Source organism: Bubalus kerabau, chromosome 2, assembly GCF_029407905.1.
Source record: "Bubalus kerabau isolate K-KA32 ecotype Philippines breed swamp buffalo chromosome 2, PCC_UOA_SB_1v2, whole genome shotgun sequence".
Classification (NCBI taxonomy): Eukaryota; Metazoa; Chordata; class Mammalia; order Artiodactyla; family Bovidae; genus Bubalus; species Bubalus kerabau.
Genome location: NC_073625.1, coordinates 189,540,602 through 189,682,168, shown reverse-complemented (window position 1 = coordinate 189,682,168; position 141,567 = coordinate 189,540,602). Strand labels below are relative to the sequence as shown.

The 141,567-nt window shown below is 51.2% G+C and overlaps 3 protein-coding genes across 7 annotated transcripts; 2 read left to right on the top strand and 1 right to left on the bottom strand.

The window, feature by feature from the left end:
- Window positions 1–30,952: 30,952 nt before the first annotated feature.
- On the bottom strand, window positions 30,953–33,525 carry CRYAA (crystallin alpha A). The gene is made up of 3 exons (XM_055570389.1): window positions 33,337–33,525; window positions 32,074–32,196; window positions 30,953–31,162 (listed from the first exon to the last, which is right to left on the bottom strand). Exons 1-3 carry the CDS (start codon window positions 33,523–33,525, stop codon window positions 30,953–30,955), a joined length of 522 nt encoding a protein of 173 aa, XP_055426364.1.
- A 43,285-nt stretch (window positions 33,526–76,810) lies between these two features.
- Window positions 76,811–89,728, top strand: U2AF1 (U2 small nuclear RNA auxiliary factor 1). 3 transcript variants are annotated; one of them, XM_055569760.1, is made up of 8 exons: window positions 76,811–76,965; window positions 80,711–80,798; window positions 83,094–83,160; window positions 87,267–87,316; window positions 87,460–87,558; window positions 88,060–88,193; window positions 88,271–88,363; window positions 89,451–89,728. In XM_055569760.1, the coding sequence occupies exons 1-8, from the start codon at window positions 76,922–76,924 to the stop codon at window positions 89,587–89,589; spliced, it is 714 nt and encodes a 237-aa protein (XP_055425735.1). In that variant the 5' UTR covers window positions 76,811–76,921; the 3' UTR covers window positions 89,590–89,728. The 3 variants fall into 3 exon arrangements, with proteins under 3 accessions (XP_055425735.1, XP_055425734.1, XP_055425736.1); XM_055569759.1 differs by lacking the exon at window positions 83,094–83,160 and adding an exon at window positions 83,977–84,043 and having other exon boundaries at window positions 76,812–76,965; XM_055569761.1 differs by lacking the exons at window positions 76,811–76,965; window positions 80,711–80,798 and adding an exon at window positions 83,977–84,043.
- Window positions 89,729–109,313: 19,585 nt separating this feature from the next.
- Window positions 109,314–131,561, top strand: CBS (cystathionine beta-synthase). 3 transcript variants are annotated; one of them, XM_055569757.1, is made up of 17 exons: window positions 109,314–109,434; window positions 112,831–113,053; window positions 116,743–116,849; window positions 119,026–119,160; window positions 119,640–119,719; window positions 119,815–119,949; window positions 120,467–120,536; window positions 121,651–121,742; window positions 122,494–122,619; window positions 123,254–123,338; window positions 123,643–123,748; window positions 125,501–125,578; window positions 125,746–125,880; window positions 126,692–126,800; window positions 128,781–128,865; window positions 129,266–129,307; window positions 130,723–131,561. In XM_055569757.1, the coding sequence occupies exons 2-17, from the start codon at window positions 112,839–112,841 to the stop codon at window positions 130,878–130,880; spliced, it is 1,758 nt and encodes a 585-aa protein (XP_055425732.1). In that variant the 5' UTR covers window positions 109,314–109,434; window positions 112,831–112,838; the 3' UTR covers window positions 130,881–131,561. The 3 variants fall into 3 exon arrangements, with proteins under 3 accessions (XP_055425732.1, XP_055425731.1, XP_055425733.1); XM_055569756.1 differs by lacking the exon at window positions 109,314–109,434 and adding an exon at window positions 110,483–110,619; XM_055569758.1 differs by lacking the exons at window positions 109,314–109,434; window positions 129,266–129,307 and adding an exon at window positions 110,483–110,619.
- Window positions 131,562–141,567: the final 10,006 nt, after the last annotated feature.

The window sequence follows — 141,567 nt, the reverse complement described above, 5'->3', positions numbered from 1 at the left end:
GCAAGCCCCAAATTTGCTTAAAACTCAACATTCAGAAACTAAGATCATGACATCTGGTCCCATCACTTCATGGCAAATAGATGGGGAAACAATGGAAACAGTGACAGACTTTATTTGGGGGGGGGGGGTAAAAAATCACTGCAGATGGTGATTCCAGCCATGAAATTAAAAGACGCTTACTCCTTGGATGAAAAGCTATGACCAACCTGGACAGCATTGAAAAGCAGAGACATCACTTTGCCAACAAAGATCTGTCTAGTCAAAGCTATGGTTTTCCCAGTAGTATGTATGGATGTGAGAGTTGGACCATAAAGAAAGCTGAGCATCAAAGAACTGATGCTTTTGAACCATGGTGCTGAAGAAGACTCTTGAGAGTCCCTTGGACTGCAAGGAGATCCAACCAGTCAATCCTAAAGGAAAGCAGTCCTGAACATTCATTGGAAGGACTGATGCTGAAGATGAAACTCCAATCCTTTTGCCACCTGATGGGATGAACTGACTCATTGGAAAAGACCCTGATGCTGGGAAAGATTGAAGGTGAGAGGAGAAGGGGACAACAGAGGATGATATGGTTGGATAGCATCGCTGACTCAATGGACATGAGTTTGAGTAAATTCTGAGAGTTGGTGATGGACAGGGAAGCCTAGTGTGCTGCAGTCCATGGGGTTGCAAAGAGTTGGACACGACTGAGTGACTGAACTGAACTGAACTGAATAAATGAAGGTGCCATGAGATTGGGCTTGCTGGACTGAAACTTGTATCCCCTGTGACCACAACCACCCCGGGGGCTAAGAGGCAGTACCCCTTTCCAGTGGGGCCGGGTCTTCACCTCACACCTGAATCCCCACCACCCACACAGTACTCCTGTGCATTCAGAGGCCCTTCAGGGCTGAATCATTGCTCCTAGAGGGACTGACGCTTACACAGTTCAGTTCAGTTCAGTCCTCAGTTGTGTCCAACTCTTTGTGACCCCATGGACTGCAGCACACCAGGCTTCCCTGTCCATCACCAACTCCCAGAGCTTACTCAAACTCATGTCCATTGAGTCAGTGATGCCATTCAACCATCTCATCCTCTGTCATCCCCTTCTTCTGCTTTAAATCTTTCCCAGAATCAGGGTACCTTCCAATAAGTCAGTTCTTTGCATCAGGTTGCCAAAGTATTGGAGTTTCAGCTTCAGCATCAGTCCAGGTTTTTGCCATAAGGGTAGTATCATCTACATATGTGAGGTTACTGATATTTCTTCTGGAAAACTTGATTCCAGCTTTTGCTTCATCCAGCCTGACATTTCACATGATGTACTCTGGATATAAGTTAAATAAGCAAGGTGACAATATACAGCCTTGTCATACTCCTTTCCCAATTTGGAACCAGTCTGTTGTTCCATGTCCAGCTCTAACTGTTGCTTCTTGACCTGCATACAGGTTTCTCAGGAGGCAGGTCAGTGGTCTGGTATTCCCATTTCTTTAAGAATTTTCCACAGTTTGTTGTGATCCACACAAAGACTTTGGCATAGTCAATAAAGCAGAAGTAGCTGTTTTTCTGGAACTGTCTTTCTTTTGCGATGATCCAACGCATGTTGACAATTTGATCTCTGGTTCTGCTGCTGCTGCTTCTGCTGCTAAATCACTTCAGTCATGTCTGACTCTGTGCGACCCCATAGACGGCAGCCCACCAGGCTCCCCCATCCCTGGTATTCTCCTGCCATTTCTAAATGCAGCTTGAACATCTGGTTCACATACTTTGAAGCCTGGCTCGGGAATTTTGAGATTACTTTGCTAGTATGTGAGATCAGTGGAATTGTGCAGTACTTTGAACATTCTTTGGCATTGCCTTTCTTTGGGATTGGAATGAAAACTGACCTTTTCCAGTCCTGTGGCCACTGCTGAGTTTTCCAAATTTGCTGGAGTATTGAGTGCGGCACTTTCACAGCATCACATTTTAGGATTTGAAATAACTCAACTGGAATTCCATCACCTCCACTAGCTTTGTTCGTAGTTATGCTTCCTAAGACCCACTTGACTTCGCATTCCAGGATGTCTGGCTCTTGGTGAGTGATCACACCACTGTGGTTATCTGGGTCATGTAGATCTTTTTTGTATATTTCTTCTGTGTATTCTTGCCACCTCTTCTTAATATCTTCTGCTTCTGTTAGGATACCTACACACATCTGAGAAATTGAGCAAAACACAAGAAGCCTGGGAGATACTACCCCTCAGAGAGCCCAGCCCTGTGTCCCAAGATAAGACTCTAAAGCAGCCAGATGAGAAAGAAATGAAGTCCTGGGAGCCCCCGAGACAAGGCAAGTGCTGTTGGCTGAGTTGTGTGCCCTGAAAGTCAGTTCTTGAGGCTCTGATCCCCAAGCCTACTGTGTGTGAAAGCAGGGATGCAAGAGGCTGGTAAAAGGCGGACAGGGCCCTGATGGGATCCATCTGGGCCCCCACAAGGAGGCAGAGACCAGCTTGGCCTCAGCTTCTGGAGAACGCAGCAGGCTGGAGCAGCCCCCGCCAGACACCCAGGCAGTGGGCACCTTAACCTCTGACCTCCACCTTGCTGTGAGCAGCCAACATCGGCTGTCCAAGCCGCCCAGTTGTGGTATCTGGTTAAGGAAGCCCAGGTGACTGAGACAGCGGGGAGGGGGTTGGAGGGAGGGTCCCAGCTGGCGATGGCTCCTCTCGGGATCCTGCAGCCCTCTACACCATTCACTAAAGCCACTGCTCCCAGGAGCCCCTGGGGGCATATTGAATACACAGCCTGGACTCCCAGACCCACTGGTTGGGTGGACAGATTCCAGGGCTCCCCCAGACCCAGTGCCCCCTTCCCAGTGGCAATGACTGGTGGAGATAGGCCCTGGAAGACCAGCACGATGCAGCCACAAAGGCTGAGAGCTCAACCCTGCCGTATGTTTTTACTCATTTGCACAAAATTGAATTGGGTGGCATTTTATACAGTACAGAAATTAGCACTTCTTCCATTAACATGGAACTAATTGCTGTTGGGAGCAAATTTACAGTTAATGACTCAAAGGTGTAAAGGAAAACACTGAAGGCACTGTTGCCTTTTCTCAAAAGCACAGTTCGCTCCACACTCATGGAACTCGGCCCAGGAAATGGGGGTCACAGATGGCCCCTAAAACGGAGCTGAGTCACCTCCCCTGGCACCGGAGGCCCTCTCCTCCCCCATCCCGGATCAGTACCCATGCATCTTCTTTCTGGGGGCCCAGAAGCCTTCCCAGCACACAGGGTCCCCTGTGCTGACCGCCTCCTCCCTGCACTGGCCGATCCCCCTCCTTTCTGCTGCCCCTCCCCCACCAGACTTTCCATGGACTTGACATCCGTGTTCCTGCCATAGCCCCTCTCCCATGCCTCATGAACTTTGTCCATCAAGCAGAATGACATGAGAAAATCCATGTTTCAGAGAAAACTTCTCCCGTTTACCAAAAGGTCTGTGACAGGATATCTCAGACTACTGAACTCCCGCATCTCGTTCCAAGTGTGGTTTGATTGACAGCAGCAGGAGTGTGCCTTTCCCCACCCCTTGGCATCTCTGAATCAAAGTCTCATGAACCGCTCCCCCCGCCACCGTGGGGTCCTGGGAAATAACAGGGCTGGAGGTCGTGGCTTACAGGTCCTACCTGTGTGGGTGCATTATGTGTTCACAGACCCCTCCAGAGCTGACACTGGCAACACAAGCCCTAGCCACAGGTGCCAGCCCTCCTCTGATGGTGGGCACGGCAGACTGCGGTGGGCAGACCCCCTGGTGAGGAGGACCCTGGTGTGCAAGCAGTGACACCTGGGCAGGTCCTTACTGCCCTGAGGGACAGATGACAGGCGGCCTGTGCAGGCTGAGCAGGTCTGAGCTGGGGAAGGACATCTCTACATGGCAATGAGCCTGGCCTCTCCCTCCACCATCAAGGGTAAGAACCCAGCCCAAGGAAGACATTATGAGGAGGAACCCTGACTTGGGGTGACCCAAGGTCAACCTCAGGCTTGGACACCTCCCGGGGAAGGGCTCGCTGGAGCCACCTGCTCACCCAGCAGCCACCCTGAGATATTCACGAGAAGAGCTGCAACCTGAGCACCCTAGGGGAATAGCACAGGGACCCCAGCCAGCAGGAACCAAATGTCCCCCGGGGGACAGAATTGCCTCCCTCGAGAACAGTCAATATAAAGAATGCTTAGAAGTCAGAAGGAAAGGCCAGAACCCGGGAGACACGGGGAGAGATTTCAAAAAGAGCCAGCAGAACAGGATACCAGCCTGTGAAAATACTTGACCTCACCACAATCAGGGACCTCCCTGGTGACGGTGGATGGACTGGATCTGAGACGCTGTTACCTGTGAGGCTGAGCTGGTGTGTCCTTAGTCAGAGCAATGCCGTTCCTGGGACCCAGGGACACGGAGAGTCAGGCTCACTTCAGTGTTTTCTGCTACAGCCACAGATCAGAAACCACCCACTGTCCATCCACGGCAGGATGGAGAAATGGATGGGGTATTTATGGTCACAGGTGTGAATGCCACTGAGCGACACCCACAAACACGACAGGCCGCCTCTCACAGGTGAGGCCAGTGAGGGGGCAGGACCATCAGGACAGTTACACAGGCTCGTTGACCTGAGAGTCCCAAACCCACAAACCCGCACAGTATGTGGTTGAGGGATGTGATCGGTCACACAGACACGGAAGGGCAGCAAAGACCATCACAAGGCTTTTTACTGGCAGGGCCACATCTGACTGCAGGACAGGGCTTTCACGTTCTGTTCACCGTGGATCCCAGACACACAGAACAATACCTGGTACATGGCAAGGGCTCAGAGACATGCTGGATGGATGGATGGGTGGACAGACAGATGGATGGATGGATGGATGGACAGACGGATGGATGGATGGACAGAAGGATGGATGGATGGATGGATGGACAGACAGATGAATGGATGGTTGGACAGATGGACAGACGGATGGATGGATGGATGGATGGACTGATGGATGGATGGACTGATGGAGGGATGGATGGATAATTAGATGTGACCACAGAGGGCACGCAGGCAGCTTCTCAGTTTCTGGTGAATGTTCTGTTTCTTAATCTGAGACGAGGCCATGCAGTCTTTAAAAGGCACACATGTATTATACACACTTCTCTGTATGTACTATGCTATGCTATGCTAAGTCACTTCAGTCGTGTCCAACTCTGCGCGACCCCATAGACTGCAGCCCACCAGGCTCCCCCTCCCTGGGATTCTCCAGGCAAGAACACTGGAGTGGGTTGCCATTTCCCTCTCCAATGCATGAAAGTGAAAGGTGAAAGTGAAGTCGCTCAGTCGTGTCCGACTCTTAGCGACCCCATGGATTGCAGCCTAACAGGCTCCTCCGTCCATGGGATTTTCCAAGCAAGAGTACTGGAGTGGGACTATTTCACAATAAAAATATAAAATTAAAAAAAAATTTTAATTAATTAATTAATTAAATTGGAGGTTAATTACTTACAATACTGTGGTGGTTTTTGGCATGCATTCACATGAATCAGCCATGGGTGTACATGTGCTCCCCATCCTGAGCCCCCTCCCACCTCCCTCCCCTCCCATCCCTCAGGGTCATCCCAGTGCACCAGCCCTGAGCACTCTGTCATTTGGAAACAACCAGTGCTGGGGAAGAACATGTATTTATTGATGTAGAATAACTAAATCTACTAATACTCCTATTGAAGTAGAATAACTAAACCTCTGTGGTTTTAGTGCAGAAACAGACAAATATAACAGAAGAAACTCAGTACAGCAAGTTCAGGAGTGGAATATGGAATCCTTATTTTTTCTTTTCTGAGTTTCAGAAGAGCTCAAGAAACTGAGCTGGATTTTGCTACAGTTTTGACAAAAGTAGAGAAATGCCATGGCTTGCCAAGGGAGATTGGCACCTGCCCTCTTTGAGATGCTCAATTCTCCCAGCCCTGGCAGGATGAGGAGGAAGTTCTGGTGTTGAAAGTCTCCTGATGCCAAGCTGCCCACCAGGTGAAAGTGGGTTTGCTAATTAGTGTCATTAGCAGAGAGTTGGGAGGGGCCCTCTGGCTAACGTTTCTGCAGGAAGGAGGGGAGAGAGGAGAGAAAGAGAGGCATGGTTAGAGCCTGGGAGCTTGGGTGTAGCCCTGAAATGAAAGGGTGATGAAGCAATACAATTTCCAGGACTTCCTTGGTGGTCCAGTGGCTAAGATTCGGAGCTCACAATGCAGGGGGCACAGGTTCGATCCTTGGTCAGGGGACTAGATCCTGTGTGCTACACCCAAGACCTGGCATAGCCAAATAAATAAATAAACAATGCCATTTCCACTCCATCCTATCCTGTTCCTTTTATAAAGAATGCTGGTGTTGTTATCGTTCAGTCGCCAAGTCACGTCCAACTCTTTCCAACTCTATGAACTGCAGCACGCCAGGCTTCCCTGCCCTTCACTGTTGCCCAGAGTTTGCTCAAACTCATGTCCATCGAGTTGGTGATGCCATCCAACCATCTCATCCTCTGTCATCTCCTTCTCCTCCTGCCCTCAATCTTTCCCAGCATCAGGGTCTTTTCCAATGAGTCAGCTCTTTGTAGCAGGTAGCCAAAGTATTGGTGTTTCAGCTTCAGCATCAGTCCTTCCAATGAATATTCAGGGTTGATTTCCTTTAGGATTGACTGGTTTGATCTCCTTGCTGTCCAAGTAATGCTCAGTTGTGGATGTGTCTGTTGGTGAAAGTAAAGTTTGATGCTGTAAAGAACAATATTGCATAGGAACCTTGAATGTTACAGTCCATGAATCAAGGTAAATTGGAAGTGGTCATACAGGAGATGGCAAGAGTGAACATTGACATTTTAGAAATCAGTGAACTAAAATGGACAGGAATGGGTGAATCTAATTCAGATGACCATTATATCTACTACGACTGTGGGCAAGAATCTCTTAGAAGAAATGAAGTAGCCCTCACAGTCAACAAAAGAGTCTGGAGTCAATGCAGTACTTGGGTGCAATCTCAAAAACGACAGGCTGATCTCTGTTCATTTCCAAGGCAAACCATTCAGCATCACAGTAATCCAAGTCTATGCCCCAACCACTGATGCCGAAGAAGCTGAGTGCCGGTGGCGACCCACTGAATGAAGTTCACAGCATGTGACCACCACGTGCAAAACATGGTCTAAAACCTCTAAAGGTTTTCAACCTGGAATCCGTGACAGGCTTCCCAGAGCCCATGGCCTCTGGAGTGCACGTGTGTGTGTGTGTACATGTGTGCATGTTGTGTGTGTGTGTTGTGTGTGCACGTGTTCGTGTGTGCATGTCTGCAGGCATGTGTTCATGTGTGTGTGTCTGTGTGTGTGAGTATATGCCTGTACACTTCTGGAAACTAGTCAGCGCTCTTCGATCACATTTTCAGAGGCACACTGACCCCAGTGCACAGATCACAGATGAAGAAACAGAGGTTCAAGGAGGCCCAGAGCGAGTCCAAGTCCCACCCTGCCTCTGCCCTGGGCTGAGCCCTGTCCCTTTCGAGATGTTCCTGAGTCGCAGGTCACCCTGTGTTACCAGAAGGGGAGGCATCCAGTTGTTTTCCCCCCCGGAACACTGTGTTCTGCCTGCACCGCCCTGAGGATCGGTTCTGAGCTGACCACACTGCTGTTCTGCACCCGCTAGGATCCCAGGCAGCAGCGAGAGCAGAGGCTCAGCTGGACTGCAGGGCCAACTTGTGGCAGAGCCGAGAAGTCAGCCCTGAGCCTGACACCATGTCACATGACCCTCACCAGGGGCCCACCGTGTAAGGCCCCCATCACCGGCCCGGCGGGGGTCTAGGGTGGGTGGGAAATGTTACCACAACTGATGTGCAAAGTCTAAACCAGTAAATAAGGCAGGAGGGCTCATGTGGATGGGAAGGAACATGCTTGATGAGGCATGGGGGCCCCAGGAGAAGAACAACATGGAGGGGAGTGTTTGCACAGCTCTTCCCAGAAGCAGCGCTGGCCCCCTGCTTATGGCCACGGTTGACTGGCGATGCAGGCCCCAGAGGACAGGTCCTAGCGCTCTGCTGGCTCCTGGCTGCAGAGTCAGAGGCTCCACGTGGAAATCCAGCTCTGCCCTGGCCCAGTGGCCTTGGTTTCTGGGAGCGTGTTTCACTGAGTGTAGACGGTGACAGTGACGCCTACTTCGTCGGCAGTGACGGCAGCTTCGAGGTCTGGCCCAGCCAGCACCTGGACCGGGGCGTGCCGGGGCCCTCCTCCTTCCCATGCCTCGTCCACGCCGAGCCCCTGAGCCCTGCAGCAGCACCATCAGGGCTCAGTACAGGGTCAAGCAGTGACGGGCCACATGGCTGATCCAGTCTCATTATTGTGTCACTTGGATTGGTACTTCACAGTGGGCGATCCTCCATAAACCCGAGGTCAGGCCCGACGTCACAGGCACTGAGTCACACCTGCCATGAAGTGATGGGCAAAATCGCTGACTCACTTTCACACCGTGAGCCAGGTGGGGAGAGTCTGGCTCTGAGGAACAGAAAATCCACCCTGCAGGCTCACGCAGGATGGGGATGGGGGTGCGGAAGGAGGCTCTGCCCCTCGGAGGCGCCCCAGCTCTGCCCTCCTCTGTGTGGGGCATTTGTCCTCACCCAGGTGGCCAGACGGCTGCAGCAGGTCCACAGTGATGATGTGGGGGGAAGAGGGAGCAAGGTCAGTCACCTCGAGATGCTCTCTTCCTAGGGCAGAGGAGCCCAGTGCACCTCTTCCTGCCACCCTGGGGTCTGCTGATGACCAGTCCTGCCCAAGGCAAGGACCCCTCCCTCAGGTGCCCCAGGCATGGGGGAGGCGGGAAGGCACCTCTAACACACAACAGGGCCTCAAGAGAGGAAGGCATGGGTGTCCCGAGGGAACCTCAGCACAGTTTCTCCCCGTGTGTACCATCCTCCCATCTAGGAGGGCCTCCGTCTCTGCGCCAGGTGGTGAACCCACCACGCCAGCAAGGCTTCCCTCCCTCCCATATCCTGCCTCAATATAATTAATAATCATTTTATTTCTGCACATAGAAGATTTCACTCCATGTTTTGGTTTCTGGTGAAAAGCCTCAGGTGATTGCTATGTTTCTCTGACCTGGTGGGCATGACCCCAAAACGGTCTTCCCAGCACCGGCTGGATGCTCTGCTCTGTCCACCATCTGGCAGAGGGCCTGGGTTCGATCCCTGGTCAGGAAACTAGATCCCACACGCTGCAACTAAAGACCCTGTGAGCTGCAACTAAGACTCAGTGCAGCCAAATATGTTTTTTTTAAATGATAGAGACTGTTCAGTGTATACTTGATATTTAGCTACATTAATTTTTATGTAATTTTTTCCCACCCCAAATTTCATCCCAGAAAAAAAAAATCTCTAGGATTCAGCCCAACCTTCCACAGGTGAGATGGTTAACATGGCCGACCCCCACAGCTCAGCCCGCGGCAGGCACACGCAGGTGCAGGGCAGCCACGGGGACCTCACTACACGATGGCTTGTCTTCCCAGGGGTACCTGCTCTGGCAGCCCCTCCAGTCACAGATGTGCACCCCCAAGGATTCTGGGAAAGACTGCCTGTTGGTTTCTCCAGAAACAAGAGTGAACCACATGGCTCAGCTGAGTTCTGGGGTTGGGGGAAAACAGTGATGCCTTCACAGGGACCCTGCCCACGGGATGGCCAGCCCTCCGGCTCCTGTGTCTCCTGCAAAGGGCAGGCATCCCGGATGACTTCCTGCTGCTCTCCACCATTCAGAGAGAGCAGCGGACACCTCACCTGGGAAGCCACCCTGGAGGCACCAGGCCGGGCCCGTCCCCCCAGCACTGCGTGTGCAGTGGCCTTGAGGCCAGGAGGGAAGAGGGGAGTCAAACCACAGGAAGACATAAAACTAAGTCCTTTGCTCAGATGGGGAGGAAGGAAAATGCACTAAAAACAAAGAGTCAGTGATGGGATGGAGTACGGGGGCATCCAGAGGAAGGGTGGGGTCACAGAGTGAGTGCTGTATGAGGTGGCTCCTCTCCCTGCCCTCAGTGACAACGCCATGCCCACTGTCTGAACTGGGCACACCAGGCATACCTTTGGCCTTGACCTGATGCTAGGTTGTGATACCCGAGCAAGGAACTGGAAGCCAACCACACACAGGCCCACTCCACACGAGGGCCTGGTGTCTTGTTGCCACTGAGCCTCTTTGCTGGCAGGGCCCCACCCCGTGTTCTCCCCCTGGGACCGCTAACACCTAAAGACCATCTCCATGCCACTTGGGTCTTCATGACATCTTGGCCGTCACGGCATCACACACAAGCGGAGCCCAGTGGTTGCTTCCTGCCTACAGAAGACCATGGGTTCAGGGGTCTGACTGCTCCAGCTTCAGCAGGCATAGCCAGAATAACCCACCCAGGAAAATGTGCTGGGATTCTAGGTCCTATGGTCATGGGCTGACCAAGGAAAGCCTCCTGACTTTCCTCCAGCATTAAAAAGCTTCCCTAACCTTACCCATCCAATGCAGGTGAAAACCAGCAGGGGAACATCTTTCCTTGGCCTTTTTAGGCAACCTTGGAGGACTAGAAAATATAGCTGAAATAATTCCCCCTTTAAAAATGCACGCACAGAGAGCCCGCTGTCTTAATGTGACTGCCTGTGTAATTAGCAAACAGGGTGAGCGCTTCCCTTCCACGGCGAGCCTCACGCGCCCGTCTGCACTCTAATTTGCCAAAAGGCTCCAACTATATTTGCATGTTTTTCCATCTAATTTAGCCTGATCACAACTTAGAGCAGGTGCAGCTCCAGCAGACGACCTGAGCTGTTAGCCAGGTCCCTCCACGGGTCCCTCCACTTAAAGGGCCCCTGCCTGTCACAATCAGCATGGTCATGCAGCCAGGCCATCCATACACGAGACACTCATGCCAGGGTTGCCCCCATGGTCACCTCTGCTGGGCCCTGAGGACCCCTGAGGAACATGAGTGTACCACGGATGCCCTCTGCCCTCCGCATCCCTGGATGACAGTCACTTGCCATGAAGTCATGGTTGGGTGTGTGCTGAGATGCCCCGGGGGCCCTGGGGCCCTGTTCTACTTGCAGGGTGGCTGGTGGGAGAGCCGCAGCCTGTGCTCAGGGCCACCCTGCATTTAACCCTCACGGCAGGCACACTGCTGTCGAAACCAGCTGCATAGAACCTGTCTGCAGTGCCCCACCTACCACAGGGCCCCATCACCCTCCTGTGCTCCATCTACCAGGGCAGCCAACTCCTAACAGCCACCTTCCACTAAGGTACCCTGGAAGGAGTCTCTGCTGCCTGCAGACTTGCATGTTGAAATGACCCACAGAGGCAAAACTGACTCCCCCAGGCTGCCGCAGAGATGGGGGCCAGCCCAGAGGGGACCGGCTGTTTCACCGAGATGTGAGGTCGACCCCTGGATGCATCCTAGAAGGGCAGAGACCATGATCTGCCCCCAAAACCTTCCCAGGTGGCCCCAGGGAGCTCAATATTTAGCTAATATTGGGTTAATGTTGAGGGTTCAAAAATGTGTTGATTTCCCTACAAAGGCCCAGTGCCCGGGTTCAGGAATCATGTCCACTTCCTAGTACGCAGCCAGCTTATGCATGTGCATACACACTCACACACACACAGTCGCATGCTTGTGGACACAAGCACACACATACAAACTCACATTTATACATACTTGCACATCAAGGCACACTCATATGCTCATGAATATGTTCACACATTCGTGGACACAAGGTTGCACATGATCCTATTCTCACACACACACCTCCTAAGGCATACAGCTAGTCCTGACCTCCATGTGGGGGAACCTCAGGGCCCCGCTGGGTTGATGCACAAATGCAACCTCAGGCTGTGCAGGTGGCTTGAGCTACGGGGAAGGGAAGCTGCCAGAGGCCAGACAGGCACCTGCACAGAGCACAGAGCAGCGGCCCCCAGGGTCCAGCCCATGGGGACTGTCACCTGACTGCCTCTGCCACCTCCCAGGCTTGCCCCACCGGGCCCCCCGAGGATGCTGCCAATAGACACGCTTGCTCCTCGAGGACCCAACGGCCCCAGCCTGGCCACACCCCTCAGTCACCTGATGGCCCCCCCCATCATAACCCCTCCCTTCTTGCCCTGTGGCTTAACCTGACCCCTGCCCCTGAGACACACACCACACACAGATACACACATACACAGACTCACATATGAAGATACCTCTATCCACACTGTGTACACAGATACACACACAGGTACACACACAGTCTGTTTGCCATGCACTAAGGATGACACTCACTGAACTGAGAGCCTCATAACAAAGGATTCTTAATCCTCTTTCCCATCTCTTACTCCCCTGGGCAGCCCAGTGTCCCCCAACCCTCCTGACTCCCTCATCTCAAGGAGCCTGATTCTGATGGGCCTACCCAGCACACTGTATGCAGCACCTTAACTTTCAAAAGGTCCACCATGGATCCCTGCTCAGTGATGGGATTCAGAATCCACTCACATATTAATCCTACCTTCCTCCTCTCCACCCACCCCCCACCCCCCACCCTAAGATGCATCTGTGGTCAGATTTTTCTGTAAGGTCAGTCTTTGGTCTACCCCCTCTCTCGCACTCTCTATTTTGTACCCTGGCCTAGACTGCCAGATGAGTACTAAGCATTCTGGCAAACTGACCCAGCAATGATGGTGATGGTGGTGATGGTAATGGGCTAATAGTGATGATAATGGTGATGGTGATCGTTATGATGGTGGTGATGGGGATGGTGGTGGTGATGGTGACGATGGTGGTGGTGATGGTGACGGTGGTGATGGGGACGATGGTGGTGGTGATGGTGATGGTGGTGGTGATGGTGACAGTGTTGGTGATGGGGACGGTGATGGTGGTGATGGTGACGATGGTTGTGGTGATGGTGACGGTGGTGATGGGGACAATGGTGGTGGTGATGGTGATGGTGGTGATGGGGACGATGGTGGTGGTGATGGGGGTGATGGTGGTGATGGTGACGGTATTGGTGATGGGGACGGTGATGGTGGTGATGGTGACGATGGTTGTGGTGATGGTGATGATGGTGGTGATGGTGACGGTGGTGGTGATGGTGATGGTGGTGATGGTGACGATGGTTGTGGTGATGGTGACGGTGGTGGTGGTGATGGTGATGGTGGTGATGGTGGCGATGGTGATGATGGTGGTGATGGGGATGATGGTGACGATGGCTGTGGTGATGGTGACGGTGGTGGTTGTGATGGGGATGATGGTGATGGGGATGATGGTGATGGTGGTGATGGTGACGGTGGTGGTGATGGTGACGATGGTGGTGGTGATGGTGACGGTGGTGGTTGTGATGGGGATGATGGTGGTGATGGGGATGATGGTGGTGGTGATGGTGATGGTGGTGATGGTGACGGTGGTGATGGTGACGGTGGTGATGGGGACAATGGTGTTGGTGATGGGGACGGTGATGGTGGTGATGGTGACGGTGGTGGTGATGGTGACGATGGTTGTGGTGATGGTGACGATGGTGGTGGTGATGGTGATGATGGTGGTGGTGATGGTGACGGTGGTGATGGGGATGATGGTGGTGGTGATGGTGATGGTGGTGATGGTGGTGATGGTGATGATGGTGGTGATGGGGATGATTATGGTGGTGATGGTGGTGATGGTGACAGTGGTAGTGATGGTGACGATGGTGGTGATGGGGATAATGGTGGTGGTGATGGTGACGGCGGTGGTGATGGTGATGATGGTGATGATGGGGTGATGGTGGTGATGGGGATGATGGTGGTGGTGGTGATGATGGTGGTGATGGGGATGATGGTGGTGGTGGTGGTGGTGATGGTGACGGTGGTGATGATGGTGACAGTGGTGGCGGTGATGGTGATGGTGGTGGTGGTGATGGTGATGTGGTAATAGTGATGACAATAATGGTGATAGGATTGTGATGATGGTAGTGATGGGGGTGATGGTGGTGATGGTGATGGTGGTGGTGGTGATGGAGGTGATGGTGGTGATGGTGACGGTGGTGGTTGTGATGGGGATGATGGGGATGGGGATGATGGTGGTTATGGGGATGGTGGTGGTGATGGTGATGGTGGTGATGGTGACGGTGGTGGTGATGGTAACAATGGTGGTGGTGATGGTGATGAAGGTGGTCATGATGGTGAAGCTCATGCTGTTTTGATTCATTGAGGACTTACTCTAGGCTGAGTAAGTATACTAAATGTTTTATGTCTCCTTTTAATATTTAAAACAATTATCTGAGATAGTGCCACTTCACAGAAAAGGAGACTTAGAGAACTTTGATAACCTGCCAAAGCCCCATAGCTAGCAACAATGCCATCCAGGCCTGTGTGCCCCAAAGTGCGTGTTCCTGCTGCTGGCCCTACTCAGATGGGTGGAAGGAAGCCAGAATATCTCCTTAGAATCCAAAGAGGAGGAGACAGGTGGGGCACCTGGGGAAACGTGAGTGGTTGCAAGGCAGCCCCCTATCAGTGCTGCCCCCCTGTCCTGGGGCTTCTAGACTTCTCTACAGGGAAACCCCTCATTAGGCTCTTCTGATTCTTCATCTGCCAGTCCCCATGGAAATGGTTTATCCAGAGACCCCTCCAGACCACCCCAGTCCCATCCCCATTCCAAGGTGCACTTAAAATTAATTTATAATCATCATATGATATTGTATAAGTTTAAGGTATACAATGTGTTGATTTGATAAGTTTCAATGTAGCAACATGATGTCTTGGCCAACACCCCTGTCTCCTCACATAGTTATTATCTTTTGTGTATGGTGAGAACAATTGAGATCCAATCTCTCAGCAACTTTAAAGTTCATAATGCAGTTCTGTTGACTATAATCACAGTGCTGTGGGCTAGATCTCCGGGCCTCATTTATATACTTGGAGCAAGTCTGTGCCCTTAGACAACACGTGCTCAGCTTTCAAAGGCTGCAGCTCGGGACCCGCATCCTCTCCTGGGCTGTTCAGCATCCTTGGAAACCAGTGAGCTTGGTGCTGCCAAGATGGAACAAACTGCTCCCACCTCCTCCCTCACAGCTGACTTCCTGGGCTCCTGGTTTCCTCTTTCTTCTATTTGCCAGCTCTTTTCATCAGAATAGGACAGAGAGGCTTCGGCGGCCCTGCCCTTCACGTTGTGGGGGTCAGAGCACAGGTGCAGAGCCCTCCACTCAGCTTTCCCTGCAGGGGTCCTGACGCCTGGAGAGCCACGCCCCTCCCCTCAGCCACCGTGGCCCTGTCGGCCCTGGGGGTCCAACTGGTTAGATGTGGAGGGGACAGCTCTGCGCCGCCCTAACAGGGGCTGGCCTGGGTGGTCTGTGTGAAGGGTGATGGGGGGGCCTGTGAGACAGAAGCTCCCTCCAACCCTGACATGGATGCCCTCCTTCCCACAACCCATTAGCAAAGAGACCAGCAAGTTCCAGAAGCTGACGATCCTGCCCCCTGCTGCCTCCAGTCCTAGCTCCCCAGGCCCCCACTGCTGGGCACCCAGGGGCTGTTCCCTCACTGTCCTGCTGGACGTCTCACGGTGGGGTCTCCCAGAGCGGGCTAAGTGCAGATGTCTGAGCCAGTCCGGGGGTGGGGGTGCCAGATGCTGTCCAGTCAGCCCTGTGCCCCCATCCCTGCAGGGCTCTACCTGGAGAGCAGGGGCCAGGAGTGCCAAGGCTCCCTTCCTCCCCATTCACACTCAGTCCTGACAGGGAAGGGCCCAGAATGCGGTGGGCTTGGCCCAAGAACCACACCATCCCTGGCAAACCTGCCTCCCAGGGGCCTGCCTCGAGGATCCCAGAGCCCAAGGCCCCACGCAGGGAGCAGGGATCAAGCTCGGGAAGATTCAGGAAGATTCCGTCCGCACCAGTGCTCCCCACTCCTGCTCCTATGGTTAGCTGTGCCCTCTCTGACCTCACCTGGCTCTGTCGCGAGCGCAGACAGGTCCCTGTGGAGAGAACCCCTGCAGGCTCTTGGCCAACAGTGACAAACAGAGCAGAGAAGAGACAGGCTGGGACCGGGCCGCAGAGCCGGGCGGTGGCAGTGCCCTCCACCCAGCCACACCCACCACCCACAGGTGACTTGAGAGGGAGAATCCACCCAGCACCTCCCAAACACAGGCCCCTTCTCTGTTGTAACAAGCACAGGGCAGCGGGAGGAGAGGGAGAGCCTGGAAAGTCCCGACAAGACACTCAAAACTGAGTCACCGTGACCCTGGGGCAGGGAGACGCGCCATCCCTGGCTGGGGCTCGGGCTCAGCTGCAAAACCCAAGGCAAGGAGCGGGTAAGGGCCAGCCGTCTGCAGGTGTAAAGAGCCCTGGGACGGGCAGACTGCGCCTCTCCCGGGCCTTCCTGCATCCTGCTCTCTGCAGCATGACCCTGCAGCTCCTCCACCATGAGAGGTGGGCCAGCCCCTCCTTCCCCTTGAACGTCACTGGCTGGCATGGCTCCAGACTCAGGCAGGAGACCATTAGCCCTGCTTCCCTCTTCTTCACTCACAACCCACCTCAGGCCAGGGGCAGAGTCTCCTCAGGAAGAGGCGCTGAAGATGAAATGATAATGCCACACTGTGAGCCCAGACAGCAACAACCAGAACTAAGCCCTTGGCCCGCCTCAGAGACAAGGCTCTAAGGCACCAAGCTTGGGGCATACCTGTTATGCAACACAGGAAGTCTGTCCTGACTGCCGCAGGAATGGATGCCAGAGGCCGCGTGTCTCCCTCCACCCTAGGTCTGATTAATGTGTCAGCTTCTTGTATCTTTCCATTTATGCCCCATCTAACCCTTCCTCTGCCACCTCTTTCCCATCCCCAGTAGAGTGTGTTCCAATGACAAGGACCTGCCTTCCTAAACCAGGCTAGCCTAGAATGCAGCAAATGCTCAATAAACCACCGGTGAACCGATGAATGGGTAAGTGAACGAATTCAGTCGTCTGCCTGGATTCACAGGATGAACTGTGTCCAGTGACCAGCGCACATACCTACCCAGCTGACCAAGCTCTGTGTGTTCTGAGCACACAGCCTCCTGCACACGGGCACATTCAGAAACACCGGCGTGGCTTCGGGGGACCCACAGGCCATAAATGACCCCTGTGAACACTTGGGGGTGCAGCCACTCTGAGCACAGCATTCTGAAGGAGGGCTTGGTCACTGTCATGGAACAAGGGAATTTCTACCCAGGAGACACATGCACACACGTCTACACATCCATAGGTGTGTACACACGAGCACACACAAATGTGCACACATGCATGTATGTGCGTGAAGGTGGTACCAAAACGCGCATGGGCACACAGTACAGATACACACGTGCACACGCATACACATGCATGCACACACTCAGAGTCCCAGGCCACATGGCCCGCACCTCAGGGGACATGAAGGTGTCTCACTGTCTCTCCCCACTGAATGTGAATGTGGCAGGGTGGGTGGCTGAGTCTTCTCCAGCCTGTTTTGTTGAACCAAAGGCAGGTCTGTGACAACTTAGTCAAGTGACCATCAGCTTGGGTCTGGGCAGCCGGGGCTCAGGTGGCTGTACCAGATGACTTCACCCTTTGGTTTCCACACTCTTGCACGTGTGTATGTGGGCACGTGCATGCCTGTGTCTACAGGCTGACAGACCTCACCCGGGTTGAGCCGACAGGAGGCCAAGGACAGGCATGAGTGAGGGACTGTTTTTAGGATGGGAAGGAGCGGTGTCAGCCAGCCACCAGCACCGTCTCCTGGGGTGTGGTGTGTGTTTGTCTACACTGCAGAGATGTGGGGTCCTGGGACTAGAGAAAGCTCAGGAATGGCCATGGAGGCTCTGCCAGCTCTGCTCCTGTGCCCAGGAGAACCAAGACTGCCTCCCAGAAATTCTCACCCAGTGTCCATACCCCCCTCCTTTCCTGGCCCCAAGAAATCATCCCCCACCCCCCGGGCTAAGCCTTCTCCATAGGCCTGCAGGGCTCTGTCTGGTTCCTCAAACCCCACGTGTGCACTGGGATTCCCACTGATCAGATAATGAGACTGAGGCCCAGAGAGGCCAAACAACTTGGCCAAAAGCTAGGCACCCCACCAGGCGTGTGGAATAGGCTGGATTCCAACTCCATCCACATAGAACACTCACCCTGACACCCCAGAATGCGTGTCAATGGCTTTGCTGGGCAGCCTGACCACACTGCTTCCTCCCCAGCAGGCAGGGCTCAGGACCCTGCTGTTCCCAGGCTCACCCACCCCTGCAGTTCAGCAGAGGGCCCCGCACACAGGACGCGTGTGCCAGCTGCCAGGCTGTTAATGCCAAGATAGAGAACATGCTAATTAAGAACATTTTACTGAATTTTAAAATGGGGGGAATGCATTAAACTCACTAGTTTTGGTTTGTTGCTTTCAGACTCAGTTTACGGTTATTGCCCTTCCCCTGCGAGGAGCAGCTCCTGCACAGCCCGCTCCTGCACAGGCTCCTCCCAAACTCCTTCTAGGTCTCAGCTTCAGCTGCTGTTGATGGTGACCGTGCAACCTGCTCAAGGTCAGCAGTTTGTAAAGTATGTGATCCGCAGACACCCAAGGCACTGGGATGGGGTGTGGTTCATCCATTCCCAGGGGCTCCCCCAGGGAGATTTACCTGGACAGCAGATGTGGTGTGACCAGGAAGGTCTGTGTGTCTCTGGACACCCGGGGACCATGGGTTATGGGGCCTGCATCTTCCCCTTCTGTGCTGGGGTAACCTCATCTCTCAGGCAAAGTTCCAAGACCAGCAGGCACAGTGTCACCCAGGAGCATTGTTAGAACCCAGCCCCGCCCAGCAGTTTCGAGGCCGCCCCAGAGTCAGAAACTGCTGCCAGTGCAGGGATTCGCCTGGACAATCGTGGCTGCAGGTCATCACCAAGGTCAAACCACAGGTGGGCAGGGCGTTGTGGACCGAGAACCCTAGGTGAGGAGTCCTGTGGTCCCAAGAGACAGCGGCATGGATCCCAGCTGCCCAGGGCTCAGGTGGCTGCTTTGGACGACTTCACCCTTTGGTTTCCACACGCTTGCACATGTGTACGTGGGCATATGCACACCTGTGTCTACAGGCCAACAGACGTCACCCGGGTTGGGCCCACAGGAGGCCGAGGACAGGCGTGAGTGAGGAACTGTGCCTGCATGATGGGCAGGAATGGGCTCAGCCAGCCGCCAGCACTGTCTCCTGGGATGTGGACTGTGTGCGTCTACACTGCAGAGACATGGGGTCCTGGGACTAGAGAAAGCTCAGGAATGGCCATGGAGGCTCTGCCAGCCCCGCCCCTGTGACAGAGCAGAGCGAGAAGCCAGCCAGGCCCCGCCATCAACCTCACTGTCGTCGTGGGGTTGTTAGCCCCAGCCAGGAGCCCCCAGGGTCCCCACACTGGGAAGGAAAGCCCGCTCTGCCCTGGGGGAGGGGTACCGTCCTGAGTGTGGTCTGAGAAACACCCGGAAACCGGGAATCAGGAGCACCCTCCCTCCAGGTTTCAGACGTTGCCTCTTTGCTCCTCACCTCCAAGCCCTCCTGCACCCAAACACGCCCCCCAAGGACTTTCCGTCCCAAGACTACCTTCCCCTTGTCTCTCTCCCACCCAGAAAATGTCCCACTGCCTCACCTGCCTAACCCAGCACAGTGCTGGGAAAAAGCAGCAGCATTACCCCCGCCCCCACCCCGCTAATTCATACTCAAGAGTGAATGGCTGGACTTCCCTGGTGGTCCAGTGACTCACAGGGGACATGGGTTCCATCCCTGGTCCAGAAAGATCCCGCCTGCCTCAGGACAACTCATCCCACGCACCATAACTAATGACGCCCTCGCTCTGGGACCTGAGAGCCGCAACCAGAGAAGTCACCGCAACGAGAAGCCCGCACGCCATGAGCCTTCTCAGAGAAGAAGCCTTGGGGGCTAGACAGCAGCCCCCACTTGCCACAACTAGAGAAAATCTGTGTGCAGCAATGAAGACCCAGAGCAGCCAAAAAACTTTTTTAAAAAGAGAGAGAATGTCTGAAGAGGCCTCCCAGACCCGCCAAGTCACCTAAATGTCCCTCTAACTGGTTGAGAATTGAAATAAAGCCTAACCCGGGTCCTTGACCCTGCCTACATATAGAACCATCTGCGGGTTTTTACATACCTGTGGAGGCCCACCCGGAATATGTCCAAATGAGGAGGCAGAAGGGTGGCCGGTATCAGTGGTTTTAAAAGCTCCCTGAGTATTGAGGACCAACCAGGGTTGAGACCACAGAGCTGGGAGGAGGTTCCCGCACTGAGGGGAAGGGAGGCTGGCGGGGCTGTCCTTCCCGCGGGAGTTTCCAGGACTCGCTGGGCCTCTGACTCTATCACCCTCCCCCTCCCCCTCTGACTCTATCACCCTCCCCCTCGGACCCTCCCCCTCCCCCTCTGACTCTATCACCTTCCCCCTCTGACCATCACCCTCCCCCTCTGACTCTATCACCCTCCCCCTCGGACCCTCCCCCTCCCCCTCTGACTCTATCACCTTCCCCCTCTGACCATCACCCTCCCCCTCTGACTCTATCACCCTCCTCCTCTGACCCTATCACCCTCCCCCTCTAACCATCACTGCATTCATTCATTTGTTTGTTCATTCATTCGTTCCCAGCACTTACTGGGCACCTGCGTGGAGCAATCTGCCCGAAGCCCCAGAAATGTGTCAGTGAAGCAGATAGGCCCACCGCTATGCTCATGGGGCTCAGATCCTTTGAGGAGGGGAACTCTGAGCTATCAGAGTACGGGGTGCATGAGGGGTAGGAAAGGTGCTGCCTAGATGGGGTGCTCAGGGAAGGCCGTCTAGCCAAGGAGCTTGGGCTGGGAGTAGGGGAGCCATGCACAAGGGCCCCCCAGCCAGAGGGGCAGAGCACGCCAGTGTCCTGGGGCAGGAGTCTGCAAGGGGCAGCGTGGCTGGGGCAGCATGTGACTGGTCCAAGCCTGGGACAGGAAGGAAGTGGGGACCTTGCAGGTCCGAGGACAGGCTTTCTTCCTCCTCAGGGGACGCTGAGCCTCCCATGTCCAGCAGGATTCGATGGCTCCTCGAACAACAGTCTCCCTGTGTTTGCCTTATTCCAGGGACTCTTCCAGGGCTTGGCTCTGTGCTCAGACCTCGATGCCTGTGTGGATCTGCGTTCCGACAGTGAGGGTGTGCGGGCTGGTTTGGAGGGCACGTGTCACCTCAGGGCCACATGGGTGCCCAGTGTGAGCCATGAGTTTCCAGCAAGCATTGTGAAGGAGCTTTCTTGGCTGGTGGGGTTTGCTCTGGCCACTGGGTGGCCACTGGGTGCTGGGCCGACCCACAGGGTCAGTGTCAGCGTTCCGTTTGACGGACTCAGAAACTGAGGCAAGCAGCTCGAAGCTCCAGGCTCCACCCAGACCTGCTGGCCCCAAAGGCAGGGACTCAGCTCTCCCCCTACAAGGGCTAACAGCTCAGGCTGACCCAGCGTCTAACCACCCACAGTCCCCTGAGGGGCCTCTGTGTCAGCTGCTGGCTGAGGGGCCCTGCTTCCCCTCCCCCACTCTCCACCAACAAGGTACAGAGCCTCCCAGAGGGGCCGGGGGAGGAAGGGGAAGCCATAGTGGGCGGGGTGTCCAGGCAGGAAATGTGGGGGCTGCAGTATCGCCCTGTACTCCACAGGGCCACAAGAACCCAATCTTTCCGGCGGCTTCCCTCTGGGGACCCCCTCAGGGATGGGGGTGGTGTGGGCAGAGGAGTTTCTGGGTGAAATCCCCAGCTCTTTCTCAGTTGGGGCTTTCCCAGCTGGCAGGTTTGGGGGACGACTTCCCTCCCCGCAGTCAGACCCCCTCCTGCCGCCCACACTGGGAGGGGCCGCGGGGATTTCTCTCCCAGTCCGGGGCTGCGGTCTTCCAGCTGTCCAAGTTCAGAGGAGAAAAGAGCCAGCCTGAAACGAGCTGGGCCACTCAGAGGGAGCAGGCCTCCCAGGGGCAGCAAGAGCCCACAAAGCCCTAACAAAGCAGGGGAGTGGCCAGGAGCAGACCCATAGATGTCCCTCATCCTCTTCCCCACTCTCTGGTCAGAACGCAGGCACTGGGCCACCGGGGGCTGGGGACCAGGGAGGATCACCTGCGGCCCTAACACCCCAGGCCAAACTCGGAGCCAAAGTGTGGTCTAAAGTGTGCTAAAGTGTGCTAAAGTGTGGTCTACCACGGCGTCGACCCTGGGTTGCATCACAAGGGCAGGGCAGCACCCCACCCGCGGGGGTGCAGTGCAGACCCTGGTTCCCGGGGGCAAGGCCCAGTCACGCCGGCCAGGCGCTGCTCTAGAAAGCAGGGTCTGGATGGAGGATTAGGCAGCTTAAATTCCAAAGGGCAAACCCAGGGCAGCGAGGAGCCACGGGGCCACGGACGCAGTGCCCTCAGTGGTGGTCGGCCCCAGGAACACAGGCTTTGCATGTGGGCTTCCCTGGGGGCGGCCCCAAAACGGGGAGTGGGCAGATCTGCCCTCCACCTGTCAAGGCTTGCCCTGTGGGACCTCTCGGTGTGGCTGCTGATCCAAGTCAGGCTCAAGCGGTGTGACACCAAGACAGAAGCAGAAAGCGGCCGCGGGACCGCGTGGACACAGCTGCTGGACGCTGCCCTAGGCCACTCACACCCACAGCTCAGTGCCCACAGCCCCTGCGCTGCAGGTGGAGGGCGGGGCTCAGGACAGGTGGGCCGGCCCCTCAAGCCACCTGGGTCCGAGCTGCTCTCTTACCACCTTGGTGCCCGGCTCTCCTGTCCCCTCCCCTGGACTCCCCGGAGGAGAGGTCGGGTCCCTGCTCCTCTGCGGTGGGGGGAGGCCCGAGGGCAGTGGGGCTGCACCCTGCGGGGTAGGGGCTCCCGTCCTTCAGTCCCATGGTCAGGCGTGTGGGCCGAGTTCCCGCCACACCCAAGGACTGATGCCCACCTCGCTGCCGCCCACCGGCCCTGAATTGAACTGGCTGCAGAGGAGGCTGGCTTTGGCTAAGGACTTGCATCTCCTTGTTTTCCGGATGGGAAATCCTCTCTCTCTCTCTGAGTTCAGGGGCCTGAGAGTATCCGCTTGCCCTAAATCTCCTTTAGTTAGCCAGAGGAGAGGCGGTACGGAGATGCCCAGTGTGGGCGGAGGTGGGACTGGCCTGAAGCTCAGGGAGTGAGGGGGGGTTCGGGGCGACCTCAGAAAATGGACACTTAATGCCCAGTGGGGGCTCCCACGAGAAGGTAGGAGGGCTGTGACCTCGTGTCCCTGGCTCCCCCATGTTCAAAGTGCAGGAGGGAAGTCACCAGTCACCCGTGGACTCACCTAGGGTCTCCCCCAGCTCCCCTCCCCCACCCCAACTGCATCACTCACTACATCCCAACTCAGGAGTGGGGGCCAGTGCAGTCAGGGGGCCTGGAGCTGAGAGATCTACCCGACAGGGCAGGGGAAGGACAGGGGGCAGGCCCATCCCCTCACAAAAGGGGGGCTTTGGGCACCCCTCTTCCCATCCTTTCCACCCTGCTGCTCCCCCAAGGCCCCCCTGTGTCCAGACAACACACCACAGGTCCCCCTGACTGTTCCACACAGCGAGGGCTCATGGGGCTGGCTGAGGTGGCCAAGGAGGGGCAGAGACAATGTTTCCCCTCGTTCCTGAGGCCACAGTGGTGAGTCCCTGCCCTCCCATGACAGGCCCCAGCCAGCTTCCTGAGACCCACACTTACCACCCCCCCCCCAGCAGATCCACCCCAAAACATGCCAACCCCAAAACGTGTGAGCCCTCAGGACACGGGCAGAGGGGTGGTGTCTGGGGCATTGAGTCTGTCGCGTGGACCCTACTGCCCCCTTGATCTCAGGCCCCACGGACGCTCACGGAAACACAGAAGCCACACCCCGCTGCTCCCCTCCCCTTCGCTCTCACCACAAGGGGGCAGGGGGAGCCCCCAGCACCCGTGGCCCGACTCTCCTCTCTAGGCGACAGACTGAGGATGGAGGTGATTCAGGACGCTGCCTGGGAGTGCCCCCCGGGGTGGTGGGAACCTAGGTCCCCTGGCCTGCCCTTGCCCACCCCCACCCCATGCACATGTCCCTGGGCACGGCTCCAGGACCGACTTGCTGGCAGGGCGGGGACTTGACCCCATGATCCCTGAGTGGCGCCAGCATCTCCTGGTTCCGGGAAGGAATGTTTGGGGCCCTGTGGGCGGCAGCGCCCGGGCCCAGGTCAGCGGCTGCCCCACGAGTCTGTTAATAGGTGAATCATTGACTCCAGTCTTCGGGTCATCCATGGGTGGGCAAAAGAGGGTTGCCATAGCAACGTCTAAACAGGAACCCAGGCCTCCAAGTGTTAGGATGCAGGCTGGACTCTGGGGGCCGGGGGGGTGTGGTGAGGAACCTCAGACAGATGTATCCAAACCCAGATCTTAAAGCAGTAGTGTGGCTGCTATGATGGAGGCTATGGGGCAGCCTGGCCTGGGTGGGGCAGGGTGGGGGTGGTCATCAAACTCTTCACAGACCACTTACTGTCATTTACCATGAAGTCAAGGCATCACAGAATTTACTCACAAAGGGGCCTGAGGGACCTGCCCTTCACTTCATGGGTAGGAACATCAACTCGGGTTAACCCGGCCAGTGGTTGTGCTGGGGCTTCCCCTGCCCCAGGCCTCCTACCCCCTGGCTGTACACTTCTAGGCCTCAGTTTCGTCTTCTTTAAAATGGGCTGGTGTCTGTCCTGCTGACCTCAGAGGCTTCCTTCCAGGACCAAGAGGAGAGTCCCAACAGGCAAGGGAGGGCGTGTGACTCAGGTGGTCATTCCTGACCTGGGTGGAACAGGGGCCCCCAAAGAGCTGCCTCAGTTCTAAGCCCAGGAACCTACAAACGCAACCTTATTTGGAAAAATGGTCTTTTCAGCTGGAGTGAAGGTAATTCTGGAATGCGCTGGTTGCCTAGTGGTCAGGATCCCAGACTTTCACTGCCGTGACCCAGGTTCAATCTGGATTACCCGGGTGGACTTCAAATCCAGTGACCAGTGTCATTAAAAGAAGAGCAGAGACACAGCAGGAAGGGGGCCCCGAGACCGCGGAGGAGGCAGAGCTGGGGGCGGGGAGCAGATGCGGCCTCTGCCAGGGAGGCCGGCACCACCAGGAGCCAGCAGAGCAGGAAGGAACCCCCTCGAGCCTCCTCAGGACCGATGACCTGACCACTCTGGCCGCCAAACATATGTCCATTGCTTGAAGCTGTCTGGTTCATGGTCAGTTGCTTCAGCAGCCCCGGGAGACCTGGACAGCTGAGCTGGACACGAGCTGCCCTTCCCAGGAAACATGCTGTACAACGGCTGAGGGAACCGGCGGTGAAGACAGTCAGGATGTGGCTTGGGAGGAGATGGCTGGGACTCACCCCCCTCGGAGCTCACGTGTCCTCAGAACCCTGGTTTAGCTCGGTTTTTCACAGAAGAAAAGCAGAAGCAGCCGCAACAGCCCCTGGTGAGTCCCCACCGGGAGCCGGGGGTGAGCTCTCAGCATAGACCTGCACAGGAGAACCCCACGTCACTGTTACCAGCCACCAGAAGGAAACTGATTTCCAGCGCCTCCAGGAACTGCCCCTTTCACCATCATGCCAGTGCCCCTGAGCCAGCACAGGGCCTCCAAGTTCCTGCAGACAGAGGGTGGGTGTCTCACCTCCCACTCAGCCCCCAGGTCTGATGGGTCTCCTTTGCTGTGCCCAGAGTGCCACCCACTCCATATGCAGCAGTCTGCAAACCCATCCCCCAGCCTTACCTGCAGCAAGTCTCTGAAGACGCCTTGGAAAGCCACATTTTTGAGCAAGATCTTTTTTGTATTGATTTCTGGCTCTTGGTTGGGGGAGGGGGGAAGGCTGTGAAGAAAAGCTGGGCTCTGGGGACCTGACAGTCCCAGAGAAGACGGAGCCACCCTGCTCCTCACACTCTGTCCCCGTGACCTTGGGGTGCCCTGAGCACACGGCCCCACCCTCTCTCGCTAGTCTCTAGCAGCAGTGGGTCATCAGGTGCTTCCAGCAACACAGAGAACATCAGGTCTCCCTAGAAGTGATGTGACGGATCTGCTGACCAACACACACAGGAGGTTTCCCCTTGAGGTGGAGAAGCTGGCAGGAAACATCTTTGTGTGACTGTGTCTTCAAGTTCAAGTAGAAATCAGACACAGAGGGAAGTCAATGAGAAGCAGAAAATAGAGCCTGCTCGAGGTTGTGTGTGTGTGTGTTCTCTGTGTGCATGGATGTGCAGGTGTGCACACTTGTGCATTTGTTGTTCCGTGTGTTGTATGGTGTGCACAGATGTGTTTGCGTGCCTGTGTGTGTCTGCATGTGTATGACACATGTGACTTGCTCTGTGTGTGTGTGTGTGTGCGCGCATGTGTGTATCTTCTATTCAGTTCTGTTTTTCTGACAGCAGCCTGCACACATAGGAATGGGCCGCCTGCCTCCCCCACCCCTGCAAATCCAACCCTTGGCCTGGGATCCTGGAGGAAACCCGCAGCACAGCACCCTGCCCAGTGAACGCAGCAGCCAGGGAGCTGGCCCTGACACGGGCCAAGTGGAGGCTGCAGCCTGCGTCCGCGGCACCACTCAGCTGGCTGCGCTCTGAGTGGGAATCCCCTTCCAGCACCCCTACTTCCCTCACTGTTGCAGCAGGTGCCTGCCCGTGGGGACGCAGGTCCAAGCATCGACCCTCGGATCCCAGGTCCCATTGCAGCTTTTCTGCTTTCATATGTCACTCTGACACGCGTGCATAAGCCCCTGGGTCTCAGCCCACTCCCCAGCAGCCACATGCAGCATCTGGCTGGCAGTACCTCTGAGCCCATGACCTGGCCACTTGTGCCAGGCTCTGGGGCTGCCCGCGGGGGCCACATGCCCTCCTGGGACATGGCAGGACAGAAGCTGCTCTGTGAGTCTTCTCAGCAGCGGCTGTGGGGGCGGGGAGACAGGTGGCTGGGGCAGGCTGACATACCTCATCATTCTGTGTGGGAGGAGATCCCGCCAGGGCTGCGGGAACCCCCAGCATGGTGCTGGTCTGCCACGGCAGTGATTTCCACTTTTTCAAATGATTTTGCAAAAAAAATAAATAAATAAGGCAAAAACTGCTTATTACTGAGAAATACCCCTGGATCCCTGTGGGGATTTCTGTGTCTGTTTTGGAGTCCTCTGCTGAACACTGGCTCCCTGAGTCAGGATGGGGGTCTCTCAGAGCTCTCTACACAGCCAGCCCGGCCCAAACAAGCGAGGGCCTCTGCGGATGTGTGTTGCGGCTGCTTCCCGCGGTCTGGACCCATGAAGGTGACCTTTGTGACAAGCTCCGTGCTTCCTTCCGGCGTGGCCTCAGCAGCCAAGGCAAAGCCTCTGCTGCCATCTGGTGGTGAAACGTGGAGTGGCAGGTGGTCATCTGGGAACTAGACACCCCAGGACCATCTTGTCCACCACCCTCATAAACTGGTGATACTCAGAGCGTTTGATAAACCTGTCTGTGGTCACACAACGAGTTGCCTGCAGAGCAACCAGGCTGACTTCCTCAGAGCCCCTGACTTGCAGGTTAGGGGCAATGCTGTATAATAATACCCATCAAGTAGGGGTTCAGTTTTGCCCTTGAGGTCAAGCAGATGGGGTGGGTCCTGGCCAGGCCCTCACCAATGGGGAAAGCCAGGCAAGTGACTCAGCCTCCAAGCCTGGGTTTCCCCCTAACAGTGGAGCCCATTACAGGTGGCTGGGCTGCCTGGGGGGCCTCCAGCTGCCAGTGTGGTTGGCATGGTGCCTGGCACACAGTAGGTGCTCAATCAGTGCTCTTGCCGCCGCTTCTGCTGACGACAGTGATGACGTTATGACAATAACGATGATCTTGCCACTCGGGATGAAAATGAGACCCCGCTAGGAAACAGGATTGTTCCTGCTCCAGAACCTCGTAACCACATTCAAGCTCGTGTTTGCCAGGTTGAGATGCTGCGCCCCTCCCCGCAGAGATGCAGAATGAGGCGGATCCTCGCGGGACTGCCTTCCCCCACACTCACGCTGCCCAGGGACACGGTCACTCTTCCTGAGGCATCCCCAGATTCACCTGGTCGCAGGTACTGCTGAAGGCATCAGGCACACAGACTCCCGACTCCAGCCCCACGGGCTCCAGTTCGCTGGGTCTGGGCTGGGGCCGGGCACCTGTATTTGTGCAACACTCTGGTGGGTCCCACAGGCCGGCAAGTTTGGGGGATGCTGGCCAATTCCACCTTCCGGTCGATTCTAACAGGAAGGTGGTTCCAGTCGTGGGGACAGCCACGTGTCTTAGGAGAGGGCCAGGTTTGGTGGCCCAGGCCTGTCCGGGGAGTCCCCCCCAAAGACAGAGGTGTCCCCGAGGAGAGATGTGGCCAGAGGTTCCCCAGAGCAGGTGGGGGCCTGGCACCCACACAGGTGATGCTCTCCAGGCCTGCACCAGGTAGACGAACATGAGCCTGAAGAGGGGAGCAGACAAATAGCACAGCCAGGGAGGTCTAAACAGCAGAAGTTCATTTTCTCATGGCCCTGGAGGCTGGAAACCTGAGCTCAAGGCTTGTGTCCTCTAGGGCCTCCCTCCTGGGCATGTAGCCAGCCACTCCTCCCTGTGTTCTCAAGTGGTTGTCCTTCTGCTTGGGTGTCTGTGTTCTAACCTCCTCTTCTTATAAGGACACCAGTCCTGCGGGGTTTGGAGTCACCCTTACAACCTCATTTTAACTTCATCACCCTTTCAAAGATCCTCGCCTCCAAAATGGGCTTCCTAGGTGGCACTAATCGTAAAGAATCCGCCTACAAATGCAAGAGACCTAAGAGACCCAGGTTCGATCCCTGGGTTGGGAAGATCCCCTGGAGGAGGAAATGGCAGCCCATTCCAGTATTCTTGCCTGGAGAATCCCTATGGAGAGGACCCTGGAGGGCTACAGTCCATAGCGTGGCAAAGAGTCGGACACAGCTGAGCAACTGAACAACAAGGAGATCTCCAGAATAGTCACCTTCTGAGATGCTGGCGTGAGGACTTCAGAATGGAGACTGGAGGCTCACAGCTCAGCCCGTGACCAGGCTGGGAAGGAACCACAGTGAACACAAGAGCAGCGGCCTTCAGTGACAGCTCTGTCCTGGCTGCTGCCAGACCCACAGACCCAGGCTCCCCAGACCCTAGCAGTGAGAGGCCAGTGTGCACAAAGAGAGGCGCCTTCTGGGGGACCCAAGAGGAGCAGGGAGCCTCAGAGACTCTGATTTTCCTAAATACTCGCCACCTCCAAAGATACCCTCCCCAGACCCCAAGGGCAGTGGCCATTTGCACCGGTTACACAGGCTGCCCCCTTCTCCACGGATGTGGGTGAAAAGGCAGGGTGGTGACGGGGGGCTTCCTATTGGAAGGAACGGGGCAGGTAGGGGTGGGAAGGAGCCTGGAGGAACTCCCGCAGAGGGAGGACACTTCTGTAGACAGGGGCCAGACCTAGAGAAATGCCAGGCCACAAGGGCATGCGTGTGTGTATGCATGTATATGTGTGCATGTGTGCACATGTGCCTGTGTGTGCATATGCGTGTGTGTGCATGCATGTATGCATTGTGCACGTGTGTGTGCGTGTGTGTGTGCACGTGTGTGTGTGTGTGTTTCACTGCTTTCCACTAAAAACCCTGAACAGCAGCTGTTTCCCTGTGTTGAACGCGGTCACTTCTGGAAGTTCTCCCACGTGTCCTCCCCTCTTGGTGCCATTTCTCCAGGAGGAAGAACATGGACACTGCCCCAAAGACCATCCCACTGACCCCATCAGGCTGCCCAGGGCCCCCAGCCTCTGCTCCCCAGGACAGGGACACCTCCGACCCGGGCGTCTGCCTGCTTTCTGCTCCCAGAAGCCACGTCTAGCCCCACTGCTCTCTCCATGGTCACGGTGCTGCTGGCAGGGCCCCTGGCTGAGTCCCCTGCCGGCTCCAGTGGAGGATGCTTGCCTCCTAGTCTCCTCCTAGTCTCCTCCTGTCTCAGGGGAGTCTGGGGCAGACAGGGAGAAAGCCACCTCTTTGGGTGAGGGACACTCAGCCCTGGTCACCAGAAGCCCCCCGAGGGCCCCGTGACTGCTCCAGGAAGGGAGTGGCAGAGCGAAGGGGGCACCTCCCACACAGATGCCCAGGGCATGGTGCCTAGGAGAATGGACACTTCTGACCACCTGCCCTCTTCCCTTAGGGAGCGAAACCCCAAGGGAGCCTGGACGGGATGATGAGGCCCCACTTGGCAACCCAGTTTGCATGCAGGTTAGAGAGGGGAGCTCAGATGCTCTCCCTCCCATGTCCCCCGCCCCGCCTCCTTCGAACCCTGGGAGGAGACCCTGCCTTCCTGCACAGCTGAGGTCGAGGTGGGCACTGGTCTGGGAGCCGGGGATGACCTACCTGGTCACTCAGACCAGGGTTGAACAGGGACAGGTGGACCCACCCCCCTCCCCTTGCCTCCCAACCCAACGACACGTCCCCCCTCGCCTTCTCCATTGCTCCCCAACCCCCCCCCGACCCCGGACAGACAACACAGCCACCACACCGCAAGTTGCTGTGTCACCTGCTCTTTATTGACTGCCACGGGCTGCCTTCTCATGGGTGACCAGATGCCCCAAGAGCGGCACTACAGAGAGGAGGGTTGAGGGAAGGGGGTCTGAGAGGCCAGGCGCAGGGGAGCCCCCACCAGACGGATCTCATGAGAGCATCTGCCACCCAGGGCCGAGACCACCCGGTGGGCCTGGAGACCAGAGGCCACCCAGAGATGGCTCAGAGAGGGATGCTCTTTGATCTCCGAGGCAGAAACTGCGACGGTGGTCACTTCCCCCGAGGGGCTGGTGTTGGGACCCGGGTCACTCTGAGGTCTCTGCACCACAGGCTGGGGCCCTGGGCCCTCCCGGCTACTCTCTCAAACCCTAAAGCCCTCGGAGAAGAGGAAAAGGAACTGGAAAGGGGGGAAGCAGAGGGAGATGGATGCCCCACTTTCTAGGGTCCCCCAGATGGATGGGTACGGGGGCCGCAGCGAGTGGCAGCCGAGGCCAAGGCCGAGCTTAGGACGAGGGCGCAGAGCTGGGCTTCTCCTCCCGGGACACGGGGATGGCCCGCTCGCTGTGGCCGGCGTCCACGCCAGATGGGACCTTGGGGCCAGAGAAGGTCAGCATGCCGTCAGCGGACAGGGAGCAGGAGAGTGCGGACTGGTCCACGTTGGAAGGCAGGCGGTAGCGGCGGTGGAACTCTCGGGAGATGTAGCCATGGTCATCCTGGGGACAGGGAGGGCACGGTCAGAGGCTCTGCAGCCGCTGGCAGCCGCTGGCAGCCCCTGGCCCCCATGGAGAAGGCCCAGGCCACACAAGGTCAAACCCATGACACTCTCCCGGGCAGTGGGCGGTGGGTTCTGGGCCGTGTCCAGAGCCCTGGACCTCCCTGCCTCCCTGCGTGAGATCTGGGCCTGCCCAGGGCCCTTGGCTCCTCACTAATTTCATTCCAGCATCTTGTGAATGGTCCTGCCCTGGCCCTGCCCTCAAGTCCAACTTCCCCTTCACCTGTGGCCCCAAGACCATTTAGGCTCAGGTCCCTGCCATCCGCCTAAATGGAAAGCCACACCTGGACAGTCCCATCTCCTGATGCCCTGGCCTGGCTCCCCGGCCCTCCAGGTGTAGACTCGGAGCCCCAGGGCAGTGTCCGGGCTTGTCTCTAGGGCCCCAGGAGGGGAGGACAGCAGATGGGTGGGGTCTGTCCCCCAAGTCCAGCTCCCCCACCACTGGAGAAGCCCTTGTCTCTGACCTGTCCTAGCTGGGGTCCTCCCTGAGCCAGGCTGTGCCCCTGCCCCTGCCCCCGAGACAACGGGCACCAGGCACCTGGGCTCCGATGGGAGTCGTTGGCTGCACCATCGCCCCAAGTGAGACTGGTGTGGAAGCCTGCCTGGCTAGGAGCTCGCCCCTCAGTGCAGCGTCTCCTGGGTCTTTCCTAATCCCACCCCATCACCCAGGTGTCTGGACAGAGCTAGGGATGCCAAGCAGCGCCTGAGTGGGGATCCTCTCAGGTGCCCCCCGGCCATGCTGCCCCAGCCTGCGCAGGGCTCAGGAGCGGCCTCCCGGTCACTGGGGTCGGCCACGGTCTGGGGGCCACGGTCCTGCCTCTCGGCCGAGGCTGCAGCCGGTCCCAGGCTCACCTGCCGCTCGTTGTGCTTGCCGTGGATCTCCACAAAGTCCTCCTGCACCTTCACCGTCAGGTCCTCAGGAGAGAAGTGCTTCACGTCCAGGAAGATGACAAACTTGTCCCGGTCGGATCGGACCTGAAACCAAGCACCTGTGTGGGTCCCGCGGAGCTGTGGCTCAGGGACGGGGGTTGGCTGGAGCGGCTGGAGTTAGGCCGCTGGGGCTCGGTCCCGGGTTATCGGAACAGAAAGTACCATCAGGGCTCTGACCGCTCCCTCCGAGTGCCCGGAGACAGGGGCACCCGGGACTCAGGAGCGAGTGGACACTCGGCCGACAACCAGAACCTCGGAGGTCTGCTCTCTGCCTGACTGGTGAGGGGTTGAGTAGCCTGTTGTAGATTGGTGGGTTATGGTTGTAGGGTTGGTTATGGCTTAGTTGCTGGCTTATTGGCAGGTTATGGGTTGGTTGACTAGCCGGTTATGGTTGTGGACTGGTTATGGTTTGTTCAGATGGCCAGTGAGACCAAGCACTTGGCCCTTGCCCGCCGCTCCATCAACAGCCTGGGGCCCTGTCTCTGCACATGGACAGATGTTCCCAGTGGTCTGAACAGACCACCCAGCTCCTCACATACTCCCCCTTCACTCCTCAGAGTGCTCAGACTTGCACCAGCTCAGGGCAGGTCTCTGTGTTTTAGGCAGTGGTGAGACCCGGCACCCCCAGAGAGCTGGACCCTGTGGAGGGAAGGCCCATGGGCCTCCTTGTCTGCCCTCGGGGGCCTGGCCTTGGGTGGCTAGGCAAACTGCAGCTCTGGCTGCAGACGGCTTCAGACAGAAGGCCTCCGACCCGAACTCGGGCAGTACAGCCCACCCCGGGTATCCAGCCAGAGAACAAGCGCAGCCTCGGAGCACGAAGCTTGGCCCTCCATCACCCATGCCCCAGTGGCGCTGTTCTCGGGGACCCCAGATGACAGTGGGGACCTCACCAAGCACATACAGGTCATGAGTGGAGGGCAGGAGGCATAAACAGTGGGTGGGCTCCTCTTCCCACCACCCCAGAGGCACGGAGACTCTGCTGGGGGAACGGCCTGCCTGGCCTCTGCGTCCAGGGGGGACGAGATGGGGCGAGAAGGGAAAGTGGCCCCGTGGCCCTCACCACCCGCTTCACGAGACATGATGGGAGCACTTGGAGCGAGGGTACCTCCGGCAGCCCTCAGAAGCCCATCTCCTATCCTGCCCACCCCACAGCCGCAGCAGGGAACAGCATGCCCACGATCTCACCTCAGAGATGCCGGAGTCCAGCACGGTGCGGAAGAGGGACTGGCGGTAGTAGGGGCTGATGGTGGAGGACAGGAAGGGCAGCAGGTCATACTCGAAGAGGCCCTCGCCGAAGAACTGATCGAACAGCCGGCTGGGGTAGAAGGGGCCCAGGGTGCGTTTGAACCAGGGGTGCTGAATGGCGATATCCATGGTGGGCAGCGGCTCTGTGGGCACCCGGGGCGAGGAGATGGTCAGAGCAGGGCCTGTGGGCAGCGCACTGAGGAGCTGGGACACGGGCCCTGCCTATATACGCTGGGGCAGAAAGGAGGCATTAGAGGGATTTGTCTGGAAAGCGCGAGCTCAGGAGGCAGGCCGCCCAGTCAGCAGAATCGTGGGCCGGCCAGGCTGCGCGCCCACCTCTCCCAGCCCTGGCTGCAGCGCCGACCAGCTGGAACTCCCTACGCCAGGAGGACGGGGCCCCCAGGGAGCTTCTCTGTGGGCGGCTCTGTGTCCCCCATGCTTTTCCAGGTGTACAGGGAAGACTGTCCTCTACCTTCCCCAGGGAAGGGTCTGTGTGCCAGGGACAGTGCCTCTCTCTGCACACATGGTTCCCTGTGATCCCACGGCTGCCCCCTGAGTGGAAGCTCGTACCCCCTGCTTCACAGACGAGCAAACAGGCACCCAAGTGGTCTCCCAGCCCCACAGCCACCAGGATTGGTTGCATTTCTTTAAGACAGAATTACCTCCCTTACATCTTGGTGATTACAAAAATGATGCATACTTGTAAAAACCTTGGGAAGGACAAAAAGTGCAGCTCAGAAGCTAAAAAGAGCCTGTGACTCCAGCACCAGGGAGGCCTGTCATGGCGTCTGTCTGCATCCAGGAGGGGAGGCAGGTTTGCTTTGACAAATGGAAACCGCGTGTGCAGGAGTCTCCTCTGGACACCATCCCTGCAAACCTCAAGGCCTGGGAACGAACAGAGCCAGGGTCCCTCAAGCAGGTGCCCTGCCCCTGTGCCAGGCGTGTGACTGGTCTACCCATCCACCTGCGGCCCAGAAGGCATTCCAGGGACACCCACCACATTCAGGACACCCCTGGCTTTAAGGCTTTCATACTTCTCAGTAGCCTGGCCTCTGGGAGCCCTACACTAACGCAGCATCCCCCTCCCCACCCACAGCACAATAGAGAGCCATTCCCATCCCAGCTAGCTTTCTCATGCATAGTCCAGGCGGCAAGACTTATTCATCCAGCACATCTTTGGGTCCTCATGCAGCTTCTTGTATACTTAATCATTCAGTCATGTCCAACTCTGTTGTGACCTTTTGGACTGCAGCCTGCCGAGTTCCTCTGTCCATGGGATTCTCCAGGCAAGAATATTGGAGTGGGTTGCCATTTCCTCCTCAAAGGGATCTTCCCAATTCAGGGATCGAACCCTCATCTCCTATGTCTCCTGCATCGCAGGCAGATTCTTCACCTGCTAAGCCATCAGGGAAGCCTGCAGCTTCTTACAGAGGCCTTCTTGCAGAGCCCTTGGGTACCGTTCAAGGCCAAAACGACAGCACCATATAGGTTTCCAGCAGCTGCTATAACTACTAAAAAGGATTATTCCACAACAAAGGCCTTTTGGACAGTTGGAGTACAGTAACCGTGAAAAGACCGCGGACTTGGTGGCTGAAATAGCGTAAGCATACTGCTTTGTGGGTTGGAGACCAGAAGCCCACCTGTGTCTCACTGGGCTCAGATCCAAGTCAGCAGGGCTGGTCCCTCCTGGGGATCATCCCCTCTCTTACAGTCTGCTCTTTAGGGAACCTTATTTCCCTGCTTGCCACATAAGGTGACACAGTCTCGGGTTCTGGAATCCCCCCACTGCAGGGAGGGTTGGAGAGAGCTGTGACTCTCCCTTGGGGCATCAGCTCAGGAAAGTCCTGCCAATCACAGCCAATACAAGCTCATGTCACTCAGAGACACAACCTAGTTCATGTCGACTTACATCTCAGGCCTTAACAACTTCCTCTCCGGTTTGCCAACCTCACCTATTGGCCAAAACTGTGGGTCACACGTGCCGCAGCAGGTGGCCCAGCCTGACTCTGCAAAGTGGACCTGGGGATAGATGAAGGATGGCGGATGAAGGCAACGGGCACCAATGTTTCCAGCTCACCTGTGTGGCTTCTCCTGCTCACACTTGGCCTCTCACACACAGCCCCTCCCACCCTGGATTCTGGGAAAACAAGACCCTTTTTATCCAGGTCTGGGTTCCTCCTTGAATTCACAGCTGTGTGCTAAGGGTTGTGCTGTGTGTGTGCACAGAGATTTATTAAAACAATAACAAACTACCTAAAATCCGTTCTAATCATGCAGGTGCAAAATACACCTCCTCTTCTGTTAATCTACCTAATAATCTAGTTGGTTCTTGGGACTTTCCTGGTAGTCCTGTGTTTACGACTTCATCTTCCGATGCAGAGGGTGCAAGTTTCATCCCTAGTCAGGGAACTGAAGTGGCTTCCCAGGGGGCACTAGAGGTAAAGCACCCACCTGCCAATGACACAAGAGACGCGTGTTCGATTCCTGGGTTGAGCGATCCCCTGGAAGAGGGCATGGCAGTCCTCTCCAGTATTCTTGCCTGCGGAATCCTATGGACAGAGGCGCCTGGTTCATGGGATCGCAGAGTTGGACATGACTGAAGTAACTTAGCACACACGTGGGAAGCTAAATAAGTTAGCACGCACGCGGGAAGCTAAGATCCCACATACCTCTGGGCCAAAACCCAAAACCTAAAACAGAAACAACATTGTAACAAATTCAGTAAAGACTTTAAAAATGGTCCGAGTCAAAAAAAAAAAATCTTAAGAAAAAAAAATGTAGTTGGTCTATTTATTGGCGGTAGGAACATCCTATAAAGTTGCTGTGAAAGACGAATTAGCAGCTAGTGAGCCATGGCTCCCAGGGAAGCACAGGGTCAGGGTTCTGCCAGCCTCTGGCCACAACAGTTTTATCAGCCAGTCAATACTTGAGCTTGTTTGGTGTGTGTTTCTAAGTAAAGACGGCTGATTTCATGCGTGTTGTTGATTCACTAACCCTGAGCTCCTGCCTGCAGCCCCATAACTCACTCCTGTAACCAAGCTCCTCTGTGACACCCTACTTTCTCCAGAGGTCACAGCCCAGCCTCCTGAACTTGGGACCCAAGACAGCATTCCCACTGTGCTTGAGCCATGAGAAAAGCAAAATTACCAGGAAAAAGCACAACGATGTAAAAAACCTGGCACTCAGCTGGCCTGGAAAAGAGGCTGGTTTGCAGCACAAGCTGAAACAAGCAGGCGGAGGTGCCCCGTCGCCCTCGGCTGAGGACGTGTGTGTCCGGCCGCTCAGATTCTCCACCTCGTCTGCTCTGCTCAGTGAGTGACTGTGAAAAGGGCCATGAGAATTGATTCGGGTTCAAAAATAAATGTCAGAGAGTAGATGATACAGACTGACTTGCATCCCCCCAAATTCCTGTGTTGAGGTCCCAACCCCCAGCACTTAGAATGTGAACTTATTTGCAGACAGGTCCTTTAAATGGGTGATCAAGCTAAAATAGATCAGCCTGTGAGGGTGCGTCCTGGCCTGATACGCTGGTGTCCTTGTGAAAAGAGGGACAAGGACACAGACACACACCGGGGAGGACCTCATCCCCTAGGCTGATGTCCTTACAAGGGGAAGACACCAGCGGTCCACAAACACGTGAAACACCCTGTGAAGACATAGCAGTAGACATTCTCTCCACGCCAGCGGGGGAGCCTCAGGGGATCCAGCCCTGCGGCACCTAGCTGTGGCTGCCAGCATGCAGACTGAGAAATCATTCCTGCCGTGTAACCACCCATGCATGGCTCTGCATTGTGGCAGCCTGAGCACCTAACACGGGAGACCGGTCCTCAAACATGGAATCCACAAATACACAGAGGGCCTGCCTGTGTGTAAGCTTCACATCTGAAGAGTTCTTTTATCTTCAGTCAGTTCAGTTCAGTCACTCAGTCGTGTCCGACTCTTCGTGACCCCATGAACTGCAGCACACCAGGCCTCCCTGTCCATCACCAACTCCTGGAGTTCACTCAAACTCATGTCCATCGAGTCCGCGATGCCATCCAGCCATCTCATCCTCTGTTGTCCCCTTCTCCTCCTGCCCTCGATCCCTCCCAGCATCAGAGTCTTTTCCAATGAGTCAGCTCTAAACATTTTCTGGGGCTTCCCAGGTGGTGCTAATGGTAAAGAACCCATGTGCCAATGCAAGAGACCTAAGAGATGCAGGTTAGATCCCTGGGTCGGGAAGATCCCCTGGAGGAGGGCATGGCAACCCACTCCAGTGTTCTTGCCTGGAGAATCCCATGGACAGAGGAGACTGGTGGGGCTGCAGTCCATGGAGTCACAGAGTCAGACAAGACTGATTGACTGAGCATGCAAACATTTGGAAGTGGTGATCACCCGGAGGACCCTCAGTGACATGGCTAGCCCAAAGCTGGCAGATGCCACTCCATGTTTCTGTTCTGCAGCCAGTTTCCAAGGTCAGGAACCATTAAGGCTCCCAGGGCAGTTCTCACCTCTGGCCTCTGTGATGCGACTTATTTCTGTGCTTAAACACAGGATTTGTAGATCGGCAGTGACAGCCCGCGTAAAGCCTCAGCACCAGGGTTACCCTCGCTCTGCCATTCTGTGTGACTTCTCAGCACTTTTGTTGCCATTGTTTAGTCACTAAGTTGTGTCCAACTCTCTTGCGACCCCAGGGACTGTAGCCCGTCAGGATCCTCTGTCCATAGATTTCCCAGGCAAGAATACTGGAGTGGGTTGCCATTTCCTTCTCCAGGGAATCCTCCAGACCCAGGGATCAAAGCTATGTCTCCTGCTTGGCAGGTGGGGTCTTTACCACTGAGCCACCGGGGAGTGCCTTGGCATTTTTACTGCATGTTTAAAAAGCTGTGAAATGGAGCACATGTGATGCTTCAGTGCAAACAGTTTTGGACACTGATTTAAGATTGAAATATATTCTCTTTTATGGTTAATTGTTTGTTTTAAAAAACAAATCAGGAAACTCATACATATCCATGATTATTCTCTGATTACACTGGAAATAACTGTGCTCTGTGGACAAGGGAGGGTCCCAAAGTGGCTCCCGGGGTTAAACGCGCAGGCATGCCACTGGCCTGGGCTCCTCTGGGCACCCTACTGGCAACCCAGGGGCCTTCTGCGGCTTGACAAGAGTGGCATGGGCCCCGCAGCTCTCCAGGGAAGACCCGAAGTCCACCCTACATGTGTCCCCTCAGGAGTTCTCAGAAAGGCCTTGAGTGGAGCCCTTTGGCTGGGACCCTGGCCCTGCTTCTGGGCGTCCCAAGCTGTAACCTGCCTGGTCACCAGCAGCCTTGGGAACCCTGGCGGGAGACGATGCTCTAAGTATCCACGCCAAGATGTTGCAAGCGTGAGGTGCCACCCTGCGTGTGCCACACAGTGACACGGCCCCTGGTAAACCCACCCAGGGCAGCGGCTCCTGCCCCTCAGCCCTTAGTGGTCAGGCTTGAGCTCTGAGGGCCACACAGCCTCATGGACGACCCTGGGGGGCGCAGCCCCCAGCACAGTCCTTCTATTACATCCCAGGAACAAAAGCAGACCACTGACAGGAGGCACTTTTTCAAGAAGGTCTGCATGAACTAAGTTTTTAGAAGAGGACCGGTGAACCCTGTGATGCTCTTTCTATTTTAAATGGCATTTTTATTATATAGTGGTTCATTGCCCTTGTTCAGAATTTGGACAAATCCAATAATCTACAAGTTGGGGGAAAGCCCGTAATCCTACTGAACAGTGTTTAGTCTTGGCTACCTCAGAGGAAGGGTGAGTCTTCCCCGTTCTGTTCGTTGGGCTGTGTATCGGGGTCCTGGGCACCGACCACAAAGCGGTACCCAAGAGAAGTGGAGCCACAACACCCCAGCAATGTGCTCCTGAGACCGGCGGGGCCGCCAGGCTGAGGACACACAGCGAGGAGGTGTCCTGGGGGCACAGCCACCTTGCTCTCTGTCGCAAAGACACCCCCGCAGACCTGTACAGGGACCCCTGCCCTTGAGCTGAGTGCTCAGCCAGGCCATCCCGGCCGGGACCCTGATCTGTGCAAATCCCTAGTGACCAGACAGCTGTGTTCCCAGGCCCCTGGCCCTCTGGCCTGTCCTCAGACCCCAACAGAGGTCTTCCCGCCCAGCCCAGCCATGGAGGCTGCAAAGCCGCAGAGCCAACCCCAAGGCCACCCCCAGTACCGATAAGGGGGCAGATGCCATGCACGGATGTGCCTGTCTGCTTCCTGGGCCAGGGCTGGCCCTGGAGCCCCCACTCGGAAAGGAAGGACCAGGCTCATGGAGGGCCGGGGCGGGGCAGGCAGGAAGCCGAGGTCCTCAGGCTCCTGAGGGTATGCCCCTGTGTGTGTCTGCTGAGGGGGTGCATGTGTGTGCCTGTATGTGTGTGTGTGTCTGTATGGGGGGATGCACATGTAGGGTACGTGTGTCTGTGTGTCCATGCAAGTGCTTGTACGTATGTCTTTTTGTATATGTGTTCATGTGTACCTCTGTGTGTATGTATGTGTGTCTGTGTGTGTGCGTGCTTGTGTCTGTGTGTGTGTGTCTGTACAAGGGGGTGCCCGTGTCTGGGGTGTGTGTGTGTGTAGTGTGTGTGTTTAGGGGAGCATGAGCCACAGTCCCCAAAAATCATCTCTCTAACATCTGAACAAATCGGGACCAGTCAGGAGTTTGGGGTCGGACCCTGGCAAAGCCCTGCGTCGGCAGGAAGTGGGGCCTTGAGGGTGATCCTGGGCATTGTTTCTGCAGCGCTTAAGCCTGCTCTCAGCAGTTTTGCATCCCGCTGCCCCAGCTGAATGTCAGCCCTTCCCACACAAAGGCTGGTATTTGCTTTATCCACAGCATTCCCGGACGTCAGCAGTCTGCAGGCGTGTTCACAAATCCCCGGGCACCCTGATTTTCCACTCCGGGGCCCAGCGGGGCTCACCCACAGATGTGCCCTGTGCAGGCCAACAGGCGCTACTGGGGGTCAGTGGGCTGAGCCCTCACTCGCCCTGACTCTCCGTGAGGCCGATGGGCTGCAGAGGCAGCCCCCTGCCCACCCCTGCAGCCCAGGGAGGGAGGGCAAGTCTGACCATCCTGCACCACCCCTTGCAGGTCGTGCTCGGCCCTGGCAGGACATACACTTTTGCCCACAACACTTCGCATTTTCAATAATTTTTGTCATGAGAGTAAAGTGCTTTCGAATTTAGTTTATTTTTTGTTACAAATGTTTTCATACATCTAAAATGTCGAAAAAATGGCACAACGACCCCAGGTACTTATCAACCAGATTCAGCAACGATGGTGAGTTTGGTCCCACTTGCTTCATCTTCTTTTTTCTTTCCTGAAGTATTTTCAAGCAAAGCCCAGACTGCCTGTCATTCCACCCTTATATGGGTCACTACTTCGCTTTTTTTCTCTATATTCCAATAAATGGAACGTAGCTGCTTTACTAACACTGTTGTGTGAGTTTCTGCTGTACAGCAAAGTGAATCAGCTGTATGTATACATATATCCCCCTCTTCCTAGAATTTCCTTCCTGTTTAGCTCACCATAGAACACTGAGTAGAATTCCTCGTGTTATACAGCAGGATCTCATTAGTTATGTATGTTATGCATAGAGTGTATATACGTCAATCCCAATCCCCCATTTCATCCCATGCTTCACTTTCCCTCTTGGTATCTATATGTCTGTTCTCTATATCTGTGTCTCTATTTCTGTTTTGCAAATAAGTTCATCTATACTATTTTTCTAGATTCCACACTTAAAGGTTCAGTTCAGTTTAGTCACTCTGTCATGTCTGACTCTTTGCAACCCCACGGACTGCAGCACACCAGGCTTCCCTGTCCATCACCAACTCCCAGAGCTTGTTCAAACTCATATCCATCGAGTCAGTGATGCCATCCAACTATCTCATCCTCTGTCATCCCCTTCTCCTCCTGCTTTCAATCTTTCCCAGCATCGGGGTTTTTAAATGAGTCAGTTCTTTCCCTCAGGTGGCCAAAGTATTCAAGCTTCAGCTTCAGCATCAGTCCTTCCAATGTATATTCAGGACTGATTTCCTTTAGGATGGACTGGTTTGATCTCCTTGCAGTCCAAAGGACTCTCAAGAGTCTTCTCCAACACCACAATTCAAAAGCTTCAATTCTTCGGTGCTCAGCTTTCTTTATGGTCCAATTCTCACATCTATACATGGCTACTAGAAAAACCATAGTTTTGACTAGATGGACCTTTGTCAGCAAAGTAATGTCCTTTTAATATGTTGTCTAGATTGGTCATAGCTTTTCTTCCAAGGAGCAAGCATCTTTAAATTTCATGGCTGCAATCACCATCTGCAGTAATTTTGGAGCCCAAGAAAACAAAGTCTCTCACTGTTTCCACTGTTTCCCCATCTATTTGCCAAGAAGTAATGAGACCGGATGCCATGATCTTAGTTTCTTGAATGTTGAGTTTTAACCTAACTTTTGCACTCTCCTCTTTCAATTTCATCAAGAAAGCTCTTTAGTTCCTCTTGGCTTTCGGCCATAAGGGTGATGTCATCTGCGTATCTGAGGTGATTGATATTTCTCCTGTCAACCTTGATTCCAGCTTGTGCATCATCCAGTCTGGCATCTCACATGATGTACTCTGCATAGAAATTAAACAGGTTGACAATATACAGCCTTGACATACTCCTTTCACAATTTGGAACCAGTCCATTGTTCCATGTCCGGTACTAACTGTTGCTTGGAGAAGAGAATGGCAAACTACTTTAGTCTTCTTGCCTTGAGAACCCCATGAACAGTATGAAAAGGCAAAAAGATATGACACTGAAAGATGAACTCCCCAGGTCGGTAAGTGCCCAATTTGCTACTGGAGAAGTGTGGAGAAATAACTCCAGAAAGAATGAAGAGACAGAGTCAAAGCAAAAACAACACACAGTTGTGGATGTGACTGGTAATGGAAGTAAAGTCCAATGCTGTAAATAAAAACATTGCGTAGAAACCTGGAATGTTAGGTCCATGAATCATGGCAAATTAGAAGTGGTCAAACAGGAGATGGCAAGAGTGAGCACTGACATTTTAGGAATCACTAAACTAAAATGGACCGGAATGGGAAAATTTAATTCAGATAACCATTATATCTACTACTGTGGGCAAGAATTCCTTAGAAGAAATGGAGTAGCCCTTATAGTCAACAAAATAACCTGAAATGCAGTAGTTGGGTGCAATCCCAAAAGCGACAGAATGATCTCTGTTCATTTCCAAGGCAAACCATTCAGTAATCCAAGTTTATGCCCCAACCACTAATGTCAAAGAAGCTGAAGCTGAATGGTTCTATGAGGACCTTTTAGAACTAACACCAAAATATGTCATTTTCATCATAGGGGACTGGAATGCAAAAGTAGGAAGTCAAGAGATACCTGGAGTAACAGGCAATTTTGGTCTTGGAAGACAAAATGAAGCCGGGCAAAGGCTAAGAGTTTTGTAAAGAAAACACACTGGCTCTTCCAAACACCCTGTTCCAACCACACAAGAGATGACTCTACAAATGGACATCACCAGATGGTCAATAGCAAAATCAGATTGATTATATTCTTTGCAGCCAAAAATAGAGAAGCTCTATCAGTTCAGTTCAGTTCAGTTCAGTCGCTCAGTCGTGTCCGACTCTGCGACCCCATGAATTGCAGCACGCCAGGCCTCCCTGTCCTATACCAACTCCCAGAGTTCACTCAAACTCACATCCATCAAGTCAGTGATGCCATCCAGCCATCTCATCCTCTGTCGTCTCCTTCTCCTCCTGCCCCCAATCCCTCCCAGCATCAGAGTCTTTTCCAATGAGTCAACTCTTCGCATGAGGTGGCCAAAGTACTGGAGTTTCAGCTTTAGCATCATTCCTTCCAAAGAAATCCCAGGGCTGATCTCCTTCAGAATGGACTGGTTGGATCTCCTTGCTGTCCAGGGGACGGACTCTCAGGAGTCTTCTCCAACACCACAGTTCAAAAGCATCAATTCTTCAGCACTCAGCTTTCTTCACAGTCCAACTCTCACATCCATACATGACCACTGGAAAAACCATAGCCTTGACTAGACAGACCTTTGTGGGCAAAGTAATGTCTCTGCTTTTCAATATGCTATCTAGGTTGGTCATAACTTTCCTTCCAAGGAGTAAGTATCTTTTAATTTCATGGCTGCAGTCACCATCTGCAGTGATTTTGGAGCCCAGAAAAATAAAGTCTGACACTGTTTCCACTGTTTCCCCATCTATTTCCCATGAAGTGATGGGACCAGATGCCATGATCTTCATTTTCTGAATGCTGAGCTTTAAGCCAACTTTTTCACTCTCCACTTTCACTTTCATCAAGAGGCTTTTTAGTTCCTCTTCACTTTCTGCCATAAGGGTGGTGTCATCTGCATGTCTGAGGTTATTGATATTTCTCCCAGCAATCTTGATTCCAGCTTGTGCTTCTTCCAGCCCAGCATTTCTCATGATGTACTCTGTATATAAGTTAAATAAGCAGAGTGACAATATACAGCCTTGACGTACTCCTTTTCCTATTTGGAAAAGCTCTATACAGTCAGCAAAAACAAGACTGGGTGCTGACTGTGGCTCAGATCATGAAGTCCTTATTACCAAATTCAGACTTAAATTGGAGAAAGTAGGGAAAACCACTAGACCATTCAGATATGACCTAAATCAAATCCCTTACAATTCTACAGTGGAAGTGAGAAATAGATTTAAGGGACTAGATCTGATAGAGTGCCTGAAGAACTATAGACAGAGGTTCATAATGTTGTACAGGAAGCAGTGATCAAAACCATCCCCAAGAAGAAGAAATGCAAAAAGGCAAAATGATTATCTGAGGAGGCCTTACAAATAGCTGAGAAAAGAAGAGAAGCTAAAGGCAAAGGAGAAAAGGAAAGATATACCCATCTGAATGCAGAGTTCCAAAGAATAGCAAGGAGAGATGAGAAAGCCTTCCTCAGTGATCAATGCAAAGAAATAGAGGAAAATAATAGAATGGGAAAGACTAGAGATCTTTTCAAGAAAATTAGAGATACCAAGGGAATATTTCATGCAAAGATGGGCTCAATAAAGGACAGAAATGGTATAGACCTAACAGAAGCAGAAGATATTAAGAAGAGGTGGCAAGAATACACAGAAGAACTATACAAAAAAGATCTTCATGACCCAGATAACCATGATGCTGTGACCACTCACCTAGAGCCAAACAACCTGGAGTCTGAAGTCAAGTGGGCCTTAGGAAGCATCACTACTAACAAAACTAGTGGAAGTGATGGAATTCCAGTTGAGCTATTTCAAATCCTGAAAGATGATGCTGTGAAAGTGCTGCACTCAGTATGCCAGCAAGTTTGGAGAACTCAACAGTGCCCACAGGATTGGAAAAGGTCAGTTTTCATTCCAATACCAAAGAAAGGCAATGCCAAGGAATGCTCAAAGTACCACACAATTGCACTCATCTAACACGCTAGTAAAGTAATGCTCAAAATTCTCCAAGCCAGGCTCCAATAGGACGTGAACTGTGAACTTCCAGATGTTCAAGCTGGATTTGGAAAAGGCAGATGAACCAGAGATCAAATTGCCAACATCCATTGGATCATCGAAAAAGCAAGAGAGTTCCAGAAAAACATCTATTTCTGATTTATTGACTATGCCAAAGCCTTTGACTGTGTGGATCACAACAAACTGTGGGAAATTCTTCAAGAGATGGGAATACTGGACCACCTTACCTGCCTCCTGAGAAATCTGTATTCAGGTCAAGAAGCAACAGTTAGAAATGGACATGGAACAATAGACTGGTTGCAAATTGGGTATGAAATATGTCAAGGCTGTATATTGTCACCCTGCTTATTCAACTTCTATGCATAATACATCATGTGAAATGTCAGGCTGGATGAAGCACAAGCTGGAATCAAGATTGCCAGAAGAAATATCAACAACTTCAGATATGTAGATAATACACCCTAATGGCAAAAATTGAAGAGGAACTGAAGAGACTCAAGGAAAGTGAAAGACGAAAGTGAAAAAACTGGCTCAAAACTCGACATTGAAAAAACTAAGGTCATGGCATCCAGTCCCATCACTTCATGGCAAATAGATGGGGAAACAATGGAAACAGTGAGAGGTTTTATTTCTTTGGGCTCCAAAATCACTGCAGATGGTGCCTGTAGCCATGAAATTAAAAGATGTTTGCTCCTTGGAAGGAAAGCTATGATCAGCCTAAACAGCATATTAAAAAGCAGAGACATTACTTTGCCCACAAAGGTCTGTCTAGTCAAAACTATGGTTTTTCCAGTAGTCATGTATGGATGTGAAAGTTCGACTATAAAGAAAGCTAAGCACGGAAGAATTGATGCTTTTGAACTGTGGTGCTGGAGAAGACTCTTGAGAGTCCCTTGGACTGCAAGGAGATCAAACCAGTCCATCCCAAAGGAAATCAGTCCTGAATATACATTGGAAGGACTGATGCTGAAGATGAAGCTCCAATACTTTGGTCACCTGATGGGAAGAACTGACTCATTGGAAAAGACCCTGATGCTGGGGAAGATTGAAGGCAGGATGAAAATGGGACAACAGAGGATGAGATAGTTGGATGGCATCAGCGACTCGATGGACATGAGTTTGAGCAAGCTCCGGGAGACGGTGATGGACAGGGAAGCCTGGCGTGCTGCAGTCCATGAGGTTGCAAAATGTCAGACAGGAATGAACGACTGAACTGCCTGACTGATGACCTCCTGCGCAGCCGCAGGAGCAGAGAACTGGGCGGAGCCTTCTCTCTGCCTAAACGCGGGAGAATAGCGCCCCCTCGTGTCCACTGCCTCAACCAGCTGGGAGTTTCCACTCTCTTCCCGTCAAACGCGCAGCCCCAGCTGCAGCAAAAACCTGAATTTGACAACGTCTGTTCCTGACTGCTGCCTGGTAGATACACCCACAACCACTGACATACACACACTGCTACACATGAAACAGATGACAAATAAGGGGACCCACTGCATAACAGCAAACTCTACTCAATACTCAATAAAGACCTAAATGGGAAAAGAATCTAAAAACGAGTGAATGTGTGTACATGCATATGTGTAGCTGATTCACTTTGCTGCACACCGGAAACTAACACAAAGCTATAAATCAACTATACTCCAATAAAATTTTTTTAATAAAATAAAAATTGGTTTTCAGAATTTCCAGAAATTAGAAATAAATAAATACACCCACAACCTTCACACCATCACTCAAGATTTGACACATCTGAAACCAGCTTACAACAGCTGCCAGATGGAAAGAGCTCAAAGGTTACAGAACCACAGACCTCCCGTCTGATGCAGCCATCTCACCTGGGGGAAGGCATCCTGCAACGTGTGTGTAATGGTTTCACAGGCGTTGAGCAGCCTGGGCCCCAGGTTACCTGGTCCAGCTGTGTTTGTGACAAGAGAAGTGGACACTGGATAAAGACACCCTCAGAAGGGTAGGTGCACTGAGCTCCTACGTCTGGGACATTCTGAAAAATGAGGAAATAGGCACACCCACACCACCAGCAGCACACGCACAAAGTGAAAAGGTGGAGGCAAGCCAGGTGTCCATAAGCGGATAACAGATAAGTTGCGAAGTGCGACCATCCAGTGGAACCATCCATCCAGTGGAAAGCTTCTCAGCCTCAAGAAGGACAAACAGATACATATATATATGTACGGCTGAATCCCTTGACGCTATTCACCTGAAACTATCACGACACTGTTAATCGGCTACACTCTGACACAAAATAAAAGGTTTAAAAATTAATAAGTAAATATGCTACAAGGGGAACAAATAAGCATGTGTGGCATATAACAAAAGGAAGGACATTCCGACATCTGCTACAGTGTGGATGAATCCTGAGGACATGATGCTCTGTGACGCAAGCCCGACACGAATGGACAGATACTGTATGATCCATTTGCATGAGGTCCCTGGAGGAGTCGTATTTATAGAGACAGAAAGGGGCTGAGGGAACGGAATGGCCATGAGTGTTTAATAGGGACAGAGTTTTCCCTGGGGATGATGGGAAATTCTGGAGATGGATGGTTGTACAGCAGTGTGAATAGATGAATACTGTAACGAACCAGGACACTGTGGGGCCTTCCTGGGACACACACCCCACCCCACCCGTACCGTCCTCCTTGTCTGCAGAAAAACATTAGCCTCCGAGGCTTTCCCCGAGCTCTAAAGAGTAAATTTAGTCAGAGGAGTGAGAATAGGCAGAAAGAAAGGAAAATAGTTAAGCAAGACAAAATAATAATAGTTTGGCCTTTAAGCAAAGTCAAGGAAACTTTAGTTCCTCCCAAGGGCTATAGATAATATTCTGAGCCATGTCCTTTGAGCTGCTTTGCCGATGCTGAAACCCTCACCAGGAAGAAGTAAACTCTGTGCTGCCCACAAGCGCTTGGACCCCAGACCAGTTAGAACTAGAAGGTTAAAGATGTTGACTCCTGATTACCTCACCACCAGCCAATCAGAGGAATGGCCATGAGCTGATCACAACACCCCACAACCCCTCTCACTCATCCTGTCTTTAAAAACTGTTTCCTGAAAGCCTTTGGGAGTTCAGGCATTTTGAGCACAAGCTGCTTGGACTCCTTGCTTGGCATCTGCGATAAACACTGCATTTTTCCTCCACTGAAACTCAGCTGATGTCAGTAGATTGGCTTTACTGCTTGTAGGAGAGTAGACCCAAGTTTGGTAACAATCCTCTGAACTGTGCCCTTAAAGATAGCTAAGATGGTAAGTTTTATGTAGTGTATGTGTGTTAATGCTCAGTCCTGTCTGACTCTGTGAGACCATGGACTGTAGCCCACCACACTCCTTCATCCACGGGATTTCCCAGGCAAGGATACTGCAGTGGGTTGCCTTTCCCTTCTCCAGGGGAATCTTCCCAACCCAGGGATCGAAACTGAGTCTCCTGCATTGCAGGTGGATTCTTTACTGTCTTGAGCCACCAGGGAACATTTTACCACAATAAAAAGTGAGCGAGTCTTTTTATGTTGTGATATGGAAATATCTCCAAGTTATTACCCCCAAAAAAGGTAGAGAATACTGTGTACTGTGCCCTAACAATTAAGTCAAGACAGAGGAAACACGCGCAGTCACTGCTTAGATGATCCCTCAGCCCCACTGGAGCGTGCAGCAGGGCTGCTCTGGGGGAAGGCTGTGCAGGGGTTCTCACTTCTGAATTTTGTACCGTGACAACAGTACCCACACATAAAGTCATTAATTAAAGTAAAAATATAATGAATGAAGATGTAGGGCATGCTACAGAAAGCCGTGTTGAGGGGGCAGTTTGTGTGTGTGGTGTGTGTGGTGGAAGGGTGTGTGTGTGATGGGGTTGTGGGGGTGATGGGGGAGTGTGTGGCGGGGGTGTTGACCATCTTTACGATGTTGTGCTGGTTTCTGCTATACAGCAAAGTGACTATACCGCAAGGCTACAGTGATACAGACATATGTTCTTTTTCACATTCTTTTCCATTATGGTTTACCATAGGACAAAGAATATAGCTCCCTGTGCTCTACAGTAAGAATCTGTTGCTTATCCATCCTACATATAATATTAATAGTTTGCATCTACTAATTCCAAACTCCCAATCCTTCCGTCCCCTACTCTCCTCCCCCTTGGCAACCATCAGCCTGTTGTTATGTCTGCGTCTCCTTCTGTTTTGTAGATATGTTCATTTGTTTAATATTTAAGCTTTCACCTATGTAACTGATATCACAGGGTATTTGTCTTTCTTTGATTTATTTCAGTTAATATGATGCATGTCCATCCACGTAGCGATAAATGACCTTATTTCATTCTTTTTTACAGCTGAATAATATTCCATTGTGTATATGTACCACATTTTCTTTATCCACTCATCTGCTGATGGACATTCAGATTGTCTCCCTGTCTTGGCTACAGAGCTGGCAGGTAATATTTTCCATTCACAGCAGGCAACGTTTTTTGTGCCCATCACCTTTGTCTATTGTAGAATAACACTGCCGTGAGCATTTGGGCACAAGTTTGTGTGAGACTGAATGCCGTTCTAAAATCGGTAGGTGTTGGGTGTTCCCAGGTGGACTAATGGTTAGGATTCGGTGTTGTCACTGCTGTGGCCCAGGGGCTGAGATCCCACAGCTGCACCTTGCGGCCAAAATACCTTAAAATCTGTAAAAAAATAAATAAATAAGTGGACGCCATTGGAGAGTTTGAATGACACACTCCACCTTTGAGACTTTTAAAACAGGAATCAGATCTCAATTCTCTCCTCCTTCAAATTGCCCAGTGGCATCTAGCCATTTCACAATGGCGTCCACATGACCTGGCAGGAGCAACCCTCAGACTGTCAGCCTCGCCTTGCCCTCTGCTCCCTACCCCACTCCAGGGACAATGGCCCACCTCCTGTGCCCTCCCCTTGCCAAGCTCACTCTCCACTCCCCTCCATTCTCAATTCTCCACACCAGTCAGGTCTCAGATCCAACGTTAGGACTTCCGTGGCCACCCTCATCTCATGCCCACCCCTCCAATCACTCATTCCTTCTCAACTCCCTTCACAGCTCTTAGCAGGATCTGAAATTAGCTCATGCATTTTCCTGTTTTCTCTCTTCCCCCAAATGGGGGTTCCCTGACATTAAAAAAAAAAAAAGCAATAGTTCCCAAACGGAGCCATTTGCACATGCGTGCGCGCGCACACACACACACACCAAACAAACCAAGACTTAATTTCAGTGCCAACCCCTCACAGGAATGTGACCTTTAAACAGATAATCTGAAATTTCCGGATCGGCAAGAGTGAGGCAGGCTGACGGCACTGACTCCACCAGTCCCTCCCCCAAGAAGGTGAGCGGCCTGAGAAAATCCTTTTTCTCCTGTCAATACCTTCCATCCGTCCTTCTTCTGCTTCTTACAACCCCCTCGGGCCCTTCTGTTTGCTGGTTGTTATTGCCAAAGAATGCTCAAACTACCGCACAATTGCACTCATCTCACACGCTAGTAAAGTAATGCTCAAAATTCTCCAAGCCAGGCTTCAGCAATATGTGAACCGTGAACTTCCTGATGTTCAAGCTGGTTTTAGAAAAGGCAGAGGAACCAGAGATCAAATTGCCAACATCCGCCGGATCATGGAAAAAGCAAGAGAGTTCCAGAAAAACATCTATTTCTGCTTTATTGACTATGCCAAAGCCTTTGACTGTGTGGATCACAATAAACTGTGGAAAATTCTGAAAGAGATGGGAATACCAAACCACCTGATCTGCCTCTTGAGAAATTTGTATGCAGGTCAGGAAGCAACAGTTAGAACTGGACATGGAACAACAGACTGGTTCCAAATAGGAAAAGGAGTTCGTCAAGGCTGTATATTGTCACCCTGTTTATTTAACTTCTATGCAGAGTACATCATGAGACATGCTGGACTGGAAGAAACGCAAGCTGGAATCAAGATTGCTGGGAGAAACATCAATGACACCACCCTTATGGCAGAAAGTGAAGAGGAACTCAAAAGCCTCTTGATGAAAGTGAAAGTGGAGAGTGAAAAAGTTGGCTTAAAGCTCAACATTCAGAAAACAAAGATCATAGCATCCAGTCCCACCACTTCATGGGAAATAGATGGGGAAACAGTGTCAGACTATTTTTCTGGGCTCCAAAATCACTACAGATGGTGACTGCAGCCATGAAATTAAAAGACGCTTATTCCTTGGAAGGAAAGTTATGACCAACCTAGATAGCATATTCAAAAGCAGAGACATTACTTTGCCAACAAAGGTTCTTCTAGTCAAGGCTATGGTTTTTCCTGTGGTCATGTATGGATGTGAGAGTTGGACTGTGAAGAAGGCTGAACGCCGAAGAATTGATGCTTTTGAATTGTGGTGTTGGAGAAGACTCTTGAGAGTCCCTTGGACTGCAAGGAGATCCAACCAGTCCATTCTGAAGGAGATCAGCCCTGGGATTTCTTTGGAAGGAATGATGCTAAAGCTGAAACTCCAGTACTTTGGCCACCTCATGTGAAGAGTTGATTCATTGGAAAAGACCCTGATGCTGGCGGGGATTGGGGGCAGGAGGAGAAGGGGACGACAGAGGATGAGATGGCTGGATGGCATCACTGACTCGATGGACATGAGTCTGAGTGAACTCCGGGAGTTGGTGATGGACAGGGAGGCCTGGCGTGCTGCGATTCATGGGGTCGCAAAGAGTCAGACACGACTGAGTGACTGGTCTGATCTGATCTGATCGCTGTTTAGTCACTCAGTCATGTCTGACTCTTTTGTGACCCCATGGACTACAGCCCACCAGGCTCCTCTGTGCATGGAATTTCCCCGGCAAGTATACTGGAATAAAGTAAAGTCGCTCAGTCGTGTCCAACTCTTTGCGACCCCATGGACGACCCCATGGACGACCCCATGGACTGTAGCCTACCATGCTCCTCCATCCATGGGATTTTCCAGGCAAGAGTACTGGAGTGGGTTGCCCTTTCCTTCTCCAGAGGGTCCTCCTGACCCAGGGATGGAACCATGTCTTCTGCATTGGCAGGCAGATACCTGAGCCACCAGGAAAGCCTCTGTTTACTAGAGGAGATGTTATTGACTGATGGTTATGAATCCCCGAATAAAGCCAATTAGCCTTTCAAATCTATGCAGATGAACTTCCTTTTTCAACACTGAGGACATGATCTGATATCGCATGCCTGGTGTCCCCATCCTTCCAGCAGTGAATGTCTGGTCCTGAAGGTGCCAGGAAAACAAGTGATGAACGAAGAAACAGAATGTGGAAGCCCCAGGAGCTCCCGCAGTCCTAGCCCCACGGGCTCTTCTGAGCATTAGCAAAGCCTGCTGTCCACTTCCTACCCGGCCTACTGTGCTTGTTAAAGAGGCCTGTCTAGTGAACAGGAGATGCTGGGTTTGAACCCCAGCGGTACCTGGGACGGTTGACTGTGTACCCAGTTTTGCTTGTCGGCCAGTTGGTGGTTGTGATTTGAGGGTTTTCTCCTAGATCCTGAGAGCAATCCATCCACCCACGGGAACAGGTAGACTGTCCTCTGCCAGGCCTGTCAGGCTCATAATGAGGGAGGGCATGGGGGCTACCAGCACGCACCCAGCGTTTTCTTCTCCTTTAAACATAAAGCAAGAAAGAGCAGGCGCGTGGCTTTGGAGTGGGCGTGACTGCCCAGCAGAAGCTGCAAAGGCACAAAGCAGCCTGTAGCTTCTGCCAAGAAGTCCTCCCCACCCAGGGGAGAGAATTGGCTGATGTGTCCAAGTCCCCCGTCCGCCTGGCATCTCTGGACACCAGTGCCTGGTCCACCTGTACTGCACCACCTCCCAGTGTATCTGCTGCCCTGGCTGACACACACTCTGGTCTCGTCTCCTCAACAGTCACAGGGACAGTGGTCAAGTGGTCGGGTCAACCAGACACCAGTCCCCGGGTAGACTACCATTGCTTTCGTGGAACTAGGGTTTAGTTCCATTTGAAAGCCCACACATGGCCAAGAGCCTGTATCGGCTATCTTCTGCCACAGTCAATGCTGCATAACAAACCACCCCAAGCCAACAGTGCTTTTATTAGCGCACGATTCTGGGGATCGGCCACTGAAGCTGGTCCACTGGCAGCTGGGCACCTCACACGTCTGCCATCAGCTCAGGCTCAGGTGGACACAGCTGTCCCCGGCTCCAGGCTCCAGCAGGGTGGCCCGCCTGTTGGTAGTTCCTGGAGAATAAGTGTGAAATCCTATGGATGTCCAGGCCTAGAACGGCACCACAGCCTTTCCACCACACCCTACCACGTACAGCTTCCCTCGAGGGGTGGGGACGCAGCCGCGGCTATACATCTGAGGAGCTGTGGAATTGCAGCTCCAAGCGGCAGAGTGTGCATGCAGCCTCGCAGAGCCAGAGCACACAACCAGCCCGAGGTGCCGTCCGAGGCCTGGAGCTGAACCCTGCAAACCCCTCTCCCACCACTCCTGACCCCGTGGGGTGAGGCCTGGGAAACTGCATGCTTATCAAGTGCCCAGGCCTTTCTGACACTAGGGGTCCATGACCACATGTTAAAAGACACAGACCTGGGCTGATGGTTCTTAACCCAGATCTGCAGACCTCAGGACGTTCATGAACCCCCAGAAATGTACAAAATTCACACTTAGGCCAGAGCCTTTATTCAGAATCGAAAAGGACTCCATGGCCCGAGAAAGGTTAAAACTTGCCTGTAATCCACAAGTACTCACTTTCTCCCCGGTCTATCCTTCTTGCCCAAGCCAAGCGTGACAGCCTACCCCCTCCACCACACAAAAAAGTGTGAGGACTGTTTGCTTGATTTCATATGGGGGGTTCTGTGGCCAAATGCCTCTGGTTTGGGGGAGGAAAGGGAGAGGGGTTTCAGGGCACATGAGGGAGGGGGCTGTGGCTGGGGGCTGAGGAGCATCCCCTATGAACAGCTTACAGAACATGCTCAGGTGGGTTGAAGACTTTGTAGACACAAAACCATAAGGGAAAAAGAGGCCCGAGGATTTTATTTCCTCCTCTGAAGTAACCCAAGAGCCTGGGTTTACTGCCCCAGCCCCACTATGGCCATGCGGTGGGGGCTGCTGGGGCATCCGTGTGGGTGGGACCATCATGAAAGGGGCGTTTTGTGTCTACTTCGGGGTAAGAAGCACATGACCTCTCCAGCCAACTTTAGAAGCTGAGCAGGGATGTCCGAGTCCCTAAAAGAAAACTCTGTGACACCAAATTGGGACCCTGTGACCTGAGCAGGACGCCCCTGATAAGATCAGAAAATCCCATCTGGGAACTTCGGCGACAACGTGGACTCCCAATGCTCCCGTCAGTCCAGATCCTTGAGTGGCCAACTCGATATGATCTTGGGTGGCCCTGGCCTACAGCAGCTTCGAGTGGGGCTTCGGTTCCCAGACAGAGATTAAGGCTGGATCGTGCTGGTGAAAGCTCCAAGTCCTAGCCACTAGACCCTGTGGCTCAGTGACAAGGGCCCTGGCCCTTCAGCTTTGCAGAAAAGAATTCCCACAAAGATGGGAAGTAGTGAAGCAAGTCAAGTATTAACATAAGAGAAAAAGGAATACAGTGAGCATAGCGAGACACATGGACAACTCAGGGAGAGAGTAGCTGAGTTGCACCCCGGTGGCGGTTTGAACTACTTTTATGGGGTATTCTTCCAGGTTTCCTTTGGCCAGTCATTTTTATTTCCCTGGTTCACAGTCCATATTTGGTATATCTCAGGATCCTTCCACATGTGCATACACATATCTTAGAAAAGATGGCATGTGGCTAGAGCATCTCTTGACATCACTCCCCTTTGACCTCCAAGGATCCTCTCTGCACAGGGAGGGTTCCTGTTTTCAGGAATGAGAAGTATGTGGTCTGGGCAGGGCCCAGCCTCCTCCCTTAACTGTCCTGCTATTCTGGTCTTAAAGTTTCCATCCACAGGGAATTGCTTTACCCTGGGGGCCCCAGGAGGGTAGGGGGGCTTTGGATGTCATCCACTTCCTTCCTCAAAAGGCAAGAGACCCGGCAGCTCCCAGGAGAGGCTGCCCTAGAGATACAGACAGATTCAGGACTTCCCTAGTGGTCCAGTGGTTACGAATCCAAGCTCCCACTGCAGGGGGCCCAGGTTCCAACCCAGGTCAGGCACCTAGGATCCTGCATGCAGCACGGTGCTGCCTAAAAAAAAAAAAGAAGAAGAAGAAGAAGAAGAAAGGCTCAGCACGTAAAGAATCTGCCTGCAATTCAGGAGACCCGGGTTTGATCCCCGGGTAGGGAAGATCCCCCTGGAGGAGGAAAGGGCAACCCGCTCCAGTATTCTTGCCTGAGAAATTCCATGGACAGAGGAGCCCGGTGGGCTACAGTCCATGGGGTCACAAAGAGTCGGGCACAACTGAGCAACTAAGCACAGATCTAGAGCCCCCAGAGTGGAGATGTCGACAGATGCTGAAGGACAGCACAGGCTCCCCAGGGTCGCCAGTGGCCCTGAAATTCCCCCAACTCCACCTTACTGGAGTAAGTCCAGATCCCTGGGTCTCGGGGCCCCTTCCCGCCAGAGTGAGAGGCAGGGGTCTCCCCGGAGAAATGCCAGGAGAGCCCAGAGAGGTTGGGGACCATCCCTGAGGTTAGCCCAAGAGGCCCTGAGCGCCCAGACTCCTCTACTGATGGAACCAGGCCTCTTCTCAAGACCTCTGGCTGACGAGAAAGCTGGGCAGTGGCTGCCCTTAGCCCTCTGGCCCGTCTCTCCCGTTAGAGACCTGCAGGTGGCCGCACTGGCTGTGACAGGCTTTCACTGTCAAACGAAGGTCCCCGGAGGCCCCATGTCCCCTGGTCTGATTACACCACTCTGGTTAGTTTTCTCCTCTGCTAGAAACTGCTGGGGAAGGGAAATTTCCCCCTCTGCCCTTCTGGGGTTCTCATGGCTGGACCAACAGTAAAACTGACACTAGACAGATGAATAGGAGAAAAGGAAACTAATTTTAATTCATGTGCATGGAAGTCTCATATAGATGGAACCTAAGAAATGGGCAAAGCAGGCAGCTTTTATACTTCTAAGACAAAAAAAAAGGTAAATTAGTGAGGAATTGACAGGACAAACAATCTTGAGTTTGGGTGTCCTGTTAGTGAAGAATCTAAACAATTTGGGGTTTAGTCAATGAATGAAGTCATGAGGTCAATGAAAGTCTTCACAGGCCTCTCAGCCCCAGATAACTATCTCTGGTGATAAGGGTCCTTCTGCCCCCAGATGCAGGAGTGCACCTTTCACAGAAAGAGAGGAGAGAAGAGTCAGAGTGTCCCTCTTCCGTTGGTCTTTTTTTTTTTGGCCACGCCTTGAGGCTTGAAGGATCTTAGTTCGTCAACCAGGGATCAAACCCGGGCCCTCAGCAGTGAAAGTGCTGAGTCCTAACCCATGGACCACCAGGGAAGTCCCAGAATGGGCATTTCTTAAGCAACTTTAATTCAAAATAATCAACATGCCATTGAGGCACATTTGGGGGTTGCCTGCTCTGAGCCCCCACAAAACACCCACTGGAGCCTGTGCATAAGAGCTGCCTCCAGTGACGCTCCGGGTGGAATATGGTGTCCCTGCAGGCTCCCATCGCAGCCAACTCCAAGCTCCCAAACCCCCTCCTGGGGAAGAATCTTGCATCAAGTTCTCTGCATCCCTTTACCTCCAGCCCTAGCCCCAGGCTGGCCCAGCTTCCCGCTCTAAACTCGGGAGACCTGGCTCCCCCATGTTCCTTCAGCCAGGGGCCGGTTGGTGGTTACGATGACATTATGTAACCTTCACTTCTCAGGAGGCAGACAGTGATCCAAGGGACCCTGGAGAGGCCTTTGAGTAGCATTTGGTGTTCTCAGTCCTAGTTCCATCATAGAGAATCAGCCCAGCTATCAAAATAGATCCCCTTCATGGATCACTGCCTTGTGGAGAAGGAGCTTGCCTTGTGAAGCTATGAGCTATGCCATGCAGGGTCACCCAAGATAGATAGGTCATAGTGGAGAGTTCTGACAAAACATGGTCCACTGGAAGAGCAAATGGCAAACCACTCCAGTATTCTTGCCCTGAGAACCCCATGAACAGTATGAAAAAAAGGCAAAAAAGATACGACCCTGGAAGATGAGCCCCCAGGGTCAAAAGATTATGGTCAAAACCCTTCAAGCTAGGCTTCTGCAGTACATAAACCGAGAACTTCCAGATGGTTAGATAGCATCACTGACTCAATACACATGAATTTGAGCAAACTCTGGGAGACAGTGGAGGACAGAGGAGCCTGGTGTGTTACAGTCCACAGGGTTGCAAAGAGTCAGACACAACTTAGCGACTCAGTAACATCAAAGCAGAGCTCCCATTCTGAAATAGAAAGCAGCCTAGGTTCAGAGTGAAAGCAAGCCTAAAGATGCCTCACGCTTGGGCCAGCAAGGTACAATCAGGAGACAGAAACCACAGGGAGATTTTAATGGGAAGGTTTATCAGAGGAATTACAAAAGGGTATTGGAGTGACAGAGAATTGGATGTAACCAGTACGGAGAGCTACAGAACACAGGTGGAGCAGGTGCAGGGAGGAGCCCTAAGGCTGACATGGGGCTCCCAAGGGAGACCCCCACCGCTGGCCTTGCTGGAGCAGGCACGCATGGCCCCATGTGGCCGGCAGCCTGGGGCAGGCACGGACCTCGCTGCCTGGCGGAGAAGTCTCGAAGGCCTCCCTAGTGGGGTTGTGGAGGCCTGCCCTCTGAGATGTCAGGAGGGGCCCTCCCCCGGAGCTCTCTGCCAAGCCACACCGGGGGGATGTGGGAGAAGTTGCTCAGGGGACGTGCCAGGTCAGCCCCATGCTGAGGCCCCAGGAGAGGGGCTACTGAGCACTGCGGGGCCTGAACACTGAAACCGGAAGAGAAACCCTCCTCTAGTGTCCCTTGGAGGCCCTGTATTGAACAGGCTCCACATGGCTCTGGCCGCAAAGCCCAGAGCAGGCAGAAAAGGGAGTGTCTGAAGCTGAGAGGCAACAGGCCACGAGCTGGCACAGCCCAGACCCTGGTGGAGTCTGACCCTACGGTCAGCCGTCCCACAAATGGCCACCGCACGTGTCCTGCGGCCGACTGAGCTAGGGGGCGTCTACAACTCACCAGACTTAGAACATACAGTGCAGGACGAAGTTCAAATACAAGACAGACACTTTGTTAGTATAAATCCCATGCAACACTTGGGATATACCAAGAAATGATTCATCCTTTATCTGAAACTCAGATGTAGCCAGGCATCCTGTGTTCTTTTAATTGAAGCACGGTTGATTTACAATGTCACGTTATCATGTCAGGTACGCAGCAGAGTGATTCAGTTAGCATTTTTTCCTTCAGATTCTTTTCCATGATAGGGTATTACAAAATATTGAATAGAAGTCCCTGTGCTGTACAGTAAATCCTTGTTGCTTATCTATTTTATTTAGCGTAGTCTGTTGATCCCATATTCCCAATTTACCCCTCTCCCACCCACATCTTCCCTTTGGTAACCACCAGTTTGTTTTCTCTGTCTGTGAAACTATTTCTTTTTCTTTGTAATGGCTATGCTGGGTCTTCACTGCTGCTCATGGGCTTTCTCTAGTTGCAGTGAGCGGGAGTTTCTCCAGGGTTGCAAACATGGCCTTTTGCTCTGGCCCTGCAGTGGCTTCTCTTGCTGTGGAGCACGGGCTCTGTGATGTGCAGGCTTCAGCAGTTACAGCATGTAGGTTCAGTAGTTGTAGCAGAGGCTTAGTGGCTCAGTGGCTTGTGGCATCTTCCCAGACCAGGGGTCAAACCTGTGTTCCCTGCACTGGCAGGCAGATTCTTAACCACTGGACCACCAGTCTACATCTGTTTTGTAAATGAGTTCATTTGTACTGTTCTCTAGATTCCACAAAAATGATGGCACATGATATTTGTCTTTGTCTACATATGTCGCTTAGTATGATCATCTCTAGGTCCATCCATGTTGCTGCAAATGAGAGTATTTCATTCTTTTTTATGGTTGAGTAGTATTCCATTGTATCAATATATAAATATATATATACTATATATATTCTGCATCTTCTTAAACTAATCATCTATTGATGGACACAGGTTGCGTCCATGTCTTGGCTGTTGTAGATAATGCTGCTATGAACACTGGGGTGCATGTGTCTTTTTGAATTAGAGTTTTCATCTTTCCCGGATATATGGGCATCTGTGTTTTATCTGACACCTCGACCCCAGCACTTCCCTCAGGGACAGAGTTTGACAGACAGAGAAAATTTCCCTTGAGGCATTTACTCCAGCATCTTCTGTTCACGAGAGCATCAGTCAAGTACAGGGCTGGCTTAAGTGGCTTAATCCCTGTTGCCCTCCCCCCTCTTCCCCAGGGGCTGGCCTGGGTTTCTTCCATCAGTGTCTGTAATGACCCCTCCCTTGCTCACAAGCATTTCCTGGGACCCTTCTGCTGAGCTCCAGGCTGAGTCCTCTGGGCCAGCTGTGCTTTGGAGTTCAAAGTATTTGGAGCTAAAAATAATGACAATAGGACATACTACACATTACACAACCTCCGCCAGGGCTGGGGGCAGGACCCCGACATCAACACACGAACACTTCTGCAGCCAAACCCATCCCGCTAAGGGGATAAATACCCCATAAACGGTATTGCAGCTTGCTTCCAGCTGATTTATACAGTAATAGAGTGGTTCATGAGATGCCAAGATAACTTGAGACAGTAAATTCTCTAGGACTTCTCACTCCCAAGGAAAACGTGATAGGGTTTCAAGTTTACACCAGTTCAAGCGAAGCTCAAGGCCTGGACATGGACGTGTAGTTGGTCATCTCCAGGCCCAGCAGCCATGGCTCTTGAGGCGGCCCAGACCCTCTGAGTGGCTCTGGTCACCAGGCTGGAGGTGGGCATTGGTGGATGGTCATCTCAGGCCACGATGCAGCCCTGTAAAAATGGGGCCTCTCAGCATGTCTCCCCAAGGAACCCACTCAGAACTAAGTCATCTCTCTGTCTCAGTAATTGCCTGCTTGCTGATCAATGTCCTCGAAGTCAGTGATTGGCAGGTCACACCACATGACTGCACAGTCCCTGGCAGCCTCCCCAGTGTCCAAAGAGTCTTCACCACCTTCTCCCCTCCTTGTCTCCATCTATATTTAATTCAGTCCAGCAATTTCTCCATCCCTCAAGGAAGGCATAAGACCTGCTCCATTTCCCTGTCCAGCTTTTCTTCCATGGCCCTGTACCCTGACTTATACTTCTGGTGGATCAACTTTTGGGGTAAATAATAAAGGTCAACTTTTGGGGTAAACAATAAAGGTAAATAATCACCTTTGCCTCCTCTGGGCAGACTTCCTCTCCAGGTAGGTTCCAAGCGTTGCATTAGAACAGAGTTTCTCCATCTGTGTGTCAAGGAGCTCGGCCTGCCGTCCAAGCACCAGTCGCTATGGAAATGGCAGTCTTGGGAGTGCACAATTCCAGAAGCCTGGTTTATGTCCACTTCAGGAAGCACTCACACCCCCTACCTCAAAAATGCATCTATATTCACTCTTTTTTTTTTTTTTTTTTCTTGGCCACAGCACTCAACTTGTGGGATGTTATCAATAGCTTCCTGACCAGGGATTGAACCCAGGTCCACAGCAGCCCATGTCTTATCCACTGGACCCCCAGGGAAGTCCTGATATTCATTCTTCATGGAGTGTAAAACTCCTTTCATAAATTTGGGGGAAAGTGAATGTCAGAAATATTACTTCTCAAAAGACTTTCAAGAAGGTATGGTGTGCAGGAATAAGGCAATATTTGTTTTCTCCCAGCCTGGCCTCTCTCAGTGAATTCATGCTGCGGATTGAAAAGGATTATCAAGCAGATGGAAAACACTCACTGGGTTACCAGTATGTATTTGTTTATAAGAGGGCGTGGGGACACATTTGTCATGCACACCTGTGGCTTTTTCCAGTCACAGCCAGTGCTTTCATCCTGAAACCCTGCTTGCGTCCTCCTCACCCATTCTAACGCCCTTCTCGAAACGGAGCACGGGGCCCAGCCGCCTTGTCAGATCTGAAGACCGGTATAGACAGGTTTTAACCTGAAACGATCTTAGCAAATCCATCTGTGTGATTTTCAGATGGTTCCTGAAAGGAAGTTTTTCTACCGCAGACATTCAGATTGTTTTTCACGGAGACACCTCCTAAATTTCCACAATCAACCTTCTGAATATTCATGCTCACCTTTAAAGATCAGTTCTTCCTGCGACATCCAAGCTGTTTCATGAGCAGCAAACCGCCATTTGGCATATGCTGGCGTCCTCACTGCCAAACACACCACTCACTCCTGTTAGCATCCCCATCCACCCCCCCACCCCATCACCACCCACCCCACTCCCCCCACCCTGCCCCACCACCACCTTCCCACCCACAGTGGTTTCCACTCCATGTTTCAGTAGGTTTTGGTCATCACTGATACTGCAAAGCTTTGACAGCCTGTCCTGTGATCTCAAAAGTCATCTCATGGTGGGTCCCAACATCTCTGGCTTCCTCCTATCAGCAAGGAGACTTTCTTCCACAGCAAGCAATGGGGTGTCTTTCTCTTTTTCTGCATGAACAGTGCAATTGAGCTCAAAGTCACAAAAGGGAAAATAAGCCTCAGCGACCAACAGAGATGCCTATATCCTTGGGAGCGCTGGAATACTACAGTCAAGTCAGGTCAGATTCTGCAGCAAAACAAGTCTTGGCACCAAGCTTAATGGGGAAAAAAAGTCTCAGTCTTAACTTTTTTCATTTTGGAATTGCAGGGACTGTGGGTCTGTCCAGCAGGGAATCAAGGAAAAGATGGAACCAGGGTCTTCAGTCAGCTCTCAGTCCAGCAAGAGAGAGCTGTCAGCCATCAGAGCACGGCTCGGCGGTGAGAGCAGTAGTGTTCCACCATGTCGGGGAGGAGCGCCTCTCCCGCTGCCCTTCCAGGTTCTTCCAGCAGCTCTGAAAATTAAATTGACCTGGGACAGATTAACAGGAGAATGTCAAACAAAAGTTCAATAACATGAAAGAGGCCTGGGAAAATGAGCATCTCACCAAAATGGCCTTTTCACACTGTTCATGGGGTTCTTCAAGCAAAAATACTGAAGTGGTTTGCCATTCCCTTCCCCAGTGGACCACGTTCTGTCAGAACTCTCCACAATGACCCGTCCATCTTGGATGGTCCTGCATGGCAAGGCTCCTAGCTTCCTTGAGTTACACAAAGCTGTGATACATGTGATCATTTTGGTTAGCTTTCTGTGATTGTGGTTCTCCTTCTGGAGGCTGTGGGCTTTATAGTTCTTGGTTCCTGATGGGCGGAATGGCTGTGGGGAAAGCTGTGTCTTGCTCTGGTGGGCAAAGCCATGCTCAGTTCAATCCAGTCAATCATGTCCAACTCTTTGTGACCCCATGGACTGCAGCATGCCAGGCTTCCCTGTCCCTCACTAACTCCCAGAGTTTACTAAAACTCATGGCCATCGAGTTGGAGATGCCATCCAACCATCTCATCCTCTGTCATCCCCTTCTCCTCCTGCCTTCAATCTTTCCCAGCATCAGGGTATTTTCCAATGAGTCACTTCTTTCCATCAGGTGGCCAAAGTATTCAAGCTTCAGCTTCAGCATCAGTCCTTCCAATGAATATTTCCTAAAGGAAATCAGTTTCATCTCCTTGCAGTCCAAGGGACTCTCAAGAGTCTTCTCCAACACCACAGTTCAAAAGCATCAATTCCTCGGTGCTCAACTTTCTTTATGGTCCAACTCTCACATCATGGCTATTGGAAAAACCATAGTTTTGACTAGACAGACTTTTGTCGGCAAAGTAATATCTCTGCTTTTTAACATGCTGTCTAGGTTGGTCATAGCTTTTCTTCCAAGGAGCAAGCGTCTTTTAATTTCATGGCTGCAGTCGCCATCTGCAGTGATTTTCGAGCCCAGGAAAACAAAGTCTCTCACTGTTTCCATTGTTTCCCCATCTATTTGCCATGAAGTGATGGGACCAGATGCCATGATCTTAATTTTTTTAATGCTGGGTTTTAAGCCAACTTTGTCACTCTCCTCTTTCACTTTCATCAAGAGGCTCTTCAGTTCCTCTTCGCTTTCTGCCATGAGGATGGTGTCATCTGCATATCTGAGATTATTGCTATTTCTACCGGCAATCTTGATTCCAGCTTGTGCTTCATCTAGCCCGGCATTTCTCATGACATACTCTGCATAGAAGTTAAATAAGCAGGGCGACAGTATACAGCCTTGTCATACTCCTTTCCCAATTTGGAACCAGTCTGTTGTTCCATGTCCAGTTCTAACTGTTGCTTCTTGACCTGGATACAGATTTCTCAGGAGGCAGGTCAGGTGGTCTGGTATTCCCATCTCTTGAAGAATTTTCCACAGTTTGTTGTGGTTCACACAGTCAAAACCTTTGGCACAGTCAATAAAGCAGGAGTAGATGTTTTTCTGAAACTCTCATGCTTTTTCTATGATCTAACGGATATTGGAAATTTGATCTCTGGTTCCACTGCCTTTTCCAAATCCAGCTTGAACATCTGGAAGTTCATGATTCACGTCCTGTTGAAGCCTGGCTTGGAGAATTTTGAGCATTATGTTGCTAGCATGTGAGATGAGTGCAATTGTGCGGTAGTTTGAGCATTCTTTGGCATTGCCTTTCTTTGGGGTTGGAATGAAAACTGACCTTTTCTAGTCCTGTGGCCACTGCTGAGTTCTCCAAATTTGCAGGCATATTGAGTGCAGCACTTTCACACCATCATCTTTTAGGATTTGAAATAATTCAACTGGAATTCCATCACGTCCACTAGCTTTGTTTGTAGTGATGCTTTCTAAGGCCCACTTGACTTCGCATTCCAAAATGTCTGGCTCTAGGTGAGTGATCACACCATTGTGGTTATCTGGGTCATGAAGATCTTTTTTGTATAGCTCTTCTGTGTATTCTTGCCACCACTTCCTAATACCTTCTGCTTCTGTTAGGTCCATACTATTTCTGTCCTTTATTGTGCCCATCTTCGCATGAAATGTTCCCTTGGTATGTCTAATTTTCTTGAAGAGATCTCTAGTCTTTCCATTCTATTGTTTTCCTCTATTTCTTTGCATTGATCACTGAGGAAAGCTTTCTTATTTCTCCTTGCTATTCTTTGGAACTCTGCATTCAGATGGGCATATCTTTCCCTTTCCCCTTTGCCTTTCCCTTTTCTTCTTTTCTCAGCTATTTGTAAGGCCTCCTCAGATAACTATTTTGCCTTTTTGCATTTCTTTTTCTGGGAATGGTCCTGATCACTGCCTCCTGTACAATGTTATGAACCTCAATCCATAGTACTTCGGGCACTCTATCAGATCTAATCCCTTGAATTTATTTATCATTTCCACTCTATAATCATAAGGGATTTGATTTAGGTCATATCTGAATGGTCTAGTAGTTTTCCCTACTTTCTTCAGTTAAGTCTGAATTTTGCAATAAGTTCATGATCTGAGCCACAGTCAGCTCCTGGTCTTGTTTTTGCTGACTGTATAGAGCTTTTCCATCTTCAGCTGCAAAGAATATAATCAATCTGATTTCGGTATTGACCATCTGGTGATGTCCATGTTTAGAGTTGTCTCTTGTGTTGTTGGAAGAGGGTGTTTGCTATGACCAGTGTGTTCTCTTGGCAAAACTCTGTTAGCCTTTGCCCTGCTTCATTTTGTACTCCAAGGCCAAATTTTCCTTGGAGTTACTCCAGGTTTGTTACTCCAGGTATCTCTTGGCTTCTACTTTTGCATTTCAGTCCCCTCTGATGAAAAGGACATCATTTTGGGTATTAGCTCTAGAAGGCCTTGTAGGTCCTTGTAGAACCTTTCAACTTCAGCTCTACATTGTACAGGAGGCTTCAGCATTATTGGTTGGGGCATAGACTTGCATTACTGTGATACTGAATGGCTGGCCTTGGAAATGAAGAGAGATCATTCTGTCATTTTTGATCAAACAGATCGTTTTGCCTATTCCAATCCATTTTAAATCAGTGATTCCTAAAATCTTGATGTTCACTCTTGCCATCTCCTGTTTGATCACTTCCAATTTACCTTGATTCACAGACCTAACATTCCAGTTTCCTATGCAATATTGCTCTTTATAGCATCAGACTTACTTCCATCACCAGTCACGTCCACAACTGGGCATTGTTTGTGCTCTGACTCCATCTCTTCATCCTTTCTGGAATTATTCCTCCACTCTTCTCCAGTAGCATATTGCCCAATATGACCTACTGACCTGGGGAGTTCATCTTTCACTGTCATTATCTTTTTGCCTTTTCATACTGTTCATGGGGCTCTCAAGGCAAGAATACTGAAGTGGTTTGCCATTCCCTTCTCCCATGGACCATGTTTTGACAGAACTTCCACCATGACCCGTCACCTGTTATCCTTCTCTGTCAGAGCGCAGACAGAATGAAATCCACAATCATAGACAGCATCACTGACTCAGTGTACATGAGTTTGAGCAAACTCCGGGCGATAGTGAAGGAAAGGGAAATCTGTGTGCTGCAGTTAGTTCATGCAGTCGCAAAGAGTTGGACAGGACTTAGTGACTGAACAACAACCCCACAATGTCTGAAGCCCTCACCTTAAACACCATCTTCAGCTAAAGACAAAAGAGGATTTCAGGGGTAGTGGTTTGGGGCTTCAAAGGGGCAGAAGGCAATTGACAGAGATGGAAAAGCAGATGTTTGGTGAACAAATGTTTATGGGCCCTGCAGTGACGGTGGAACACAGAGGGGACTCTGATCTGTAGATTTCCCCACCACTCTGGCCTGTGTTCTTTGTAGATAGCTCTGGTGGTGGTTCTGTTCCAGGAACAGGCTCCTTATCTAAATTCTTTAGGCAGCTGAGGGAGAGGTAAAAAGACTTCCCAAGTCTTCTTTCTTAAAAAAACCATCAGCCTAAATTAATCCTCAGGCCAGAAACACATTTTTGGGTGGCACATCTTACCTGTCACAGTGAGCATGAACTGTCAAGCTCGACGCAGTGCTCCAAGGTAGGCATTACTGATCTCACGAACAAACAGAAACTCTTGAGTCCAAATAAGTTTATAATCGAGAGCTATAGGCTAAATACTCATGTCTCCCCACTCAATACATTTAAATTCTAACCCCCAAGAGGTGAGACTTTTGGGTCATCATCAGGCCATGATAGTAGAGTCCTGATATATGGAATTAATGCCCTAATAAAAGAGACCCCAGAGAGCTCTCCTTTCCACTATATGAGGACTGTGGGGAACCAGTATAGGCCATCTCAAAATATGCCTTAATGACATATTTTTTATTAATATACATATTTTATTAAAGTATAGTTGACTTACAATGTTTCAGGTGCACAGCGAGGTGATTCAGTTATACATATACACATATATTATTTCATTATTTTCCAATATAGGTTATTACAAGATATTGACTATAGTTCCCTGTGCTATACAGTAAACCTTTGTTGCATATCTATTTTTTAATTAGAAATATAGCATTATACTAAGTCAAACAAGTTGAATCAAAATGTCATAAATTTTTTAGTTAGGCAAAAATTCATAGCTTTTCTAAAACATACACATTACACATATTATTTGTATATATGTATACAAAAGATTTTCTACTACACTTGATAAAGGCTTGAGAAAGAACATAAAAAAAAAAGATGGAGGAATTGGAAAACGTAAACTAAATGAAGTGGGAGCACTGAGTATGAAATTTTTAAAGTGGAACAAACTAGATAAAATAAAAGATCCTTATATAGTCCAGTTGTTTTTAAACATGGCTGCTCATTAGAAACATATCTGGAGTTCCGGAGAAAAAAAACCAACATCCAGGCATTTGTATTTTTCAAAAAATTCCAAGATAATTCTGATACACATCTGGATTTTTAAAAGTGATTACAGGTTTTTCTATTAGACCATAGTTTTGGTGATATAGAGTTCTATTATTTTTCGGTTGATCAGTCATGATACAATGGTATTAACTGAGTAATAGTCACATAATCACAATAGTAAAAGATGTTTATCAGTTTTCACAACAATAGCCAGAAAAAAAATAAAAGATAATTACAATTGCAAGCCATAATGGAAACATGGTCAACCTAACAAGATAATTACATACAATTTCACAACCCAGATAATCACGATGGTGTGATCACTGACCTAGAGCCAGACATCCTGGAATGTGAAGTCAAGTGGGCCTTAGAAAGCATCACTACGAACAAAGCTAGTGGAGGTGATGGAATTCCAGTTGAGCTATTTCAAATCCTGAAAGATGATGCTGTGAAAGTGCTGCACTCAATATGCTGGCAAATTTGGAAAACTCAGCAGTGGCCACAGGACTGGAAAAGGTCAGTTTTCATTCCAACCCCAAAGAAAGGCAATGCCAAAGAATGCTCAAACTACCGCACAGTTGCACTCATCTCACACGCTAGTAAAGTAATGCTCAAATTTCTCCAAGCCAGACTTCAGCAATACGTGAACCGTGAACTTCCTGATGTTCAAGCTGGTTTTAGAAAAGGCAGAGGAACCAGAGATCAAATTGCCAACATCTACTGGATCATGGAAAAAGCAAGAGAGTTCCAGAAAAGCATCTATTTCTGCTTTATTGACTATGCCAAAGCCTTTGACTGTGTGGATCACAATCAACTGTGGAGAATTCTGAAAGAGATGGGAATACCAGACCACCTGATCTGCCTCTTGAGAAACCTATATGCAGGTCAGGAAGCAACAGTTAGAACTGGACATGGAACAACAGACTGGTTCCAAATAGGAAAAGGAGTTCATCAAGGCTGTATATTGTTACCTGGTTCATTTAACTTATATGCAGAGTACATCATGAGAAATGCTGGACTGGAAGAAACACAAACTGGAATCAAGATTGTGGGGAAAAACATCAATAACCTCAGATATGCAGATGACACCACCCTTATGGCAGAAAGCGAAGAGGAACTCAAAAGCCTCTTGATGAAAGTGAAAGTGGAGAGTGAAAAAGTTGGCTTAAAGCTCAACATTCAGAAAACGAAGATCATGGCATCTGGTCCCACCACTTCATGGGAAATAGATGGGGAAACAGTGGAAACAGTGTCAGACTTTATTTTTCTGGGCTCCAAAATCACTACAGATGGTGACTGCAGCCATGAAATTAAAAGGTGCTTACTCCTTGGAAGGAAAGTTATGACCAACCTAGATAGCATTGGAAAAGACTCTGATGCTGGGAGGGATTGGGAGCAGGAGGAGAAGGGGACAACAGAGGATGAGATGGCTGGATGGCATCACTGACTCAATGGATGTGAGTTTGAGTGAACTCCAGGAGTTGGTGATGGACAGGGAGGCCTGACGTGCTGCGATTCATGGGGTCGCAAAGAGTCAGACAGGACTGAGCGACTGATCTGATCTGATCTGGGGGGTCAAACAGAGTGATGTGGCAAGTGAAGTGCATACATAAATCCACCCAGCCAGTCTGTCTTTTGGTTGGTGCATTTAATACATTTACAGTTAAGGTAATTATTGATATGTATGATTCTGCAGCCATGAAATTAAAAGACACTTACTCCTTGGAAGGAAAGTTATGACCAACCTAGATAGCATATTGAAAAGCAGAGACATTACTTTGCCAACAAAGGTTCGTCTAGTCAAGGCTATGGTTTCTCCTGTGGTCATGTATGGATGTGAGAGTTGGACTGTGAAGAAGGCTGAGCACAGAAGAATTGATGCTTTTGAACTGTGGTGTTGGAGAAGACTCTTGAGAGTCCCTTGGACTGCAAGGAGATCCAACCAGTCCATTCTGAAGGAGATCAGCCCTGGGATTTCTTTGGAAGGAATGATGCTGAAGCTGAAACTCCAGTACTTTGGCCACCTCATGCAAAGAGTTGACTCATTGGAAAAGACTCTGATGCTGGGAGGGATTGGGGGCAGGAGGAGAAGGGGATGACAGAGGATGAGATTGCTGGATGGTATCACTGACTTGATGGACGTGAGTATGAGTGAACTCTGGGAGTTGGTGATGGACAGGGAGGCCTGGCGTGCTGCGATTCATGGGGTTGCAAAGAGTCGGACACAACTGAGCGACTGATCTGATCTGATCTCTGATGATTCTATTACCATTTTAATTGGTTTGGGTTTATTTTCGGTAGGTCTTTTCCTTCTCTTGTGTTTCCTACCTAGAGAAGTGTCTTTAGCATTTGTTGTAAAGCTGGTTTGGTGGTGCTGAATTCTCTTAATGTTTGCTTGTCTGCAAAGCTTCTGATTCCTCCATCAAATGTGAAGGAGAATCTTCCTGGGTAGATTCTGAGTTCTTAGTTGTATATTCCTCCCTTTCATCACTTTAAATATATCATGCCATTCCCTTCTGGCTTGTAGAGTTTCTGTTGAGAAATCAGCTGATAGCCTGATGGGAGTTCCCTTATATGTTGTTATTTTTCCCTTGTTGGTTTTAATATTTTGTCTTTAATTGCAATTAGTTTGATTATTATGTGTCTTGGTGTGTTCCTCCTTGGATTTATCCTGCCTAGGACTCTCTGTGCTTCCTGGACTTGGGACTTATTTTCTTTCCCATGTTAGGGAAGTTTTCAGCTATTATCTCTTCAAATATTTTCTCAGGTCCTTTCTCTCTTTTCTCCTTCTTCTGGGACCCATACAATGTGAATGTTGGTGCATTTAATATTGCCCCAGAGGTCTCTTATGCTGTCTTCATTTCTCTTCATTCTTTTTTATATATTCTGTTCTGCAGCAGTGATTTCTACCTGTCTGTCCTCCAGGTCATTCATCTGTTCTTCTGTCTCTATTATTCTGCAATTGACTCCTTCTAGTGTATTATTCATCTCTGTTCTTTAGTTCTTGCAGGTCTTTGGTAAATGTATCTTGCATCTTCTCCACTGTTTTCCCAAGATCCTGGATCATCTTCACTACCATTATTCTGAATTCTTTTTCTGAAAGGTTACCTATCTCCACTTCACTTAGTTGTTTTTCTGAGGTTTTATCTTGTCCCTTCTTCCATAATTTTCTGCTTTTTCATTGTGATAAACTTTCTGTAAAAAAAAAAGAGGGGGGGTGTTTTGGCCACTGTGGGACTGTGTTTCCTCTTGCTTCTTCTGTCTGCCCTCTGATGGATAAAGATAAGAGGCTTGTGCAAGCTTCCCAAGGACTGGCTGGGGGTAAAACTGGGTTTTGCTCTGGTGGACAGGGCCTTGCTCAGTAAAACTTTAATCCAATTATCTGCTGATGGGTGGGGTTCACTCCCTCCTTGCTGGGGTCTATGACAGAGTTAATGGTGACCTCCAAGAGGGTTTATGCCAAGGGGGACCTTCTTGGCCTGCTGCTGCCAGTGTCCCTGTCCCTGTGGTGAGCCCCTGCCAACCCACAGCACCACAGGGGACCCTCCAACACTAGCAGGTAGTTCTGGTTCAGTCGCCTGTGGGGTCACTGCTCCTTTTCTCTGGGTCTTCAGTTCAGTTCAGTCGCTCAGTCATGTCCAACTCTTTGAGATCCCATGGATGGCAGCACTCCAGGCTTCCCTGTCCTTCACCAACTCCCAAAGCTTGCTCAAACTCATGTCCATCAAGTCGGTGATGCCATCCAACCATCTCATCCTCTGTCTTCCCCTTCTCCTCCTGCCTTCAACCTTTCTGTGTCTTGGTTTGCACAAGATTTTGTTTGTGCCCTCCAAGACTGGAGTCTCTCTTTCCCCCAGTCCTGTAGAAGTCCTATAATCAAATTCCACTGGACTTCAAGACCAGATTCCCAGGGGATTCCCAGTCTCTCTGTCAGATCCCCAGGCTGGAAAGCCTGACATGGAGTTCAGAACCTTCACAATGAAATGGGAATCCAAGTTCTTATTCTTGGAGCCAAAGAATGGAATCCACGAACCTGCAAACACTCACAGTAGCAAGTGAACAGGATTTATTAAGGAGGAGGAAAATACAAAGTTCTCAGCATAGACACTGAGAGGGGGTAAACAGTCCCTTAGAAGGTGGGGCTTACAGTAGTTTTTTATCTTTACCAGTATTAGTCTGTACATTTTTGGTTGGCTCTGGCTCCTGTCCTTAAAATGCATCATTTTTAACCAATCAGTTTAAAAGTCAAGATGCTTAACATCTTTATGGCTTCTCTTTATCCTTCAGTTCAGTTCAGTCGCTCAGTTGTGTCTGACTCTTTGCGACCCCATGAATTACAGCACGCCAGGCCTCCCTGTCCATCACCAACTCCCGGAGTTCACTCAAACTCTTGTGCATCGAGTCGGTGATGCCATCCAGCCATCTCATCCTCTGTCGTCCCCTTCTCCTCCTGCCCCCAAGCCCTCCCAGCATCAAGGTCTTTCCCAATGAGTCAACTCTTCACATGAGGTGGCCCAAGTATTGGAGTTTCAGTCCCAGCATGAGTCCTTCCAATGAACACCCAGGACTAGTCTCCTTTAGGATGGACTGGTTGGATCTCCTTGCACTCCAAGGGACTTGCAAGAGTCTTCTCCAGCACCACAATTCAAAACCATCAATTCTTCAGTGCTCAGCTTTCTTCACTGTCCAACTCTCACATCCATACATAATCACTGGAAAAACCATAGCCTTGACTAGACGGACCTTTGTTGGCAAAGTAATGTCTCTGCTTTTGAATATGCTATCTAGGTTGGTCATAACTTTCCTTCTAAGGAGTAAGCACCTTTTAATTTCATGGCTTCAGTCACCATCAGAAGTGATTTTGGAGCCCAGAAAAATAAAGTCTGACACTGTTTCCCCATCTATTTCCCATGAAGTGATGGGATCAGATGCCATGATCTTCGTTTTCTGAATGTTGAGCTTTAAGCCAACTTTTTCACTCTCCTCTTTCACCTTCATCAAGAGTTTTTTTAGTTCCTCTTCACTTTCTGCCATAAGGGTGGTGTCATCTGCATGTCTGAGGTTATTGATATTTCTCCCGGCAATCTTGATTCCAGCTTGTGCTTCTTCCAGCCCAGTGTTTCTCATGATGTACTCTGCATAGAAGTTAAATAAGCAGGGTGACAATATACAGCCTTGGTGTACTTCTTTTCCTATTTGGAACCAGTCTGTTGTTCCATGCCCACTTCTAACTGTTGCTTCCTGACCTGCATATAGGTTTCTCAAGAGGCAGATCAGATGGTTTGGTATTCCCATCTCTTTCAGAATTTTCCACAGTTATTGTGATCCACACAGTCAAAGGCTTTGGCATAGTCAATAAAGCAGAAATAGATGTTTTTCTGGAACTCTCTTGCTTTTTCGATGATCCAGAGGATGTTGGCAATTTGATCTCTGGTTCCTCTGCCTTTTCTAAAACCAGCTTGAACATCTGGAGGTTCACGGTTCACGTATTGCTGAAGCCTGGCTTGGAGAAATTTGAGCATTACTTTACTAGCGTGTGAGATGAGTGCAATTGTGCGGTAGTTTGAGCATTCTTTGGCATTGCCTTTCTTTGGGGTTGGAATGAAAACTGACCTTTTCCAGTCCTGTGGCCACTGCTGAGTTTTCCAAATTTGCCAGCATATTGAGTGCAGCACTTTCACAGCATCATCTTTCAGGATTTGAAATAGCTCAACTGGAATTCCATCACCCCCACTAGCTTTGTTCGTAGTGATGTTTTCTAAGGCCCACTTGACTTCACATTCCAGGATGTCTGGCTCTAGGTGAGTGATCACACCATCGTGATTATCTGGGTTGTGAAGATCTTTTTTGTACAGTTCTCCTGTGTATTCTTGCCACCTCTACTTAATATCTGCTACTTCTGTTAGGTCCATACCATTTCTGTCCTTTATCGAGCCCATCTTTGCATGAAATGTTCCCTTGGTATCTCTAATTTTCTTGAAGAGATCTCTAGTCGTTCCCATTCTGTTGTTTTCCTCTATTTCTTTGCATTGATCACTGAGGAAGGCTTTCTTATCTCTCCTTGCTATTCTCTGGAACTCTGCATTCAAATGGGAATATCTTTCCTTTTCTTCTTTGCTTTTCGCTTCTCTTCTTTTCACAGCTCCTCAGACACCCATTTTGCTTTTTTGCATTTCTTTTCCATGGGGATGGTCTTGATCCCTGTCTCCTGTACAATGTCACAAACCTCCATCCATAGTTCATCAGGCACTCTATCTATCAGATCTAGTCCTTTAAATCTATTTCTCACTTCCACTGTATAATCATAAGTAACTTGATTTAGGTCATACCTGAGTGGTCTAGTGGTTTTCCCTACTTTCTTCAATTTAAGTCTGAATTTGGCAATAAGGAGTTCATGATCTGAGCCACAGTCAGCTCCCAGTCTTGTTTTTGCTGACTATATAGAGCTTCTCCATCTTTGGCTGCAAAGAATATAATCAATGTGATTTCGGTGTTGACCATCTAGTGATGTCCATGTGTAGAGTCTTCTCTTGCGTTGTTGGAAGAGGGTGTTTGCTATGACCAGTGTGTTCTCTTGGCAAAACTCTGTTAGCCTTTGCCCTGCTTCATTCCGTATTCCAAGGCCATATTTTCCTGTTACTCCAGGTGTTTCTTGACTTCCTACTTTTGCATTCCAGTCCCCTATAGTGAAAAGGACATCTTTTTTGGGTGTTAGTTCTAAAAGATCATGTAGGTCTTCATAGACCCATTCAACTTCAGCTTCTTCAGCATTACTGGTTGGGGCATAGGCTTGGATCACCATGATATTGAATGATTTGCCTTGGAAACGAACAGAGACCATTCTGTCGTTTTTGAGATTGCATCCAAGAACTGCATTTCAGACTCTTCTGTTGACCAAGATGGCTACTCCATTTCTTCTAAGGGATTTCTGCCCACAGTGGTAGATATAATGGTAATCTGAATTAAATTTACCCATTCCAGTCCATTTTAGTTGGCTGATTCCTAGAATGTCGACGTTCACGCTTGCCATCTCCTATTTGACCACTTCCAATTTGCCTTGGTTCATGGACCTAACTTTCCAGGTTCCTATGCAATATTGCTCTTTACAGCATTGGACCTTGCTTCTATCACAAGTCACATTCACTTGTGATACAATCCACTGGGTATTGTTTTTGCTTTGGCTCCATCCCTTAATTCTTTCTGGAGTTACTTCTCCACTGATCTCCTGTAGCATATTGGGCACCTACCAACCTGGGGAGTTCCTCTTTCAGTATCCTATGATTTTGCCTTTTCGTACTGTTTGTGGGGTTCTCAAAGCAAGAATACTGAAGTTGTTTGCCATTCCCTTCTCCAGTGGACCACATTCTGTCAGACCTCTCCACCATGACCCATCCATCTTGGGTGGCCCCACACGGCATGGCTTGGTTTCATTGAGTTAGACAAGGCTGTGGTCCATGTGATCAGACTGGCTAGTTTTCTGTGATTATGGTTTCAGTGTGTCTGCCCTCTGATGCCCTCTCACAACACCTACCGTCTTACTTGGACTTGGGGTATCTCTTCACAGCTACTCCAGCAAAGCGCAGCCACTGCCCCTTACCTTGGACGAAGTCACCCCTCCTGACCTTGAACATGGAATAGCTCCTCTTAGCCCTCCTGTGCCCACGCAGCCGCCACTCCCTGGACATGGGTTGCTCCTCTTGGCCATCACCCCTGACCTCAGACGTGGGGTAGCTCCTCTTGATCCTTAGATTAAGTCAACAGCCTTTTTCATGTCCCCTGGTCACTTTACAATGGACGAGATGTATGGACTTAAGATTAGTGATCACCACGTTATTTTTCCCTCCAACATACAGAACAGAAGTTAATTACTGCTTTTCCCTGGATCTAAGGGGCTTCCCTCATAGCTCAGTTGGTAAAGAATCTGCCTACAATGCAGGTGACCCGGGTTCGATCCCTGGGTTGGGAAGATCCCCTGGAGAAGGGAATGGCAACCCACTCCAGTATTCTTGTCTGGAGAATTCCATGGAAAGAGAAGCCTGATAGGCTACAGTTCATGAGGTTGCAGAATCAGACAGGACTTAGCAACTAACACTTTCACTCACTCAAGGTTACTTAAGAAACAACCAATACAAGAGATACACACTGTCTCCCTTAGAGTAGGAAATAAGTCTCCCCTGTAAAAGGTGCAACCCTGCACCTGGAGGAAGAAGGATTCTTATCACCAAAGATGGGGAATTTGGGCACATGAAGCTTATATAAGCAAACCTTTCTACTTCTTTAACTGGGCACCCCAAACTTAAGTCTGTCAATTCCTCACAAAGTCACGGCTTGTCTAAAAAGAATAAAAGCTTCCTGCTTTGCCCACTTCTTGCTGTGGTTACTTGCTCAGTCATGTCTGACTCTTTTGCGACCCCATGGACTGCAGCCTGCTAGGCTCCTCTGTCCATGGAATTCTTCAGGCAAGAATACTAGAGTAGGTTGCCATTCCTTTCTCCAGGGGATCTTCCCATCCCAGGGATCAAACTCCAATCTCCTGCACTGCAAGCAGATTCTTTGTCCTCTCAGTCACCAGGGAAGTCCTTGCCCACTTCTTAGGTCCCATTTCTATGGGGCCTCCATGCGCATGAATTAGAGTTAAGTTTCTTCTTTTCCTGGTAATCTACCTTGAGTCAGTTTTACTATTAGTCCAGCCACCAGAACCCAAGAGGGTTGAGGGGTTATTTCACCTCCCCTAAAGTACAAATAGGATCAGAGCCCCTGCTATGACACCCACCAACCAAAAAAGCAGTTCTCAAACTGTGTTTAGAGGGAGCCGAGTCCTCCAGGCACCTGCTTTGAGGGCTACACAAGCACCTGATTATCATTTTAACCTTCACGCTCAAATGTGCTCCACACCAAATTTTAACACAGTAGACACTGCCAAAGCATTTCTGCCAGGGTAAAACTCATTTTTGTGCAAGCTTCTTCCCAGGATAAAACTTTTTGTTGCGTTCTCTGTTTATGAACTTCTGAGACTGCAGGCCTGGGTGGACAAATAAACCAGGTGTGCGTTTGCCCCAAATGCAAAACGATACCTGCAGGACACTCGCTGCAGGACTGTCAGTAGAGGCAAGACTGGTTCATCCTATGGGCCGATCAACAGGGGACTGGTTAGCCACACAATGGAGCTCTGGGGAGCCATGAAAGTAGTCAGGACTGCGACCACAGTCCTATGGAGCCATCTGTGGGATGGACTGTTAGATGAAAAAGGGGAACGAGGAGGAAACAATGGGTAAAAAGGAGATGCCTCAAAAAAAAAAAAAAAAAAAAAAAAAAAAACCAGAATGAACTAGGAACACCGGAGGTGGGTAGATCTGGGGAAAAGGACCCGGCGTCCACGCAGATCTGTGACTCTGCTCGGCCCTCAGGCGGCCCCACTCCTCGCAGCGGCCCCTGCACTTTGGCTTCTTCGTGGTCTTCAGGATTTCTGTGCCGGGCATTGCTGGACGTCCCTAAACCTGTCCCAAGACCGACACTCCTCACCCTCCTCGCACCGCTCGGTGTTGCGGGCCAGTAAGCCCGGCCCGAAGACCTGCGCTCCGCCTTCCCAGCGTCGGAGCCTCTCCAAACCCGCCGGGCTTTCCCGGGGCCAGGCCCAGGCGGCACACCTCCGGACCGGGGAGCCGGGGAGCTCCGACTCTGCTCCCCGAATACGAGGAAGCTGAAGAAGGCGTCTTCCCGGAAGAACGGTCCGGTGGGGATCCCCCAGGGAAAGTGCGTGGAGGTGGGGGTCTCGCCCCGCTTAGAGCCCGCGGAACCCCCAACGCGGGACTGGCGCGCTCAGGGCCCGGCCCCAGGGACTGCGTGGAAAAGCCCGTCGGCCGCTGCCTCTTCTGCAGCCGCACTTTGAGTGCTTGGCTTCTCTGGGCACTGGGAAAAGCCGGTGGAGGTCGCCGGGCCCCAGCCCGGGGCGCGAGAAGCGCGGGCGCCGGCCCGGAGAACCTAACGAGAGCCTGGAGGTGGCGCTGGCGGGCGGCGCGCGGGCTCCGCGACCGCCAGGGCAGCGCCTCCCGCGCGCACCAAGCCCCGCCCATGCGCAGACAGCGCCTCTCCTGATTGGGCAGTGCCGCCACGCTGGTGAGGCGGAACGAGCGTCGTCGCGTCCGGGTGACGTCTCCGGCGGGCGTCGGGCGGGGTCGTCGGCGTCGGCAGCAGTGTCGGCGGCGGCGGCGGCGGGTGGGAAATGGCGGAGTATTTGGCCTCCATCTTCGGCACCGAGAAAGACAAGTAAGTGAGAACCGGCCGCAGGGGTTCCGGGCTAGAGAGGCTGGTGGCGCGCGGAGGAGCTCGGCGGCGGGGCCCGGGCGGCGGCGGGAGGCCCGGCGGGGGGAGGGGCGGGCTGCCCTTCCGGCCTCGGAAGCCGCGCGCTGCCGCGTGCGCCCGGACAGGCGGGCGATGGGCCGGGCAGGCGCCGGGCTTCCGCTTGGGCAGAGCGGCCTCTCTTGCCGGGGGTTCCTCGGCGGCCCACCTACAGGCGACCCGTGCCCCGGGCTCTCGGAAGCAGACTCGAGTTGTGCTAAAGTTGTCAACGTTAACGATTCTCCCAAGTTTGATCTTTTAATGTCGAGTCGGGCAATCTGTAGTATAGACTCGCCCGCGTTAAATCGTTAGATAACTGAGGTTCGTGTTAGGGTTTTAGATGCTTAACAAGCTTGTTGTGTGAGTTAAGCGATCATGGAACTGACCATAAGGACATTTGTTGTGAAACAGTATTTTGGAGATGACGAGTTAACTAACCGTGAAAGACAGTCTGCTTTTAAAATACTTTCAGGTGCAATTCCAATATAAGAATAAGATGGGTGATTTTTTTAGGTTGCATACCTTCCGTAGTCAGTTGTTAGGTTGAGAGTAAAAACATATAATTTTGGCTTTGCCAGGTGTTAATTTGGGAGGACAGTTCTTTGAAAACCTTAAGATTGAGCTGGTTGTATTCTTCGAATAAATGGTTAGCATCTTGGTGTTCTTCAGAGCTGTACACGGTTTATGTGAATATGTTTTTAACAGCAAACTCATAAGTTTGCCATAGCTAATGTTTTGACTTTATCAAAAACTTTATGAAAAACTTTAAATTGTTTCTGTTTTCCAGGATGCAGTGTATCTTGTAAAATGTCTTCTTTTACACATTCTAGAATCTCCTGTGTTGTTTGGAAGAGGGGGTTATATTTTTTCCTAGCAAAACTCACAAGACAGTCATCAGTCATATTCATTCCAGAAACACTTACTGGGTGTCAGCTCAAGGCCAGTGTCTGGGGACTCAGAGATGGTAAAATTTGGATCTTGTTCTCAAGGAGCAAGGGGGTGCTTGTCCTGCAAAGGATAACTGAATTAAAATGAACTGAAACGCATTAAGTGCTGTGGAAAAGAGATGTGCCCTGAATGCTGTGGCCCCAGAGGCAGCAGCTTGGGAAACAGGATCTTGAACGGATCGGCCAGCTCTGCTGGACAAAGAGGCTTCTCAAGTTTGCCGAAGAGCATGCATCGTCGATTTTACTCATGAGCTTCTATCAGTGTGGGCCGTGACTTATGTCTCTTGGAGTTTTTCTTTGCCTCATTCCTGTAAAAAGCTGCATAAGGTGGTGTCCTCACTGTTACTCTGACACTCTTACATTCCTGCCATAAACAACCCCACGTCCTCTGTTATATATTATCAAAGTCACAGCTGTAATTTAGGAAACTTGAATATTTAATCTAGGCTTCTCGTTTCAGGGAGATTTGTGGAGTTTTAATTTCCAGAAAACAGCTCAAAATTTTCAGCTGAAAAATGATTCCTGCTAACTTTTTTTTTATTAATTTGAACTGAAAGTAAAATGTACACCTAGCAATTAAAAATATTTAGCTAATTACACATTTGAGGTTTTAGACATTTTCTAAATGTAAGAATGGATTAGCCTTTCTAATATCTTCTCTCAAATAGTACACCGCATCTTTTCTTTAACATCTTTTCATTTTATTGCTGTAGTCCAATGAGCCTACTAGAAAAGTTTTGACTAATAGATTAAATTCAGTGATTAACTGGCCATTGTGAAATGGGAGTCATTTCTGATAGTACAGCAGCAAGGATTGTTTTAATTATATGGAATAGTTGGGTGTTAATGGTTGAAACAGAGGTTTTGTCCATTCTGAGACGGTCTTAAACTATTTTCAAGTGACTGTCTGAAGATGTAACATGACATACTCGTGTATGTAGTGATCATTTTTCTCTCCTCATAAATTTAGACTTTTCCATTTTTATTGCTACCTGATAATAAATAAATGGCTGGTTGATTTCATGGGCCATCAAATTTCACTGAGGCCCTTTAATCTTAACTGTGACTGTGAAAGTCGCTCAGTCGTGTCCAAGAGTGGGTAGCCTTTCCCTTCTCCAGGTGATCTTCCCAGCCCGGGGATCGAACCCAGGTCTCCCGAGTTGGCAACTGCGAATGGCCCTTGCTAAAATAATTGAATCTACAGGGTAACTTTCCCACCTCTGCAAGTCTGAATGTTACTGGGACACATCTAGTAAGGTTGCGTAACTCATCGCAGATCTGCTCGGCCACCATGCGCTGCTGTCGTGCTGGCCCGATTGCTAGTTTTGATTTTATCTGCATCGTCCAAGTACTGGAGCATATTGAGAGACGACCTTCTGTAGTTCTTACAGGCGGAGTGGGCACCCCAATAGCTTATTCTCAGTGTATTGAAACTGGGGAGAATTGTTTACTTCAGACCTCTTTTTGGAAGTATTCTGTTGGTCTGGTGTCTTGGGTAGGGGAACCTGGACTTTGTATTTATTTGGATGATAGTGACTGCGTGTGATGAGCACGTAGTATACTTGATCCTGGTTCTTGGAACAGTGCCAAGGTTGGCATTTTCCTCAGTTTACAGAGACCCGGACAGGTGGGGGTGACAGGCCCAAACCCAAGCAACTAGTAGCAGAGTCAAGATCCTGACCCCTCACCAGACTGCTGATGTCCTCAAGAGAGGAGTTCATCATGGAAGGAAAAGGAGCAGCTAGGTTTTGAGTTAAATATAGTTTTAGACTGACTTACATTCAGTTTAAGAGAGAACAGTGGAGCAGAGAAGTATTGAATATCATTGAACCTTTGAACCACATGGAGGTTGGGGTGCCAGCCCTCTGCACAGTCAGTAATCCAGTCCCAGTTTATTTAACCTCCAGTCAGCCCTTCATGTCTGCTGTTCTGAATCCTGTGATTCATCCAACCATGGGTCCTGTAGTCCTGCAGGATTTAATAACTGAAAAATCTGAATAGAAGTTGCTCAAGGATCAACCGTACTTGAAGGGGATTTGAATGAGGAGGAAATCAGGTTAGAATAGAGTGCCATGTTTGAAGAGGGGCAAATTGAAGCTAAATAACCAGAGCTTGCCAGGGTACGGCAGTGGTAAAGAATCTGCCTGCATGCAGGAGACGCGAGGTTTGTTCCCTGGGTCAGGAAGCTCTTCTGGAGGAGGGCATGGCAGCCCCCTCCAGCATTCTTGCCTGGAGAATCCCATGGACAGGAGTGTGGTGGGCTACCATCCATGGGATCACAAAGAGCTGGGCACAACTGATCAGGTGGGCTGCTGCTACTAAGTCACTTCAGTCGTGTCTGATTCTATGCGACCCCATAGACTGCAGCCCACCATGCTCCCCCGTCCCTGGGATTCTCCAGGCAAGAACACTGGAGTGGGTTGCCAGTTCCTTCTCCAATGCATGAAAGTGAAAAGTGAAAGTGAAGTCGCTCAGTCGGGCCGACTCTTAGTGACCCCCCATGGACTGCAGCCCACCAGGCTCCTCCATCCATGGGATTTTCCAGGCAAGAGTACTGGAGTGGGTTGCCATTGCCTTCAAAGTACCTATTACCAAGAAAAACAATGTGCGTAGGTCTTTGTGAAGTAAAAGAAAAGTAGTGTGGTGGCATTTGTCATGTTGATGACGTATTTCCATCTATTTGATGTCTTTCCAGCACAATAATCAGTTCTCGTTTTCCCTTACAGAGTCAACTGTTCGTTTTATTTCAAAATTGGAGCATGTCGTCATGGAGACAGATGCTCTCGGTTGCACAATAAACCGACCTTTAGCCAGGTTTGTTTGTTTTTCCTTTTTTTTTCGTTTTCATGTAAATTATCAAGACTTCATGTACTTTACATAAGCAGTTAGTAATTTCCATGTGTTAATAAGCAGGGTTTTTTTCCCCTCTAGTTTTATTTTTCTATTTGTGTTCATAAATGTGTTTTGTTTAAATGAGAGTGAGGCAGGTGAACCACCCCAGCAGAAGGCCTGAGAGCACCATTCCGTTTTTATCATTAGAGAAACTTGTTGGCTGTGACTGGGTTTCACTGCCTTACCACCCTCCCTGCCTCTAATTGACATGGGTCGGGAGGCGCAGCCAGGCCAGTGCTGACCTCGCCTCTTCTCCAGGCTGGTAGATGTAGAGGTGGGTGGGACCCAAAAGGAGCCTGCCGTGCTCTGCCCCCGGGGGTTCTCCAGTTCTACTGGGCATGTCCCCTGAAGACCCCAGCCAAGGACACAGCCAGTTGTATCATGTTATAGAAACATGAAAAACGAAATTTAACCTTAGAAGGTGGGTGCTTCCCTTCAGGTTAATGGCCAGTCTGTTCAGTTAATTGAGAGATGCCGGTTATTTGAGAGATTGGGCTTAGCTCTGTTGGAAGTTCGGCTAATTGAAGAAAAGGCAGGGGTTTACACCCTTCAAGTGATCCGGTGAATTTAAGGGAGATGGCACCTCTGAGAAGAACAGAAACCTTCTGCCCATGTTCACCTGAACATTTGGAATTTGAAAAAGATCTAGACTTCAGTCTTTCTTGAGCTCCTTCAGATGGCCCGTGAAGTCTAAACATGCAGCCTTGGCACCAGTGGATATAATGTTTACGAAAGCCAGCCAGGTGGTGTAAGAAAAAGACAGTATTTTCTAATTTAATTGCTTTGAGCATGTCTCTTTTGAAATTCAGAATATTGGAGGATTTGCTTTACATTTTCTGTAATATTTTTTCTTTAAGTGCTTCCATTTGTGAACTAAGTCTCCCCCACTAGGCCAGTGGCCATGAGTCCATAAAGTTTGGTGAGAGTCAGCTGTATGTGTTAACTTGAACATCTTGTTTTGATTCATTTGGTTGGTTTCAGGTAATCCTGACCTCCTCTGATTTTAATGGAACTGCATTACTCCCTTTAAGTGTCGTTTTATTAAACGGTCACTGCCAGATGACCTGGCTGAGATCTAACAGGAATTTCCTGTTGGAGAGTTGGGCTCCGTATAGCTGTCCATCAGACTTGTCACGCTCAGGTGGTTTTAGTTAAAAACCTAATGTGGTTGGCTTTGGGGAACAGCCCAGGCCTGAGATGGGCTATCAGTGACGTGAGGGAGAGGCCAGGCCAGAGGACGAGGCTGTGCTGTGTGGCTGGTGGTCATTCTCCCCAGTGGGTTTCCCAGAGCAGACCTTTGACTGGGGGGCTCTCTCACAACCACTCCCCTTGAACACTCAGCTACAAGTGGAACAGGCCAGTTTTATACAACCAGTTAAAAAACTGCTTTGGATACGTGTTGAGACTGAATATTTATTTTTGTAAATTATGCGATTTCTTGGTTCAGCTTGTAAATCTCTAACAATGTCAGTGTGGGTTTCTTTTTAAGCTTCTTACGGTGATGTGGACATTAAGATTCATGTAATGTGCTAGCCTACTAACTTAAACATGGTTTGTTTTTTCAGACAACTTGATTTTAAGAAGAACGGTACAATGTAAGGTTTCAAGTCTACCTGATCCAGTTTAAAGCACAAGGGCTAAAAGGATTTTTTTCCCTTAAAAGAAGGATCGAAAAAGAGCAAATGTTTTAAGCTATTGTATTATGTAAACAGAGATCCCACCAAGAAAATGTAAATGTGCTAGATGCCTCTGAGAGTTAGGAAACCCATTCGTGTGCCTGTTTCCTACGAGATCAAGAGAGCTTGATGGACTGCATATGCTTGAGTTACACATTTGGTTTTAAAAACACAATTTCATATGGGGAATATGATTATAACATGATTTTTTTGACATCATAGTGTCTGCTAGCTTGAAGCATAAAAAATGTTAGTGTTCTATTGCATTAAAACACTTCAATAACATGGGCCTACTCAAAATAATGATTTCTTCTTGGTTGCTGGCTGACTTGACCTAAGTCACTTGACCTAAGTCACTGCTCAAACTCTGTTTTCATAATATGATGGTTTGGGTGTACTCTCAGAAGACAAGTGTCTGATTCGCAGGAAGCAAACAAACAGCAGGCGTTGAGCCATTTGCAAACAAGTTGTCTCTTTGCAATTGTCTAATATATGCACAGCAGCCAGTAGAATTCCCCTTTTTATTTTTTTTTCCCCGCAGACCATCTTGATTCAAAACATCTATCGTAATCCCCAAAACAGTGCACAGACGGCTGACGGCTCACACTGTAAGTCCCACAGTTGGAGAAGTTTTTTAAGACAATGGTGTTAAAGAGCCCACTCTTAATTGAGACAAACCATGTTGGCTTCTGAGCTGCTGACATAGAGCTGTTGCAAACAGGACACGGTGCCGGAGGTCCTTGGCATTCACAGTAAGAACTTGATACTTGGCTGAGGTCAGCAGGCTGGCCGAGGAGGTCGCTGGCCAGGCCTCTCCCGCCCTGGATGTTTGTTAGCGAGAGGGGTCCGGCCCTGTGACAGCTGAACATCACCAGCCAGTTATTGGTCTTCCCAGTGGCTGAACCCCTGGCAATTATTAAGTTCTTTCTGTGAAATCAAAAACCTTAGGAATATGTAGGAATCAATAAGGTAAGTTGCCCAGTAAGTGTGGGTTTTATTTCACCATTACGATTTTTCCTCTAGGGAGTGGAGATTTCATGATATGTAATTATTGTATTTCTCTAGTCCATTTATCAGGCACGCTTCTTTCTCAGTTGTTCATTAAGTTTCCTGTTACAAGAATGGTTTTGGTGGTAGCCTGCCGACTTGTCTGCATTCTTAACTGGATTGGAACTTTGAAATGGTGAATTCTTCTAGTCTGTGACAGAAATACAATACTAGCATATCATGGGATCTCTGTTACACTAAAGTGTTAGGGCGCTCCAGGACAGCCATCAGCTGAGAGAAAACATCACTGCTTCAAAAGAAAATAACTTGCTCTTTTTTCAGCACTGAGTCTTGACTGAAGCGATCGCCACAGGAAACCGGTTAAGTGTTTACATTTAATTTTCCATAATATAAAGTTGTTGCGTTTTGTATTTCAGACCATTGCCCTCTTGAACATTTACCGTAACCCTCAAAACTCTTCCCAGTCTGCTGACGGTTTGCGCTGTAAGTTCATACAAGTTCCTTCCCTGGTTCCCTGGGCTTGCGTGTCAGAGCTCAGTGTCGACTGCACCTGGTCTGCCGCTGTAGTGTCGAGGACCGCCTTCCACTGGAGGTGTCAGAGCCTGTGTCCCCCTGAGCCCGTGGAAACCTCTGCTGGAGGTTTAACTTCTGCCCACTTAGGAGCGAGAGCCTAGAGAGGGGGCCCTTCCCAAGAGCATGGAGCTGCTGCTCCTCTGGGACTGTGGCCGTCATCCGCGAGGATGTGTGTCAGCTTAAATGTGGGCTCACGTTTTTTCCGCTTAAAGTGAAAGTCGCTCTAACTTTAAAAAAAATAGTTCTGAAATAATTTATTCAGATATTATTTCTTACTAGAGTTTTTTTCCCTTAAACTCCATTTGGAGATCATGCTTTTCACTGTGAGAGCATTGTTCTGAACATGACCCCAGGAGGGCCCTCCCGGTTGCACTGACCTTCAACATCAGTCCTGTGCGGACTCTGTTTTCATCAGATATTTTACATAGGTGTCTCCTGCATTGGGGAAATAAAGGATACGTGGCAGGGAATAGCTCTGGAGTGGGCATTCAGTGGACATCACTCCTTTATGTACCGGGGAGTGCTAAAGTCAAGTCACGGTTGTGGTATTGATGGGTAGTTTTTAGGGAACAGTAGAAATAATAAGTGTTGAACTCCAGAGTAAATGTTAGTCATTTGAGGATAAGCTGAAACGAACATCCTGGACTCATGTTAAAATCAGGGTCCAGACCAAAGCGTAGGTGCTTCTCATTCACCAGTTCGTTTTAAAGCTGTTTAAAAAAAAGAACAGATCACAGAATAACACCACAAAGTACCTTTGGTGGCCACATGCCTGGATCAGACACCTTGGCCCAGAGCCCCTCAGTTGTAGGGTGACCTGCGGTGGGCGCAACGGTGCTGGCAGCCGCCACCTCCCTGAGCTGGGCCAGACTGGGAGGCTCCCGGTTCTGTGCTGTGGCGCGTGGCACCTGCGTCCAGGGGGACCGGGCTGGTGCGCTTTTCCTGCCAAGACACAATGTTTTTCGATGCTAATACTGACCTTTAAAGAGAATTTCTTTCCTTGAATCTATGGTAGCAGGACTTGGTAGCCCTTGGTGTATTGTTTTTTTAAAGAAACAAGATCAATGGGTGAAAGAAAGTGTTCCTGTTTGGATGGTTAAGTCATTTTCTGACAGCCCTACCCTGGGGTAGAAGTGAATGAGAAGTAGGGGACTGAGGAACGACAGTGGATCGCTCTTTGCCCTGTTTGTTTTCAGGGGGATGTGCATGCTTTATTGACAGAAGGATGTTGTATTAGTTCTCTGTGTGTTTATTTGTGATTCACAGGACTCTTGTTTTGCACATGCTACAAAATAAAAGTTTAGCTGTACTAAATGCTACAATTCTGGAGTCCAGATTGTATGAATACAAATTAAATGCAATTCTGCTTCTATAGTTTAGCTACTAGGTTCATCACTACTGGCTCTTTTTTAATTTAACCTTGTATCTGCAGAAAAGTAAACGTTCTATGCTTGGATTAAACTTAAATATGAATCCCAGTTTAAGAATGTTTCTTTAAGAAAACTGGGTACTTGTAAGTTGTATTTAAAATATACTGAGTCGTGTTAATACTTTAGTTGAGTAGCTTTTTTAATCACTCACCTCTGCCTTTCAGGTCATTTTGATTGACTCAAAAATTTTTAACCAGAGTATAGGAGATAAAATATGTCCACTAGGAAGCATTTTAAAACATGAACTTTATATAAGTTATTAAAATACAGTATTCTGTTTATGTAGTAACAGAATAGAGATACCAATCCCACAAATACAGCCAACAGTTTAATGGCCACCAAAATGTGATTCTCGGTATTGCTAAGACTTTGAGTGTGTGAATATTTTCTGTCTTCTCATTTTCCTAATGTGGAGAAGGATATTAATTTTAAACATTAAAACCTGCCCTTTGGAATGGGCTTCTCTTGACTGGCTTTTCTGTTGTTCAGACTTTGGTTTCTACTCAGGGAAGGAGATACACTCACTGTAACTTTTAAATCAAGACAAGCTGTCCGGAGTGGCGTCACCGCACTTGTTCACTGAGCGCTCTGTTGTAAAGCGAGCGGGGTTCCTGCAAGTTCAGAAACAACCACAATGCAGGGACACACACCACCCCCCCACACCCCCCAAATGACTGGAAAGGGAACTTAAATCACTGCCAGAATCAAGATGGAAGCCAGTTTTTATCCTTAGAGGGGAAGTTTTCAGAGAGCTAGGGCGTTGTGGACAGAGCCCATGGCCACAGCCTGGGGCCCTTGGTGGGGCCCAGAGGAGGCCGCCAGTCCCGGAGGATTCCTTTGGAAGGTGGCTGTTAGCAACAGGCTGTCCCTGCTTCGAAGCTGCTGCGGGTCTGGCTGTTGGGAATATCAGCTTACTGACACTCCAGCTTTCTGCTTCCTCAAATTTAGATTCAGAGAGTGTCAGAGTTTGAATGGTAGAATGTAATGAGGATGGGATGTGAATTTGCTAAATCTTTCCACAGAATGGACAAGAGTTCACTTAGTACATGTGAATTACGAAGAATAAAGATGAAAAGCTTTCTTCAACAAAAACCTGTAACTTGCCCTTTATGCAAAAGAGGGCACTCAGATTACTGCGATTGAACTTGGTCATTGTCCTTCTCAGTCTTCACTTTCCATCATTTGGGTTTTAATTGCATCAGAAAGAATTAATAACATTCTGTGTAGCTGATAATTGGTAAAAGAAGCTAGTAGGGAGCATAGATGTTAATCATCTCCCCTGCCTGATTGCCACCTTTCATTTTAACCTAAGAAAGGAAAGGGGAAAGTCAGTGTGATTACTTGGCCTGTATCTTAAATCTAAAAAGGAAGAGAATTTTCAATTTGAAAATTTCTTTTGAGAGTCAACCTTTTCCTCATGCTTCTGAAAATTGTTGGCCCTTTGATGCTGATGAAAACTTGTCTTGATTTTAATATTTTAATAGCCAGAACTGAGGGGGTCATAAGGGGCTTTTAAAATCTCACCACACTTCAAACTTTAACAAGTGGCTGTGTGATGCACTGTCTTCAGTCTCCAGTAGAGTGCAGCTCTGTTTTCTCTCTAGATAAGCTGATGTGTGTTACATAGCAGTTTTGAGTTTAAGCACAGAGCTCTGGCGGTCACAGTTCCCGGCTCTAACCAGCAAGCTCTCTGTTGTTCACAGGCGCTGTGAGCGATGTCGAGATGCAGGAACATTATGATGAGTTCTTTGAGGTGAGCTAGTGACTGAACCCTGTAGACCCATTCACCCCCTGTATGGGGATTGGGACTTGACTCCATTAATAAGAATACATACTCATGAGTTCTGTTCCTTTTTCATCTTTATTGTGATCCTCTAACCCCTGTTCTCCCCTTAGGAGGTTTTCACAGAAATGGAGGAGAAGTATGGGGAGGTGGAGGAGATGAACGTCTGTGACAACCTCGGAGACCACCTCGTGGGGAACGTGTATGTCAAGGTAGGACTGAGGCGGCAGTTGGGGCCGAGGAGTGAGGCGTGCCTGCCTCACCTTAGCGAGCAGCCCTGCTCAGACCAGGCCGGAGCCTTAATGCCCTGGCCAGCCCTCGTTGGCTGCGTGCGGCTCCAGTCCAGCAGCTGGCATGTGGGTCCCGGGAGGATGGGTGTCTTAGGCTGTTGGTTAGTGGTTGTGGGACTGTGGAAAAGAAACTGAATTATATGTTTGGTTTCTTTTTCCTTTTTTTTTTAAACTTCTCTTGCCTGTGTAAATCACGACGTTTGTGCTTTTAACCAGTTGAATTTGAAAACCAAGGCAGCATGCATGGCATGATCTTGGACTGTTGTAAAAATAAGTCATCGTTAATAAAGGATGGTCCAGGTTTTAAATTGCTCTCTCGCATTATGCCACCTGTGTGAGCACGTGATACATATTTGAATCAATCATTGAAGATAACTTGTTACTGAAGTGTGGGTGGTGAGCAGTTCTGCTTTGTCTTTTCAGTTTCGCCGTGAAGAAGACGCGGAAAAGGCTGTGATTGACTTGAACAACCGCTGGTTTAATGGCCAGCCGATCCACGCCGAGCTCTCCCCCGTGACCGACTTCAGAGAAGCCTGCTGCCGCCAGTACGAGATGGGGTAGGTGCAGGCCGGCCCGGGGGGAGCGGGCGGGGGAGGAGGGGTTGTGTGCCCAGCATGACCGTTCTGTTCTGCAGGGAGTGCACGCGGGGCGGCTTCTGCAACTTCATGCACCTGAAGCCCATCTCCCGGGAGCTGCGACGGGAGCTGTATGGGCGCCGGCGCAAGAAGTGAGTACTGGGCAGGCTCAGCCCTGGGGCCTTCTCTTCAGAACGCTCCTCTGGGAACGTAGTGAATACTCCTGGGCAGGCTTAGCCCCGGGGCCTGCTCTTCAAAAAGCTCTGCTGGGAACGTAGTGAATCTCCTGGGCGGGCTCGGCCCCAGGGCCTCCTCTTCAAAAAGCTCTGCTGGGAACGTAGTGACTACTCCGGGGCCTCCTCTTCAGAAGGCTCTGCTGGGAATGTAGTGCACACTGTAAGATATAAAAGGCACTCTGAGGGACATTCCACACATGTCTTCTTGCTTGTCAGGTAGAGATCAGACCTTGTTAACAGGGACCCATTGGCTGGGTGACCACTTAAAAGTAGATTTGTTTGCACATTATTCTGTTCCCTCCATGTCTGAACTTCCGTTTTCCATTGGGGTTTCTTGGGTTTTCTTGGTTTGGGCAGGTCTTTGGTTGGGGGCGGCGGGGAGGGGGCACTGTCCTGTGAACCAGAGACAGGCGTGCACAGCCACATGGCCAGTCCTGGTGCTTAATTGCAGGTGGTGCTGCTCTCATAAGCGGAGAAAAGGCCAGGGTGTCAGTATAACAGCCACTCTCCAGCTCAGATTGTGTTCTGGCCCCAGAGGGCTTCTCATCCCTCTCCTGTTAAACATGTGTTTGGAAATCCTTCATTGATGATCATTTTATTGTCAGCAGAAAAGTGTAGGAGAGAACGAACCTTGTTCTCCCTTCCCCCCAGTGGGCTGGTGGGCCCATTGCTGAGCTGAGAACATCTGAGAGGCTTGGCTCAGGTGGGATGGTGTGCGTGCCCCTTCCATTCTGGGTTATGGCTCCCCTGGCCACGCGAGTTGGCTCCACAGAAGGGGAGGTGTCATTCCTCTTTGGTCTCCAGGTGCGCATTTTTACCCCCAGGCGCTTTAATGTCTGAAATCGGGGCACGTGGCGCAGTGTCACCTGAGGCTCAGTCGGCAGCGTTTGTTCCTTTATCAGTGTCCCCAGTGCCACGAGCCGCTGGGTTTAGGTGTCACTGCCCTGCTAGGTTGCGTGCTGTGGTTTGGGTGCCAAGGTTTGTTTCTTGTCCTCTGTTGCAGGCATAGATCGCGGTCCCGCTCCCGGGAGCGTCGCTCTCGGTCTCGAGACCGTGGTCGCGGCGGCGGAGGTGGCGGTGGCGGAGGACGGGAGCGCGACAGGAGGCGGTCGAGAGACCGGGAGCGGTCTGGGCGATTCTGAGCCATGCCATTTTTACCGTATGTCTGCTAGAAAGTGTTGTAGTTGATTGACCAAACCAGTTCATAATGGGAATTTTTTTTAAAAAACAACAAAAAAAAACAAAGATGGGTTTCTGAATAAAATTTGTAGTGATACAGTGTTCTTGTGTGACTTATTTCTTGTGCGCAGTCTTTAAGTCTTTTCCTTCACGTCATGAGTCCTTGAGGTGACTACACCAGTCACTCTGGGTATAAATGACAGATTTTTAAACTTAGGGAATGAAATAAAACACCTCCCAGTTAAGGGGAAATTCTTAGGAGAAAAAGTCAGACCTGTTACTTGTTACCTTCATGTTAACAAGTGGTCCAGCTCTTCTGAAGCTGTTAGTAGGCTGGGGTAGAAGCTGCGAACAGTGCTGGCTCTTAGAACAGAGCCAGTCCTTGGAAAAGATGCAGTCTGTGGCCCTTGGAGGGGTCGGCTCTCATATTGTGAACTTCTAGTGTTGCTCCCAGAGCCACCTTGTGTCCCTGAGACTTGGGGGCATGTGACACAGGTGCCTGCCCAGGCCCTTGCCTTCCTGTCTCACCCTGACAGTAGCAAGACCACCAGGGTAACGAGCACAGCCCTGCCGTCACATCCACCTCTGCAGAGCCTTCGTGTCTGGTGTCCCCTCCCCACACCTTTGTCATTGATGACGCAAGGCAGCGTAACTTGCTGCAACCATGGACTTGTTCCAAGTTCCTGCCATGGCCACACCTCGGCTAGGGGCACAGAGTTTTTAAGAGAAAGTCTTAACCCAAAGACCAACCAAAACATGGCTCTGGGTGGTCATCTCAGGGCAGCACACTGCGTCCCTGTGCTTGCCCATAGCAGTCCTCCAGACACCCACCCGCATGCCGCTCGGTGACAGGAGTTCAGGGGTGTCCCGTCTGATCCCCTTAAATCCTGTTCATGGAAGGTCTACCAGGAAATATGCTACTTCAATCAGTTTGCTTCATGGACATCAATTTTTATTTGATTATAAAAAAGCAATTCTAGTGGCTGATAGTTTTGTTCAGGTCTGTTGTCTTGAAATTACTGTATTTTTTTCACAACAGGAGAGGATTTTGGATAAATTGGTGGCACTTAAGGTAGTCTAGGAAGTTTTAAGTCCTCTTAATTTTTCTTCTAAAAAAGTAGACACTAGTACTTTAGATCTTCTTCCTGAGTTTGGTCAGAGTTGTAGAAATACTGCCACTCCATCTGAAAGAGGGAATGTGGTTTAACTTGTATTAACTTTAAGTCTCCTTGTGAAAGGAAATGTAACCGAAAATTCCATCCAGTGTCTTAAATGTCACTGAAGTGAGAAAGGACCTTACCAAGTAAAGGAAAAAGAGGCCTGCTGCCCGCCCTCCACACCCTAGTGCAAGTCACATGAGGGGCAGTTTGGGCCCGAAGCTGCCCCCATGTGTTGCTGCTGGCTTTGGCGTGTTCAGGACCCAGTCGAAAGAGATGCTCTGTAGAGAGGCCCAAAAGGAGGATGGATCCTAGCTCCAAATTTAAAGAAAACAGCCATTTGAAATAACTGATTTATTAATAGCACATTAGATCTGATAGAGTGCCTGAAGAATGGATGGAGGTTTGTGACATTTTATAGAAGGCAGTGATCCAGAAGGCAGTGATCCAGACCATCCCCATGAAGAAAAAATGCGAAAAGGCACAATGGTGGTCTGAGGAGGCTTTACAAATAGCTGAAAATAGAGAAAAGAGAAGCTAAAGGCTAACAAGGAAAGGTACACCCATCTGAATGCAGAGTTCCAAAGAATAGCAAGGAGAGAGAAGAAAGCCTTCCTCAGTGATCAATGCAAAGAAATAGAGGAAAACAGAATGGAAAAGAGTAGAGATCTCTTCAAGAAAATTAGAGATACCAAGGAAATATTTCATGCAAAGATGGGCACAGTAAAAGAAATGGTATGGACCTAACAGAAGCAGAAGATACTAAGAAGAGGTGGCAAGAATACATAGAAGAACGATACAAAAAAGATGTTTATGACCCAGATAACCACAGTGGTATGATCACTCAGCTAGAGCCAGACATCCTGGAATGCGAAGACAAGTGGACCTTAGGAACCATCACTACGAAAAAAGCTAGTGGGGGTGATGGAATTCCAGTTGAGCTATTTCAGTCCTAAAAGATGAAGGTGTTAAAGTGCTGCACTCAGTATGCCTGAAAATTTGGAAAACAGCAGTGGCCACAGGACTGGAAAAGGTCAGTTTTCAAAAGAATGTTCAAACTACCATACAGTTGTACTCATCTCACGCTAGTAAAGTAATGCTCAAAATTCTCCAAGCTAGGTTTCAATAGTATGTAAACCATGAACTTCTAGATGTTCAAGCTGGATTTAGAAAAGGCAGAGGAACCAGAGATCAAATTGCCAACATCCAATGGATCATAGAAAAAGCAAGAGAGTTCCAGGAAAACATCTGCTTTATTGACTCAGCCAAAGCCTTTGACTGTGGATCACAACAAAGTGTGGAAAATTCTTCAAGAGATGGGAATACCAGACCATCTTACATGCCTCCTGGGAAATCTGTATGCTGGTCAAGAAGCAGCAGTTAGAATGGGGCATGGAACAACAGACTGGTTCCAGATTGGGAAAGGAGTACGTCAAGGCTGTATATTGTCACCCTGCTTATTTAACTTCTATGCATAGTACATCATGCAAAATGCCAGGCTGGATGAAGCACAAGCTGGAATCAAGATTGCCGGGAGAAATATCAATAACCTCAGATAGGCAGATGACACCACCCTTATGGCAGAAAGTGAAGATGAACTGAAGAGCCTCTTGAGGAAAGTGAAAGAGGAGAGTGAAAAAACTGGCTTAAAACTCAACATTCAGAAAACTAAGATCATGGCATCTGGTCCCGTCACTTCATGGCAAATAGATGGGGGAAACAATGGAAACAGTGAGAAACTTTATTTTCTAGGGCTTGAAAATCACTGCACATGGTGACTGTAGCCATGAAATTAAAAGACGCTCCTTGGAAGAAAAGCTATGACCAACCTAGACAGCATATTAAAAAACAGAGACATACCTTTGCCAACAAAGGTCCATCTAGTCAAAGCAATGGTTTTTCCAGTAGTCATGTATGGATGTGAGAGTTGGACCATAAAGAAAGCTGAGCACCAAAGAATTGATGCTTTTGAACTGTGGTGTTGGAGAAGACTCTTGAGAGTCCCTTGGACTGCAAGGAGATGAAACTGATAAGGAAATCAGTCCTGAATATACGTTGGAAGGACTGATGCTGAAGCTGAAGCTTGAATACGTTGGCCATCTAATGGGAAGAACTGACTCATTGGAAAAGACCCTGATGCTGGGAAAGATTGAAAGCAGAAGGAGAAGGGGACGACAGAGGATGAGATGGTTGGATGGCATCACCGACTCAATGGATGTGAATTTGAGCAAGCTCCGGGAGTTGGTGATGGACAGGGAAGCCTGGCGTGCTGCAGTCCATGGGGTCGACTGAACTGAACTGCTCTGTTGATGAGAGAAAACTCACTTCCTTTGAATGAGACAGCACTGGGGAAAGGGTTGCTGGTGGGGTCCCTGCAGTACCACTTCCTTCTTTCTTAGTTCAGGTGTTCTTACCAAAAGGGGGTGAAACAGCAAATGCTTTCTCTTTTAAAAAAAGTCTATGCAAAATGCAGAAGACCGGTATTAGAAATGTGCTTCTGAAGCCTTTGTGATGCAAAGTCAGCGGGGTCTTGGCAGTCAGCATCACGTGGGACTCAGTGTGGCTGACCCTGGTGAGGTTAACTCTGTGTCCAACAGTTCCCAAACTTGGGGTTTTTCACAGACCATGTAGATTTTCCTAAAGAAAGCAGGATTGTGATCAACATAGGATTCTCAATTTCTGATTTTCTAAGTGGGACTTTTTAGATTGCTCTCATTAACGTCCACCCATCATTTCATGAAAGAACATTTCAAGTTTTTATCATAAAGATTTTTAAACATACTCACAAGTAGAGAAATTGTGGCGAAGCCTGATATACTTAAAATGTGTATGTAATGTCCACATCCCTGACTTTTCCATGTTACCTTCTCAGCAAAGCACAGCCTTCCAGGAAGCTTGGCTCCATGAACCACCCGCAGAGGTGCCCTACCTGCCTTGCCTTTCACCTCCTTGGGCCAGGGTGTGGCAGCTGCATCCATCAGGGTATCTCGGTGTATGTGTGTGTACGTGCATGCGTGTGCACCCCTGCATGTGTGCCAGAAGTGAGCAAGATGGAATAAATGCATTGTTGGCACCTGGCATTTCAGCATAGAATAGGCTTTACCCTGGAGAAAAGTATGGTCAACCAGAAGAGGTGGTTCAGAAGACCAGGCACTCCGAGAACTGGTAGATCCAGACAATCAAGTTGGAAAGAGACGGCTCTGTCCAGGTGCCCAGGGATTTAGATTTTCTGAGGGCTTTGGGCAGCATGAACTAGCCCTGGGGGCTGGATTCCTGTCCCTGCCAAGCCAGACATAGGCAACGCAGAGCATGTCGGGAAGAGAGGGCATCAGCTTCTTATCCCAGGTAATCCACATAACCTTTTAAGAAATAAGAGGAAACTGCTCGGAAACGCAAGTAAATTGATAAGGTGCTCGCTCCCAGGGCAAGTAGCAGCAGATACGGCCTTCCAACCATGACGATAAAGGATGATGTAATGGCTGTGCTGACCCACAACAGACAGGTGCTGGTTATTTCTCCAGCAAAGAGGGGCTTATTCGGGTTCTCCAGAGAAGGCAGCCTTGAGGAGCACCTGCAAGTCCTCACATGGCCAACAAGATGACGAAAGCCGGGCTCCAGCTGTATTTCGCCACCAGCTCCAGTCCCAACCCTAAGGGGTTTGTGTCACTTCAGGCCAATAACAAGCGGGCTGCAGCTTCTCCAGGCTTCACGCTGACAGAGGAAGGACACCTTCCCCCAAGACCCCCAGCATTTCAAAGCTCATTGACCCAAACTGGTGCTGCTTATTTTTCTAATCAGAAAATGAACAGTTTCCAAGTTCTTCACATGAAATGAGTATGATACTGATAAAACCTCACAGATGGAACACACACAGAAAACAATAGGGGAATCTCAGGTCTAAATATAGATGTAAAAGTCCTAAATAAAATACTGGCGAACAATCTAGCAGCAAATTAAACATGCTAAATTAAGTGGGATTTAGTCTAGGAATTAGGATGAATGATAACAAATATTTAATTTGTTCCAAGAGAAGTTTTCTTAGGAGACTCCCATTCACATTTTTGTTGCATCCCTTAGCCAGCTCAAACACTGTATTTTTCATGAGCTGCGTGATGCCTACAGCACAATATTTTGGAAACAGTTACAAGGTTATGAGCCCCCAGGAGGTCCTGCCCAGTCAAGAAGAAGCTGCATGGGCCAAAGCCCAGCCCCGCCTCCTGGCCACAGAGTTCCTCCTCCCTCCTGGAAGAAATGGCCATCTCAACATGTGGTCATGGTCTTGTTTTATTATCTTAAAAACTCTACATAGATATGATGTAATTCAGACAGAGAAACACAAATATATGACATCACTTTTATGTGGAGTCTAAAAAAATGGTACAAATGAATGTATTTACAAAACAAACAGACTCAGACAGAAAACAAACCTCTGATTACCAAAATGGAAAAAGGTTGAAGGAAGGATAAATTGAGAGTTTGGAGTTTAGATATAAAATACCACATATAAAATAGATAACCATATGGCAGAAACCAAAACAGTGTTGTAAAGCAATTATCTTCCAATTAAAATATATTAGAAGTTTTTAAATGCTGCTAAGAACAATCAGGAGAAGGCAATGGCACCCCACTCCAGTACTCTTGCCTGGGAAATCCCATGGATGGAGGAGCCTGGTAGGCTCCAGTCCATGAGGTCGCTATGAGTCAGACACGACTGAGCGACTTCACTTTGACTTCTCACTTTCATGCATTGGAGATGGAAATGGCAACCCACTCCAGTGTTCTTGCCTGGAGAATCCCACAGACAGGGGAGCCTGGTGGGCTGCCATCTACGGGGTTGCACAGAGTCGGACACGACTGAAGTGACTTAGCAGCAGCAGCAACAAAAAGAACAATCATGAAAGATAACCAACAAGGACCTACCGTACAGCATAGGGAACTATATTCAATATCAGTAATAACCTATGATGGAAAAGAATCTGGAAAAGTATATACATATACACACACATATAGGTGGAAGTAGTGACAGATTCTTCTTCTTGGGCTGTAAAACCACTGTGGACAGTGACTGCAGCCATGAAATCAGAAGACAATTGCTCTTGGCAGGAAAGCTATGACAAACCTAGACAGTGTGTTGAAAAGCAGAGACATTACTCTGACAACAAAGGTCCGTATAGTCAAGCCTATGGTCTTCTCATATGACACTGAAAGATGAACTCCCCGGGTCAGTAGGTGCCCAATATGCTACTGGAGAAGAGTGAAGAAATAACTCCAGAAAGAATGAAGAGATGGAGCCAAAGTGGAAACAACACCCAGGTATAGATGTGACTGGTGATGGAAGTAAAGTTCGATGCTGTAAAGAAGAATATTCCATAGGAACCCGAAATGTTAGGTCCATGAATCAAGGTAAATTGGAAGTGGTCAAACAGGAGATGGTAAGAGTGAACATCAACATTTTAGGAATCAGAGAACTAAACTGGACTGGAATGGGCAAATTTAATTCAGATGACCATTATATCTACTACTGTGGGCAAGAATCCCTTAGAAGAAATGGAGTAGCCCTCATAGTCAACAAGTGAGTCCGAAATGCAGGACTTGGCTGCAGTCTTAACAACAGAATGATCTCTGTTCGTTTCCAAGGCAAAGCATTCAATATCACAGAAATCTGAGTCTATGCCTCAACCACTAATGCCAAAGAAGCTGACGTTAAATGGTTCTATGAGGGCCTGCAAGAACTTCTAGAACCAACACCCAAAAAAGATATCCTTTTCATCACAGGGGACTGGAATGCAAAAGCAGGAAGTCAAGATATATCTGGAGTAACAGGCAAATTTGGCCTTTGAGGACAAAATGAAGCAGAGCAAAGGCTAACAGAGTGTTGCCAAAGCAACACACTGGTCATAGCAAACATCCTCTTCCAACAACACAAGAGATGATTCTACACATGGGCATCATCAGATGGTCAATACTAAAATCAGATTAATTATATTCTTTGCAGTCAATGATGAAGAAGCTCTATACACTCAGCAGAAACAAGACCTGGAGCTGACTGTGGTTCAGATTATGAACACCTTATTGCCAAATTCAGACTTAAATTGAAGAAAGTAGGGAAAACCACTAGATGATTCAGGTGTGACCTAAATCAAATCCCTTACGATTATACAGTGGAAGTGACAAATAGATTCAAGGGATTAGATCTGATAGACAGAGTGCCTGAAGAACTATGGATGGGGGTTCATGACACTGTACAAGAGGCAGTGATCAAGACCATCCCCAAGAAAAAGAAATGCAAAAAGGCAAAATGGTTGTCTGAGGAGGCTTTACAAATACTTGAGAAAAGAAGAGAAGCTAAAGGCAAAGGTATTCCCATCTGAATGCAAAGTTCCAAAGAATAGCAAGGAGAGATAAGAAAGCCTTCCTCAGTGATCAATGCACAGATAGAAGAAAATAGAATGGGAAAGACTAGAAATCTTTAAGAAAATTAGAGATACCAAGAGAATATTTCATGCAAAGATGGGCACAATAAAGGACAGAAACAGTGTGGACCTAACAGAAGCAGAAGATATTAAGAAAGGGTGACAAGAATACACAGAACTATACAAAAAATATCTTCATGACCCAAATAACCACGATGGTGTGATCACTCACCTAGAGTCAGACATCCTTGAGTCCGAAGTCAAGTGGACCTTAGGAAGCATTACTACAAATGAAGCTAATGGAGGTGATGGAATTTCAGCTGAGTTATTTCAAATCCTAAAAGATGATGCTGTTAAAGTGCTGCACTCAATGTGCCTGCAAATTTGGAAAACTCAGCAGTGGCCAAAGGACTGGAAAAAATCAGTTTTCATTTCAATTCCAGGAAAAGCAATCCGAAGAATGTTCAAACTACCACACAATTTCATTCATCTCACTTGCTAGCAAAGTAATGCTCAAAATTCTCCAAGCAAGGCTTCTACAGTACATGAACTGAGAACTTCCAGATGTTCAAGCTGGATTTAGAAAAGGCAGAGAAACCAGAGATCAAATTGCCAACATCCGTTGGATCATTGAAAAAGCAAGAGAGTTCCAGAAAAACATCTACTTCTGTTTCATTGACTATGTCAAAGTCCTTGACTGTGTGGATCACAACAAACTGTGGAAAATTCTTCAAGAGATGGGAATACCAGACCACCTGACCTGCCTCCTGAGAAATCTGTTTGCAGGTTTCTGGAAATCTGGACATGGAACAACAGACTGATTCCAAATCTGGAAAAGGAGTACGTCAAGGCTGTATATTGTCATCTTGCTTATTTAACTCCTATGCATAGTACATCATGTGAAATGCCGGGCTGGATGAAGCACAAGCTGGAATCAAGATTGCTGGGAGAAATAGCAATAACCTCAGATAGGGAGATGACACCACCCTTGTGGCAGAAAGCAAAGAGGAAATAAAGAGCCTGTTGATGAAAGTGAAAGAGGAGAGTGAAAAAATTGGCTTAAAACTCAACATTCAAACATTGAAGATCATGGCATCGGGTCCCATCACTTCATGGTAAATAGATGGGGAAACAATGGAAACAGTGAGAGACTTTATTTTCTTGGGCTCGAAAACCACTGCAGATGGTGACTGCAGCCATGAAATTAAAAGACGCTTGCTCCTTGGAAGAAAAGCTATGACCAACCTAGACAGCATATTAAAAAGCAGACCCATTACTTTACCAACAAAGGTCCGTCTAGTCAAAGCTATGTTTTTCCAGTAGTCACATATGCATGTAAGAGTTGGGACTATAAAGAAAGCTAAGCACCGAAGAATTGATGCTTTTGAACTGTGGTGTTGGAGAAGCCTCTTGAGAGTCCCTTGGCCTGCAAGGACATCAAACCAGTCCATCCTAAAGGAAATCAGTCCTGAATATTCATTGGAAGGACAGATGCTGAAGCTGAAACTCCAATCCTTTGGCCACCTGATGGAAAGAACTGATTCATTGGGAAAGACCCTGATGCTGGGAAAGATTGAAGGCAAAAGAAGAAGGGGACAACAGAGGATGAGATGGTTGGATGGCATCAGTGACTCGATGAACATGAGTTTGAGCAGTCCCAGGGACTGGTGATGGATAGGGAAACCTGGCATTCTGCAGTCCATGGGGTCGCAAAGAGTTGGACACGACTGAGCAACCGAACTGAACTGAACCAACAGTCTTCCCAGTAGTCATATACACTTGTGAGAGCTGGATTATTAAGAAGGCAGAGCGCCAAAGAATTGATGCCTTTGAAGTGGGGTGCTGGAGAAGACTCCTGAGAGTCCCTTGGACAGCAAGGAGATCAAACCAGTCAATCTTGAGGGAAATCAACCCTGAATACTCATTGAAAGGACTGATGCTGAAGCCAAAGCTCCAGTATTCTGGTCACCTGATGCGAACTCATTGGTAAAGTCCCTAATGCTGAGAAAGATTGATGGCAGACGGAGAAGAGGGCGTCAGAGGATGAGATCGCTGGATGGCATTACTGATGCAATGGACATGAACTTGGGCAAACTTCGGGAGATGGTGAGGGCCAAGGAGGCCTGGCGTGTTGCAGTCCGTGGGGTAGCAAAGAGTCAGACATGACTGGGCAACTGAACAACATATATATACATATCTATTTATCTATATAACTGAAGTACTAGGAACTTTCCTGGTGGTCTAGTGGTTAAGAATCCTCCTGCCAATGCAGGGAACGTGGATTTGATCCCTGGTCCTGGAAGATCCCACACATGGCAGAGCAGCTTAGCCTGCGTGCCACAACTGCTGAGCCCTAGACTCGCCGACTCGAGAGCCGGAGAGCCTCAACAAGAGAAGCCGCTGCAATGAGAAGCCTGTGCAACGCAGCCATAGGGTAGCCCTCGTGTGTCACAATTCAGAGAAAGCCCATGCAGCAACGAAGACCCAGTGCAGCCAAAAATAAATAAAATTTATAATAATAATAAAAACAGAACTAAAAAACAATCTACATAGGCTTCACCAAACATTACAGTTTTGCCTGTTCTTAAATGCTATATAAATGGAATCATTCTGTATCCCTTGCCTTGCTTTGGCTCAGCTTGTCTGAGGCATTCGATGTGTTTTTGGGCTCAGTGAACTTGGAATTTGCAGCTTGAGGATTGAGTGAATAGCATTGAAACACGTATATTATCATATGTGAACTAGATCGCCAGTCCAGGTTCGATGCATGAGACAGGGTGCTCAGGGCTGGTGCCCTGGGATGACCCTGAGGGATGGGATGGGAAGGGAGGTGGGAGTGGGGTTCAGGATGAGGAACACATGTACACCCATGGCTGTGTTGGGTGGCAAAAACCACCACAATATTGTAAAGCAATTAGCCTCCAATTAAACAAAATTTTTTTAAATGTGGTAAGAAAGGAATTGAGTAGTTCACATGTGTTTCTGGCACAACTGACCACCTGGAAGAACAGGAGGAGAAGAGGTCAGTGGCGGCAAGTTCCCCGAAGCAGGTACGAGCTTGCACATGCATGGATCAGGACAGGCTGGCACCAGCCCATACTTGGAAACACGTGACCCTTCCCCTCTCACCCCATGTGTCTGCTGAGAGCTGGCCGCCGTGACTCCCGCGGCTGTCTTCCCTCGGGACAGCTGGTGGGGCAGCCCTTGCCTGGATGGAGCCCTGCCAGTCACCAGTGCAGAGAGAGGGGAAGCCCTTGCTGGTTCTTCAACTCTAATCAAGGCAATGGATGAACTTCCACATTTCATGGGTCAAAGCAAGTCACATGGCTTCTCAGGACTGTGGTCAGGGGGCGCCAGAGGGAGCGCAGGGGGTCCTGGGATGCAGGGTGGACAGCAGCGCCCTCCAGAGTGCAGTCAAGGCACAGCAGGCGGGAAAGAGGGCGACATCACATAGGGCCTCTTGAGCTTGGGTAGGTAGCACTGGAGCTCCTCTGAGTCGTGGGGAGGACAAAACGTTCTGACTTATATTTTTAAAGTAACGTCTCACTGCAGGCTGGAGAAGAGACTAAAGAGTGGACCGTGGGGACCAACATGGACGCTGTTGCTGTGGTCCAGGCATAGGGGGTGGAGGCAGGCTGGAAGACAGTCTCAGTCCTCTTTGTCTTCCAGCTCTTCCACTGGAAGTGCAGTGACAGGTCCCCGGCATGTCCCGAAGGATGGATGAGGCTGGTGCCTTTTCATACCACCAGCCATTTGCATATCTCTGTGAAGCACCTGCCCAAGTCTCTGCCCATCTTAAAATCCGGTAGTTTATCTCTTTCCTGTGTATTTCTAGGAGTTCTTTACCCAGTCTGAGTCCTTTGTTGATGTGCGTTGCAAACATCTATCCCAGTCTAGGGCTTCCTTTTCCCTCCCAATGGCATGTTTTGATGAACACAACGTCTTCTAATGTAAGTAGTCCTGTTCAGCAGTATTTCTTCTAAGGACAATGCTTTCTGGGTTCTGTTTAAGACATCTTTGCTCCTGAGCCCCCACTGATACTCTGGCTTTGCCATAAGCTTATTATCTTCCCTGGGCATTTAGGGCTAGAATTCTTTTCTGATCGCTTTGTGTGTAGGGCGTAAGGTTGGTTGTTTTTCTACATGGAGAGCCCATTGAAAGAGCTCCAGCATCTTTCAATGTGGAAATAGCCACAACCCTCCCCTGCCACACTGAGGGGGCCTCTGTAGATGAGGTGATCACACACATGGACGGGTGCATTTCCAGGGTCTCCTGTCCAGCCAGGGGAGGGGGACAGGAGAGCCAGTCCCCAGGGTTTGCCCCTCTTAAACTGACCAGTATCCTGCAGTCAAGAGATACAGACAAGTTACAGTCATCCTCCGAGCAGACATGCCACTCTCCTTTCCTGAGAAAGAGGGGATATGCGAGGAGAGGGGAGGGGCAGTGGGTGCTGCTGCTGAGCTAAAGGGTTGTCACTGCCCACCCCTGGATCTTCAGTGCTCTCTCCCAGCCCACTGCACAGAGGCCACGGGGGTCCAGAGTGGGCTGGAGGGGGTAGTCCCTCAAGACTACCCTCCCTCACGCACAAGCCATGTTCCCAATACTCCCTCCCCAACCTTCCTGTTGGATGGCTGACTCTGTCCCAAGAAAGTCTGAACAGGTAAGAACTGTGTGGTAATCAACTCAAGGGCTGCCCTGAGGTCAAGGCTGAAACCTCACTCCCCATCCATCGGTCTCCCCTGCAGCTCAGTGCTACTGTCCAGGGAGGCTCCCCAGCAGCTGGGCAGGAGACCAAATGAGTTTCAGCAGTCTGAAACTGCTGGAACAGAGAAATGTAACCCTCCTCCCACATCAAAGCCCTAAGACAGGGCATGTCCAAAGCTGAATTCTCCTTCTCCTTTAAAGTTGTCTTCTCTTTCAAAGACATTGAAGCTCCAGGTCTCTTCCTCCCATGGCCTCTTACATACTGGAGGCTTATCAACCAAACAGTCCCAAGGCCATGAGGTGGCTGCCCTCCCTGCTCCTGTCACCGATCCCAGGAGCCGAAGGACGGGCCTGGAAACACAGCCCTGTGAGTCCACGTGGCAGGCCCTGCCCAGGAACGTCAGAGCCACGCCCGGCCCTGGTGGCAGGCTCCCGGAGGCCGAATGACTCATGCAGATGTAGAGCCTGGCTCTCAGGAGGACCTACCTACCTCAACACACCTTTGGACTTAGAGTGAGCTCACCCCCAAAACGGCACCCCCATCTGAAGGCAGACTTCAGTCTTTTGCTCAGAAGGTTCCTCCAGGTGAGCCTGCCTTTCTCAAAGCTGCTGCTTCCTCTGGGGAGCGTGTTCAAACCTTTCACAGCAGAGCTTTAAGCTCAGAAAATCCCCACCTGTACTACTGAACAAACATTCCAGCACCTGCCTCAAATCCCAGGTCTTCTTTTTTTTAAAAAACAAAAAACAAAAAAAACAAGTTGAATCAAATGAAATTGCTGTTTTTTGTTAGGCTAAAATGGTGGATTCCCTGGTGGTCCAGTGGTTAAGAATCTGCCTGCCAATGCAGGGGACACAGGTTCAATCCCTGGGTCGGGGAAGATTCCAAAGGCCGCGGAGAAACTAAGCCCATGACCCACAACTACTGAGCCTGTGCTCTAGAGCCCACGCTCGAAACAAGAGAAGCCACCGCGATGAGAAGCTGGCAAGCCGCAATGAAGAGGAGCCCCCGCTCACTGCATTTAGAGAAAGCCCAAATGCAGCAGTGAAGACCAGTGCAGCCAAAAATAGATAAATTAATTATAGGTAAACTTTTATTTATATACTATTTGGCTTCACTGGGTCTTCACTGGGGCACACCAGATCTCTACTTGCAGCATATGAACTCTTAGTTACAGCATGTGGGATCCAGTTCCCTGACCACGGTTGGACCCCCTGCAGAGGGAGCACAGAGTCTTAGCCACTGGACCACCAGGGAAGTCCCAATAAATTAATTTTAAAAAGTGGTCAAACATCAGCTGCTTCATGGGGTTCAACCTCACATATCCCAACTGCCATTGCAAAACAGGCAAGGAAGTCGATGAAGAAAAGCAGAGATGCAGGCGTCTGACAGCCTGGGTGGAATTCTGGCTCTGCTCCCCATTAGTTGCAGACCTTGGGCAAGTCACTGGCCTCCTCTCCTAGGATAGTTATGAAGATTCCATTAGTTACTGTAGGCCAAGTTCCTAGAACAGTGCCGGGCTTGTGCTTAAGCTGGGTTAAGCTGTTGTTATTAGTGGAAACGGTATTAGTCATGGAAGGTAGGACATGATGGTGTGGGGAAGGGTGAGCAGAGGAATAACCAGGAACCCTAATAGGCCTGCTTTACAAAGTGAGGACTTGACAGGGGCCGTAGGAAGTTACTGAGTACAGGCCTATATGGGCAAAGAATCTAGAAGAGTGGACATATGTGTATGTATAACTGGCTCACTTTGCTGTACACCCGAAACTAACACAACACTGTAGATCATCTGTAATCCAATAAAACTTTTTTAAATAAAAAAAATTTTAAAGAACCTACTGAGTATAAAACTTACATTCTGAAATTGACACAACATCATGGGGAAAGTAAAGTAGACTTAAATAAATAGACATTCCATGTTCATGGACCCCAAGACTTAATTTTTTCCCTTGGCTGGGCCAAACTTTCCCACTTATTCTTCCAAACTGACCAATCAGATACATTGCTCCTCCTTACCGAGGACAGAGGAAGCAGTGGAGACGGGCTGGGGAAACTCCTCCACATGCTTACATGAGAGGAGAGGGAGACACCTGCCCCCAAGCCCACATGCAGCAATTAATATCAACAGTTAAACCCACTCTGCCACTCCTTCTCCTCTCCTCCATGGCAGCATGTTTCAGAAGACTTGATGTTGACTCCCTAAGTCCAGAAGAATAAAAGAATTAGGAATCAACTTAATCAAGGAAATGTAAGACTTGTACACTGAAAATTACCAAAAAATTGCAAAGAAACTAAAAAAAAACCAAACAACTAAATAAGTGGAAAGGTACCCTTTGTTCACAGATCTAGAAGGTTTAACATTGTTAAGATGGCAGTACTCCCCCAAACCAATCCACAGGTCCCAATCAGTGCCTCTCATCATGCTAATAACCTCTTTGCATGAATGGAAAAGCTGATCCTAAAATTCTATGGAATTTTAAGGAACCCTGGGCTTTCCTGGTGGCTCAGATGGTAAAGAATCCACATGCCATGCAGGAGATCTGGGTTGGATCCCTGGGTTGGGAAGATCCCCTGGAGGAGGGCATGGCAACCCATTCCAGTATTCTTCCCTGGAGAATCCCCATGGACAGAGGAGCCTGGAAGGCTATAGTCCATGGAGTCAAAAAGAGTTGGACATGACTGAGAGACTAAGCACACAAAAGGAACCCCAAATAGCCAAGACAATCTCAAAAAAGAACAAAGTTGGAAGACTTGCACTTCCGGATTTCAAAATCTAGTACAAAGTTACAGTAATAAAAATGATGTGGTTTTGGCATAAGGACAGATGTATGTGGTTGTTGTTCAGTCACTAAGTTGTGTATAACTCTTTGCAGCCACGTGGACTGAAGCACACCAGGCCTCCCTGTTCCTCACCATATCCTCACCAGGATAGATGTACAGATCAATGAAATAGAATTCAGTTCAGCTCAGTTCGGTCGCTCAGTCGTGTCTGACTCTTTGCAAGCCCATGGACTGCAGCACATCAGGCTTTCCTGTCCATCATTAACTCCCAGAGCTTGCTCAAACTCATGTCCATCAAGTTGGTGATGCCATCCAACCATTTCATCCTCTGTCATCCCCTTCTCCCCCTGTCTTCAATCTTTCCCAGCATCAGGGTCTTTTCCAATGAGTCAGTTCTTCAAAATGAAATTACAGGTCCATAAGTAAACCCTAACATCTATGGTCAATTGCTTTTGACAAGAGTATCAAGACCAGTCAATGGGGATAAAATGGTCTCTTTAACAAATGGTACTGGGACAACTGGTTATACACATGCAAAAGAATGAAGCTGGATTTTCACCTCACACCATAAACAAAAATTAACCCAAAGCAGGACTTTTCTGGTGGCTCAGTGGTAAAGAATCTGCCTGCCAATGCAGGAGACACGGGTTTGATCACTGATTAGGAAGATCCCACATGCCGCAGAGCAACCAAGCCCGGTTGACTGTGCTCTAGAGCCCGTGCTCCACAACAAGAGAAGCCACCTCAGTGAGAAGCCTGCACAGTGCCACTAGAGAGTAGCCCCTGCTTGTGGCAACTAGAGAAAAGCCTGCGCAGCAACAAAGAACCAGCATATTTATAAATAAATAAATAATTTAAAAATCAACTCAAAGTAGATAAAAATCTGAATACCGTAATTAAACCCATGAAAGTCATCAAAGACAACACAGTAGATCTTCATGACCTTGGATTAGGCAGTAGTTTCTTAGATATGACAACAAAAACGCAACGCACAAAAGAAGAAAAAGTAGGTAAACTGGAGTTCATCAAAACTGAACACTTTCGTGCATCAAAAAACACTACCAATAAAATAAAAAGACGCCTCACAGAATGGGATAAAATATTTGCAAATTACATATCTGATAAAGGGTCCAGTATCCAGAATATAAAAAGAACTATTATAACTCAACCACAAAACATCAAGCAACCCAATTAAAAATGGGCAAACGATCTGAATAGACATTTTCCCAAAGAAGATATACAAATGACCAACAAGCACATGAAAAATGCTCCACATCACTTGTCATCAGGCAAATGCAAATCAAAACCACAACCAGATACCACTTCACACCCCCTAGGATGGCTGTGATCAAAACAAGGAATGATGATAGGTGTTGGTAAGTGCATGAACAAATTGGAACCCTCCTACATTGCTGATGGGAATGTAATGTTGTGTAATGGGAGTGTAATGTAAGGTGCAGTTGTGTGGAAAACAGGCAGTTTCTCAAAGGTTAAACGTAGAGTTACCATATGACCAAGCAACTGTATTTTTAGCTGTCTATCCAAGAGAAATGAAAACATATGTCCACATGAAAAAGTGTCCATGAGTATTCATAGCAACATTAAACATACTAACCAAAAGGTGGAAACAATACAAATGTCCATCAACTGACAAAGGAATAAATAAAATATGAGACAGCCATACAACAGCATTTCATTGGACAATAAAAAGAAAAGTACTGATACGTACAACAACATGGATGTACCTTGAAAAAACGCTAAGTGAAGGAAGCCAGTCACAAGAGACCACATGCTAGATGATTCCATTTATATGAAACATCCAGAATAGGCAAATCTAGAGAGACAGAAAGTAGATTAGAGTTTGCCAGGGGCTGGGGGGTATGGAAAGGGTATGGAAAGTTTGGTGTGGGAGTGATAGCTAAGGGGCTAGGGTTTCTATGGTGATTAGAACATTCTAAATTGACTGTGGTGATGGCTGAACTTTTCTGTGAATATACTAAAAGTCATTGAATTGTACACTTTAAATAGTTGAATTGTAGAGTATGTGAATTGTATCAATAAAACTGTTGGGATTCCCTGGTGGTCCAGTGGTGAAGACTCCAGGCTCCCAATGCAGGGGCCCTGGGTTCAACCCTGGCCAGGGAATTAGATCCCACATGCTGCAACTAAGATCTGGCACAGCCGAATCAATAAATTTAAAAAATAAAACTGTCGCAAATATAAAAAGTTGTCGGCATAAGAAAGAGCATTTATTATTTTTTTTAAGCTGTGCTGGTCTTCATTGCTGCGTGCAGGCTTTCTCTAGTTGCGATGTGCAGGCTTCTCATTGCAGTGGGAAAGAGCATTTATTTTTATTGTTAAAATAGGTATGGTCTAAAGTTCATAAATCAAGAAAAGAAATACAGGATGTTGTCTACATAATGGCGATGAATACCATTTGAAAATGTGTAAGACTCTAAGAGATATACATAAAGAGAGAAATGTAAAGCAAATGTAATACAAATTCAACATTTGGGAAATCTGGATGAAGGGCGTCTGGAAATTCTTTGTACTATTTTGCCACTTTTCTGAGACTCTAAAATTATGTTGAGGACTTCCCTAACGGTCCAGTTGTTAGGACTCGGCACTTACCCTGTTGAGGGCTCAGGTTCAATCTCTGGGTTGGGAACTAAGATCCTACAAGCCGTGCGGTGTGACCAAACAAAATAAAATGATATCCAAAAAATTTTTTTTTAATTTTAACACTTGCATTTTAAAACAACACAAACTTACTGTCTCTCACAATCCTGGAGGCCTCACTCCTTCTGAGGGCTCTGGCAGAGGGTCCCCCCATCTCTTTCAGCTCCTGCTAGTTGCCCGTGTTCTTGTCTTGTGCCCAGATGACTCCAGCCTGTGCCTCTGTCTTCATGTGGCTGTCTCCCCTCCTTGGCTCTGTGGCCACAATTCCCTCTTATGAGGACATCAGTCTTATTGGATTTAGAGCTCCCTTCTTTGTCCAGTACAACCTCATCTTGAGTTGATCACACCCTCAAAGACCCCATTTCCAGATGCCTCACACTCTCTTAGTAAAAGTTTAATATCTGGGAATCCGTGAGAATCTGGGAATTCTTACACTATTCTTGCCACTTTTGTGGTAATCTGAAATTATGCCAAGAGAAAATAATTTGAGCATAATAAAAAAACTCCCCACCAGAAACCCTCTCAAGTGCCCCACGTCATCGAGGCTGAAGTCAGAACCCAGGTCCAGACCCAGCCACCCCTCCCACCCTCTGGGTGCTCCTGTTCCTTCTCTGGCCGCACTCACCTTCTCTGGATCCCCTGCTTCTGGCCTTTGCACTGACCTACTTCAGCCAGGGACATCCTTCCCTGGAACAAGGTGTGGTTCTTAAGCTCCCTGCTCAAGGGTCACCTGTCCAGAGAGCCTGCTGACCACCTGATCTAGGACTCCCATTCCTGTCTCTCTCCATTTATCTCTTTCACTTTGTCATTCTTCCTATCAGTCTCATTACTGGCAGTTTCTTACAAAATGATGTCTGTCGAGCCTGTTCCCCTAGAACAGCAGCCGCTCAGGCGCAGAGGCCCTGTCTGCGCTCCCTGTTTCCCCACGCAGGCCCGGGTGCAGTGCGCGCACATGGCTGGACACTAAACAGTCGGGTACTGGGCGCAGTAACTCCATCCTCTGCCCAAGCCTGGCGGCCCCGCCCCTGACTCAGTCACTACGGTGCAGGAGAAACTCAAGGGTCAGTGTTTCTCCACTCAGCTCAGGAACCTCAAGAGAAACACAGGCTCTTTAAAAATCGAGAGCAACCAGTTTGGAATACTATTGTTGGCGGTGGCCTTCCCAACGGCCAGGGCCAACCTGGCTGTCAGCCATTGACTCCCGGAGCTGGGGACAGCCTGCCAGCAGCCCGGTTCACAACGGCTTTGTGGCTTATGCCGTGTCCACGAGCGCTCAGCTTGATCCCCGATGGGAGCGGTCACCCGGCTCGGCACACAGCGGGGCTCAGCCGGCGAAGCGCTGTATGTGCCGGACCCTTGGACCATGAGGGGCAGAACAAACCCGCGGTGATGGATCCGAAGCCCAGGTGCAGAGCGCCTACCGTCTGCGCTCTGGGCCCCCAGCTTTCGGCCTCTTGGGGTCCTGCGACCAGAAAGAACCTTGTCGGGTGGTCGCGGGACTGGGGCCCGCGTGATACGTGCTCATCCTCAAGTCCTTGCTCTCTCCAGACCGCAGGCCTGTAACTCAACAAAAAGTATTTATTACATTCCCGCAGAGCAAGGAGTTACCGAAGTAAAACAGAATCGCGACACTGGGTACAGAGCCTTCGCGCCAGTTGGGGTCTCGGGGTAGAGAAGCAGGGGAAGGGAAGGCGTAGGCGGGGCGGGCGGGGGTCCCGGGAGCGAGGGGAAAGGAGTAGACACGGACCACCGGCCCCTCGTGGCGTCTAACCAGAGTTCGGTGTGGGGCAGTGGGGGTGAGGCAGTGGGGGAGGGAGGGGGGCGGTGCGCTAGGGGCATGGCGAGGGGGCGGGTACGAGCGAGGTGTGGGTGGGGCCCTCGATCCGCAACTCGGGATTGGCCGGGTGCCGGCCCCCGCCCCCCTTCTCTCGGCCAATCGCCTTCCTCCCACTCTGGCCGCCTGGTGCAGGGTAGCCAACAGCCTTGGGGTTGCGTCTCCGCGTCGCAGCTTTCCCGGCCGCCGCTCGCCGCTCCCGGACGCGCCCAGCCCTCCTCTCTCTTCGGGTCTCGGTCCAGGTGAGCACCTGTAGGACCGAGACTCGCCTCAACCCTAGGCGGAGGGATCTGGCTGGGTTCTCGGAAGGGGTCCCCGCCGCCCAACCCCGGGCCAGTGTTGCATCATCTGCATCTGCTCGCGGCGGAGCCGGGGCCGCGCCTGGGGCGTCCCAGACCCACTCCTAGCGCGAGTCCAGACTCTCCTGAAGCGGGGGTTTCCGCGCCCACGTGGCGTAGGGCCTCCGCTCCAGCTCCCGAGACTGAGCAGGGGTCAGCAGTGGGGGCGAGCCGGGGAGCGTGGGGCCGAGACCTGGGGAGGGAACTTTCGGAAGGTGCGCTCTAATGGTGCGTGCCATCATTGATTTTTTGCTGCTTTTTGGATGAAAAATGGTCGTTTCGTAAATTGCTCTTTTCCGTCAATTCTATTAAGTGGGATGTGTGTGTGTAAAATATTGATGTGGTTGCGCGCGCCGCACGAGCGCTGGCTGCCCGCGGGCGGGGGTAGCGTGGCGAGGGGGCGCAGGGCCCCGCCCACGGCACAAACCAAGGGAATGGGGGAGGGTGCCATTCGACCCCATACTTTGAGCCCTAGGCGGGGTGGGTGGCTGAGCTGGACAGTACGGAGGGGAAGTGTAGGAGGAGGAGGGTCGGGAGCGCAAAACGTAGCCTCCCAGGGGTTACTTGGGGGTGTTTATCCCACACGGTATCCCCAAATGCCCCTCCGATAGTCTGGGTGACCCGCGGTCTCCAGGTTCACTGGAGAGGCTCGATTTCCCGCCTGGAAAGTCTCACTGGGAAACAGGAGTTTACTACTTTCCGCGCCCTTGGCCCTGACTGGACCCCTGGACCGACTGGGGCGCGTGTGCAGGGAGCGGGGGGTGGGGTGGGGTGGGGTGGGGTGCGGGTTCTGTCGAGGGTCGTGACCCCAGGAGGGTTTTGCGGTTTGAGGTGCGGCAGTAGCCGGCAGGGCGGCGCTAAGTGAGCCCGCCTGCCCCGGACGCACATGCGTCGGCGCGCTGAGCGCTTTGCCTGCGTGGAACTGAGCCCACCTGGAGCCTAGCCAGGCTGGGCGGGACCGAGTTCCCGGGTTCGGGACCCAGTCGCCCAGCGAGGGTCGCACCGAGTGCCTGTGGGTTCTGTAGAGACTGTCTGCTCCAGTCTGAGTTCCAGTAGCTCCTTACTTTTCCGGAGGTTGCTCGAGGCGAGGTAGGTCGCCACCTAGGAGGCGCGGGGCTGCCGGCGTCTGCGGGGTATTGTGGCCAGTTCCTCGGCCTGGGGCTGCTGGCCTGTGGGCCTCTGTGGGGAGAGGGCGCTTCTGCGTGATGGAAGAACCACCTCCCCCCGCCGGCGGGCGCCCCGCGGAGCTAAGGCAGTGTCTCGCTTACCGCACAGGCTTTTTGATAAGGAGCAAGAATGACGTAGGATATCCTTGCAGCGTTTCATGAGGGAACCTAAACCCCTGAAAAAATATTTGCTGATCCTAGGGTTTGAAGGAACCACTGCTCCAGGTACGTTTCGGGCAGACGAGCTCGAAGGCTGATTTCTGCCCCGGAAAGCTGGGGGAGAATTTGAAAGGGCCTCGGGGATTTGAAATGGATGTGATTGCAAAGGCTGGGGGTCTCCGCCTCCCTAGGCTTCTGCCTGTGCATCTGGGGCGACCTGCTGGGTTCTGGTCTGCACCTGACCCCGCCCTGGGAGACGGAACCAGCTGGGGCTGCCTCTACTCTTGCTGGGGTGCCTCTACTCTTGCTGATGGCAGCGGTACCCACAGGGCCTGCTCTGGAGAGAGCCAGCCGGTCAGTTACCCTCCACGTGTACTTCCAAGTGTGGGGCCCAGTTCTGCCTGGACTGCCCCACCTGTTCACAGCATAACTGCTTTCCTAAGCCTCCTGGGGAGCAGAGGCACAGGGTTGGGGGCTGGGGTCCCTCTAGCTTCCAGGAGGAGGGCGGGAGTGGGGCTGCACTCAGAGGTCACCTGGAGCCACATCCCTACCTTGAGCTCCTCTCAGGGACCTTCCAAATCCACAGGGCTCCAGATAGGTTGGGGAAGGGGAACTTTAGATTTATAAAAAAGTTGGGAATAGAACAGAGGTCTCACAACCCAACCCCCCTCCCCCCCGCCCCGCCCCCAACACAAACACATCGGCACAATTCCTCCTCTTATTACCATCTTAGGTTTTTTTTTTGCAACCAATGAACATTAATGTTGATTAAAGTCCGTACTTACTCAGAGTGCCTTAGTTTGCCCTAGCACCCTTTTCTGTTCTGGCGTTCCCTTCTGGAGACCTCATTCCATTTAGTCTTCACTGCTCCTTATAGAGTCGGAGCCGTGATAAGTTTTCAGTCGTCAGCCTGGTGAGTGATGGCTGTCCATTCCTGTTTCTTTCTTTCCTTTTTTTTTTTTTTTTTTTGTCATCTGTTTTAAGTTTCCATGAATTTTAAAAATTTGATAAATACATGTAATATGTTGTTTATTTTAACCATTCATAACTGTACAATTTGGTAGCAATACTTACATTCACAGTGTTATGCAGCCATTGCTATTATCTGTACCCCAAACTTTTTCATGGTAACTCTACCCATTAAACAGTGACTCCTTTCCCCAGCTCCTGGAAACCTCTGTTCTCACCGTCTCTGATTTTGTCTGTTCTGAGTACCTCCTATAGGTGGAGCCATGCAATGTTTCTTCTTTGCCTGATTTACTTGACTCAGCAGAATGTTTCCTTTTTTTAGGGTAAAAATATATTTATTACTATCTTCATCTTCCTCTAATTATTTCCATCATTCAATGTAGTCTTTTTAACACAACATTGTTGAGATATCTTTGATGTATAAAAGTTGTGTGTATATTTAAGGTATGCAACTTGATGTTTTGATTTACATATACATTGTGAAAAGACACCACAATCAACTTATAAGATAAATAACATTCATTACCTCTCCATAGCTGCTGTGTGTGTGTGTGTGTGTGTGTTCATATGTTGAGAATTAAAACTTCATTCCATTTTTGTGACCGAATACAATTCCACTGTGTGGACAAGCCACATTTTGTTATCCGTTCACCCACTGATGGACATTTGGTTTGTTTCCATGTTTTTGCTGTTGTGAATAGTGCTGTTATCAATGCGGTGGACAGACACCTGTCTCCATGTTGGGGTAGGTGTGTAGGAGTGGGATAGCTGGGGCACACAGTAGCTGTACGTGTAACCTTTGGGGAAAGCGCCCAGTTGTTTTGCACGGCAGCTGTGCTTGCATAGTTATGCCTCTTCTTGTCCAGCTTCTTGAGTGAGAGGAGCCCCACACCCAGAGGAGGCCGGGTGAGCAGGAGTCTCCAGATGGGAGCTGTAAAGCAGGCTCTTCTGCAGGAATCTGGAAATAGGCTGAACTGACAGCTTCTCCTCCCCTTCCCTTTGGCAGGTCCCACCATGCCTTTTGAGACATCCCCTGCAGACACCCCCTGCAGGTCTGCAGGGTGCCCCCACCTCTCAGGGGCACACTTGGGGAGAGGGAGCCTGGAGAAGGAGCCTCCGGAGGACAAGGAAGCCAAGGAGCTGCTGTGGATCCGTCCCGACGCCCCAAGCAGGTGTTCCTGGCAACTAGGCAGGCCGGTCGCCGACTCCCCACATTGCCACGCTGCCTTGTGAGTTCCGCTAATGATCATAAGATGGTCCATCTGTTACCCTGCGGGGGAGGGTTTGTTTTCTGGAAGCCAGATGGTCATGTGGACCTGGGGTATGACCCCCCACCCCCTGCTCCATCTTTTGCAATCACTCTAGGTGGATGGTGAGTTGAGATGGGAGGTATTTTATAGCTGAGTCCCCCAGGGCTCAGAGAGGCCAAGGCTTGTTTGTGCTATAGCCCGGCACCTAGGTGGGGCTTCTCAGGTGATAAAGAATCCACTTGCAATGCTAAGGATGTCTCTGGGCTTCCCTGATGGCTCAGTGGTAAAAAAACAAAAACAAAAACAAAAACTGCCTGCCTATGCAGGAGACTCGGGTTTGACCCCTGGGTTAGGAAGATCCCCTGGAGGAGGAAATGGCAACCCACTCCAGTATTCTTGCCTGGGAAATTCCATGAGCAGAGGAGCCTGGCAGGCTACAGTCCATGGGATTGCAAGGAGTCGGACATGGCTGAGTGGCTGAGTATGCACACATGCTAGCCCCTAGGTGGGTGCCCTCCCTGCCCGCCCAGGACTGCGCATTCCTGTAATTAGAACCATGTCTGCCTTCTCTACTTAACTCCAGGTCATGAAATATTTTTCTATAGTGGGGTTTTTGTGGTTGGACTGAGACTGTTGGATGAACAAGCCATGATTTTAAGCGCTCTCAGGCATTCACTGTCTGCAATGACCTCGGTTTGAAGAACTGTGGTGGAAAATAGAGTTCATATAGTGCATGCGTCTTTATCAGGCACCTCCTGTGTCTGTGCCCTGTTCTAGGTGCAGGAAATAATCAGTGGGAAAGACAAAAAGGCAAAAATCCCTGACCTACTGTGAAACTCAAATCAAGTCCACTACATCCTAGGATTATCTTTATTTCCTTGGTGTAACCTCCCAACAGTAGAACAAAATGTCATAAGAATGTACCTTTTAGGTACTTGATTCTTACTCCTCATACCCTGCTATGCCAACGCCGATGCTTACTGATTTTAGATTCAGAACTGGGGATGTGCAGGGGGTGTGCTCCAAAGTGGGGTCAATGGACAGAAATGACATTTACAAACCCAGAAACTCCCGACATTAAACACGTCTCGATGCTGGGAGCTCAGGAGGCCAAGATGGCTGCTGGCCATACGTCATGAGCCCTCGCTGCCAAAGCAAACCAGGGCAGGGGGTGAAGGGCCCGTGTGAGGCTGGGGTTGGGGAGGCCCAGACTCCTGACGGCTCCGTGAGCGTCTCACCCGGGCCTGGACACCGTTGTACCCAGGCTGTAACCTGGGTACAGGTGTGCTCCACGCGGTGGCCTGACCCTCCTCCAGCGCCCTGGCAGGGTTTCTGTCCCCCCCAAACCGCTTGACACAGCTCAGGTTCACTGTTTGTGAGGAGCTGGGCTCAGGCCCGAGGCACTAGGGCTCAGCTACTGTGGGACTCTAGACCTGGGTCCCTGGAGGAGACAGCCTGGGGGTCCCGGTGGGGAGACCAGAAGGGTGATGAGATGGTGGCGTGGCCACGCAACTCGGGTAGACTTCGGAGGTGGTACCTGGATGGGCAGGAGATGCTAGGCATGTGGGTTTCTGGGGAAGGGGATTCCAGATGGTTCCCAGGTGGGGTGGACTTAGAGGAACAGAGTGGGAGCACCGGGCCAGGGGAAGAGCTGCGGAGGGAAAGGGGAAAGCAGGCCCCTCCGTGGTGAGGGGTTTCAGGTTTGTTCCAGGGTGCTGTGGGCTCTCCCACAGGAAGAACGGAAAGCAACTGAGATGAGGTGTTAAAAGTCTACCCCCAGGCTCCTGCCCTGGTCACCTCAGGCCAACTTCTCCCGTGACTTTCTGGCCCCCAGGGCCTGGTACTGAGTCAGGAACCCTGAGTTCTCCGCTTGCCCATCAGCCCCTGCTGGGGACAGGGGTGGGGATAGGGTTACAGGCAGGCCAGGCCTCCGTCTCCTTCTAGTCCATCAGCCTCTGCTGGGGGTGGATGACTCAGCCACCTCTCCTGCCCTCCCCAGGTGTTTAGTTCTCCTGCCTTGGCTTTAACTAGTTAATGAGTCAACCCCAGGGTCGCCCCTAGGACTTTGTCTCCCTCCAAGGCTGGGTTCAGGAGCCCTTTGTCCCTGCCCAGGCTCTCTCCCCTCACTCTGATGCCCACACCTCTATTGGCTGAGCCTGCTTCCAGGGCAGCCCAGGGCATCTGTTTTAGCTCCTCACCACCTTGGAAGGTGCAAGGGTTCCAGCTGGGCCATGTCGCCGCCTGTCTGGGCTGGGGGCGGAAGGCAGCATTCCTGGGGAGCTGACTCACCACCTTGGGGGTGGGTGAAGAATCCACATTTATAACAGGCTCTTGCCGTGGGGGCCGGGGTGCCTTCAGCTGTGGGAGCCATGGTGCAGGAGAGATCCAGAGCGTAGGAAGCCTTTGTGTTTCTTTGGCTCAGTTTTGCATATTCCGGCAAGAATATTTGGTGGCACCTCCTTGGCGTGAATGGGGCAAGAGTGTGGGACCTGAATCTCTCCTCGAGGGTGAAGGTGGAGGGTGCGTTGTGGGGGCCACTTGGGAGACGCAGGTTCAAGGTGTGTACACAGCTGAGCAGCTGCTGGGCTGTCCCATACCCCCTGTCACCTGTCACCAGCTTCTCAGCTGGAAGAACTGCTGCGGCGGGTGGTCACTCAACTTGGAGGGGGACCGTTGACCCATGAGAAGCGAATCCGACTCTGAGCCTGAAGGACCACTTCGGAGTCGTCTGACCCTGGCCCCAAGCACAGGGGTGACCAGCCTTTGTTCTTCGGCCTGCGAGTCGAGCTTCCCACACCTGTGCCAGACCCCCGAGTGATGCCTGGGTGGGCTCTGAAGCCACTGTCCCTGTCTGGTGGCCAGACCCTCTGAGGGGTCCCTGCCCTCAGGTCCCCACCGGTTTTTTCATCAAAGAGAAGGAAAGGAGGTATTCCAGGAGGCAGGAGCCATGAGAGGAGATGAATATCAAAAACCCTCAAAAGACTGGGGCTTCCGCAGTGGTCCAGGGTGAGACCCCACACTCCCGGTACAGGCGCACAGGCTCCAGCCCTGGTTGAGGAACTAAGATCCCACATTCCATGTGGTGCAGCCAGAAAAATGAACAAACGGAACCCCGAAAAAGATAGACCAGGACATACTGTTGTTTTGAGAACTGAAAGTGTTAGTCACTCAGTCGTGTCCCCCTCTGCGACCCCTTGGACTGCAGCCCGCCAGGCTCCTCTGTCCATTGAATTCTCCAGGCAAGGATACTGGAGTGGGTTGCCATTCCCTTCTCCAGGGGATCTTCTTGACCCAGTGATCGAACCCGAGTCTCCCACTTGGCAGACAGATTAACACTCAAAAGAAGTTGTAGAAATAGCAGAGAGATCGTGGGGACATTCACCCAGCTGCCCACTGACACCGTCTGTTACCACAGTGTGTTTTCAAACCCTGGAGACACTGGTGCAGCTGTTACTAAATCACATTTGTTTTCATGGGTTTTGAGGTGCACTTGCCCGTGTGTGTGTGTGTGTGTGTGTCTGTGTGCCTTTTGCCAAGTGTGGATTTGTATAATCGCCATCCTGATGCTTGTGAAAGCCAATTCTTTGATTTATTTAAAAGAATGTGCTGGGCTGCCAAAGCCGGTTTTGTTTTTTTCTGAGTAATCACGGACTCCTCCTCTGTTTAAGGGTAAAATCTCCAAAAATCTTGCCGGATATCCTGAAGAAAATCGGAGATACCCCGATGGTGAGGATCAACAAGATCGGGAGGAACTTTGGCCTCAAGTGTGAGCTCTGTGAGTGCCGGCTTCCTCGCCCTATGCGAGGCTTGTGGGCCTGGGGGCGGGTGTCCCTCCACATTGGGTAAGGTCAGAAGCATACACAACAGGGAGGGGTGCTGGGGGCTGACCGAAGCCGCTCCCGAGTCGTCGGTGTCAGAGAGCCGAGACCTGAGTGTGGACAGCAGCGTGTCCAGGCAGATGTCGGGGGTGGTACCCAAGCGGGGACTGCAGGTCATGTAACCCGGCAGCTGCAGGAGGAGGGGGCCGGAGCCCAGGAGCAGAGCGGGACCCTTCTGTCCTGGACCATCCCAGGGAGGAGCAGACACGCCGTGGCTTGGACGGGCTGACGGGACAGTGGGGGCGACTATTGTGAGGAGGGTCTCAGCCATCAGCCAGGCAGGAAGTGGCTCCCTGGGGGCTTAGACAGACACTTGTCATTCATAAGACGCAGTGGGAATTTGGGGACTGTGTTTGCCTGGGCCCCCTACCCAAGGGGATCGCCCTTGAGTCTCCTCCAAGTCCTGTGGGGAGGGGGCATCTTTGCAGGAGGCTATCTCCAGGAACACGGGAGGGTGAGGGGCTTTCTTCACCTCCACTCTTCTGGGCACGGAGCCCAGGTAGACGTCAGCCTTGACCCAGAGGAAGTGGCAGGTGCAGAGGTCCTGGTTGGGGTGAAAGAGGACCAGGCCCAGTGCTGGAGCAGAGAGCCGGGGAGGGGAGAGTGTGGGGGTCTAGGGACTGAGGCCCTGTGGTCGATTCACCCCAGAGGCATCCTCATTAGAGCCTTCCTGCCCCCACCCCTCCCCGGGCAGTGAAGAGTTTTCTCCCGAGCAGTGAGCAGAACACACCACCGGGTGGGGGGGTTCGCTGCTGGGGCTGTGCCATAGTGGGCTCCATGCTCTCACGTCAGATAATAGAAGCCATTACCTAGTACCCTGTAGGCATGGGCCTGCTGCTGCTGCTGCTGCTAAGTCACTTCAGTCGTGTCTGACTCTGTGCGACCCCATAGACAGCAGCCCACCAGGCTCCCCCGTCCCTGGGATTCTCCAGGCAAGAACACTGGAGTGGGTTACCATTGCCTTCTCCAATGCATGAACGTGAAAAGTGAAAGTGAAGTCGCTCAGTCGTGTCCGACTCTTCGAGACCCCATGGACTGCAGCCTACCAGGCTTCTCTGTCCATGGGATTTTCTAGGCAAGAGTACTGGCTTGCTGCACTTCAACTTGGCAAGAGCCGTTGAAACATTTTAGTGTGTCCATTTTACAGGTGGAAAAACCAAGGCTCAGATTGGTTACGTGGCTTACCCCACAGCTGATCAGCTGGAATCCCTGCCTTCGTGCCAGCCTTTCCATGGGCTCGTTAGAATTTTCTAACTAATTCACGTGTGTAGCCGACAAGAGTCCAGGGCGCAGGCCTCCTCAGCGGTCAGACACTCGAGAGCCCCCTTCACTGTCCCAGCAGGGCCTCTCTGAGTCCCGGGAGAGAAAACCTGTCTCTGGTTGTGGGATTTCAGAAGCCAGCACAGACCAGGATGGAGCGCGATCTATGGGCCCTCCAGGCTGGCCAGGGCCCTGCCAATCACATTTGGAGCCACATTGCTCCCTTTTACTGACACAGTGTAGTTTTAAGAGGTGGGAGGGAGTGCCCCTATGGAAAGACAAGCAGAGGCTTGGGCACAGCAAGGGCGGTCCTGTCTGCAGGATGGGGAGGATGGCCAGGAGGCCCAGGGGATTGGGGTGTGGAGGGTCTGCTGGTTGTGGTCTGGCCGTGTGATGGGGGGGGCTGTTACTTCAGGATATGAGGTCATTTGGCAGGGCCACTGGGCCCAATTTAAGCCTGGGGCTCCAGTCACCACCCACCCCCAGCACATGCCCAGCATGTCTCTTTGGGCCTGTGCTGCCTCATGGGGGTGGCCCTGCTCCATCCATCCAGTGGGGGCCCCCTTGGCTCCTCTGTCTCATTCACCTGGAGCCGCCGCATGGTCCATGGCACGTAGGATGGACAGGTGAGAGAAGCCACAGTGGGCATGCACCTTCGTCCAGGTCAGGCGTGGGAGGCACAGTGGAAGGTGACGATTTTCAGAACCCCTGAAGCCTGCCGCTGCATCCCGGGCGTATCGGGTGATGGGAAGGGGACGGCAGGCATCAGTTAGGGCTAAGGGCCTCTTCTCGTGATGTGTCTCTGGCTCCCAGTGGCCAAGTGCGAGTTCTTCAACGCGGGTGGGAGTGTGAAAGACCGTATCAGCCTGCGAATGATTGAGGACGCTGAGCGTGAGGGGACCATAAAGCCTGGGGACACGATCATTGAGCCGACGTCGGGGAACACAGGTGGGCGCTGCCTCCTCCTCCGGGCCCGTGGTGGGGGTGGGAGTGGCAGTGCCCCGCCAGCTGCATTCAGGGTCACTCTCCCCTCCGGTGCAGCAGCCCCTGGGTCCACAGTGAGCCCCACAACGTCTGCTGCTGTTGCTTTTTGAAATATTTACGTGCTCATTTGGCTGTGCCGGGTCTTAATTGTGGCATGTGGATCTTACTTGCGGCATGTGGGATCTAGTTTCCTGACCGGAAATCAAGCCCAGGCACTCTGCATTGGGAGCTTGGAGTCTTAGCCACTGTTACATCACCTCCCCGGCTCCCAGTAAGAGCTAGAGGAATTGGGGTTCACAACGTGCACCCCGTTTTTCCCGTCATTCAAGGGCAGAAGGGGGTGACGGAGGGCCTTTTTCCAGTGCCCTCTCCCCTGGGCCTCTGGGGCTGGCGGTGGGGCCTGGAGGGTGCCATGACCCCTCTCACCCCATGTCCTGTCCCAGGGATCGGCCTGGCCCTGGCTGCCGCTGTGAAGGGCTATCGCTGCATCATCGTGATGCCGGAGAAGATGAGCACGGAGAAGGTAAGCAGGTGGGCAGGGGATGGGGTGGCTCCCAGGCCTCTGTCCCCACGCTGCAGGCCTGGCAGGGAGGTGAAGGCTGCCACATGCCTTTGCAGGTGGATGTACTGCGGGCGCTGGGGGCTGAGATCGTGAGGACGCCTACCAACGCCAGATTTGATTCCCCCGAGTCGCACGTAGGGGTGGCCTGGAGGCTAAGGAATGAGATCCCCAATTCTCACATCCTGGACCAGGTGAGGTCAGGGCCGAGGGGTGAGCACACTCCCAGAGGTTTGGACCAAGTGGGGCCTTCCCTGGGGGATCTCTGTTGGGGGCTTGCAGGTGGTGTCGCCTCTGCAGAAGGAGGGGCGGGGTGCAGAGTGACCGATGTGCTGACATGCAGATGCTGCCCTCTCCTGGCCCAGTGTGTGGCTGATGGGGTTGGCGAGCCTTGGGCTCTGCTGCCCGTGTGCCCGCTTTAAGGGCTCAGCTCAGCACGCTGGGTTGGAATGTCCCTTGCACAGGACCCTGGGAGCTCTCTAAGACATAAAATGCATGCAGACCTTTTAACTGGATGCTCTTCTTTGTCATTCATTCCACGTCTGGGTTAATTCAGAAATCTCATCTTCTGGAGAACTGGTTTTGATGCTTGGTGTCTGTTGAGCCACAGGAGCCCCTCTGACTTGCACTGAGTCATTTACCTGGCACCCTGTGGCTGCTGCCAGTTCTGTGCGTTGACCTCATCATGGCTCCTTTGCTCTTTCCTGGCAGTACCGCAATGCCAGCAACCCCCTCGCTCACTATGACATCACAGCCGAGGAGATCCTGCATCAGTGTGACGGTGGGTACCTCTAACTCTGCTGTCCATCTTGACTGGGAGTGTACACTTACCCACTCCTTGGTAAACTCCTATTCATCCTTCAAAACCCAGTTCAAATATCCCTTCTCTGAAATGCTGCCCTGAATATTTCCCAGGAGCAGTTTCCGCCCTCTGTTCTGCCCTCTTGGACTCTGCCCATGCCTCGCCTGCAACACCCAACTTATCATATCTGTTTACCTAGTAGTCTTTTCCTCCAAACTTGTAGGCACTCCTGAGTGCAGGGAACAAGCATGTCCCAGGCTGGTGCTGGGCTCACAGTTGGGGCTTCACATTGCTGAACGGCACTGACCCCAAACGCCAGTGTGGGCACTGAATTCAGCGTTCGGGTTTTCTCGTGTGCAGATCTGGGGTGGTGGCTTGCAGCTTGGCTTCTTGGAAGCTCTCTGCACATTTGGTGCCAAGCCCCATGGGGGTTGCGATGTTCTCTAAGGGCTGTTTCCTGAGAGAGTCCTGGGAGCGGCTGCCAGGGACTTGGCACCTTTGGCTTCCTGTTTGGAGCCTGGTGTTGGCTTAAGTGCCCTCATTCTGTGCCCAGGAGCCAGGCAGCATGGTCCAGGCATTTGCTCACCCAGGTTTTACATGTGAGAATCCTCTCATTTGGCAAAAACAGTGCATCTGCCTCAGCACGGGTGCCTGCGCTGACTTGCCTGCTGGGTCCCTGAGCTGGCCACCAGGTGCCGAGAGAGCCCAGACAATGTCAGAGCTGAGCTGAGTGGTTAATTCTAGTTTCTTTGGTAATTCAGTTCACTTACCCACGTCATCTGAAACCAGACAGCCCCCTGTGCCCCACCTCCTGCAGGAAGGTCCTCTGTTCACAGATTCACAACTCTCGTGGGGGTTTTATGACTGGCTGCCATTTAGATTAAATGGAGCTCCCTGGGTCCCCATTACGGTGAATGCTTCTTCAAGTGGAGGATGTGATGAAAGATTTCAGCATGAGAACAGGTCTGCTTTTGCCCTTTGGATGACCTGCCTTCATCGTGTACCAGAGTGTTCTTGATTCCTATGAAGAGTTGAGGGGGCACAGCCGTTCCTTCCTGGAGATGTCCTTCCTGACACACTTCTCCATCCCCAGGGAAGCTGGACATGCTGGTGGCGTCGGCGGGCACGGGTGGGACCATCACAGGCGTGGCCAGGAAGCTGAAGGAGAAGTGCCCTGGGTGCAAGGTGAGGGACTGCGAGGGGCATGGGCACCACCCCGCCCTGCCCTGCCCGGAGATGGGGGCCTGAACGCAGGTATGTTTCCCACCTGTGGCCTGAGCTGCAGCCAGAGGCTTAGCCAGCAGTCTGCTTGGCCTTGGGTGCCCAGAGCGGCCTCTGCTTTAGAGCTGAAAGTTCTAGCTCCTGACACTTCTGCCCCAACAGCCTTGCATCTTGTAGGGTGTGTGTACCTGTCCCTGCCAGGTGATAAAGGACAGCAGTGTATGACCCAGGTGCCTAGATGGACTGGGGTGGGAGAGTCCAGCTGGGGGGCCTCCCAGGATCGTCCCAGAGCTGTAAGCGCTCAGGCTCAGGTCCTGGGCTCTGAGATCTGGGAGGGGCACTTGGGCCTGGGGAGGGGCTCAGAAAGACCCCACTGGTGGTACCCACGTATCCTCTCTTGCTGCCTGTTTCTCTGATGTCCAGGAGAGGTCATCCCAGCACTGCCCCTCGCCCCAGGCTCCCACTGTCCATTGGCATCTCTCCAGGGTTGTCCTAGGTGCCCTGCATGGGAGGAGCTTGCCGGAAATCCACTTCCCCCAGCCTCCCACTGCCTCCACCCCGAGTGCCCCAAGCTGGACATTTAACATGTGATCTCCCAGCACCTGGGCCTGGGCTTCTGGGTTTTGAGTCTTTAGGCCTGGGAGCGGGGCTGCACCCTGATGCCAGCCGGGCGTGTCCAGGTGAGACTGGAGCCCTAAGGACGCCCACTCCACAGATTGTTGGCGTGGATCCCGAAGGCTCCATCCTTGCAGAGCCTGAGGAGCTGAACCAGACAGAGCAGACAGCCTACGAGGTGGAAGGGATCGGCTATGACTTCATCCCCACGGTGCTGGACCGCACGGTAGGCGGGGCAGCAGTGACGGGGCCAGCCTCAGCCTTGTCCGGCTGGGCACGGGTGGCCGGCCCAGCAGGAGCAGAGAAATGAGTTCCGAGCTGTGTAGACAGTGGTAGACGAGGTGCTGTCCCAGGGGTCCTCATGTGGTGACTCGCGATGCTGTGATCAGTGAGCTCCTGCCACGGACACAGAGGCCATGGGTGGGGTGTGGCGCTTCCTGTCTATGCACAAACCTCCCTGCAGAGCAAGGGAGCTGGGCGGCTGGGGCAGGTGAGCAGGCCAAGGAGGGAGATGTGAAGAGCACAGAGAAGGCTGCTTTTAAGGACTGTAAAGGAAGCTTCAGGCAGAGAGACCAGGCTACAGTGTGGCCATGCCGCAGGGCTGGCAGGCGGTTTAGGCGCCATGGGCACACTGCTGGACCCTTGGGCAGGGGGAGTGGGGACGATCTAGGTCTGCAGAGTGAGTGTTGAATCCCAGACAGAGGCTGGGCTGCATCCCCGGAGGTCATGGCCACCTGGACCACCGTCGTCTGCAAGATTGCAAGCTGGGCCATGGGCCCCACACCCACCCCCACCCCCCCCACCTGACTGCTGAGTGCTGGGCGCTGCCCGGGCTGACCGTTGTCCTTGGCTTCCCTCAGGTAGTGGATAAGTGGTTCAAGAGCAACGACGAGGAGGCCTTTGCCTTCGCCCGCATGCTGATTGCTCAGGAGGGGCTGTTGTGTGGTGAGTGGATGCCACACTCTGCCCTGCCAGCTTCCGTCCAGCGTGTGAGGGACACCCTCACTCTGGCCGCCCGGCCACCTGCCCCCGGGGCTCTGAGTTCCGTGGGAGGCTTTGGTGGTGCAGTGCTGAGCAGATGGGAGACGGAGCAGGGTGTGGACGGACAGTGAAAAGTGGGGTCCCCCAGCACCCCACACCCAGCTCATCCACCAAGGATCTCTCCAGAGCAGGTGTGGTCGTGCCCACACTTGGGTGCACATGCAGCCGCCTGCCCCCCGGTGTCTGACCCCTCCCGCCCTCCTGGCAGGTGGCAGTTCTGGCAGTGCCATGTCCGTGGCCGTGAAGGCCGCCCAGGAGCTGCAGGAAGGCCAGCGCTGTGTGGTGATCCTGCCGGACTCGGTGCGGAACTACATGTGAGGTCTCCGTCCTCCCCAGCCTCCAGTGCCTGTGCTGTCTCTGTTCCCGGCCGTTCCCCCAGATCCTACTGCAGGGCCCAGGGAGCCTAGGGTCTGCGGCCCCGCGCCGCGTCCCTGGAGTTCACGCGTTCTCGGCTGGCTTGTCCCCAGCTTGGGTCTCCCAGATGCCTTTGGAAGTCTGTGTACGTTCATCGTGGCAGCACTTGGGGGCCTGGCGGGACTCCCCAGGGAAGGGACCCCATGTGCCCCCTCACTCCTTCGAGCTCTCAGGGCCTCCTGTTCAGCCACGGAGGATGAGGACGAGGATGTGGCCGCCCTGAGAGCAGCTCCCCACCCCCGCCCACTGGATCCTTTGGTCACTCACAGTCTGGCCCTGAACTTGGGGGACCCAGGCTGGGGTCAGTGGCCCCCGAGGCCTCTTCGAGTCCAGTGGTTCTGAGTGTCCATGCACCTGGAGCTCGCTGGCTCCTCTGGGCTCATGGCCCTGCCTGGGGTCACTGGCCGAAAGAGCCAAGGTTGGAGTGTGGGCGAGAGGTCACAGGGGGCTAATGCCCTCCTCCATGGATGCATGTACCCTCTGGTGTCCTCCCTGACCCAAGAGTGACGGGTTACACACCTCGAGTGAGCTCAGCTTCCCCCAGGGGGGCCATTCCGTAACTGGGACTCCAGCTGGGGGTGAGTCACCTCTGGGTGTCCACTGCCAAGTTGCCCTGAACCTGGCTACCCACCCACACTACACAGTGCATGAGAACGGCCATCTCCCCATGTGCTTGGCTGGCCTGCTGTGTGGGCACGCACATGTGCCTATGTGTGCGTGAGAGAGAGGGCTGGAGTGAGTGAGTGATCGTGTCCTCAGGCTGGGGGCTGGGGGTCCTCTGCCCCCACTTTGTTGGCCCTCATCTGCCTTTTGGGGTAGGTCCCTGGCAGCCCCTGAAGCCTGGCCTGGTGTCCTCTGACCCCTGGTGGGACAGGCTCCCCCTGCCAGAAGCCCTGAGGGGCTGTGACGACACGAGATTCGGGACAGAACTGTTACTGACCGGGGTCTTGGACCCTTTGATCAGTAGAAATGGATCCGAGGCCAGACAGGAAGTTCAGGCAGGGCTTTACCGGGACTTGTGCTGCAGCAGTGGGAGCAAAAACAAATATGAATAACGGGTTCCCTGGCTTGCTCCCTGAGTGTGGGGGGTGGTGAGCTGGGTCCTTACATGGGGTGGGTCCAGGGGTCGGGCCGGAGGGTGGCCTGCCCACCGCTGGGTGGTGGTGTGTGCAGGGGGCATGAGCAAGACCCTGCCTTTGCCCCTGACACCTCGAAAGCGGCAGCCGGGTTTTGGGTCTTTTAGCATCTTGTCCACAGTTTGTCCCATCCACACATGCACGTGGTTACTTCTAGTCCCTTCTCGTTTCCTTGTGTCTGTTGCTGGAGGAGATGTTTGTCCAGGTGCAGGCGTTGCAGTGAAGGGTCCTGGGCCCCAGGGTCCCAGCCCATCACAGAACCTTCTGCTGTGCTCTGGGCGTATTCAGTTCTGGTTGGCCAGATACCCATACTGACCACCATTCCCTAGGAGGTCTTTCTGGCATCCAGCCCTCAGATCTCTTCGTGGAGCCTCCAGCCAGCCCCTTGGGGTCTCTGCTGGACTGTGGGATCTGGGGAAGGTGGGGTCTGGGCTTACCCTGAGGCCCTCTGCCCTCTTTGGGGCCAGGGGTGGTGTTGAGACCCTCCGCCCAGCCCTGTGGCTTCTGATGCTGTAGGTCCAAGTTCCTGAGCGACAAGTGGATGCTGCAGAAGGGCTTCATGAAGGAGGAGGAGATCTCAGTGAAGAGGCCATGGTGAGGACACCTCTGGGCAGAGACCACATGTGCGGGGCTCAGGACTCGTGTGCCGGGTCCCCAGCGGCACATGTGCAGTCCCTCACCTGGCTGGACACCCCCCGCGGGCTCCCTGTTCTCACTCGTCTCTCAGTTCACGGACTCCCTGGCCTGCCCTCTTCCCTCAGGTGGTGGCACCTCCAGGTTCAGGAGCTGAGCCTCTCGGCCCCACTGACCGTGCTGCCCACCGTCACCTGTGAGCACACCATCGAGATCCTCCGGGAGAAGGGCTTCGACCAGGCACCCGTGGTGGACGAGTCGGGGTCAGTCTCAGCCTCCGTCCAGCGCTCTGCCCTACCGGCCCTGCCTGTGTGCCCCTCGGCTCCGTGCCTGCACTGCTGGGCAGGGTGGCCCAGCCGACCGCACAGCTGGCCGGCTGACCTCGGTCACTTTTCATCCAGATGCTCAGAGCGTTGGACAGCTGGCCCCTGAGCCCTGGCCGGGGCGGGCCTGGTCGTATTAACCCTTCCCACCCCCCTGCACCCAGTGTGTGCACGGGAGCACGTGCCTGCCTGGAAGACCATGGCAGACGTGTGGTGGTGATGGTCCTCCATCAGGACTGTTCCAGGTCTAGCACCAAAAGGCCCACATCCCAGGACCCTGGCCAGTTGGTGACCCTTGACACTTGTCAGAATGGAAATGCCCAAAGAATTCACCCACTGGTTTGCTCTCTGCCCACACCGGACAGTCAGCTCCAAGGGTGGGGCGTCAGGTCACTGCTGTGCCACACAGAGACCCCGGGCAGACAGTGTTAGTGTGTTAGACGCTCAGTCATGTCCAACTCTTTGCATCCCCATGGACTGCAGCCCGCCAGGCTTCTCTGTCCATGGGATTCTCCAGGCAAGAACACTGGAGTGGGTTGTCATTTCCTTCTCCAGGGGATCTTCCCGACCCAAGGATCGAACCCGGGTCTCTCACATTGCAGGCGGATTCTTTACCCTCTGAGCCACCAGGCCAGATAGTGGTTGATTCCGAGAGGAGTCCGGGTTTGGCCGTGAGGGCGGCTGTGCTGAATTCTGCCATATGGTAGGAGAGGCGCCAGCGCTGACCACTGCCCTGTGTCCACTTCCCCAGGGTGATCCTAGGGATGGTGACCCTGGGGAACATGCTGTCGTCCCTGCTCGCAGGGAAGGTTCAGCCATCAGACCAGGTTTGCAAAATCATCTACAAGCAGTTCAAACAGGTATGTGCCCCACGTGACCCAAGCAGGCGGTGCCGAGACCAGCTCTGTTCTGGAAGGCGGGGCAGGGAGTCCCTCTCTCTAGGGTGCCGGGTCCCTAACGCTCAGCTCATCAGATCCATAAATCAGAGGCTTTGCCCTGGCTTCACAAAGTGAGAGGCCCTGGGTGGGGAGAGGCCAGCATCGGCGAGGTCTCACCCACGTCTCACCCACACCCGAAGGCTTCCTCACCCCTCCCCTCCCGGCCCGCTGGTGTGCACCCTGTCCCACAGATGGTGCACGCTCCCTAGGCTCGTGTGTGCACACAGCCCCACCATGTGTGCCCTCCCCGGGCTTGTGTGCACACGCAGCCCCAGTGTGTGTGCCCTTGTCTGGCTGCTTTGACACAGTAGTGTTTCAAGGTCCCTCCGAAGTGTGCGTGCACACTGTCCACCCTTCCGTGCCTGAGTCCAGTTCCGCTGTGTCTCTGGCCTTTCCTGTGGATTCTACGGTGTGTGTATGGCCCTCCCATCCCTCAGGGAAGAGCCGAGCCTCTAAGTCCCCCTCCCTTAGTGTCCCAGGCTGGCCTGTAGCCACACCCTTCCTCCAGGGGGTAGCTGAGTCCCGGTCCCTTGGGCTTGAGTGCCACTCAGATCCTTGGGGGTCTTGGTATCTTGCCACTGAGGTGCTGGGGGGGTGCAGGCAGACTCAGGAGGTCCTTCAATGTGGCCCCACACATCCCCGTCCCTGTCCAGAGAATGTCCCAAGAAGAATGCAGCACTGTGGAAACCCAGGTGGGTCCCATCTCCTGGGCACACCTTCCCTGCCCAGGGCTGCCCCTTTTCACCGCCACCACCTCAGCGGGCTGGCTGCTATCACTGAGCAGCATGAAGAGGTCCCCGTGGAGCTCTGGCTCCCCTGATGACCTGGCTCTCCCCGAGGGGAGGAGGAATCCTGACCCCCATGGTCTGACTACGTCCAGCATCTGACCTCATGAAGACAAGCATTGGGAAGTTGCTCCTGCAGCCCAGCACGGCTGTGTTGAGTACCCCTGCATGCGCACCCACGGGCAGGTGGGCCCGACCTTCCTCACACAACTGAAGGCACTGCTGATGTATTTCCTCCCGCCCTGGAACTCACATCTTCTCCCAGGGAACCTGCCTCCGTTACTGGAGTTGAACTAGAAAGCGTACCCAGTGGGGTTTCCCAGGGGCTCACTGCTTTGGAGATTACCTTGGGGGTTGAGAAATGGACCCTAAGTGTGCCTCCTCCTTTCTCCTGGAAGCTCTCACCATGTGTCTGTCGAGCAGATGGAACAGAGGGCCCCATGCTCCCTTGCCCTCTCTGTGCCCTGCAGTACTACATCTTGTCCTCATGTGGGATTCGTTCCAATGGACGTGAATACTTCGTTGTTCATAACCGAAGCCCCTAGTTCACTGAGGGTCCAGTCGTTGAGTTCTGCAGTTATGTTGTTCAGTTGCTCAGTCATGTCTGACTCTTTGCGACGCCATGGACTGCAGAACACCAGGCTTCCCTGTCCATCACCAACTCCCGGAGCTTATTCAAACTCATGTCCATTGATGCCATCCAGCCATCTCATCCTGTCGTCCCCTTCTCCTCCTGCCTTCAGTCTTTCCCAGGGGTCTTTTCTGATGAGTCAGTTCTTCGCATCAGGTGGCAAAAGTATTAGAGCTTCAGTTTCAGCATCAGTGCTTCCAATGAATATTCAGGCTTGATTTTCTCTAGGATTGACTGGTTTGATCTGGATTGATGGGTTTGATCTCCTTGTTGTCCAAGGGACTCTCAAGGGTATCCTCCAACACCACAGTTCGAAAGCATCAATTCTTCCAGTTCACCCAGGTGTTCTTTTATGAGTGTCGAGTCCCATTCAGTCTCTTGGGTCAGCAGGAGGCTCCAGAAGAAGCCCCTTGGGGACACCAGCCTCTCTGCCACTCCTTTCCTTGGGCTCCGGCCAGCGAGCACTGACCACAGCTTCTCTTCCAGATCTATCTGACAGACCCGCTGGGCAAGCTCTCGCACATCCTGGAGATGGACCACTTCGCCCTGGTGGTCCATGAGCAGATCCAGTGTAAGCTGGGTCCCCTGGGGCCTGGGGGAGGGGGTGCAGGAGCAGGAGCTCTGTGGGATGCTGGCTACTGAGCCCCTGACCCCTGACCTTTCCTGCTTTGAGCTCTAGGGCATCTGGGAGCCAGAGGTACTGACCCCCGGCCTTGGATGCAGATCCCAGAGGGACCCCGCTGTGGGCCAGGCCTGGGTGCTGGCTACCAGTGAGCTAGGGTGCTTTATAATCCAGGCCTCCTTGCTGCATCTCCAGAGGCCAGTGGTGTCCTTCAGGTTCTAGGCTACAAGGTTGTAGAAATCCCAAGAATTGGTGGTGGGCTCCAAGGCCCCCACCCACTTTCCCACTGAGGGTTGGTCCAGGAGCCTGGGCGCCAACTCTAACCCCTCTCCCGTCCTTGGCTCCACAGCGCGGGACCTGGCCTTGTCAGGAGAGGTGGGGGGGCCGGCAGGTATGTACGCCCTGCCCACCCCTGGAGCTCAGAAGTGGCGCTGCGGTCAGTACCGCAGCCTCCGAGTGCAGGGGAGGGCATCCAGCCCTGGACCCTGAACCCGGCTGGGAGGGCCCTCCTCTGTGTTGACCATATTCTCATGTTTGAGCGCCCGCACACCCTGACCGGGGATCCAGCTTCAGGGTCTGTGAGTAGTTTCCGTGGACGCAGCCCTACCTGGAAGCACTGCCATAGATGCTTTTGTGCTGTGTTGGCCGAGCTGAGTGGCCACAACAGACACCCAACAGCCCTTTACAGGAACTTGAAAGACCTGGTGTTGGACAGTGTCCCCAGGGGGCCTGGAGGCCACTCCGACTGCCCTCCCCTGAGGGCTCAGTGCTCCTCCAAAGCTGCCCCTTTGCCTAAAGCCCCCAGTCTCTTCTGGGTCCCTGTGCTTTTTTCTGAGATGCTCCAAGCTGGCACCTCCGTGCCTCCCCACCCCCACCCTGTCGACCTCTGCCCTCAAGGTTGTCAGGGACAGACGGAGGTGGGAGCTGGTGGAATGGGATGCACCCTGGTCATTTCCCACTCACTGCTCAGCTCTGCCCCACCCTCCGTGGGCTTCTCCACAGCTGTCAGTCAGCATTCTCCCGAGAAAGAACCAGTAGGACATGTGCATATAGAGATTCCCTGTAAGGAATAATCGGCTTACAGGCTGGCATGCCCCAAGAAGACCTGCAGGGCGAGTGGGCAGGCCTGAGACCCCATATCCAATGTTCCCAAATCCAAAGGCAGGACTCTTTCCTCTTGCTCGTGGAGGGTCAGCTCTTCTGTTCTATTTGGGGCCTTCAACTGGTTGGACAAGGCCCACCCACACTGGGCAGGGCGATCTGTTTTACTAGGTCCATCCAGTCAAGAGTTGTTCACATCCAAAGACACCCGGAATGACGTTTGACCCAGCGTAGGGGCACTCCATGGCCCACTTGGGTTGAAATGTCGAATTAACCATCCTAGCCACCCTTTATACCCTTGGGCTACAGGGTAGGGGGCCCGAGTTCATTCTAAGCCTAAGAGAAAGGCATGGGTTTGAGCACAGAATTGTAAGCCAGAGATGCGAGCTGGTGGTGGTGGGTGTGAGTGGGACTGGGATTTCAGGCCAAGACTCAGACCTTGGGCACCAGCTGCTCCCAATGACTTTGACCCTCGGGCATCCCCCCATGGGTGTGGCTCAGAGGGGTGAGGCCCTGCTCTCTGCAGCCTCACCTGTGTGGATACTCTTGGGAGAAGAGGGCACTTGTGGTCAGACACACAGGTGCCCGTGGACATGGGGCAGCCTCAGGGCTGGCCCACCTGCCCGTGCCTGGGGATGAGCTCCGTGGCCTCAGCTCTGCTCTGGGCAGAGGCCCCGCTGAACCTTTGGCCTTGTCCCTCCTCAGACCGCTGCCACGGGGAGTCCAGTAAGAGGCAGATGGTGTTCGGGGTCGTCACTGCCATCGACTTGCTGAACTTCGTGGCCACCCGGGAGCGGAACCAGAGGACAAAACCAGAAAGTGCTTTGAAGCTCGGAGGTGCGGGGGCTGAGGCCCAGCTCTGACTTCTGACTGCGAGCCTGCTTGGTTGTTCTCTTTTGCTTTTGTAAATACCAAGCAAACGGATGATTTTTAGCCTCCTGGTGCTGGGTGTCACTCTGTCCAGACCAGTAGCAAGACTGCTTATAGCTTAGCCCAGGGCTGGCAGAGATCTTGTCGTTTCCTCGTCTTTAACACTTGTCTCCCTAAATGAATCTATTTATGGTTTATTCCATTAGATGTGTTTTTCTTTAACTTTCTTTTTAAATGTTTCAGCAAGCAAATCTATCAAAAGAGAACCCAGCCAGGCAGATAGACCCCTGAATGACCAGGGTAGGGAGACTGAAGGCGGAGGCGAGAGGGCCTTGCCAAGGAGTCCAGAGCGGGGAGCAGCAGAATGGGGCCCAGGAAGTGTGGGTCAGGGCAACAGTCCACTTGGAGCCGGGCCAGTTGGAGTGGCTGGAGTGCTTGGAGTTTTTTAATTGAGGTGAAATTCCCGTAACCTAAAATGATTGACTTTTAGATGTGTAATTCAGTAGTGTTTATCAGAGGTTGTCCACCCACAACCTCTGTCAAATTCCAAAACCTTTCATCCCCCTCTCAAACTGTCACTCCCGTCTCCCCGCTTCACCTGGCAGTTACCACTCTGCTTTCTGTCCATGGATTTACCTACTCTGGATATTTCATATAAAGAGAATCATACAGTCTGTGACCTCTCATGTCTGGCTTATTTTATTTTACATTATGTTTTGGGGTTCATTCACACTGTAGCGTGAATCAGTACTTCATTCCTTTTTGTGCGTTGGTCAGTCCTGTCCAACTCTTTGGGACCCCAGGGGCTGTAACCCGCCAGCCTCCTCTGTCCATGGGATTCTGCAGGCAAGAATACTGGGGTGGGTTGCCATTTCCTTCTCCAGAGGATCTTCCTGACCTTGGCATTGAACCTGGGTCTCCTGCATTGCAGGCAGACTCTTTACCATCTGAGCCACCAGGGAAATTTTCTTTTTTGTGGCTGAATGGTATTCCTTACATGGATAGACCACAGTTGGTAGGTATTTGAGTTGTTTCCAATCTCGGGCTATTGTGACTAGCAGTGCGATGAACGTTCGTGGATAGGTTATTTGAACACCTCCTTTCAGTTCTTTTGGTTGTATGCCCAGGACTGGAATTGCTGGGCATGTGATCATTGTATGTTTCAGCTTTTTTTTTTTGAGGGACCACCGGATTGTGTTCCACAGCCACACCATTTTACATCCCCACCAGCAGCACAAAAAGACTCCAGTTGCTCCATGTCTTTGCCAACACTTTTATTTTCTGGCTTATATATATATCTATCTATTTGGCTGCACCAAGTCTCAGTTGCGGCATGCGGGATCTTTTCATTGTGGCATGCACGATCTCCAGCCTGTGGGATCCAGTTCCCCAACCAGGGATCAAACCCATGCCCCCTGTATGGGGAACATGGAATTCCAGCCACAGGACTACCAGGGAAATCCCTGGCTTTTGGTTTTTACAGCCATGGTAGTGGGTGTGATGTGTATGTCAGTTGCCCAGTCGTGTCCGACTCTTTGCGACCCTATGGACTGTAGCCATAGTCTACAGAGGACTCTACAGGCTCCTTGGTCCGTGGAATTCTCCAGGCAAGAATCCTGGAGTGGGTTGCCATTCCCTGCTCGTGGTGGCTCACCCTGGTTTTGATTTGCATTTCCTTAATGACTAACATCGGAGAAAACAATGGCACCCCACTCCAGTACTCTTGCCTGCAAAATCCCATGGATGGAGGAGCCTGGTAGGCTGCAGTCCATGGGATTGCTAAGAGTCGGACACGACTGAGCGACTTCACTTTCACTTTTCACTTTCATGCATTGGAGAAGGAAATGGCAACCCACTCCAGTGTTCTTGCCTGGAGAATCCCAGGGACGGGGGAGCCTGGTGGGCTGCCGTTGATGGGGTCGCACAGGGTCGGACACGACTGAAGTGACTTAGCGTAGCATAGCATAGCACAGTGATGACTAACATGTTGAGCATCTTTTCACGTGCTTTTTTGGTCATTTGTGTATCGTCTTTGGAGGAGTGTCTGTTCAAGTCCCTCGTCCACTTCCAAGTCGGGTTGTCTTCTGTTCAGTTGTAAAAGTTATTCACCTGTTCTGCATACCAGGCCCTTCTCAGACCTGTGATTTGCAAACACTGCCTCCCATTCTACAATGTGTCTTTTCCCCTTTCTTGATAGTGACCGTTGGTGCACAACAGGATTTTCTTGTTCTGTTTGTTTTTGGTTTATTTGGCCTCCCCCTGCGGCATGAGGGATCTCAGTTCCCTGACCAGGGATTGAACCCATGACCCCTGCATTGGAAGCCTGGAGTCTTAACCACTGGACTCCCAGGGAAGTTCCAACAGTGTTTTGTGATGAAGTCTGATTTATCTTTTTGGTTTTGGTATTATATCTGAGAACCTGCTGCCAAATCCGAGGTCATATTTTCTTCTAAGAGTTTATCATTGTAGCTTGTACCTTTAGTTCGTTGGTCCACCTTGAATTAATTGTTGTACCTCGAAGGAGTCTGGGATCCAGCTTCCTTCTTTTGTGTGGCTTTTCTTTTGGTGAAGAAACACTCTTCCCTATTGAGGGCACAGCCTGGTGGGTGAGGCCATTGTCCGTCAGGAGCTTTGTGGTGGGGGCTCACAGGTGCCCCCCTCCCCGCCCCATGCCAGCTGCCTCCCTTCCTCCCGGCATCCCCGGAGGGCTGCCTCTTGGAGCAGCATGGATTCTGGGAAAGGCTTCCTGTTGTGGACATGGCTTCGCTCCTCAGGGAGGATCCTGGGTACAGCAGGGTGTGCCTTGTGGGAATGGCTGGTCCCTTGGTCGTCAACTACTCGTCTCCAAGACTAGAGGACCAGGTGTCCTGCAGCCTGGGGTCCCCTGGAGCCACAAGAAGGTCACACCACCATTCCCCCCAAGGCTGTTCGGGCCCAGAGACAAGCCGGCAGGCGGAGGTTTTCCCAACCAGGCCCTGGGACCACACAGAGCTGGCGGGAAATGAATTCCAACTTTGGGGGTGGCTCATGGATGATCTGACTGAGAACAGCAAAACATTTTTAAAAAGTGTTTTTCAACAGAACGGGTAGGACAAATAATGTGCCCCAGAGATGCAAGGTCCCGATCCTGGAACCCGAGGATGTTCCCGGGTGGAAGTGTTTGCAGATGCGAAGTGATTGAGGCTCGAGGTGCATGACAATCCTGGATCACCCAGACAGGCCTAAATGCTCTCACATATGGAGAAACAAGGGTCCAGCTATGGGAGAAGCAAGGGGAGGTCTGAGACATGGACAGGAGGAGGACGCAGCCACACACCAAGGAACACTGCCAGGGACCTGGGAAGCTGGGAGAGGCAGGAGGCCCCACCCCCAGTGTCTTTCCAGGGAGCACAGCCCTGTGACACCCTGACTGCTGGCTTCCGGGCTTCGGGGGGATGACAGTCCGTTGCTTTATGTCCCCATCAGTGATCCTTCGTTTCGGCAGTCCCAAGACGAGTGCAGGTTTCTGTCAGTGGAATCATCAGATGATGCTCTTGTGTTTCACTTCTTTCTCTCAGCACAATATTCTGCTAATTTTTAAGATTTATTTATTTATTTGGCTGCGTTAAGTCTTCGTTACGGCATGTAGGATATAGGTTCCATCATGCAGGATTATTCATTGCCGCACTCAGACTCTCTAGTTGTGGCGTGCAGGCTCAGCAGTTGTGGACCTAGCTGCTTAGTTGCTACTAAGTTGTGGACTTAGTAGCCCAGACTTAGTTGCTTCTCAGCATGAGAGCTTGTTAGCTCTCCCACCAGGGATCAAACCTGTGTCCCCTTCATTGCAAGGCATATTCTTAACCACTGGGCCCTCAAGAAAGTCCCTTTTTTAACAAATCACTTCAGTTCAGTCGCTCAGTCGTATCCGACTCTTTGCAACCCCATGGACTGCAGCATGCCAGGCCTCCCTGTCCGTCACCAACTCCTAGAGTTTATTCAAATTCATGTCCATCGAGTCAGTGATGCCATCCATCTCATCCTCTGTCGTCCCCTTCTCCTCCCGCCTTCAGTCTTTCCCAGCATCAGGGTCTTTTCCAAGAAGTCAGTTCTTCACATCAGGTGGCCAAAGTATTGGAGCTTCAGCTTCAGCTTCAGCTTCAGCATCAGTCCTTCCAATGTATATTCAGGACTGATTTCCTTTAGGACTGACTGGTTTGATATTCTTGCAGTCCAAGGGACTCTCAAGAGCCTTCTCCAGCACCACAGTTCAAAAGCATCAATTCTTTGGCAATCAGCTTTCTTTATAGTCCAACTCTCACATCCATACATGACCACTGGAAAAACCATAGCCTTAACTAGATGGACCTTTGGTGGTAAAGTAATATCTCTGCTTTTTAATATGCTGTCTAGGTTGGTCATAACTTTCCTTCCAAGGAGTAAGCATCTTTTAATTTCATGGCTATAGTCACATCTGCAGTGATTTTGGAGCCTCCCAAAATAAAGTCTCTCACTGTTTCATTGTTTCCCTATCTATTTGCCATGAAGTGATGGGACCAGATGCCATGATCTTCTTTTTCTGAATGTTGAGTTTTTTAAAAAATAGTTAAAAAAAATTTTTTTTTGGCTGTACCAGGCCTTAATCACAGCATGTGGGATCTAGTTTCCTGACCAGGGATTGAACCCGGGCACCCTGCATTGGGAGCAGGGAGTCTTAGCCCTGGACCACCAGGAAGGTCCCCAATATTCTGCTGATTTTAATAAAATATTTCAGACATACAAAAAGGTGGAAAGAATACCCACCCTGCTGAAGACAGCAACCCTCACGGAGGGAGCTGGAGCCTGCCTGTGTCCTCTCATGGCACACGCGTGTGTCCCTAGACGGCATGCACAGGGTCACATGTGTCGTGGTACAGCCGTCCTTCCCCGCTCAGCTCTGCACTTCCCAGATCGGCTGTGTGGACAGGTGCTGCACGGGCTCATCCGCATCCCTGTCGTTTTCCATCAGGCGGCTTTGGACTTTTGTCTCCAGTACTTTGTTGTGAGCCTTGGTGCTGCCATGAACTTTAAAAAAAACGACTGTATTTGTTTTTGGCTGTGCTGGGTCTTCGCTGCCGTTAGGGCTCCTCTCTGGTTGTGGTGTGCCGGCCTCTCGCTGTGCTGGCCCCTCCTGCTGCAGAGCACGGCCTCTAGGCCTCTAGGTCGCGGGCTTCAGCAGTGGCGGCTCCTGGGCTCTAGGGCTCAGGCTCAGTAGTCGCAACATGGGGGCTGAGTTGCTCCATGGCACGTGGGATCTTCCCGGATCAGGATCAAGTTCATGTCTCCTGCGTTGGCAGGCGGATTCTTTACCACCTGAGCCTCCAGGGAAGCCCAGACATGAACATTTCTGAACACAGAGGCTGATCCTTACAGATCACCATTGTGAACTGGCCACTTTTCTTGGAATTTCATCTGTATTCATTCAGTTTAGGTCTCATGACAACCTCTGTGCTTCTACAAGACAGAAAGAAACTCACCCCTCTGTTGTGTGAGCCACTGATACTCTGGGTGTGGGCTGCTCACAGGGGTATTTAGGCAGGAGGAGGGGGCAGCTCTGGAGGAAGGGGGCCAAGGCTGGGGTGTGGGCAGCAGGTTCCTTCTGGAGGCTGGGGGGAGGGTCTGTCCCAGGCTGTCCTAGCTTCTGGAGGTCTACTGGCAATTCTTGAGGTTTCTTGGGGTGTAGAAGCATCACTTTGACCTCTGCCTCCATCTTCACAGTGTCCTCTCTCTGTATGTGTCTCTTTCCATGTCACCACATTTTATAAGGATCCAGGTCATTGTGTTAGGGCTAATCTAATGACCTCATCTTAATTAACTGCATCTAGAACAGCCTTTGGAGAAGGCAGTGGCACCCCACTCCAGTACTCTTGCCTGGAAAATCCCATGGACAGAGGAGCCTGGTAGGCTGCAGTCCATGGAGTTGCTAAGGGTCGGACACGACTGAGCGACTTCACTTTCACTTTTCACTTTCATGCACTGGAGAAGGAAATGGCAACCCACTCAAGTGTTCTTGCCTGGAGAATCCCAGGGACGGGGGAGCCTGGTGGGCTGCCGTCTATGGGGTCACACAGAGTTGGACACGACTGAAGCAACTTAGCAGCAGCAGCAGAACAACCTTATTCCAGATAAGGTTACATTCCGAGGTGCTGGGTTAGGACTTCAGTGTGGATTTGGAGGGGACTCAGTCAGCCTCTGACACAGCTTCCCGGTGTTGGGACGGCTCCACCCTGACGAGCACTGGGTCCTACAGAAAGCAGAGTCAGGACCCAGTTCAGGCTGGGTTGGAATTCTGACTGCAGGGTCCTTGGGCAGGTTGCCCTGATTTCCAGTCTACAAGAAGGAGATGAGATCAACACTACAGGTATGGAATCAAGTCAAACGCGATCAGGCCCACCCACTGTCTGGTAAGTCTCAGCATGGTATTAGCACCACCCCTCTCTCTTGACCCTCTTCCCTGTCTCCCCCTCCTCTGGGTTCTGCCTCATGGGACACGGCTCTGTGCTCACATGCACTTATTTCTCAGGACTTGCACACTCTTGAGACTTACATCAACCCATTGGTGTGCAATGGGGCTGAATCCAGACTCTTCTGGGAGCAGTTCCAAAAGCTAGTTATTTGAGAACAGATTTTTAAAACTCAGTTGAGAGCCTGATCCTCCCTGTATCTATTCCTGAGACTATCTATTTCCCTCTTCCACCCATTATTGAGAAATGGGACCCCAGGAACCCAGAAGGTCTCCAACCAATCAGCATGGATAAAGTTCTTTAGAAAGCATGCTTTGACATGATTACTAAGAGCAATCGTTTGTGTGAAGCTGTCACCTCCGACCACTGTTCCTCCGAATGAAGGGACTCCTCAGGGGTGAAGAGCTGGCTGATGAGAGAGCTCTGTGGCTGACTGCTAGCACTGGGGAAATAGTTAAGTTTCTTTCTGCAGGACTTCTCAGAGCCTTTAGTATGCTAATGAGCATCGAGACTCTGTGAAAGTGAAAAAGTTAGTTGCTCATTTATGTCCAATTCTATCCCATGGACAGAGGAGCCTGGCAGGCTACAGTCCATGGGATTCTCCAGGCAAGAATACTGGAGTGGGTTGCATTCCCTTCTCCAGGGGATCTTCCCGACCCAGGGATCAAACCCAGGTCTCCCACATTGTAGGCAGATTCTTTACTGTCTGAGCCACAAGGAAGCTGGTTCAAGACTCTGTGTATCAGCTATAATTCAGTTCTCCTGCAAGTGATAGAAACCCCAGATGACAATGGCTCCATTCAAGTTAGAGGAGTTTATTTCTCTCTCACTGAATCACAGTGCAGAGGCCAGAAGTTCCATCATCAGCTGAAACCTAACACCTGTCTAACTTGCCACTCTTGCCTTCTCAACACAGGCTTCTACCTCGTGACCCCAGAGGGCTGCTGATGCACCAGCCATTATGTGTAGGTTCCAGTGAGCAGGGAGAAGGGGATAAAGAAGGGTGCCCTCTTCCCTTTGTCACACTTCCACTTGGGGCCTATTGGTTGATCCATCTGCCAACACAACAGTGCAACTTTGGGGGAATTTGAAAAAGGCAATTCCTCTACCAGACACAGAAGGACACACAGCTTGACAAGGTCACAGTGCCTTTGTGCAAACTGGAAAAATGGTGAATTAGCCCATCACTATCCTTTCTAGAGGCAGACCTGGGACACAGCCTGTGCTGGAGACCTTCTAGGGTAAGCAGAGGGTATGTTCTCTAGGCCCACCATCTCTGCTCCAAACTCTCACACTGGGCACAGCTGGCATTAGTCAGCACGAGAGGCTGCCCTGCCCCCTGACCTGAATATGGGAACACGACCAATCTTAGCTGCAAGGGAGGCTGGGAAGTGCAATCTTTATTCAGTGGCCACAAGCTCAGCTTAAAATAGGGGTGTTGTTCCAAAGAAGTCCTAAGGAAGAAAAAAGTAGGGTGCTGGTTTGAGTCTCTGCCACACCCTCACCCAAGGAACCCTTTAAAATGAAACCCCAAATGACAGACAGCTGGCTCAGGACACTGGGGTCCCAAAGGGCAAGCTGGTGGAGTACCTTGGGTCTAAATCCATGGTTGTTCCAAACAGCTGATGGACCTTCCCTGCTGGGGCGGTGGACATGGGTTATGCTTGCCGGTACCCAGCAGGAAGGGGTCTTCCTGGGCTGTGGTTGCCTCATCTCATGACTCACATCCTGGGGGGAATCCAAGTCCACCTCCCAACCTCTAGACCAGAGCCGCAGTCACTCCCCCATCAACCCAGGCAGCTAGGATGCAGGCCCCAAGACACTTGGAGGAAGAGACCAGGACCAGGGCCTGGGCCACCAGGAGGGAGGGGGATGTGGAGCTTCTCCATAGGGTCTGGCTGGCATGCAGAGGGCAGTGCCACCCCACCCACTGGTGGCAGCAGCATGACTGCCTCCCCATCCCTGGTGTGACCAGCTGTCGGTGGGGGGCCAGTCTGAGCCTGCCTCCAGCTTCCTGTCTGTCCCCCCAGGTGGTCCCCCTTCTGAACAAGGCCCGGGCTGTGTGGGTCACGGCAGGATCCCTGAGGTGGCACGTCCCCTCCACCACCACTACCAGGGATGGCTGGGTTTCCATCCTGCCCACATTCTGCGTCACAGCTGAGTGCAGGGTGAGTTCCAGGAGAATGCACACTTCCTGGAGCCAAGCCAGTCGGAGAAGGAAGCAGCTGTCCTCCATGTCAGTCTGGGAGGGGCTGGGAGGACTCCTGCCCCTATTAACACAGAAATATCATCTTCAGCAGAAATACCTTCGCAAATATTCATCAGAAGGACTGATGCTGAAGCTGAAGTGCCAATACTTGGGCTACCTGATGCAAAGAGCCAACCCATTGGAAGAGACCCTGATGGGAAAGATTGAAGGCAGGAAGAAAAGGGGATGACAGAGGATGAGATGGTTGGATGCCATCATCAATTCAGTGGACATGAGTTTGAGCAAACTCTGGGAGATAGTGATGGACAGGGAAGCCTGGTGTGCTGCTGTCCATGGGGTCGCAAGGAGTCGGACACGACTGAGCAAATGAACAACTGTCTACATACTTCATTCATTAGAATACTGGTGTGGCACACTCCTCCACATGGATGCAGAGGCATGCAGGCTAACATGGTTTATCCTCTAAATTGGTCAGTATCAAGAGAGAAGAAGCGGTGAGGGGTGCTGGGCATCCTTGCCCCCTTCCCAAGAAGTGGGCCTCTGCCAGCTCCAGACTGGGAGGAACCAAACTCAGACAATCCTGGGAAGGTGGCCTGACAGCAAGGGCTTTAAAATGTTCCCTCCCTCCCTCCCTCACCAGGTAGCACTGAGCTCCTACCAGGGATCAGGTACTGGGGCTTCCTTGCTCGGGGGAGGAGTCATACAAGAAATAAAACACCTGGAGGGGGCTAGAGACCAACAGAGGACAGATAAAAAGTACAGTGTGTACCCACGGATGAGAATTCAGACTTGAACATCCTGACACGCAGATGAACCTACAGGACGTGATGCCGAGGGAAGTAAACTGGTCATAGAAGGATAAATACCGAATGGTCCCACTCACAGAGGCCCCTGGAGGAGTCAGCTTCCCAGAGACAGGAAGTGAGACTGGTGGGGGCCAGGGGCAGAGTCGGGGTGATGGGAAATGAAATAAACTGTGCACTCATGGTAAATATTATGATACGTGTACTTTACCACAATTTCACAAAGAAAGGAAAATCAAGGAAAGGGTTGAAGAGCCCCAGGGGGCAGAATGGCCACATACCCCAACAGACGGGCGGGACTGCCCAGTAGGCAGCAAGGGAAGAGCCCAGCAGGCCAAAGGCACAGCTGGTGCAAGGGCCCTGGGGTGGGAGAAGCTCTCCGAGTCAGGGGAGGGGCCAGGGGACCAGGTTCGGAGCTGAGTCCGAGGGTGGTCCCTCCGTGGAGGCGCCCAGCACAGTGTCTCCTGCAGGAGCATGCTTGCCCTGCTCTGCGTAGCACACCCAGCCTCCATCACCATGCTGCCCAGATGGCCGGGGTGGAAGTCCCCTGCCCATCTGCCGCCTCCGTCAGATCACCAGCATCTCAGGCAGGGCAGGGCCTCCTGCGGCCTCAGCAAAGGCAGTATTTGGCCAGGTGCGCTCTTAACAGGCGGGGGGTGAGTTACCTCATCAGGAGGGAGAGGGGGCGGGAGGCAGAGCCACCTTGTGGCACGTCCCTTGTGGCACGTCCCTCGTGGCCTAGTTAGGCTCAAGATGGCACTGCAGGGTCAAAGGTAAGCTTCACACCCTGGATGAGGCAGGTGTCTGCTGGAGGAGTGAGGTCCCTGGCAAGACAGGTCATGGGCACCCCAGCCCTTTCAGTGCTTTTCTGGGGCCCAACACTAACATGGGGGAAGGCTAGTGGCTGGATCCAGAACCAGCATTAAAATTAATGTGACTCACTCTTCTCCTGGGTCCATGGTGCCTGACATGGTGGAGGAGAGGAGGCCCCGTAAGGGCACAGCATGGTGGAGCACAGGGGCAGAGGCCACTCAGGTGGGTACCCCCGGCAGCATCAGGCAATGGGGATGTCCATCTGCTCACACTTCCCCCGTGCAGCAGCCACCCTGACTCAGGGCGCAGCTCCCAGCGTCTGCGGTGTCACCCGCCCATGTGTGTTGGGAGGCGGATGCTGTGCCTGGAACCACTG

Bases quoted from the DNA above. Each gene is read 5' to 3' on its own strand.
- CRYAA (XM_055570389.1), bottom strand. From the start codon at position 33,525: ATGGATATCGCCATTCAGCACCCCTGGTTCAAACGCACCCTGGGCCCC. The intron at 32,197-33,336 runs GTGAGATCGTGG...GCTTGGTTTCAG, and splicing joins TGGACTCCGGCATCTCTGAG to GTCCGATCCGACCGGGACAA. The intron at 31,163-32,073 runs GTGAGCCTGGGA...CCCTGTCCCCAG, and splicing joins GCAAGCACAACGAGCGGCAG to GATGACCATGGCTACATCTC.
- U2AF1 (XM_055569760.1), top strand. From the start codon at position 76,922: ATGGCGGAGTATTTGGCCTCCATCTTCGGCACCGAGAAAGACAA. The intron at 80,799-83,093 runs GTTTGTTTGTTT...TTTTCCCCGCAG, and splicing joins ATAAACCGACCTTTAGCCAG to ACCATCTTGATTCAAAACAT. The intron at 88,194-88,270 runs GTAGGTGCAGGC...TCTGTTCTGCAG, and splicing joins TGCCGCCAGTACGAGATGGG to GGAGTGCACGCGGGGCGGCT.
- CBS (XM_055569757.1), top strand. From the start codon at position 112,839: ATGCCTTTTGAGACATCCCCTGCAGACACCCCCTGCAGGTCTGCAGGG. The intron at 116,850-119,025 runs GTGAGTGCCGGC...TCTGGCTCCCAG, and splicing joins TGGCCTCAAGTGTGAGCTCT to TGGCCAAGTGCGAGTTCTTC. The intron at 120,537-121,650 runs GTGGGTACCTCT...CTCCATCCCCAG, and splicing joins GATCCTGCATCAGTGTGACG to GGAAGCTGGACATGCTGGTG.